We start from the raw sequence: 144,179 nt of genomic DNA, 5'->3' as shown, positions 1-144,179 counted from the left end.
GCCATATCAAGTTCCCTTTGGTAAACAAATGAGCAATGACATGGATATTAGTGACATTGGTAAGTATTAATTGATAATTAAGTTGGTGATAATGGGGAAAAACATTAAGAATCATGAATTTGACCTCAGGAGGGGAAGCTCATCAAAATCAGATCGTGTCTAAATTAGACATGTCCTTAAAATGAAAGGCAGCTCCAGTCTATAAGAACTTATAATAATTCAACTAGTGACTACTAAAGTATTTTCACATTACAGATCTTGAATTTGGTTTATTGCATAGGGAAGCCTCATTTATAAACAGGAGTTGAATTTCCATTTTATGAATATGTTAAAATCCTTATAAACAATTTTTTAAATAATTTACAGAAGTTTCCCTAATTATCTTGTTTAAATCATTAATTTTCTAAACTAATATTTTTTTAATGTTCTGGTCACAAGCTTAACTAGAGTTCTGAATTAAAGAAATGTGAGAAATACCTTTGGCAGACCTCATATATTTTCTCTAATGTTTATATTGGGAAATTTTTATGAAAGAAAACATTTTTTGACCACCCAGAGGCATCGTATATGAAGCATGTTGGCTCAACTGAGAGTTCTGTGGCTATTTCTGCAGAATCTCTATCCATTCCCCCACTCTTTATCTTGCCACACCTTGTACATATCCTGTTACCTCAATTGTCCTTGATATTTCCTGCATTTATTCTATAGCATATCTCTATAAAGTTGTCCTTCCTCTATTATATTTTCACAGAGAAAATGAAAAATGAGTCTCTGCCAGTAATCATCCACCTCACAACTATTAGAACAGAATCAAGAGTCTAAAGCATTTCCAAGAGCTGAGTGTCTTTATTATCACAAACACACAACTGGAACTATAAATTCAGCAAATGCAGAGTTTATATTGATTCAATATTGCACTGAGGTTTCATGGCAATAGCATTGTCTCTCAGAAGACAGCAACAAATGTCCAGTTGCATGTAAGCTAATGAAGAACTTAGTCAAATGGGGCAACTTTGTCATGTTAGTAAGGCTTCTGTATCCAGGTAAGCATAACAGTGCAGGGAAAAGAAAAGTAGTTTCATGCCCAGGGTCACTAGACTTTATCAATGGGACAGCCAATGCCTGGAGGATTTTTCAGGAGAAGTAGATCTTTTCTACGAATGAAAAAAACATTCAATCCAATTACTAGAAATGTACCACACATAAAATATTGTGGGCATTCCAAAAAAACCCACAAAAAACAAAAACCAAAAAAAGTTAACCTTGTTCAAAGTTGCTTACAATACGTGAGGCTTATATTTTGATGTAAACTATAAATCACAACAAAAATTTGATAGAGAAGTACATAGTAGCAAGAAAAACAATTTCTAATTCTCAAAGCATAGTGCCTTTGAACTTGAATCTTGAGATATGATCATGTCTGATGGGACTAATTTCTGCATTTTAATTATGGCATTTACTGGAAGTGCTCCTTGAGAAGGGAGGACAAGGAAACTCAAGCGTCTTTTGTAGATGTGTGTCCAGAACTAAAATTACATTGGCAACAACAATCGCTTAATGAAGGAAGAGAAAAATGAAAAAAAAAAGGTTTCAACTTGAAAGCTATTTTATAATCAAAGGCGGCTTTAGATAATGGCCTGGCAATAAAATGGTCTGGGAGTAGCCGCCAAGGGGAGTTATTGTTGTTCTTTGTTTAGTTTTCTTTGTCTGAAGCTCAGTTTATGTAAAAAGAAGTCTTTGCTTTGGGCGTAGGGAAGAAAGATACCATAATCTCACCTCTGCCCAGGTTTGAAATATTTCTAGGAGAGGAACAATGACTCCAGAATGCCTTTGCCTCAGCTTGTAGCTGCCACTAATGGCATAGCAAACACAAACTACAAAAAACGTCTGTGTTGCTGGACCTGGGACTTTGGTAACCTCCTGCTTCCAATTAGAAGAACAAGCTGAGCCACAGTACAGTCAGTCAAGCTTGAGTCAGGTATTTGGAAGGAGGGAGAGTGAAAGAGAAAAGTCAAAGCAGTAGCCGTATGGTCCTGAAGAAGTGGTCTGGTAGCTGGAGGGACCCTGGAGATTTAACCAAGGGGTCATCATGAGCCACCTTCCCTGCTGTAGTTCATGCTCAAACGCCAGAATGAACTAAATTTCTCACCTGGGAAAAGTGCATTTTCTACCTGAATTCCTGATCCCATTCCCCACTTCCTCTGTCATCATCTATCAATAACTTGCTCTTTCCTGCATCTTCATTCTGTCCGATTTTCCTAGCTAATTTCTTTTGCTTTCATTTTCGCAAAAGATAAAATATGAATAGTTATTTTACCTCCCACCTGACTGAATGATCCCACTACCAGGAGTCTAAGGCACTGGACAAGGACTGAAGTCTTGGGTGCCTGGACTAGTTACAGGTGCTGAAGTGTGGAATTAAGTGAAGCATAGTGGATGGACCTAATACAGGTTGATTATCCCTAATTCGAAAATTCCAAATTTGAAATGCTCTAAAATCAGAAACTTTGTGAGAACTGTCATGTTCAAACGAAATGTTCACTGGAGTATTTTAGATTTTGGATTCCTCGATTAGGGAATGTTTATGTATAGTGCAGATATTACAAAATTCGAAAAATTCTAAGATCTGAAATATTTCTGCTTCCAAGCATTTTGAATAAGGAATACTCGACTTGTAAACAGGTCGCACAAAATGGAACAATGTAATTTGAGGGATGAACTGAACCACATGCTGTCCCACCATGGCATAAAAACACAAAAAGAGAACAGGATAAAACAAAGATAAAATCCTCTGGAGCATGAGGTAGGAGACCAAGCCTGGAGAGTTCTGACCTCCTGGCATTTATTCATCGTCACAATTTTTATGAAAATTAGTGACCCAGCTCATTCAGAGAATGTTTGAACTGTCATCACATTTTTGCCATTGCCCTTCACCACCAAAGTAGAGAAACATTTTACCAATGGTTCATTTTTTCCATTTCTGGTCATATAGCCTGTACACATTCAAAAATGGTGTCTTTTCACTTCTCCTTTGAGACTGCATTCTTCACTGTCATCGGTAACTCCATAGTAGCCAGATTCAGTGATCCCTTTATAACCTTCGTGCCCCTTCATTTTCTGCAACATTCAATTGTAGTTATATTGCCTCTTTTCTCAAATCTCACCCATGCTACTTTGGCTTCCGTCTTTCTCTCTGTTCACTAATTGATGACCTTCACCAAATGACAAAAAGAAAGCAGAATACAGAGCACACATTTATGAACTTGCATTATGACCTAAAATGATTAATTCATATTCTTACAAATTTCATTGAATCACTCTGGATGCTCTGTTGAGAATAACTATAGAAAGCTAAGAACCTCGTTAGGAAGTCCTTGCAGTACTACAGACTGGCGTTCACAGTAGCTCTGAAAAAGCTTATAGCAATAAAAGTAGAGAGAGGTGGTCAAATTATGGACGTATACTGAAGGGAGAGCCACAAGATGTGGTGGGCTCCCTCACACGTAGGATGTGAGGGGAAGAGAGGAGCCAGGCCATTCTGAGATGTTAGGGCTAGACAACTGGAAGGAGAGACTTGCCACCAACTGTGATGGGAACACATAAGGAATGAGAAAGTTTAGGGGGAACATTGGGAGTTCAGGTTTTGATATTTTAAGTTTGAAGTATTTATGAAGACAACCCAACAGAGATATTAAGTAGGCAGTGAAATATATGAATCTGGATGTCAGAGAGAAGTCTTGGCTGGAAATTGAGATTTGGGATTCATTGGCATTTTAGATGGACACATGAGCCAGACAGCAAATGTCAGCATATTAAGATCTTGGAAGAATTATTTCAGATTCAGAGTCAATGAATATTTATTAAGCAACTACCATATGCCAAGCTCTGTGCTAGGCACCTTCAAATACATTTTTCACCCCTATATAAACCCACGATGAAGTTTTATATAAGGAAAGACATAATGAAGAAACTGAGCTTTGAAAAAGCGGACAAATTTTTCTAAAGTAGCAAAATTAGAATGTCATGAAGTAAAGATTCAAACTATTGCTTGCTTCATCACCTAATTTTTACATCCTCTAGGGGTATGTACATTTGCTAATCCTCATAAGGCTCATAAATCCCGGGTATCTGACCCTCAGATACTTGTGTCATAAAATGGGAACTAAATTTATCCTCAGTGACCTCAGGACCTCGTAGGTGAGTTGACATAGGAGGTATTCAAGGTGGCCTGCCTGGCATTTTGCTTTCAGTGGGCCTGAGCACCCAGTGGCATGGATGTGGGTCTGCTTCCCGTGTGATGCGAATGTCCTGCCTGTTCTCAAGTGCTGCGAAGTGCACTGTAAAACACTAATCTCTCTCAGCTGCACCCACTCAGCCTTATTCAGAACTGCATAAGGCTCATTGCCTCAGAATCTTTGGACAGAGGGAAACTCAAGGCAGCTGGCTGGACCTTAGTATCAGGGCAAGAGGAGGTTCTGACAGGTAAACTGGAAACAGTGCCTCTAAAGGGAAATCTGCCATTTTAGTTTCTTTTGATGCCTTCATTTTCCACTTCACTGGGAATTTGTGATTGTAGGTATAGAATATGAATTTTAAAACTCTCCCATTTGGTCTTCCATTTTAATGTCTCTGAGTTGGCGAGACACAGACCTTTTCTTCTGAACTTTTGGAAAACTGCTTCTTCAAATCTAAGGCAGCCTTCAGACTACCTCCTATTTCTCACTCGCCTACTCCACATTCCTAATTCCCTATAACATCGAACCACTGGGCCTAGCATAATTTCCTAACTGTTTTATGTATTCACATCTTTACTAGCTCCTAAGTTCTTCAATGACAACACTACCTTAACTCCTTAACTTCACTGTGTCCCCAGTACCTAGCCCAATATGAAGCACTTAGTGTCTCAATCATATCTACTGACTTATTTCAACAACTTTTGCACGTATTGACATAAGCACGCACTCTGGCTCATAAGGTCAACAAATGTCCCAGTTTCTGGGAACAGATTGACTAGAAGGCTCCCTCAACAGCTATGAGCAAAAGCAGCAACCTTTCGAGCTTACTGCCTAAACTGAAAACCCAAGAGCTTAGGTTTCCTACCAGGATTCTTGCTGCAGTACTTCCCTGACCACGATGCTCAGACTCACCTGCTTCACACCATGACCTCTGCTGTTTGCCTGGTACTGGGAGGAACTACCATTTGTCAGCTGCCTATTCTGTGTGCCACCTTTTCCTTGTGCTGTATGTAGATTTAAAAAATCATTTGCGTAACAAACTCTTCTTTACAGAAGAGGAAACCGAGGCTCAGAAAGGTTATGCCATTTTCTAAGATCCCACAGAGAACAAGTGGTAGACTGAAAAATAGAAGCCAAGTTTTGATTCTCCTGAGCCATTCCTCTCCCTTGAATTTGCACTGCTTTGGTTACCTAGGCTGGATCCAGCAAAATACAAAACAAATTCCACTTCCCTTGCATTCTAGTTTTGTGATATGCTCTCCTTAACTGACTTCAATGATCCACTTTTTCTGAGTGTTTATATTTTTGTTTATTGTTTTACATCATATTCCCTCCTCCTCTTTCTCTACCTGCTCCTTAAAGGGTATACACCAGAGTTCCGGAAGTCTGTATCTCTTTTTACCTAACGAGAAGATCATCCTTAGTAATGCCATTTGTTACCAGAGTTGCAACTCTCACCTACGTGCTGATGCTGATGATTTTAAAATTTGTGTCTTTAGTCCTGACTTCTCTCATGAAGTTTATACCTTCTTACTGGACCTCTTACTTGGGTGTTTCACAAACATCTCAAACTGCAAATATCCATAGCTAAAATAAGTATCTTTTCTCTCTGATTATTCCATCCTCCAGTGTTTTAAATTTCTGTCAAAAAGTCATCATCCTCCCAGTCAGTCGAGCCAGGAAATCTTGAAGAAGTCGCTCCTTGCCTGTCTCTCTTTTACTCACAAAGCCAGTCACCAGGTCCTCTCCACACTGCTTCTAAAATGGCTCTTGCCTCTCATTCTCCAGTCTTCATCCCTGCTGCCATTCCTGTCTTTAGCTTACATCCACAACATCACTACATTAGTTTCTCTGGTTTCAATCTCTTCCCTCATCTGGTGCATTCTCCACATGCCATCAGACTTTTGTTTCTAAAAACAATCTAATATGACATCTCACGTCTTAAAAGATTCATTGGGTGCCAGCTAATAGGACACAGCAAGGATGCTCAGAATATGGCCACTTAGTACTTTTCCACTATTCTGTGAATCCTCTACCATACAGTGCAGACACAGCACTTTTTTCTTTTATTTTTTTATAATTTTTCCATTCCATGAACACTCTCTACAATTTGTCTTTGTGCCTTTTGTGACTTCTGCAGTCTTTTTGCCTGGACCACACTCCTCCAACTCTTCACTCTTGAAAAAATCTTACAACATCTTTCAAAGCCCAGATCCAGTTAATTTCTGTGAAGCTTTCCCTGACCCACCCAAGGAGAATTAATTAATCTTTATTTTTTGCTTCTATATTTTTTTCATCCAACCATTATAGCATGCATCACATTCTTCCAGAGTTAATTTCTGAGAGGTCTGATTCACTAGCTAGATTGCTAGCTTCTTGAAGGCAACAGCTGCAGCTCATTCATCTCCAAAGCCTATACATTAAGCACAGTACTAGGCATATAATAGGCCCTCAGAAAATGTATGCTGAATTAAACTTAATTTAAATGATACATAATGGGAAAAATAATATTTCATATATAGGATTGGCAAACTCACTTTAGAGACAACTGTTTAGAGACATATCTATTCTGAAAATGAGATGCTTCAACAATCACAGTGCAAAAGGAAATAATTAGGTCTGTCATACACACAAACTTAACTTCTGTACTTTCAAAAAGACTTCAAAAGGGAGAGATTTTGCATAGAACTATTGATATTGAGCAGGATGTTGCTTTCCTTTCAGTAAGCATGACAGAGAAAAAAATTAAGTCTCTAGAGTGTTTGTAATTTGTTCTTGTGGAGGGAGGTAGCTGGCAATTCCTGCAGCAACTGTTGGGTGGGCTACAGACATCTTGACATAATCTATAGCCTATAAGACATGTCTGTTTCCAGGGATGTCATTCTGATATGAAGCTCTAGAGTGCTGCTTAGAAATGTGTAAGGGAGGCCGGGCGCGGTGGCTCAAGCCTGTAATCCCAGCACTTTGGGAGGCCGAGACGGGTGGATCACGAGGTCAGGAGATTGAGACCATCCTGGCTAACACGGTGAAACCCCGTCTCTACTAAGAAATACAAAAAACTAGCCGGGCGAGGTGGCGGGCGCCTGTAGTCCCAGCTACTTGGGAGGCTGAGGCCGGAGAATGGCGTGAACCCGGGAGGCGGAGCTTGCAGTGAGCTGAGATCCGGCCACTGCACTCCAGCCTGGGCGACAGAGCGAGACTCCATCTCAAAAAAAAAAAAAAAAAAAGAAATGTGTAAGGGATACTGACTTAGAGGTTTGCATGGAATATCTCGCTAAGTGACTAATGACCTACAAAGCCCTGATACTTAACATATCTGCCTTTTCCCGGGACAATGGATTATTGTACCTGCCAGTTTTCAGCCTCAATAAAAGAACTCTGGCCAAGCAAGTGAGAGGCTTTAAAGTATACCTTTGTTTTAAACAATGCCTTTTAATAATAACTATGAAAGCATTAACAATAATATATGTGTAAAATCTTATGTAAATGTTATACACATTTTTTATATATATATCTAAATCTATCTACACATATATTATTTATAACTCTGCCTTAAATTTAACCTCTATTATAAGCTGCAAAGTTTATATATTCATTCGTACATTATCTCAAATGCCAGCATGTCCTTCATTTTTTGCTTCATATCTGTATTTTGGTTTGAGGCTAGCAATAGTAACCAGATCTCCTAATCCCAAATGAGGGGGCTCTCTGCAAAGACTTAGTTCTGCCCAATTTCATTACCATGTCAGATAGAATCACTTATATTGCACTAATCTTTCCTAAATCTTGAGCAGAGGGAGAAAGAAACAAAAAACTCTTTTTCAAGGTCATGGGTAGAGAATGCAGAAAATCAAGACACAGAACCCAGATCTGTTCTTGACTGGGTTCTCAATCTAGTGCTTTCCAATACACTGTGAACAACAAAATAGGAGTAAAAAGACATATATCAAAGCCAACAAAAGTTGAAACCTCAAAGGGTGTGTGAGTGAAGGGAATCAGATGAGAGCTGAAAATACAGAGTTGATGAGAAAAGCAATAAAAGCAATCTACTCAGGTGGCATTAGCTACGAAGAACAATCTTGCTGGTCAACCCACCAGTGGTATTTGAATGCTGGTGAAAGGTGATTAAAGGAAGGCAGTTTCAGGTGTGCAGAGAACTCAAATGGAAGATATACTAGATTTTAAATCCTAAAGTGATTTTGAAATCCATTTTATTATTATTATGTTTTTGAAGCACAGAGGGAATCTGAGCGAACATCTTAGCTTGTAGCCTAGCCGGGGGTTCACAAGGCCCTGAGATAACCTCCTGCCTGCCTCTCGCCAGGCCTTTGGGGATGCCACACGCTCAGCGGCTGATAGGAGAGGCAGCCGAATATGAAGGGTGGTGTCGAGGCTGTCAGCACTGGCCCAGTTAGGGAGACTAGCGTTCATTCACTGTCTCAGTTTAAGGGTCCTTTGCGGGAAACGGCAATTCACAGTGTGAATTTCAATAGAATCTTTAAATCTCTCAGAGATTTTTCTCTTTGCCAAGAAAATTTCCCACTGCCAAACACTTGTAGATTGACAGCTCTGCAGGTATCTTTCTAATATAGCTGTTGCTTTCTTACTTTGTACGGTATCTAGGGCCTTGTTTCCTAAAGGTTTGTGTGTGTGTGTATATATATATTTTTAATATTATTTTGATGGATCTTTCTTTTTCTAACTGGCATGAGCCTTAAATTAAAATGAATTGGATGCTGGCATCATATAGAAATATTGTTTTTATAGGTTTCTCAAAGTAAGATGTATTAAAGAAGACATATCAAGTTTCCAGGGCTTGCGTTGCCATAGCAACCAGTTTAGGCCTAGTTTGGAGAATGGGAATTGGGGGCTAACAAGAGACTACTAGACATGCTTTCCTCGACCATAAAAGCTCTGAATGAATTAGATTCCCACTGTCTTTGTGGTTTTAAGATGTAGAACAAGCAGAAAATAGGTAGGTGGGCAAATTTAGGTATAGGTATAGGTACAGGCAGACAGTAAGTTACAAATGAGCATAAAACTGCCCCGATATGCTTCATAGAATCATCAAATTGGAACACATGAGAAAGTTGAGGCTCAGAGAGGTTTAGTGACCTAGCCAGCAAACAAGGGCAGATCTGATACAGGAAATAAACTATCTTGCCTCTCCACTAAATAATGCGATTGTGTCCCAAATGCAAAGGGAGGACTATCTCCTTTCAACAGCCAGAAGTTCTTTGAAGAGATATTGACCCAATGGAATGACACCCCCCCCATAGCATGAAAAAAACAACAATAACACGCAAACATAATCGTATTTCGGCACAGTAAAAACCCTCTAACGTAGGAAGCAGAAACTGGAGGTGGGATTACTTGCTGGACTTTCCTTTCACCTTTGTGGAGATGTCCAGTGCAGTAGGAAAAAGAAATGAGGCTCACTTTTTTTTTTTTTTTTTTTTTTTTGAGACGGAGTTTTGCTCTGTCACCCAGGCTGGAGTGCAGTGGCGCGATCTCGGCTCACTGCAAGCTCCGCCTCCTGGGTTCACGCCATTCTCCTGCCTCAGCCTCCTGAGTAGCTGGGACTACAGGCGCCCGCCACCTCGCCTGGCTAGTTTTTTGTATTTTTAGTAGAGACGGGGTTTCACCGTGTTAGCCAGGATGGTCTCGATCTCTTGACCTTGTGATCCGCCCGCCTCGGCCTCCCAAAGTGCTGGGATTACAGGCTTGAGCCACCGCGCCCGGCCCTAGGCTCACTTTCATTCTCCTCGATGTAGCTCACTATGGGCCTGGAGCTGGTGAAAGTGTGTTTTCACTAAATCAGGTCTGTACGATAACAGTGACGAAATTTATTTCCACTCTACCACCAAGCAAGAAGCTTGCCCCAACCAAATCCACAACAGGAATGTTCTGATTCTCTTTAACTCCATCATTTGCTTATGACCCTTCATGGAGTTCTAGGCTTAGAACTGCATGTCTAGCCCAATACTCGCCAACTCGATTATAATGCAAGCAATGAATGAGAGGGACATATGTAATTTTTAAGACCCTGGTAGCCACATTTTTAAAAAGTAAAAATAAGCAGGTAAATTAATTTTCATAAGCCTATTTTACTTAGTATATATAAAATATTATTTCAATATATAATTAATACAAAAATAATGAGATATTTTACATTTTCATACAAGTTGCAGAAATGGTATGCATTTTACAGTTACAGTACATCTCAGCTGGACTAACCACATTTCAAGAATCCATTAGTCACATGTAGCAAGTGACTATCGTATTGGGCACTAGGCATCTAGAATGTGGGAACATAATGTCTGTGGGTCTTGAGAGGAAGAGGAAGAAAAGATGAAATGTTCTTTTTTTTTTTTTTTTCTTTTGAGACAGGGTCTCACTCTGTCACCCAGGCTGGAGTGCAGTGGTGCCATCTTGGCTCACTGCAACCTCTGCCTCCCAGGCTCAAGCGATTCTCCTGTCTCAGCCTCCCAAGTAGCTGGGATTACTGGTGCGCACCACTACCCGGCTAATTTTTCTCTCTCTCTCTTTTTTTTTTTTTTTTAATGGAGATGGGGTTTCACCATGTTGGCCAGGCTGGTCTTGAACTCCCGACCTCAGCTGATCCACCCGCCTTGGCCTCCCAAAGTGCTAGGATGACAGGCGTGAGCCACCGCGCCTGGCCAAAATGAACTGTTCTTATACCCTAAAATTTCCCCACCCTACTATAACATTATCTCTGCCAACTTTTTACATAAATAATCTACTTCAAATCACAGAGAATAATTTATCATCTCATTAGTAGTTCTTCTTTATCAAATTTTATTGCTTCTAAACTAAGTGTATGAAATACAAACCCAAAATTTTAAGTTTAAAATACAAATATGTACAGATATATAGATTAATGTGTGTATGCATGTCTATATACATATATAAAGCTTAGTTTCATAAAATTTTGATTATTTTTGCTTTTGCTTGCCTAATCAGGTAATTACTTTAGTGTTTATTCTAAATCTTCTGTAGAACAAGGTGGACTGTAAATAAATAATAACTTTATATATATAAATATTTATTTATAAATTAAATAATAACTTTATTTAACCCCTGTAGTTATAGCATTCAGGTAAAAACTCTATCTACCCAATAAAATATTTCATCAGAACGTGAATGCCTTATCAGAGGGAATTTTTTTTTTAGCCAAAACACCTTGTGACCTTATGTTATTGAACCCTATATTAATCATATGAAAAGTTATAAAGAGAAAATTTGAATCAGTGGATAATGAATGTCTAACACACTAGACTCAGGCTCACAGTCTCTCTCACCACCCGAGGCATGAGTGTGAGGGAGACAGTTTGGTTTGTATTCTATGCTAATGCTTTTTTTTTCAATGCTCAATTCCCTTCCCCTGCCACAATTTTTTTTTTTTTTTTTTTTTTTTACTGTCTCACATTTCAACACTTCCACATTACTAGCTAACCTGATGAACCCATACATGTTTACGTGTTAATGGAAAGTGTCAAGAAAAGTCTATTTGTGGGCTATCTTTGTCTTTCTAGGTTCTAAGTGTCAAAAGACATTTAAGAATGTTTGTTTGTTTGCTTGCTGTGGAGCCATTTTCGTTGCTTTTGTGATATAACAGAAAAATGGGAAGTGGACTAAGCACCATGGCTCACGCCTGTAATCCTAGCACTTTGTGAGACCTGGGTGGGTAGATCGTTTGAGCCCAGGAGTTCAATACCAGCCTGGGCAACATGGTGAGACTCTGTCTCTACAAAACATACAAAAATTAGCTGGGCATGGTGGTGCACACGTGTAGTTCCACCTCCCAGGCTCAAGCAATTCTCCTGCCTTAGCCTCCCAAGTAGCTGGGATTACAGTTACCTGTCACCATATTAATTTTTGCTAAAAATATATGATTTTCTTAATGTTGTGTAACCAAACATTGGCAGAGTCAGCATTTAAAAGGAAATCTCTCAGGTTTCACAGGTGTGTGTTTTGTCCACTAAACCAGAGGCTTCCTTGGGGTTGCAGTTGTACCCATACAATCTGATTTAATTCCCTAATACCACATTACTAAGTTATAATGTTTATAAAATCATAAGCCCTAAAGCCAAGTGTATCGTATTTACTCTATATCAAACTCATTCTCAATTCTAGCTACAGTGACAGAAACACATCTACCTTTGATGCAATTCTGACTATACTTAAGTAACAGAGAAGAAAGGGGAAAGAGGAAGGGAACAAAGGGGATAGCTGTGGTAGGGAAGAAAGAAAATGTGAAACTCCAGTAGAATCAAAAATGGTAAGAGCATCTTCAGCTGTAGTGAGGAGGAACCAGGCCACCAGCGCTGCAGCTTTATACACTAAGGGACCATTCTTACTAAAGAGATCTTTGTAAGAAAATTGGTAATTAATGAGTCAGAAACTGCTTATGATTTTCTACTGTAAAAATGCAACAAATGACTTGCCACAAACTTGAACTCACAATACTTGTTCATTCAGATCACTTCTCTGATTCAAGAAAAACTGTAATTCAACTTTACAAAGCATTAGCTATTCAGCCCATTTTGCTCCCAGCATAGAATCTTTTTCCTTAGGTCTCAGGGAGGCCAGGAACCATCTAGGTCAATAGTTATCAACCTGGTAAACATTTCCAAGTTATATAGCCTTCCCCTCTTAGTGATACTTCACCTGGGGAAGAATACAAGAATGGATCACAGAGATGCCAGGTGGGAGAAACAGGCATTCTACCTAATGTTACAGGATCCTCAGATGACTAATATGCAAGATCTCTTAGGCCACTCCCATCAGTTTCCCCGCTTGTTGAAAGCACTAAGCTAGTCATTCCCTGCTGTGGCCAAAGACCGAAACCTAGTCTATCTAACATCTAACCCAGTAAACTTCTCTGTGCTTTCATTTCCTGGTTTGTAAAATATGGGTAATAGAATATACTTACAACATTATAGAGAGGTAACTAATTAACATAAATAAAGTACAGATGGCCTGATTTATGATGGTTTGACTTAGGATTTTTCAACTTTGTTACAGTGCAAAAGTGATAAGCATTCAGTAAAACTGTACTTTGAAGTTTGATCTTTTCCTAAACTACCAGTATGCAGTACAATACTGTCTTGCCATACTGTGCAGCAGCAGTGAACCACAGCTCCCAGCCATGTGATCTGAGTATATTTAAGGTAAGCGAGGCTCAGATATAATGTTCAGTATGTTGGGTCTATTACATGCACTTGCAACTTACAACATTTTGAACTTACATCAGGATGTAACTCCATCGTAAGTTGAGAAGCATCTGTACTTAGAACAGCATCTGACACATAGAAAGTTTGTTGTTGTTGTTGTCATTATTATTTTATAGTGAGAAACTGAGGGCTGGATAGACCAAATGACTTCTCTTACTTAACTAAGGGTTCAGAACAGAATGCAGACTACCTAAGTCGAAATCTAGTGGTTTTTCATGATACCAGTTGACCCTCAAACTGAAGTTAATGCATGTGTTTCTCATTTTCTTAGCCTGTTTGTATCTACCCGAAGTTATGCATTTAATAGGATCTTCACCAACATTACTGGGAGGCAGAATACTTAACTTATTTAAGAAATTTAAACTAGTTTAGTTTATACTTTATAATATTTTAGGATTTTTTTCCCTCAACAGAACAATCGAGAACATTAAAAGAGAGCGAGCTCCACATCACTCAACTGATGGTACCACCCAGGGCAGAAATCAGCACCTTCTGTTTTCCTACCGACCAGCTTTGCATTAAACACTGCAAATGGGAGAGCTAGTCCACCGAACTCATGCAAGTGTTCATTTATTTATCCACAAAAAGCAAAATATGGCAAGGGGGATTTGGGAGGAGTGAAATAAGGGTTGTCAGACTAACAGTGACAAATGGGATACAATTGTTCTCCAAAAGCTTGGAGCAGAGAAGTCTTCCCTTTTCCCCTCCCCTTAATCCCCACTGATTCCACCCTGCCTGCACACGGAGAAGGTGGTTAACAGAGGAAAGCCCCGTGAATAAGCTATGACAGCCCTACATTCAGAAACTGATGTCATTTCCCTAAATACTGTTTGTAAAATGGTAATTATCTGCCAAGCAATGACAGCTGGCACTTAGCATAGACACACAGAGAGACAGAAAAAGAGAGAATGAGAAAAAAAGGTCCCTGTGTAATTTACCAAAGGGCTGAAAGAGAGAGGGAAACATAATCAGAAAAATAAAATGATTACCAGTATGTGATGGGGTGAAAATTGCTTAGGACAATTTTTTTTTTCTTTAGAGAGCACAGGATTGAGTTGGAAGAACGAAGCTGGAGCTCCATGATGCACACTGGAAGAGAGGAGGTTGTGTTAAGGTGGCGGTGAAAGGAGAAATACACCAATGGTGCTGGGCTGTGGCAAAGCAGCAGGAAAGCTCTGTGCATACCCAGCCCCTCAAACAGGAACCAGTCAGCCCAGCGATACTTAATAATACACCCAAGATTATTTCCTTCAGTTCATTTGGGTTCAAGATATAATATAGTAAGTACCTCTTGCCCCCTTCCTTGTTATTTATGTGATGGTCGGTTTTATGTGTTAACTTAGCTAGGCTATAATGCTCAAGTATCCAGTGACACATTAATCTAGGTGTTGCTGTAAAAGTATTTTGTAGATGTGCTTAATGTCTACAATCAGTTGGTTTTATGTAAAGGAGATGATCCCGGATGATCTGGGTGAGCCTGTTCTAATCAGTTCAAAGACCTTAAGAACAGAACTGATGTTTCCCTGAGGAAGAAAAAAAATCTCCCCTGTGGACTGTGGCATCAGCCTCTGCCAAAGTCTTTCCAAATTGTCCTTCTGATGGCCTGCCCTATGGGTTCTGGACTTGCCTGGTTAGCCCTCACAATCACATTACAATTCCTTGCAACAAATCCATCTCTCCTCTCTGTCTCTCTCTCTCCACTCACACATACATGTGCGCACACACACACACACACACACAACCTACTTGTTCGATTCCTCTAGTGGTATCCTCACTATTAAACTTGTCAAGTACCTGTGGAGTGATTTGCTCAGCTAAGTCAATATGTTATGGGTTGATTTGTCATAATCGCCTCAAAAGCCACACATTGAATACTTAACCTCCAGTACCTCAGAATATAACCTTATTTGAAAGTGGTATCATTATAAATATAATTAATTAAGATAAGGTCATTAGAATGGGCTCAAATCCTATATGATGGGTGTCCTTATAAAAAGGGAAAGTTTGGAGCCACAAACACACAAAAGGAGCATGCCATGTGAAGATGAAGGCAGAGATCAGAGTGATGCTCTACAAGTCAAGGCACACACCAGAGATCGTTAGCAAACCACAGGAAGAAAAAGAGAGGCATAGAACAGATCCTCCCTCTCAGCCCTCAGAAGGAACCAACCGTGCTGTCACCTTGATCTTGGGCACTGAGCCTCTAAAACTATGGGACAGTAAGTTTCTGTTGTTTTAGCCACTCAGTCTGTGGTACTTTGTTACAGCAGCCCTAAAAAACGAATGCAGCACATTACCAGGAAAATCAAGACAATTGAATTGGAGAAAGTTAGGAAACAGACAAAGTTACAAAATTTTCTCAGTATTACAGAAAGCTCCATTTCCTTACTGCTTTTGAAATACAAACTTATCCCCTTTTATACATAACAGTTTTACTGCCAATAGATACCTAAGAAGAGACCTGGATGATTAAACTGACAATTACAGAGATGTACAAATGTTCCAGAAATTTTTCAAAGTAGTTCTTTTAAATTTCTGGAATCTGGTCTCTTTTTGGGATAACAGATGTTGTAGAACCTTCTATAACTATTCATCTCTCTATTTGTGCCCTCCTGGAGTGTAGCTCTTCAATCCTGTCTTGCAGGAAAAGCTAACAATCACCACCTGGTGTCCCTTCCCCTCTTCTAGCAAGTGAAGCTAATAGATATTCTGTAAAAGGAAAAACAATGGCTGGGCGTGGTGGCACATTCCTGTAGTCCCAGCTACTCTATTCGGGAGGTTCAGTCATGAGAATTACTTGAACCTGGGAGGTGGAGGTTGCACTGAGCCGAGATTGCGCCAGCTTGGGCAACAGAGCGAGACTCCATCTCCATAGATAGATGATAGATAGATAGATAGATAGATAGATAGATAGATAGATAGATAGATAGATAGATAGATGGAAAAGCAACAATTGTGCCCAATCTTCCACAAATAACTTGCAATCTGGCAGAACCTAGAACCCAGGTCTTTTGATGCCAGTCACATCCAGCGGTCCTTCCAAGATATTGTTTCTATGTAGTGGTTGAGTTAGCAGGTCAGATAATTCCTCCCAATGTTTCTAATCTAAATACAAGTGTTTTTTCTAAAATGCAAGGATGTGAATTTGGATATATCATTCATCTTTTTGCGATGTAAGTTTCTTCATTTAAAAAAATGCATCTTTATTTAGTCCTGACATTTGAAACCAACAGAATCAGCATCAGTATAGTGAAAAGGTTAAAGTCCAGCTATTGTCAGTTTCTACATAGGTCATATTGGCCAATTTACTTTATTAGACTTCATTTCCTCATTTTAAAACTGAGAAATGGAGTGACATCTCTTTCATTGGGTCATTACAGGGATGAAATGAAATAACATGTGGAAACATGTTATAAGCTCTGAAGTGGTGGAAAGAAGATAAAAATATAGTAGTAAGGCCGGGCGCGGTGGCTCAAGCCTGTAATCCCAGCACTTTGGGAGGCCGAGACGGGCGGATCACGAGGTCAGGAGATCAAGACCATCCTGGCTAACACAGTGAAACCCCGTCTCTACTAAAAAATACAAAAAACTAGCCGGGCGAGGTGGCGGGCGCCTGTAGTCCCAGCTACTCGAGAGGCTGAGGCAGGAGAATGGCATAAACCCGGGAGGCGGAGCTTGCAGTGAGCTGAGATCCGGCCACAGCACTCCAGCCTGGGCGACAGAGCAAGACTTCGTCTCAAAAAAAAAAAAAAAAAAATAGTAGTAAGATCACTTTCTGTAATCTTACGGTCTCCTTTTCCATCCCATATTGTAGAGGATAAGCCGCACTGAATGTCCATTCAGTCTATATCAGACTTGTTTGGGAAAGTTTTAGTTTGCCTGGGTATATCCAGATCATTATGTTTTTAAAAGCTTCACAGTCTGACCTAGCATGAAAATTAAGTATATGAAAAGTATTTCAGAGACTTGTAGTTAATGGACAAACTTGGATATCCCTATTATGTGCTTCTAAGCACTTATCAAATGTTTTCTTACCTCTTACTCATCTCATTCCTTCACTACACTGTAAACACTTATGAAGTCAAGATTATTTTTTTGTCATCCCTATATTCTCAGCATCAGTCTTTAAAAATTTTGAAATGTATTTTTTAATTGACAAGAAAAACATTGTATGTATTTATAGTGCATATAACATTTTGAAATATGTATACTAAAGAATATTTGAATAAATATAGTCTTATTCAATTTTTACTTTGGCCATAATCATTTTCAATAAAAACTTTAAAATTTTTAAAAAGCTGGCAATGTATTATTTAATTGTAATAAGTAATACATGTTTAAAACTCATCCATTACTAAAAATAATTGACTATTATAAGGAAAAACACCTAAGCCTTTCAAAGTTTATTTACTATTGATCTATTAATCTACATAATTCTTCCATGCCTAGCCGAGCCCACTGATTATAAAGTAATTTAGAGACATCAACTTTCTAGTCTGTGAAGGCTTTTGAAATTATAAGGAAGAGATAGTTGTGCCGAAATTGTGTGGTATAAAGCTGTCACATTTTGAAATACAGTTATAGATTTCAGAACGTAAATGGCTGTCATCAGAACAAGATTACAAGTTTCATGGGTCTGAAAAACTTAGCTTATTTAACACTGAATCAATGACTTCACAACCAAACTGAGTTAAAACACTTCAGATCCTGAAAGAATGTGTTCCTTAAACTTACAAAGCAGAATTTCAAAATATCCAGCATGTTCGGCAGGAGGTGACACAACAGATCATTTTGAGGAACATTTTGCATAGCCCAGTTTTTCTCAAATTTAATATTGTTCACATTTTTGCAATATTCACACACTGTCTCCACTAATATTTTCCTTTACATTCTTTTTAACATATTTACCATAATTGTAAAATTATATTACTGTTATATATAAAAGATAAGCATCACTTGTTATAAATAAACAAATAGAAAAAAACTGCAAAAACAAAATAATAGTATTATCATCTGTTTAGATTCAGTTGAAAGCTCTGAGCCTTAGTCCTGTACTCAACTGTTTTTTTTTTCTTTTTAAAGAGAAATTTACCAAGTGTTTGTAAAGGACTTATTAGCACCAAACTTAGACTCCTCTTGGTATAATCAGATGGTTGAAGAGATGTGAAAAGAGAGTAACTTTCTCACCATGTGATTCAGTGCTATGTGATACCATGCTGGGTCATGTCCTATCTCTAATTATTTCACGTACCACTTGAAGCAAAACTGGAGTTACATATCAAGTGTTTGGAATTTTATAAGTTCAAGTACATGTGTATTTACAATATTTACTTGTTATGTGGAAGGCATAGGATTTAAACTGAAGAGACAAACATGCAGATTTTTTATACCCAAAGACAAAAGCAGGTTACTAACTAGTATAGATGACTTTAGAAGAAGAAAGTCATGTCAAAGCAGAAAAAATCTTAGAGATCATCTGTTCTAAATGTGGACAAACTGAGGCACAAAAGTGTTTTTTTTTTTTTTTTTTTGAGATAGAGTCTCGCTCTGTCACACAGGCTGGAGTGCAGTGGCACAATCTCGGATCACTGCAACCTCCACCTCCCAGATTCAAGCGATTCTCCTGCTTCAGCCTCCTGAGTAGTTGGGACCACAGGCATGTGCCACCATGCCCAGCTAATTTTTTTCATATTTTTAGTAGAGATGGGGTTTCACCGTGTTAGCCAGGATGGTCTTGATCTCCTGACCTCATGAGCCACCTGCCTCAGCCTCCCAAAGTGCTGGGATTACAGGTGTGAGCCACAGCGCCCAGCCCCAAAAATGTTTTCTTACTGATAGTCATAGAACTAAGAAGTGCCCCAAGCAGAACTTGAACCCAGTTGTTCTTGATGGTCCAGTTCACTTCATCAAGATGATCCTGTTTCATCTGTTCATGGTGGAAGCAGTTAATTTCATATGATTTTATACTCTTATTATTGATATGAGAGTAGGAAGTTTTTTAAAAGATAAGTCCTACTGAGGAAAAAAAAAAAAAATCAAATGAACCATTGGTCATGGTTTCGCTGTGTGCCCACCCAAATCTCATCTTGAATTGTAGTTCCCATAATCCCTATGTGTCATGAGAGGGACCAAATAGGAGGTAATTGAATCATGGGGGTGGTTCCCCTCGTGTGGTTCTCGTGATAGTGAGTCAGTTCTCACAAGATCTGATGGTTTTATGAGGGGCTTTTCTGCCTTTATTCAGCTCTTCTCCTTCCAGCCGCCCTGTGGAGAAGGTGCCTCTCTTTCCCTTCACCTCCCTCCATGATTGTAAGTTTCCTGAGGCTTTCCCAGTCATGCGGAACTGCAAGTCAATTAAACCTCTTTTCTTTATGAATTACCCAGTCTTGGGTATTTTTTCATAGCAGCATGAGAATGGAATAATACACCTGAGAACTTTAAACACATTTTATTGTAACTTACTGTAACAGATCTTAGTAATTGTTTAAGAAGACAATGCTAGTTTAGACAATGCTAGTTTTGTCTAGAATACTCTAGACAAGAGAAAGATATAGGTCCCTCATTATTGTTTTTAAAGATTCTCCTGTGCTTCCTGACAACTTGGACACAAGTAAGTAATAACTTTTTAGCCATCTTTGAAATGATTTCTTTTTGTTTTGTTTTGTTTTGCTTTTTTAGAGACAGTGTCTCACTCTGTTGCCCAGCCTGGAGTACAGTGTTGCAATCGCAGCTCACTGCAGCCTTGACCTCCCAGGCTCAAGTGATCCACCCACCTCAGCCTCCTGGGTGGCTGGGACTACAAGTGCACACCATCAAGCCCAGCTAATTAAAAAAAAAAAAAATCTGTAGAAACACAGTCTCCCTATGTTGCTCAGGCTGCTCTCGAACTCCTGACCTCAAGGAATCCTTTTGCCTTGACCTCCCAAAGTGATAGGATTACAGGCATGAGCCACCGTGCCCAGCCAGAAGAATATCTTTTTAAAAGCATTATGTATCATCTGACTTATTGTACAGATATATTCTCCAGACTTTTTTTGGTGGGGGGGGGATGTTGCTACTTGATTCTATTTTTTCATTAGATACATACCTTTGATGGGATATTTGTTGTCATTTGAATTGCTTTATTCTGTAACTGTTTGGCTTCCATGCTTTTATTTTTTAAAAAAGTCTCACTTTTTGTTTTTCTTGTTCCTCCTCGTCATATTCTACTTTGTCTTCTTCATCACCACCACTAGAGATCATTGGCTTAATGACGTTTACTAGGGCTTTTCATTTCCTCCACGGGCTCTAATGTATTTTTTTGGCAATGGGTGAAAAGTCCTGACATTCTGTTTGGGGACTTGTATCAGTGTGTTCTCACACTGCTATAAAGATACTACCTGAGACTGGGTAATTTATAAAGGAAAGAGGTTTAATTAACTTACACTTCCACATGGCTGAGGAGGCCTCAGGAAACTTACCATAATGGCAGAAGGCAAAGGGGAAGCAAACTTGGACCTTCTCACATGGCTGCTGCAGGAGAGAGAAGAATGAAGACCGAGGGGGTAACAGTCCCTTATAAAACAATCAGATCTTCTGAGAGCTCACTCACTATCACAAGAACAGCACGGAGGAAACCACCCCCATGATCCAATCACCTCCCACCAGATCTCTCCCTAGACACCCAGGGATTATGGGGATTACAATTCAAGATGAGATTTGGGTGGGGACACAGCCAAACCATTTCAGGACTTAAATGTTCTATGTTATTGACACCTGCCGAACGCTGTGACCACTCATGTCTCATGCACTGAGGAGGGAATTGAGGACTTTTTGTTATGCTGATCCTTTTTTTTTTTTTATTACACTTTATGTTCTCCTTCCTGTGTCCAAGTGTTTTCGTTGTTCAATTCCTACCTATAAGTGAGAACATGCAGTGCTTGGTTTTTTGTCCTTGTGATAGTTTGCTGAGAATGATGGTTTCCAGCTTCATCCATGTCCCTACAAAGGACATGAACTCATCCTTTTTTATGGCTGCATAGTATTCCATGGTATATATGTGCCACATTTTCTTAATCCATTCTGTCATTGATGGACATTTGGGTTGGTTCCAAGTCTTTGCTATTGTGAATAGTGCCACAATAAACATACGTGTGCATGTGTCTTTATAGCAGCGTGATTTATAATCCTTTGGGTATATACCCAGTTAGGGGATGGTTGGGTCAAATGGTATTTCTAGTTCTAGATCCTTGAGGAATCGCCACACTGTCTTCTTCCACAATGGTTGAACTAGTTTGCAGTCCCACCAACAGTGTAAAAGTGTTCCTATTTCTCCACATCCTCTCCAGCACCTGTTGTTTCCTAACTTTTTAATGATCACCATTCTAAGTGGTGTGAGATGGCATCTGGAATTGAGGACTTTTAAGGTCTCTTGTAGACAAAAGGAGTTGTAACTGCTTGTAAAGCACTTTGCTAATACAGAGTGCTGCAGAAATGATCAATGTGAATGCTTATTGTTGACAGTGGTGACTGGTCATCATTTTCTCTTCATTTCTGGCTATTTCTCATGCAAACACTATTTTAGCTTAAATTTTTCACCCTTGAATCCAGTGAATCTAATCAGAATAAAGGAAATAGACCTATTTCTAGCAGTTTTAAACAAATGATGACTTTAGTGTTCAATTTGTTGGTTTATAGAGACCCATCCATTTTTAATAAATTGATTTTGTTTTTTTATTTTATTTTACATTTCAATAAAGTGGATTTACTATATGACTACAAATGCATTTGTGTTCTCTCCTACTCAAGCTAGCCTCAATCCTAGAAAGTATAGTCCTAGTTCTGCTGCAAACTATGATGTATAAAAAGAGTATAAAATACTGAATATTATACTTTTTAGCCAAATTACCAATTCTATCATTCTTATAGCAGCATAGTTTATACACAATAATACATTTTTTAAAAAAGCATATAAGGCATTGAACTGTCTTCATGCCAGATGAGAGAGAATGGTTTAAGTATGGAAAAAAAATCTAGTTTATTCACTTTCACTATGTTGCTATGTGATTTGAGAGAATTTCTTAGCAACTCTTTTTCCTGTATTTCTTCATTTCTAAAATCCAGAAAATACTTAAACCAACTGTTTTGTATGTATGTGGAATATGTAAAAAAAACTTGTACATGCAAATATAAGCTAATATTCCTATTACTATTACTGTTTGGCGTGAAAATCACTATACAATGTCTTGAATTACATGTTGTATATTCCATCAAATGCTTACCGCAATCCAGGGCTAAGAAAATGTACAATTATCAATACAGATTGACTAGAGTTTAAGACTCCAATAAGCTCTTATCATGTTCAGACAAAAGTACTGATTTAACATTCCAGGCTTTGATGTCAAAAGTAAATTACAGAGTAGAATCATGCTTTTTTTGTATAAGTAATGGCATATTTCAATCACAAAAATAGTATTTACTCTTTCATATTGCATAAGGAATATGATATCACAGAGGATCAATAAAATACTTTTTATACTTTAAAAGAAGATAAAAATTCTAACATAAATGAATGCACCTCAAGGCTTAGAGGAATTTAGGCTGGATCTAAAACCAAACTAAACTCTTAGTATATAAAAATTCCAGTAAAATCCATAATTATGTTTTATAAGATTAATACTAAATTTCACACTTTAAAAAATCATAGTCAAAAGAAACATTATTCAAATATTTACTAAGTGGTAATTAAATTTCCACTACACACCTTTACTTGGAACTTACATAAGTCATATATACAACATTTTATTTACTTAACAAATACTCATCATTTACCACATTTTAGTCCTCAGATGCTATATATGAGTAAAACATGCTTATTATACCATCTCTTATGCCAAGAATTATCTGAGCATCTTGCTGGTCTTGTTTTTTGCTTGTTTATACTTCAGATTTCTATTTAGAGTGAATAATATAAGAATAAGAAGTGTTTATGTATGAACTGGAAAATGATAAGAAAACAAACAGATAAAGTTATTTGCAAATATATTTTTTCCTTGTAAGTTTTATAAACTTTTCTAAGTAATAAGGACCAGAAGCTTCCACAGCATCAGTTCATTATTAGCATGGATACGAAATGGTTTTATAACCTTCAGCAGAATTTGAGGGTTTCTAGTGAGAATTTCTTCTTACTGCAGAACAAATTGTGTCTCTTATGGTTACCGTACATTTGCAAATCATGAGCCATCAGAAAAAATCTTGGAAAAGTGATGCAACTGGTAACTTGTATAACTTTTTTTTTTAAATGGAGTGTTTGAATTATTTATTGAATCTAGATCATGTGAGTAACTTCCACTTCACAAATAAGTTGAAAGCCCTACAGTGAAGAAATAGGTACTTAATTAGTGGGTGAAGGATTTTTGAAATAAGATGAGACATCGAGTTTGTTTCTTACTCTTAATTTGAGCCAACTGTATTAGACTAATGAAATCAAAAATGACAAAGCCCAATGTCAAAAAAAAGTAAAGAAAGCCTTAACAGCCAATTAATACTAGTTCAGGCATACCACATAGAATGGAGACCAACGGCTTGGGTGTGAGGATAAGAATTTCAGAGATTCATTCAGTCATCTAGACATATATTTTATGTTTCCATCAATAGCCAGGTACTGTGCAAGACACTTAGAATGTAATGGTGCAACTGAAAGACATAAACCTCGCTCTTACAGAGTTTACAAACTGGTTGAAGAGGCAGATGATAAAGAGATAAATCAATCAATAAATAGTTAACTTAATTAAAAAGAATTCTATGAAGGGAGACGTTTTTATGCCGTGTTAGAGATTAAGAGAAAAAACATACTTGAAGAGAAAGGCTAAAAGAAAAAGAAGGATACTTTCAGGAAGTAATGTCTAATCTGTGTCTTAAATGATAAACAGGATTACAGGGCGAGGTGGCGGGTGCCTGTAGTCCCAGCTACTCGGGAGGCTGAGGCAGGAGAATGGCATAAACCCAGGAGGTGGAGCTTGCAGTGAGCTGAGATCCGGCCACTGCACTCCAGCCTGGGCGACAGCGCGAGACTCCATCTCAAAAAAAAAAAAAAAAAAAAAAAAAAAGATACACAGGAAATAGCATGCAAAAGCTAGCAGAAAGCATTCCAGATGAAAATGAAAAAGCACATGGCCTCTGGGAAGAGCGTGGTGTGTTTGAGGAACTGAAGTTTAGGCAACATACGCTGACCTCTGGCAGCAACAAGAGGAGTGTTTTTCAATACATTTGAATGTATAGGATCCAAATGATAAAGGAATTGTAGGCTACAGTATGGAATTTGGAATTATTTACAGACAAATGTGGAATAATTAGGGCTACAGAAAGATAGATCAATAACTAGATGTTTTGCTAAGGACTCAATACAGTTGAGTAAAGTGGAAGTAGAAAGACCAGCCAATAGGCTATTGCCATTTGTCCAGGCAGAAAGGGATCTATTTTTCCATCTGGTTGTAATCATTCCCATTCCATGTCTCCCCTCCCACTTCTCTTATCTTCCCTAAAGATGCTTTCTCTGTTTTAAAGACATAACCCCAGCTTTCAAATGACTTAATTGACTTCTAGGTGTTTCAATCTACACTTTGAGGTGAGTAGGACTGACCCCCATACTATGTCATCAGAGTGTTGAGGGTCTGGATACCTTTCTTAGCAGTCATAGTGAGTAGGAAATGTTCCTTGTAAGCACAGGGAACAGAGCCACTGAGGCAGTCAGCTAACATCTGCTGGAAAATGAGATTTGAGTTACCAGATACAGTTCAAACACCGATCTTACCTACCAGTGATGCTGGTACTAAAATCTTATAAAGCTTACAATCTGATATGCACTTGTCCCACTGTTACTGCTTGTGGTGTTCATTAAAAAAGCCTTGGTGGAATATTGAAGTTAGTATCTTTAAGTGAATGTGTATAAACATTGTGACAGAAAAAAATAAAAATTATAAATAACTTCTAAATTTTGTATCTAAGCATCCCCTGTGCCACCTGTATATATAACTCCCTGTTTTCCTGTTGACTATTGTTGAATAACCTGCTCTCTGGATAGTTTTAGGTTTTTCCAGTTTCACATATGGTCCCATCTGCTGGCAATTCAACTCCTATTCAACCAAGAAGCAATCAAATAAGACTGGAAAGGAAGAATACAGCTGGAGGCCTTGAATGCAGTTCCACTGAGACTGAATTTATATAGGGTAGAGAGGGCTACTACTGAGTTCATGCAGAGAAGTGCATTTAAGATACTGTTAAAGGAAGGCAAACAGAGGGAAGATTTGTTTATTAAATGCCTACACTGTACCAGGAACTCTAAATAAATAGTCTCATTTATTCTTATTAGTTCTGGTATTATCCCCCTGTTATGAAAAAAAGTAACAGAATCTCAGCTTGCTAAAACAGTGTCTAAGTTCACATAATAAATGGCTGTGCTTATTTAGTTCTATGGCAGTCATAAGTATAATTAAGATTAATACAAAAGAATTGATTGTCTTGCCTTTAAAAGTCCATCGTCTGCCCCTAATGAATACTTTCCCTACTTTAGTTTACGGAACCTGCCAAACCAGGAAGTTATAAAATACAAGCAAACCATGTCACAGTTTTTGAGTCAGAAAATATATTCATGTCACATAGTATCATTATAGCTTTATATCACTTGCGATGGCAAAAATAAGTATATCTGAATCTAATAAGCATATGAAGAATCAAAAAAATGGAAAAATATTGAAGGGAAAAAGACGTATTTCTACCAGAAAAATCATGACAAAACATCTAACAAAATAACATATTTAAATAATAAAGAACCCCTTTTTTAAAAAGCAGATTGATTATGATTATATCTATAATTATGTCAGGGGAGGCATAAAATAGGCATATTTGTAGAGCTGTGATTAGTATAAACAGGGCTGGGTATGAGCTGAGTCATCTCCTTGCCACTGTATTAAAACTACAAAATAATAATTCCAGGTTTGATACTTCAAAATGATTTATTAACTAGGTTTCACAATCACCAAAGGTAACTTATTTCCATGTTAAACTACTCTTTATTCAGAAAGTTGTCTTTAATATTTAAACTAAGTTGTATCTATTGTAGTTCAAGCCCAATCCACTCAGCTCCAAGTATCTAGTGGGAATCACAGATCCCTTCTCTCATTTGTAGTATCTCTTTCCTTCGTGTAAATAGTTACTCTGCTTCTCTGTTATCCTTCCTTCCGTCTGAGCATGCCTAGTTCCCTTAATGTTTCCTTATAGATCTCATTTTCCAGGGCTTTTATCATTTTTGTTGCTCTCTTCTGAACTGATTTAAACTTATCTATGATTCTTTTTCAACTGAGGAACAAACACTAAACACAGTTATCCAATTGAGGCCTAAAGTGTGCTTGTAGAACAAAATAATTACCTCTCATCTTATCCATGTTCTCCCTATTAATATACCCCAAAGCAGTGTCTGGGATTTTATATGGCACCATCATATTGTTGACTTATTGTCAATTTATCTTTCATTATAGCTTATATCTCCATCCCCGTGGAACAATTGTTTGTGCAGTTTATATTTGTTTTTATTGAATCTTATTTTATTGATTTCAGCCCCACATTCTATTTATCAAGATGGTTGTTTGCAATACTAACCTCTAATTTGCCTCCAATGGTACACGATCCCCAAGTTCTTAACTGTGTAGATGATTAGCATACTTTCTGTTTTATCTCACCAAATCTCTGAGTACACAGCTGAATGTGGGTTTTTTTTTTTTTTTTTTTTTTTGACTAACAAGAAAAGTTGTGATAGAATTTAAAATATTTCTCCTTACTGCTTACACTGCTAGCCTCAAAAGCTATGATTTTGGGTGCCCATGATATTGCTGAGACTCTTTGCCATTATATTAATCCTTAAACAATATTCCTGAGTTCTGATTAACCCAATCTTACAGAAAAAGAAGACTCTAAGGACCATAGATGTTCAGTACTTTTCTCAGCACGTAACTAGGAGGAAAGCAGCTGGAACTTGAACTTGATCTGTTTGGTCTTACCACCAAGTACTTTCCAGTACACCTGTAAATAATTCAGTTCAATTCACACCTAACAGTTTGTTATAGTCGTAAGTTTCTCACTCATTCTGCTATTACTGGACAGGATTTTATGAAAACCATGACAGTGTTTTCATTCCAGGGAGTCTTCTTTTAGAAGGATGTTGTGGGTGCTATGAATGATGAGACCATCGCTCCTGGGCACAGAGATGATTCCAGTGACAAAATTACTGTTTACTATGTGAAAGTCATGGTATCTGAAAACCTAACAAATAGAGTTGATCATAGATTGTTTCTGCCCCTTTTTCTAAATTAAAAAACCATCCCAACTAAGGCAATATGATAATTAACATGACTTCTACTTGTTTCTTTATATCAAAGTAATTGAATACAAACACTATCCATCCACATCACTGGCCTAAGTCAATGGTTGCTAAATGAAGTGCTAAGACTCTGCTGAGTATTTTAAAAGTTCCTAAAGGATTCTGTAGATTTTAGTACACTATAATTTAAAAAGCACAATGCTTATTTAATTAAGACTTTATGAGCTGACTGTGTGACTTGCCCACATCAGCAACTTAGCCCTGATCTCTAGAAATCCAAAGTGCATATATACTCACTGAGCTGGCGAGTGCTGAATTCAACTGCTTCAGAGATTGCATACAAACAGGCCTGTTTTGCAAAATGGGCTTGTTCATAAGGTTAATATTTGTATTAGTCCACTTTCACACTGTTGATAAAAACATACCTGAGACTGGGAAATTTATAAAGAAAAAGAGGTTTAATGGACTCACAGTTCTGCGTGGCTGGGGAAGTCTCACAATCATGGCGGAAGGTGAAAGGCGTGTCTTACACAGTGGCAGGCAAGAGAGAATGAGAGCCAAGCAAAAGAGGAAATTCCTTTTCAAGCCATCAGATCTGGTGAGACTTATTCTCTACCATGAGAACAGTATGGGGAAAACCGCCCCCATGATTCAATTATCTCCCACGGGGTCCCTCCCACAACATGTGGGAATTATGGGAGCCACAATTCAAGTGGAGAAATGGCCAAACCATATCAATATTAATACGTCTGTTTCTTAATGTAAAACAAATTGTAAGGGACAAGAACAAATAATAGATGATGCTAATAACATTTTATTAAAATTGGAAAGTTTAGGAAATTTAAAGTAATTATCAACAATACACGCGTTTGCTGTTCCAGGATAGTTGCCTAGTAATGAGTTTCCCCTAGTATCTGCAAGTATTTTATCCTTTCCTTAAATGCATTAAAATGTGTCAAACACTTTGGTTTTCAATAGACAGAAGAGAAAATAATTTACTAAATGTAACTACTTTCTGGCAGATCAATTTAGAAGATACTGGCTGGGCATGGTGACTCACGCCTGTAATCGCAGCACTTTGGGAGGCGGAGGCGGGTGGATCACGAGGTCAGGAGATGGAGACCATACTGGATAACGGTGAAACCACGTCTCTACTAAAAATACAAAAAAAAAAAAAAAACTAGTCGGGTGCGGTGGCGGGTGCCTGTAGTCCCAGCTGCTTGGGAGGCTGAGGCAGGAGAAGGGCGTGAACCCGGGAGGCGGAAGCTGCAGTGAGCCGAGACTGAGCCACTGCACTCTAGCCTGGGCAACAGATTGGAACTCTCTCTCTTAAAAAAAAAAAAAAAAAAAAAAAAAAAAAAAAAAGATACTAACTTCTGAGTTCAGATTTTGTTAAAAATGTGCATTAGTTGATGGTGAAATATAAAGACACTGAGTTCAAGATCACTAACAAGGAGCTTGAGAAGTAGAAGAAGGCTGAAGAGTAAAATCATATATCATGCAAATGTTGGCTAGTTTAGGGGTACCGTCCAGGAAGAGGAACTCTCTGCTGGGACTTAGGCCACATCCCTTGATAGCCTAGGTGCAGGGTCTGGGCATATACATCCTTCGTGTCTGAGAAGATGCTACTCCTCAAAGACTTGGGAGTAGTTTACACATAAATGAGAGGATAAAAAAAGGCATGATAGAGGGGAAATAATTTTCCTCTTATTTATTTTCTGAATACCGAACTACCTATTTCTTTCTTGTTATATGAGGTGTATTCTCTTTAGTAATAAACAATTTTAAAAAACACTCAAAGCAGATATGGTAAGCTTCACAGTATTAATGCTTTTAATTTCTATTAAAACATACAAAAATAGGTTTCTAATAGGTAGACTAATATTCTTTCTGGCTTAAAAAGAGTTCCTCATTTAATAATGTTTGATCACACTGAGATTATACTTTATTTTCCTGTTTGCATCACCTCTTTCTTAGTTCTATCTTTCCTCCACGTCTTTCTTTTACATCATATTTTTCATCTTAGTTTTAGGATTTTGTTTGTTTATTTGCAGTTTGTACAACAGAACACATTAGACAACTGTTAGGGCTCAGAATCCACTACCCCAAAGCATGATACTTTGCATGCTGAGTATTTTAAACTGAAGGAGATTGGAAGACCTCAGAAGCGAGGCCTTTCTGATCTTCTCCAGTCACATCTCCTACTTCTCTCTCTCCCTGGAAGTGAAACCTAGAAATCAGTATTTCTTTTCTCCAAGGCTGGTTACAGAAGCTAGAACTCCTCTTCCCCAAAGCATGGCATAAAACTTACAAAGGTAACTCTCTCCCTTTTCCCTTGAAGACACTCATTGCAGGTGGTTAGTGCGTCATACCCAGAAGGAAGAAGTACTACAGAGAGGCCAGAAAGAATCTGATCAGACAGGCCTAGCTGGGTTTCCCCTCTTAGTTTATTACCATTAGATATAAACCTTTTATCTAATCACATTTCTACACAGCTGTCCATTCTTCATAGAATCTAAGCATAAATGTGGACAGTTTTCCCTGGAATTTGGGTCTTCATTTCTAAAGGCTTTAGTGTTACATAAAATTTTGATTAATAAATTTATTGTGCTTTTCTCCTGTTAACCTGTATTTAGTTCATGAGAGTGTTGGATGAGGAACATTCACCCGCTTATGATGGGTGAGAAAAAATATCACACCTTTCTGCCCCTGCAGGACAGAAGTGATTATAAATATATTTTTAAATCTTAAAAATGGAATAGATTAATCCCAGAAATATTTATTGAAAATGCCAAAAATGGTTCATTTGGCACCATGCATGTAATCATGTGCCAGAACATGATGAAAGAGAAGTGACTTTTAAGAGAAGGAAGGACAAATCAGAATCCAGTTAAACACTGGGAAAGATGGAGGTCAAGAGGTGCTCATCTAATAAAATGAGCATCCAGGCCAGGCGCAGTGGCTCAAGCCTGTAATCCCAGCACTTTGGGAGGCCGAGACGGGTGGATCACGAGGTCAGGAGATCGAGACCATCCTGGCTAACACGGTGGAACCCCGTTTCTACTAAAAAAATACAAAAAAAAAAAAAAAAAAACTAGCCGGGCGAGGTGGCGGGCGCCTGTAGTCCCAGCTACTCGGGAGGCTGAGGCAGGAGAATGGCATGAACCCGGGAGGCAGAGCTTGGAGTGAGCTGAGATCCGGCCACTGCACTCCAGCCTGGGCGACAGAGCAAGACTCCATCTCAAAAAAAAAAAAAAAAAAAAAAAAAATAGCATCCAGTTGCATCCAGGTAGCTCCAGTTAGAGTTATATTTTCATGAGAAGGTAGAAGAGTCAGACTAAGGCTACGGTTAGGCTTGCCCACATTTAAGGTCTGTTTGGTTAATGAGTTAGATTTGTTGACTCCTCCTTTTTCAATTTTTTTTTCTTTTTTTTTTTAAGTGGTTAAAAATATATAGTCTTCAAAAATGAAGTATTTGTTTCAACTGACAAAAACTGAGGCAAATAATTCAGCTTTTTGTTCTATGTATCCATATGCACACAAACACACATGTATTAAACACACAAAAAATGAGAAATTTTGTTTTCAGAATTGCAGAAATGCCTAGCAGGAATAATATTCTAACGACCAGGAAGGCGCAGGATCTATTAAGTTAAAAACACTGATAAAAATAAATAAAAGGGAAACAAAAACTAAAACACCTCAGCTATTTCGTTTTGAGTCTTATGGAGGAAAACAACAAACAAAATTAGTATTTAAAGTTAAAATTAAAATTTCCAAAATGCATTCTTTGGGATGTTTTCATCAATAAGCTTATTTCCAAATACAAACTTATTTATCATATAATTCTGTTCAATGGCAAATTGGTGTTACTGTTTTATTCGATTTCACTGAGATTTTCAAGTATGTTTAGAATTGGGAAGTATTTTCTGTCTCTTAAGTGTGATGACAAAACATTAACTGATCATTTTTATTCTGTTGACAAGACAATCTACTTCATGAATTTATAAATTGCTCTAAGGCAAAGATAATCATGTAATTTTCTTATCACAGCCAATGTTAATAATTTATTATTAACATTATTTTTAATTTGAATATAAGTGGAAGGCATCCCAAAGAAGGGAATACTGTATAATATTCAGAAAAAAATTTGAACCTCATAAAAAGTGAAAAATCACTCTTCCCTCTTTGGATTTTTTTTTTTTTTTTTTTTTGAGCTAAAAAAAGACAGATTCAACAGAGCATTTGCTAGCTCATATTTAGCTCCTTTGCTTTCCATTTCAATTAAAGATTTATTTTCTATTTGGCACATTTTAAGAAAAATTAACTGGCAGTATGTTGATGAAATGTGTTTCACTAATCATCTACTCTCAGAAACAGTGAAACAGTTTCATTAATAGGTGATTTATTTTTGTGATACCAGCTTTATTCTAATTTTGAAGTTAAGTGGACATTCTACTTACGTATTGACATGTTTAACTAATTACATCAAATCATGCTATGCAAAAAAATTAATACACATTCCATTAGTAGGAATGAATACTTATTAAAAGATCATGCCTGGCCACCTTACAACTCCAAAAGTTTGGGAGGTACACAAGATCAAATCGATACCTTTTTTTTTTTAAAGAAAGGAATGCCAACAGATAAAAACGGGTCAAATAGGTACCAGAATATCATCAAAATGTCACTTAGCAAAAATCTAATTTCATTGGGAATATTCAATATTGTACAAATCTTCAAATAAAAGATAATTGCTCAGCATACAGTCACTTATGAAAACATTTGTTACGGGATTCAATCTAAACAGATTTTATTATATCTGTATCTGACAGATGTAATAATATTAATAAAAGCCAACTGCTGGAAATTATACTGGATATTACAATACTGTTACACAGAAATGGTTATTGAACAATATTCGTTAAAACGGGAGTTTATACTAGTTGCAATTAACTCCCACCATTAGAAATGCATATTTATTTTAAAATAGCCCAAAAATACACACACAAAAACCTTAATGCCTATCTAAATAAATCTTGCTTCTTAGAAATTTGAATCATTTTAATGAGCCTTACTTTTGAGAATATTTCATTTTGAGGCCAGAGAATTGAAGTTTGTCCTTAATATTAATCGAACTGCTACTTAAGTGATTCTCATTTAGACTGTAGCTCTTTCAGTACAAAGGTCTAACTCCTTTTAAAGTTCTTTCCTAGATCTCCTTCCCTGAATAACATAAATAACATTGAGTACTTGTTGAATTGAATCTAACAAATATCTGGAATCATAGCATCTTCCATTTATAATGAGAAGGTTAGTTTTGTCAAATAAAAAACATGATTTTATGCTAAAACAGCAATAAAATAATGTATTTTGACATTTATTTCAACATATACTAGCTTTTTTTTTTTTTGAGGCACATATAGATGTCCTCCAAAATCACCAAATAAATCCAGGTTTTTAAATAAAAAATATTTTTTCTTATGAAAGGCATTTATAGATCTCCAGGAAAGATAAAATGTACTCTAGTCTTTGACAACTTGGTTTGTTGTTATTGGTAGCCTATGGTCAGTTGGTATTTATTATAATCACTTCATGTTGGATATCAGGAACAAATACTCTTATTCAGGAGGAACTGTCTGGTACAAATGGCCAACTGTGTATCTTTAGTTGTCAACACAAATCACTGTCAAGGTATAGAAAAGCATGAATATCCCAGTAAATACAGTTATTTATGTTTCTAGAAATAATCAAAACCAGACAACGAGCACCTGCATGCGTAGACTTAACTGGGAATTTGCTTCCTTATCAGGTGTAGTGATAAAAAATTTCTGTTGCTTTGTGGGTGTCTTGAATACTGCCTGAGACTGGAATTTGATAGTGGGCACATTACACCTCTATAATCATTTCCTACATCCAGCCATGCCTTTCTGTGAAATAAACTACAAAAACTGGGCACTTTTCTGAGGACAATAATAGTAGCTGAGTTTTCTACAAAATCAGAACATATTTAGTTTTTTTCAGTAAAAAGCATAACAGATATAAGGCTTGCTCTGAAAATAAAGTGTTCCACCAGCAGAAGAAATAGATAGCTATCTTGTGCACACAAAATAGAATTCTGTACACCTTCCTTGGAACATAGATGAGACTACTTTAAAGATGATGGCCCAATAGAACTTAGCAGTTGGTAGGCTAGGACCAACTGCTAAGTTGGTTAACTGGCACAAACATTGGCATAGAGAGAGCACACGACTGTGTATGAAATCAATAAAGCAAGGTAGCAAAGAAATCGGGTTCATCCATAAATGTTCACTCTTTGTAGAATAGTGTCATATAAGTACCTTGGTGGACTTTAGGTGTTCGAGGTCTGGGGAGCATCCCTAATCCTTCTCCTGCAATCTCCACCCTCCACGCAGCACCAAATCACAGGTAACCCTGGAGTCTGGCAACTTCTCTCTGTACGACCTGCCAATATCTTAGTCGAAGATACTGTCATCTCTTGCCTACAATAGTCTTCTTTTAGGCCTGCTTTTGTCTACTGGGCTCAATCTAATTCATTTTGTCCACTAAATCAGAAGATATTTTAAATCACAAACCAAATGATTACTCCTTCATCCTACTACCACCACACCCTTAAACCATTCAATGACTTTCCATTACTCTTGTGATAAAGACTGAAATCTTTGGAGGAGCCTTGGAGGTATTTTATAGTCTGACTCTGCCTCTCTCTTTGTTCTTATCTTAACCCACATACTCTCTGACTCTCAGAATGGCAGGAATGCCAGGCATCTTTCTGTGACAGAAATGTCCCACATTGCCCATGCTGTTTCCCCTGCTTAGAATGCTTCCTGCCCACCTCCTTTCCATTGCCAAGTCCTGTTCATTAGCATTCAATCATTCATTTCCTTAGGGAAATCTTTCCCAACCTCTATGTTATGTACTGTGCTATCAATTCTTACAGTACCACATTCCCCTCTTTTTGAAAGCATGTAACTCCATTTGAAATAGTGAATTCATTAGTGTGATTATTTAATTAATGTCTGCTTTCCTCTTGGACTACACTTTTCATGATGGAAGGAATGTGGCTATTTTTGCCCACCACTCTGTCCCTGGGACAAGGCGGAAAGTCTGTCACCTAGCACTAGCTCCTGAAATACAGTTGTTGGATGAATGGAAAAATTAACAAATGAGCCTCTGGGTCTCTTTCACAGAAGCGAGGATGAACAGTGAGCAAACTATACACAGATTCTTGCCTATCTTTTTAGCCTGCATCAGTGTTTTAAATATTTTGCTGGGGTTACCTATTTAATTTGAATACATTAGTTTTTATGAGATAAATATAATAAGTATCTCTATTACTCTAAGCTGAGTATACCGAACTCTTGATTTTTTTACTCTATCACCTTTTAGAAGGTCAACTGATCTAACCAACTAAGATCATTTGCTATAGCCAATATCTACTATGTTGAGAAAGATGTAGATATTTCTAATGCACATCCAATCACTTGCTGGTGGTCTAATGATTTTTGTGCTTATATATCTCTCCTAATTCCAAAATGCCTTTATATTTATTGTGTCATTTATCTGAAAATATCCAGTGTGGTAGACGTATATGGGTATTATCCCCATTTTACTGCTGGAGAAAAAATAAAGCATTTTGTAGGGCAGCTTGTCATATGATGTATTGTTTGTTTGTTTTTGTGGGGTTATTGTTTCTCCCTACCATGCAATCCAACAATGAACTCACAAACGTTGTTGTACAACAGAACATTTGCCTAGGATACCATCACCTGGCTTTATAGGAATTTGAAGAAGTTGAAGAATTAAGGCAGTAGGAAGCAGAGCTATCTGCCCTTTTTGGTAGCTTAGGAAAATAACCAAGGAGCCGACTTGCTGTTAAATGAAAGAAAGTCAATCTGTAGCAATGTAAGTCAAAGTTCTGAGCTACAGGATCCCAGGAAATAGAGGCCAGTATTGAGAAAATATAAGAAGGGGACATCGATTTTTGATTCTAAGTGTTTAAAATTTATTCTGCCATATTACTAAGCTCTTTTCCCTTTCAAGGAAGAGTCTTACCAGAATAAATATTAGCCATGTCTTCATGGTCCTTATATTTTACTAAATGTGCATCTATTTGCTATCTACTGTTGACAAAAAAATTTAAACAAGTTTATTTTTTGATGTCTATAAACATTGACTGTTAACAAAAAATATTTAAACAAGTTTACAGTTTAAATGTCTGTAAAACATTTAAACGTTTATTCGGAGCCTCATATTTGAGTGACCATGGCTCATGACATAGCCTAGTGAGGTCTTGAGAACATGTGCCCAGGTGGTTTGGTTACAGCTTGGTTTTATACGTTTTAGAGAGACACAAGTTACAGGCAAAGACATAAATCAATATGTATACGTATATATTGGTTCAGCCCAGAATGGCAGAATACCTTGAAGCTTGGGTGGTGGGAAGGGGCTTCCAGGTCATAGGTGGCTTCAAAGATCTCCTAATTGGCAATTGGTTGAAAGAGTTAAGCTTTGCTGGAAGAGTTGAAGTCAGCATAAAGAAATGCTTGAGTTAAAATAAGGGCAATTGTGAAAGTCAAGGTTCTTGTTATATAGAAGAAGCCTCTAAATAACAAGCTTCAGAGATAATAGATGGTAAAGGTCTCTTATCTGACCTTAAAAGATATCAGACACTCTGGAAAAGACCTACCAAGGAAAGGAAAGTTTACTGTGTGTCAGGATGTGCTACTTAGTTTATTTTATTGAATTCTCATTAACAACAACAAAATGAAGAAGAAAGCAGAAGTGAAGCTTTTGAAGATTAAGCTGCCAAGTCCTTGCTTGCACTGCCTCCTTCAAAACCCCAAACCCCCAAATTTCCCCAAGAGATGGCTTTGCAGGGCCATTTCGAAATCTGTCAAAGAGAATATATTTTGAGGTAAAATACTTTGACTTCCTTTAGGGCCTGCTTTCTGTCATGTGATGCTATACCAGAGTCAGGCTGGAGTTGAGTATCTTATTGCTACAAAGAATCTGTTTTGTCTCTTATGATTTCTGTTTTAAGGTTAACACTGGTCAGTTGTGCCAAACTCCAAAAGGAGGAGAATAGAGCGAGGCATGTCCATTGCTCCCGTTCCCATCATGGCCTGAACCAATTTTTCATGTTTCTTTGGGATCACCTTGGCCAAGAGGGGTTCTTTCAGTTAATTACGGGATATTAGAATTTTATATTTGGTTCACACTGCCATGCAATGTAATGGTTAAAATAATAATTTCTAGGGTTATAGCATCAGGGTCCAGAATATTTCTTCATCGGTTCCTAGTTCTTCTTGTTAACTTGAATTCAATGTTTCAGTTTCTTCATCTGTAAAACAGGGCTAAGTATATTTTCAGGAATGAATTCATGTTTTATAGAGTCTGAAGGTTAGATTATATACAGGGAACGGTGTCTCTTTATAAAATAAAAAGGCATACATACAGCCAGGCATTGTGGCTCACTCCTGTAATCCCAGGACTTTGGGAGGCCAAGGCAGGGGGATCATGAGGCCAGGAGATTGAGACCATTCTGGCTAACATGGTGAAACCCCATCTCTACTAAAAAAAAAAAAAAAAAAAAAAATGAGCTGGTTGTGGTGGTGGGTGCCTGTAGTCCCAGCTACTCGGGAAGCTAAGGCAGAAGAATGACGTGAACTGGGAAGTGGCACTGCAGTGAGCCGAGGTTGCGCCACTGCACTCCATCCTGGGCGACAGAGCAAGACTCCGTCTAAAAGAAAAAAAAAAAAGCATACATACAAAGTGGCCATAGGCACGCAACTCAGAAACCTCCTTTTCTGGGGTTTGGAAGGAGGTTGTCCAAGCAAGTACCTGGCAGCTTAAGCTTCAAAAGCTTCACTTTTGCTTTCTTCTTCATTTTGCTGCTGTTAATGAAAATTCAATAAAATAAACTATGCAGCACATCCTGACACATAATAAACCCTTCTAAGTACGAGTCTTCATTCTCATTATTACTTTTACTATAACATACAAATGCTTAAAGAGTAAATAACTTCTATTTTTGATTCATAAAATTTTAATTTTATTCTTTTGAGGTTACCTGCTGGAGAGAACTGAAGTTATTAGTGACAGAGTGGTGCATGTTAAGGAATTAGCTTCTTTGTTCATTTGTTTACAGAACAAAGTGTATAAGCAGCTACTATGCTCCAGGCAAGGAGTAGGGAGGGGAGGGACATACAAATGAAAAATGCAAAACAAATTTAGAGATGCATAATAATAAATGTGTGTGAGTGCCATGGAGCTAATAAGAGGATGCTAGTATAGAGAATAATGGGGAGAGACACTAATTGGCCCAGATGTGGAGAGACATTAATTGGCTCAGATAGTAAAGAGAGACCTGGCTGGAGGAGATAATCATTAAGTGGGAATTTGAATGTTATAAAAGATCCTGTAACCACCTGACCAGGGCACAGACATAATCAGTTAGCTGAGACTGTGGTACTGCATTAAAGAAGGAGTTTACTTAATGTGAGGCTTGCCATGTGAGAGAACTGGAGTTATCACTAAGATCAGTCTCCCCAAAGGCTGAGAGCTTCGGTTTCCTCAAGAGCAGGAGGCTAGAGAATGGGTGCTGCTGATTGGTTGGGGATGAAATCATAGGTGTGTGGAAAACAGCCCTCATGCATTGAGTTGGCCTCTGGATGAGGGGCCACAGGACCAGTTGAGTCATGAGTCACAAGTCCTGTTGGCATCAGTTGGTTGCCAGAATGCAAAAGCCTAAAAAAAAAATCTCAAAAGGCTAATCTCAGATTCCATAATAGGGATACTATCTGTGGGAGCAGTTGGGGAAGTCATAAATCTTGTGACCTTCAGCCACATGACTCGGAAGCAGTAAGGTTTTATGCCTACATCTTAGCGGAATTCAGGCCCCTCCAATTCTCCAATTATCTTAATCTCATGGCCTTTCATTAGTTTTCAGTCCCTGAGCAAGCAGGGTTTTAGTTTTAGGGAGGAACTATATTTATCCTTGCTTCCAAGTTGCACTATCAACTAAATTCCTCCCATGGTTAGCTTAGCTTATGCCTAGGAAGAAGCAAAGCCCAGCCAGGCTGTGAGGATGGAAGCCACATGGAGTCTGCTGTGTTCAATTCTCTCACTGCTATTATCTTTGCAAAAGCAGTTTCAATCCTATGAAGAGAAGCTGGGAATAGCATTCCAGACAGAAAAAAAGTCATGTGTGAAGGCTCTACTGGAAAGAACATGACACATTCTAGGAATCTAGGCACCATAAATAGGCCACATGTTACAAGAACGATATGAGAGCCAGTGACTAATTGATCATAAATGCTTCAGTGAGATAAATTCCTAAAGGAACAAATAACAGATTTTGATGGAGTCAAGCCCCTAAAGCTTGGATTTGCTGCTGGAAAAACATCTTCTTCTATATTACTATGAGCTCTTAGCATAGACCTGCTTTACTTTACCTTTTCTGCTGGCTTATGGATGCAAGCTTGAAAAAGTCCTGGGCCTAGTGTGCTAATCTCCCTCTGTCTTGGACAGGCATATTAAAATCAACTAGATTAAGTAATTACTAATGAGCACCCTTAAGTGTAAAATAATGGTTGCTTTTAAATAATTTTTTAAAAATAAACTATATTGCCAACATTAATTTAAAAGTAGAAAAATGTATTAAAGTTCTAAAACTACAGAATGAATAATTGAAATAATTGAACTTAGAAGAGTAAAAAATTGGTGAATATCATTAAAGGTTTCTAAGAGTAGATCCACTTAGGAGGAGATGTGGGATACATTGCTAGTAAGAAAAGGGAAAGGGAGTATAGAATATACATATGTTTAAAACTTTCAACATACATATGTTTAAAACTTTAAACATATGTTTCAATATACATATGTTTAAAATTTTAAAACTTTCAACATCTTTTTCCTAGCCACCAGTCTATGCAAAAGGAAGTCTTACTAAGCCTCATACCAGTATTCTTTACATTTCATTTTCTTTCTTTTTCAATCATTGTTTTTGAGAAAATCCCAAACCAAAGCAAAAAACAAAACAAAACAAAACAAAAAACAAAAACAAAACAGAATCTGCCGGTGAAGCAGTTGAAGTTTCAGGAAATAACTAAACTATCCCATTCTCACCCCAAAAAGTATTCATTTGACTCTTTTTTCTCTTTTTCCTTTTTTTTTTTTTTTTTTTTTTTGAGACAAGTCTTGCTTTGGTGGCAAGATCATACTTCACTGTAACCCGGAACTTCTAGGCTCAAGTGATATTCCTGCCTCAGCCTCCTGAGTAGTTAGGACTACAGGCTCACACCACTGCACCAGAATGTATGTATGTATGTATGTATTTATTTATTTATTTATTGAGATGGAGTCTTCCTATCTTGCTCATGCTGGTCTCAAACTCCTAGCCTCAAGCAATCCTCCCACCTTGGCCTCAGCCTCCCAAAGTGTTGGAATTACAGGCGTGAGCTACCACTCCTGGCCCCTAGGAGCTAATTTCATCTGGATATGAAGAGTAAAGTTGCTATGCATTTTTGTGGAGGCAGCCAGTTAATGCCAGTTAAACAAACAACAACAACAACAACAACAACAACAACAAAAGCAATATATACAAAGGGCACCTACAGAAAATCTCATTTCAGACATCCCTATCAACATAAATAGTATCATCATGGCAAGCAAGTGCATTATCTATGTCCCAGTGTTACTTTGATGATCCATTAAATCATCAGGTATATTTTTGTGCCATATGAATAATACATGTCTTTCCTGTTAACTCTTGCATTGGATCAGTCATAAGATTTACCCAAAAGAGTCTAACTGTCCACAAAATGGTCCCTGCCTTTTATCATTTTTGCTTTCTTTCAAGGTTCATTCTTCCAAATTGTTAAAGGGTCTCAGTTAGACTGCAACAGAGGCTGCAACTCTCGTTAATCCAGGAATCAGATAAAAATGTTCTCAATTGGCCGGGCGCGGTGGCTCAAGCCTGTAATCCCAGCACTTTGGGAGGCCGAGGCGGGCGGATCACAAGTTCAGGAGATCGAGACCACAGTGAAACCCCGTCTCTACTAAAAATACAAAAAATTAGCCGGGCGCGGTGGCGGGCGCCTGTAGTCCCAGCTACTCAGGAGGCTGAGGCAGGAGAATGGCGTGAACCCAGGAGGCGGAGCTTGCAGTGAGCCGAGATCGCGCCACTGCACTCCAGCCTGGGCAACAGCGTGAGACTCCATCTCAAAAAAAAAAAAAAAAAAAAAAAAAAATGTTCTCAATTTCTACCATTACCTCCAGTTAGAAGCCTCAGATGCTTTCTGACTATTGATGCCTGTAACTATGTAAATGTGCATGATTTAGGGGAATTGCTAACCTGGCCATATCTATCAGGCTGACTTGAGAAAGGGCACTGGAGCTATCTCAATAATGGCATGGTCTGGCTTTAAGGATTAAGGTTACTATTTTTCTGGAGAAAATTTCTCCTCTAATTGTACAATTCAAATTGAAATTCTACTTGTTTCTTCATTTAAAATGAGACCACAGTCTATCTATGTCTTTTCTTCATATCTCATGTATATATATATATACACACACACACATAAAATAGTTCTTCAATAGGTACTGAGTTAAACTACATACATTCCTATCTATCATCATTCCTAGGATGAGAACAACAGTGAAATGGATACTTGTATCTCTGCATGAGCTGTTTTGACCATGAAAACATGGCCACCTACACAAACCATTTGGTTCTTAATGAGCCATAACATCTGTACTGGGTAAATGAACACAAAAATAGTGGTTCAGAAACACGCATTTCAAACAGTTGTGTTTGTATTGCCTAAAAGCCCCACAGGGCCTGTAGAGTTTATTATGAACATGTCGTAGGTCTTATACTGGGATGAGGCTTAGTTATTTCAAGTTTTTTTTTTTTTTTTTAAGTGCAAGTTTAAACAACAAATGGCATTTTCACAAGTCACAAAAGCTTTTATGGGCATTTCAGGTCCTAACATTTTGACATATGTTGGTTTGACTGCTGGACAGTAATGTCTTATGCTAAATTAGTAAGGGACAAATTTCAAAAGATATTTCATATTATTTTTCTGAAAATTTTAAATTCATAAACATTATTTTCTGGACTTTTCTTTTTCCTCCCTGTGGTCATCACCTACCATTTATCTGATTATGACTCAAAAGGAAACGTGTGTGTTGATTTAGATGGCTTGAACATTCCAATTCCAATCTGAAGCCATCTATCTTCCCAAATGGAATGTTATGCAGACCTCTTGTCCTCCCTCCTGCTTGTTGTAGCAGAGATTTATACATGTAATCTCCCAGAACATTTGAATTAGAGATGCGAGTCCCGATGGCAACTGTTTACAGGTTGAAATTATAAAGGTAAAAACTTGGTCCTGCAAATCTTCCTCTCTTTGCACTCCAGGATTCACTTTTCTTAGTGTCCAAGTAATATTTATGAGGCTCTTGTTGTTTAGCCGTTGTATTATATTTATGTTAAATACATTTCTAACAAATTCTACCGCATTTACATTTATTATTCAGCAAGACATCACAATATGATAGCAGATAATGATGAATCTCCAGATAATTCTTATAGCTAAGTCTTCAGTTTTCTAAAGTCACACACACACACACACACACACACACACACACACACAGAGTCAGGGTTTGGATTACCAAATGAGAAGTAATTCCTTAGTGTGTGCAGTACTTTTTGCTCTCAAATGTTTCTTTCCTTCACACATACATTTTTGACCCATTCAGCTAAAATCAACATGCATCTTTCTAATTCCATAAATGTGTATGCTAGAGTTCTTACCTCTTTGAAAGATTAATTAACACAGTCATGGCTAATTACCTGTATCTGCTTATATGAGCAAGGCCATTATACACAGTGAACATTATAAAGATAATCATTTTTTTTAGCCTCTCAGCACAGGTCAGGATAAAACCGTAATATCCTTCATAAATAGGAAAACTGGCCATCACTGGAGAGTGAAATGACAACTGGTCCAGTCTGGTAAATATTCTTTCATGGTTATGGTCTTAAAAAGTGTTTAGGAAATAACAGAGAAAAAAAAATAGGAAAAAAAAATCTACAAAAAACCTCCAAACACATATAGACTTGAAGAGTTTCTCTCAGATCAAAATATCCTGCAATAATCTGAGTAGAAAAGTATCATAAAGACCTAAGAAGATTCATGAAAATGTTTCTCATCATACTAGCCCAGAAGGACTGATTTAGAATGTTGCCCATGGATTTCTGTTTGCTTGCCTGTGTAAATACATACATATATAGATGGGAGAGAAATTTGGTTTTAACACGTAGCCTTAGTGTTCAATTTTAAGTTACATGAGATGGGTCTGGGGACATTATCATAAATTTGGATTTCTGAAAGATATGTAGGTCCAGCTCTGAAATCTCAGTTTTAATCCGTACTCTAAAAATTTGCAAACTGAAGCTTCCTCTTTTTTCTTCATGGAGGCTTAGGCACATCATGTTGAAGGGAGCAATTTGGGAAGTCAGGCAAAGCTATAATCAATCAGCCAAGGCTACTAAAGTTGGGGTGAATAAATACTCAACAATCAGTCTATCTAGTGTACATCAACACTAACTTATTATAAAAGATCGTTAAACCTTTGAAAGGTCAATGTATACACTGCTATCTATCACAGGCGGGCACCATTCATTATGTCCTGCCAGTGGCTCTCCACTGGCCAACCCTTCAAGGTGTCAAGCCAAGACACTCAGAGGCAATGTTGTCATGAGGGCCCATGCTTCCTCTCCAAATATAGTTTTTATTTTCCATCTCCTTCTATTGCCTTGCCTTTTTTCTACTTCGGTTTCTCTTCCTGCTTCCCTCAATTTGGAAGTCTCTAATTTCCCCAAGAACCACAGACATTCTTCATTAACCAAGTTAAGGGCCATGCCTTTTCAGGGGTTGTTCTTTAGCTATTCATGCCTCTGCTTTGTGAATTCCATTTCGACCAATTTTTGTTTTCATTTTTATAAATGGTATTGTTGTCGTTGTTTTGTTTCCTCTCCCGTACATCCTTTCAGCCATGAAAGATGCATCTTATACTTTTATATTCCCCTCAATACCATATATAGCAAATGCTTTTTAGGGTTTTTTAGGTTTTTAGCAGATTTTAGGATTTTTTTTTTGTTTTTTTTGTTTTTTTAACAGAGTCTCACTCTGTTGCCCAGGCTGGAGTACAATGCTGCAATCTCGGTTCACTGCAACCTCCATCTCCCGGGTTCAAGCAAGTCTCATGCCTCAGCCTCCGAACAGATGGGATTACAGGCATTACAGGCATGCACCACCACGTCCAGCTAATTTTTTTTTTTTTTTTTTTTTTTTTAGTAGAAACAGGGTTTCACCATTTTGGCCAGGCTGGTCTTGAACTCCTGACCTCAAATGCTCCGCCTGTGTTGGCCTCCTAAAGTGCCAAGTTTACAGGCCTGAGCCACCACACCTGACCATAAAGCAGATTTCTTAAAGAGCAATCTGTAGACCAGCCTTATAGGAATTATCTGAAGTATGTGTGCAGTATGCACATTTCTGGGCCACACCCTAGACTTGCTGAACAAGAACCTATATTTTTAAGTTAGAAGGAGACACATATATGCCCTGAAGTTTGAAATCAATTGACCTAGAGACATAGTTTCCCTAAGCAGTCCAAGCATAAGAATCATTTGAGGCAGCTGTAAAAACTACACATTCCGGATCTCTGTCAGATCTTCAGAAGGAAAATCCCTAGAGCACTAACATGGGAATGAGCCTTTTCCACCCCACCCTGGCTCACTAGATCATTCTAACCATTAGGCAAGGTGATTAAACTTTCTCTAAACTATTAGCAGTGCTTTTCCAAATGGATAAAAGCAAATTTTGCAGAATAATGTAATATTTTTTTCTCAACAGTTTGCCTTAATTATAATCAGTTTCATAATTTAAAGCATTCATCGTTTGAGAAATGTAAACCAAAGAATAATGCATTTGTTTTCTAAATTATTATCCCCTGATTGAGTTAATAGCCTTGTAGATAAACTGCAATAGTATAAAAATAACAAATTTTGTAGCTGCCAAAATTTGTCCTGCCTTTGACATTTATGGACTGGTGGGCATGAGAAAGTTATCTAATCCCTAGGAAATTCCGTTTCCTCTTTTAAAAAAAATGGGGACCATGACACCTAACTTGCAAGCAAATATATGTAGCAGACTACAGTGTGAGCCACAATGCTTCATTTATTCATAACTCTAAAATTCCAGCAAACCGAGGGCAAGTGTGAAAGGTGCATGGGGCTGGCTGTAAGAGCTTTCATGTAGCTCTTGGTTCCTCTGTGCCAGCAAACAGAAGACTTCTCTTCACAAGACCACTTGGTAGCTTGTGTGGATTGACTCTGCATTACAGATCTCTGACTTCCATACTGGTTTGTGGCTGCAATAGAGGACTCTTCACTTCTTTCTAACCCTCCTCAATTGTAGAAAAATGGAACAATAACAATCTTAAATGCTCATGTACCTTTATTAAAGTATTATATTTGCTGTGATCATTTAATAAGTAGATAGACTATTGTATAATCTTTTCTGAGTCAATTGTTTGTGTTTGTTTTGCCGAAACTGACCTTTTTAAAAAATAGCCATAATGTTTCTACAGCATAAAATAATAAAGTGGAAATTAAAAACCACCCAATGAAAATCACTGTTGCTGTTTTTAAATACATGTTTCATTTTTTTTCCTAGAAATATATATTTTTGTCCTTTTTTAAATGGCAAGATATTACATAATGATGTTTCCCTAATGTTGTATCATGTGCATTTCTATATTTGTTCAAATAGTCTTTGAAAAATGATGGCTAATAAATACTTAACATTTCTTACTGTAACAGTTGCATTATTTGTTTTAGTGCTCTTCTATTACTGGACATTTCATTTTCTTCTGTTTTGCTATTATAAGGAGTTTTAAAATGCTCTCCCAACATAAAACCTTGATTGCATCTTTAATTACCTTCTTAGAAGTCATTTCTAGAAGTGATATTACTAGGTCAAAAGGAGGAATGTTTCTTAAAGCTCATGATATATATCTTGCGATTGCTTCTCAGAAATATTGCTAATTTAAACTCTATCATTTTCCCTCCTACCCAAGAAGGAATTTCCTTATATCCAATATCAAAGCATTAATAAATTTTTAGGTTTAATGTTTAATAAGCCCTAAAGAAAATTTCATATTTTAATTTGTATGTTTTTCATTAATATTAAGTTTGCTCTTTTGTCATTTACTTTGTTTCTGTGTTTTCTCCTTGTCCCCTTTTTATAATAAAAAGCCAGTGTTTTCTTAGTGATTTGTAATCACACTGTATATTTGGAGAGTAAATCCCTTGCTATATTAGCTGAACATGTTTTTCATAGGCTGAAATTTGCCTTTAAATTTATTTAGTTAAAATATTAATATTTATTTTGATAGACAAATTTTTTCTTCTTTTGAACATTTTTTAAACATTTTATTATAAACATTTTCAAACATTCATAAAAGTTGTAAGAATTGTACAATGAACACCTGATATTTAGGACCTACATTCTTTAATAAATATTTTATCATAGTTTCTTTATAATATAGCTAATCATCTACTGGACATTGTTTTTATACTTGCTTATAGTCAATTATTCTTCCTTAATCCCACTTCTCAGAATTTAATCAAAAGAAATATTTGCTAAAGTATACGTTCTATTCAAAGTAAGTCCTTCATCTGCCTTGCCTTCCGATGTACTCCCACTATCTGGAACAGGACCTATCGCATTGCAACACTCACTAAATAATTGTTGATTGAATGACTTTTCTCAATAAGGGGAAATTTTTCCTGCTCTAGGAGAATAAAGATAACTCTTTAATATGTTGAGGCCTCAAGACTTTAAAATCTCCTTGGTACAAAGAAACATAGTATACTCTAGAACCAGTAAGATATGACTGACCTTTTTAATCAATATGCTAAATTTTTGAAAATGTATGCCTTAAAATATGACAGACATCAAGTATCTTTTATCTACTAATAAGCAAAGAACTTGTGGACAAACTGTCATAATTTCTGGGAAATGGTTGCATCTTTTAATGGCAGTATCTAATATCTGGGAGAGAATTAGAATTCAAAACATTTTCAATTCCTTCCCAAAAATGATGAGCTAATGCTGAAATGCCTATGAAGACAGAAGAACAAAAGAAAAGGTTGCAGGCTAAAGTATCTGAAAAAAATGGAGAAAAGTGTGTCATGGATTGTAAAATTTATCTCATTGAGAAGGGAATAGAAAAATGATGCACGATACTTCAAAAGGGAGAAAAAAGTCTGTCATGAATCTTCTGAGTCCAGATTGTCTGGATGAGCGGAAATATCAGAAACAAGCTAATTACTGTCTGTCTTTTATTCTCTCGGTTAAAAACAAAAGGGGAAAAGATGCCACTCAGTATTCCTTATGTGTACTAATGAAAAAAAAAAAAAACTTTTATTGTTCCTTTCTCAGGAGTGGTGGAGCAAAGGTAACTTTATCATGTGGTTGCAGTCATAATCACTTGTGAAACTTAAAAAAAAAAATGATGCCTAGACACTATTACACACCAATGAAATCAAAACCTCTAAGGACTGGGTAGGGTGGGAGGGCTGGAGGCATTGATATAAAATTTCTGCAAGTCATCCTAATGTACAGTCATGAAAGCAAAACATTGGAAGAAACAGTGCAGCAAGGAAGGCATGGACTAGTCAAACTTGTAGAGTGTTAAGTTTTGTTCCAGAATTTTGTTCGTATATGATCATCATTCAAATGGGACATGACTTGATTTGTAGAATTCCTGACAGTTGTAATGTATATTTTTTGTGGCATTACATTCAACGCCTGTCTCTCCAGACACACAGTAAGGCACCTGAGAACAGATGTTGTACCTGTTCGGTTTATTTTTGCTTTCTGGTACCTCATACTGTGCCTGGGACATAATATGTGCTAAAGCTATACATGATCAGAGAGACATATTTCTTTCCACATATATGGGAGAACAATACATTAGATTTTTTTATAGTGTTGATTTTATGGTTGTTTTCAGTGGTTTAGGGCAGTACCAAGGCTAGTCAGTAATCTTCACAAAACCATTCTTTCGTAAATGAAATTGTCACTGAAGAGTCATAAAATTTAAAAGGCAATTTGGATGAAATGGGAATAATGTAGAAAATCTTCAGGGAAGAGGTGAGATCTTTTTACTGATAAAACCTTTTCAAATGAAGAAAATAGTTTTGTGATATCCTCCCTGTTGGGGGTTCTGCTGATAACCTTTTATAGGACTCAAGTGGAACAACCTATATATGTAGGCTGTAGTGGACTCCTAATTAGTCCAATTAACATGATGGCTTTAATTTGTAAGACAGCTAATGGTTTAGAATCTGATTTCTTTGAAATCACTCCTCTCTAGAATGTAAAACTGAAAGCCAGCTAAAGCAGTGCTGGAGTGGCTAAGTACTGTATTTAGTCATTGTATTTCCCACTCCTTCCCTCCTTAAAGAGAAAATAAAAGGTATTTTTTCCTCCATATTACTCCCCCTGGCATGCTGTCTTTGTTAGGACAACAGCAGCCAAGAGCAGATTTGAAATGACTCCTCAGCATTTTCTTAAGATGAGTCCAGTGGAGACTCTTCAATTAGTAGTGGTCATGGGTGCTGAGGTCAATATTCCAAAATATTTAAGTTTTTGCTCTTTTCTGCAGAAATAAACATTATTATTATTATTAAAATCCAAAAGGAAACTATAATATCTGAAGCAAACTGTACTTGTCACACCCAGCTACTCCCATGAGCCGAGAAGCATCACAATAAATTGCTTGTTGTCTCAACCCACAGAAAGTCTGATCAGCTCTCTAGCAATCTGATCTCTAGAAATCGCCCTTTCCTTACTATCTCAACACCCGCTCATGGAAAACAGCGTGCTTACTGCTCTGTTCAGACTCCACTGTGAATTTTTAAAGCCAATTCCCATGGGATTCTGATGGTTTTACATAAGTAAAGGAACCAGAGATTTTCAACGAGAACTATTGAGCCCGATAAAGGTTTATTGATTTATGTAGTTACCACCTGAAGTAAGAAAGCCACTTTGACATTTAAAAACCATTCCAGGCCAGGTGCAGTGGCTCACGCCTGTAATCCCAGCATTTTGGGAGGTCAAGGTGGGCGGATCATGAGGTCAAGAGATCGAGACCATCCTGGCTAATATGGTGAAACCCTGTCTCTACTAAAAACACAAAAATTAGCTGGGCATGGTGGCACGCACCTGTATTTCCAGCTACTTGGCAGGCTGAGGCAGGAGAATCGCTTGAACCTGGGAGGCAGAGGCTGCAGTGAGCCCAGATTGTGCCATTGCACTCCAGCCTGGCGACAAGAGTGAGTCTTCATCTCAAAAATATAAACAAATAAAAATAAAAATAAATAAAAACTATTCTAAATTAAGTAGCTGGCCTTCCTTCCTTGTTTCCTTTCTTTTCTTCCTTCCATTGTCTTTAGCACATATTTTGGACAACTTCATGTAAATAAAATGGAGGTACAATTGGGAACCACCATAATAATGTCAGTAATCTGGCAGAAAATTTTCCATATTAGTGATTAATAAGCAATATATTTTTAAAGCCCAAAGTTGCATTTGGCACTAGTATTTGTTCCGTGTTTCTAAAATAGTTATTAAAACTAATTTTAATCATTTAGAACTTTGCTGTTTAATATAGTAGTTACTAGGCACATGTGGCTATGTAGCATTTGTGACTAGTTCAAACTAAGTTGTGCTGTCAGTATAAAATATGCTTTTGATGACTTGTTATTAAAAACATAAAATACCTCATTAATATTCATGTTTATTGCATGTTGAAAAGACAATAGTTTATATACATAATTAAAACATCTTATAAACTTCATTTCACCCATTGTGCTTCTTCTTTAAAAATGTGGCTTCTAGAAAATTTAAAATAACGTATGTGAAATTGTATTATGTTTATATTGACTAGCACAAGACAGATAGATTTAGGCTCTAGCCCTGCTGGAGTTCCCCACTAACAGGATGATCACAATTCTCTATCCAGCAGCACAATGTGAGTGGAATTTTGCAGGTAAACATGTGCTAGTCAGTTACAGAGCTAGACCTTAAGAGGAGCAGATCACAGGCGAAGGAAGTAGACCTCTCAATTCCCATTGCCTGCATGTCCCCGTCTTAGAATGTTATCATCCCTACCACAGCAAACATTTAAGGCTCCAGAGGCAAGTCGATCTGGTCACAGTCTGAGCCTCAACCTTTCAATCTTTAATCTGCACTTTGTGACCAATAAAAATTTTAGAATTCTCAAGCAAGAACTTGAATACTATTTTTAACATTTTTAAAACAAAGATCTGTAATGGTTATTCATTGATGTAGGCATTGTTGAATATACATTTAGTTTTCTTTGGAAACCTTTGCCATTGAGCAAATAAATACTTAAACCAAATTTCATCAAAGTGCAGTCCTGATGCAGCAGAATCAAATGCAATAGTTGTTTAAAATGCAGATTTCAGAGCCCCACCACCAATAATGATAATTGAGTAGGTCTACTCCAGGGAACAGAATCTGAGCTTAAACAGCATCTTTCTAGTTATTTCCATGCAGTCTAAAATGTGGGAACCATCACCTGAAGCTATAGTTGTTTTTCTTTAATTGTTCTATTTTAAATAAGTATATTATATAGCAAATATACTGCCATATCATTATCTATAAATTTAGAGGTTAGGGAGTATCTCCCCAGGAATATTTGTTTTCTCTACTACTTAATTGTGAGAACCTGAACACAATTTACAGTCGGTTTCCCAACAAATCCAAAAATTTACTGGTGATATTATTTATACTTCTAAAGTTATTTAATAAAAAGTATTTAATTAACATTTTATACTATTCTTTGATTACATTCCTAAAATGTAAACTTCCATGATAGTTTATGCAGTTACAAATATCAAGCTTGTAAAGAACAGATTAGAAAGACTGATTTTTGTTGATGGAGAGGAAATCCCAAGAATTTGCCATTCCCTGGCAATATATTCACCAGGAATTTCCCAGAATTTATTAAATTATACCACACAAATTTCCACCCATGTCTACCCACCGGTAAACTGAGGAGAGAGAGAAAAATCAGTGATTATTTGGAGATTAAAAATGAGATACATCAGACAGCAACCTGTCCTAGGTATCAAAACAAATCAGAGAGTATTAACCTGCAGTCCTGTCATGTAACACAGAGGAAAGAACAGTGCATAATTTTTCGAAGCCTGGATTCTTGTTTGGAGTCATCCACTAACAGTGATGTGGGCATCTGTTTCCTCATCTGAAATTTAAGACTGTGAGACAAGATGATACAGAGATATCCTCTCAGTTCTGACAGTCTGTATTTTTTATCCACACTTGCAGGGCTATAGACCTGTCAGGATGGACGACTAGAATCCTGATCAGATTGAGTTAGATTTAGAGCATCTCAGAGATAAGCCTGAGTGTGGTCTCCTTACGGGATAGCAAAAAATATTGCAGGGCACGTATACAGGCAGAAGTGTGAGGTTTCCAGAATGCCATGGCCGCTGCAGGATAAGGTTGAATTGTGGGTCCTGGAAAGAGGTGACCAGGGAGCTCAGCTGTGACTGAGGATGAGGTGATTAGGGGACAGTTTCTGAGTCAGGCTGCCTGAGGTAGGGGAGAGGGCCTGAGGGCAGGGTCACTTCCTGGAGCATTACCGGTCATGAGCACCGCCACTTAAACATCAAAGAGAAAGGAAGAAAGGCAGTAGGTAAGTGACACTTCCCGATATCGCCTTGGGAGAATGGCTTTTGTTTTATTTTTCTTTTATTATCTTCAAAAGAAAACATCAGGAAAGCTAGTCAGCTGCCTTTTGAGTAAACAAAGAGCCAGAGTTCAGGGAGCAAGGGTGGCAGTAAAGATGGATAAGTCAGAGGGTAGATGTTTTTCTCTCAACATGAATTGTGCGAAGTTTCTCAAAACTTACATTATAAATAAATGATAGTACTAACACTTTTTCTTTTTTCTTTCTTTTCTATTGGCTGACCATGAAACTTCTGTCTCACAATTCCTCTCCGTTTTGCCATGATGTTTTCTCCTTCCACTTGCCTAGGTTCGGAATAAAAGATGCCTATACATTAGGTCCTGCCAGAAAAAAAGGCAAGAACCCACATGTTAGTAAAACATTTAATAAACCTCAGCACACACTTGGCCAAATTCCTGGAAGATCAGAGTTGCATCCCTGAAATTTCTTTTTATCTTGATCCAGTTAACTGCCTGTTTAGAGTAAATGATGTGCTCCCAAGTTCTTTGTACTGTCCTCACTACATAAGCAAATACACAAGAGGATTATACCTGCTCTCAGGAAGCTTATAATTCAGATGCATTACCCCTTTTGGAAGTATTCACTGGAAAGTTCTTTTCACTAATGTTCAATTTCAACAATAGTATTACCATAATAGCTAAGTTTTATTTAGTGCTTAGTGTGTTCTAAGCACTCTCAAAAGTGCTTCATATATATTTAATTATTAATTCTTACCATAACTCTATGCCCTAGGTAATATTATTGTCCCCATTTTACAAATACGAAATCAAACACCAGGAGATGTTAAGTGAACATGCCTAGAGTTACACCAAGAATAATTGACTGAGCCACTCATTGAAATGCTGCTCTTGCAAGAAAACATAAAACTGTATGATGGTGCCACATAACACATACTTGACATGGGCTTTGAAGGCAGAGAAGCCTCGGTTCAAATAAAATTCAGCCACATACTAGCTGCATGATTCTAGGACATGTTACAAAACGTGAGGCCATCAGTTATCATCTGTCAAAATGGGGTGAATACTTATAAAGGTTACACATGAGGGTCGAAAATAATGTATAAAAGGAGCCTGGTACATAGTAGTCAATTCAAAGAGAGTTGTTGATGTTATTAACATTAGTTGACTATATAATATTACTTAAAACTATTACTTCCTATTTTTCTTCCTACTGAAAAAGACTTTCTGCCATTTCTTCTCTCCATGTGAAGTTTTTCTTCTTCCTTGGTCTGTAGACGGAATGTGCCTTTCGGTGCCAAGCCCATTGACTCATGGTGATATAGCCCATAGAGTAGGGTGCAAGCAATAGGAAGGGCCATACCAGGCCACAACATATGTCTGAGATTCCCAGGACAAGCTTTGTTCGTGGCATGGAAGAATGGCTGGTTAACTGAATCCCAGGGTTGCATTCTCAGTAATGATATATCTCAGGCCATCGATCCATGGCTTTATTTTCCAGCTTATTTAAGCACGAGCTATAAAAAACAGAGCATCATGCACATGTAATATGAAATTAAGCCTCACACTCTTACCACTCTAATTCTCTCAGATACCTATTTGTTTGTCTTGATTTTAGAAAGCAGAATTCAATAAAGAAACAGATTGGGGAATATTTTTTAGGGTTATAATTTTCCATGTAATGATACAAATGATTCTGTGTAGAATTGCTATCTTGCTAGTGAGTTGTTTTCTGAAATAATGTGCCCAAAACAGAAATCAGCATTGTTTTTTGGAGGCGATTCACTGTGGCATTGTGGCTGCTGTTCTAGAAATTGTAAAACATGCTTTTGCAAAAGTAGAGATAGTTTCAGTTTTCTTATATCAATAAGCAGTAGGATTAAATGTAACAGGCCTATGAGAAATGAGGGAAATATTGAATGTATTTTGCGATAAAGAGCAAAGGAAACTCAAAGTTACTTCAGCCATAACGACATCCTTGTTTCTTCTTCCGTTTTCTTTCCCAGTGTGTGCATGACAGCCAGGAAACAAGGAAATATCAAGTGCTGGGTTGGGTGAGGTTAAGACAATCGGGTTCTCTTCACATTTACCTTGGACTTTTCAGGAACTTTCCTGTAATTCATTTAAGCTCAAGAAGTTCTATTATCTTCTTTGGTAGAGCTTGTGTGAGGACTATAGTAATCCTGCCAAGAAAATGTTATCTTATTCCCCAAATAACAAAAAAAGTTATTTGTATAAAAACAACAAGGTTCATAATGTAAAATCTAAGTATATTTGAAAGAAAAAACGTCTAAAATATTTGAGTCTTGAGTAAAAGTAGGGCTTCTAGTGATTTGCATAAAAACTCTCAAGAGAAGGACCTCAGATACATGGCTTATCAAACTGGCACTTCATAGAGTCTGGGTCGTATCAGTTCCTTGAATGCTTGCTTCTTAATAGTAACTCCTATATAGTTTCTAAGGGGTTTTGGCGGTCTATATTATGAGGAGTGCATGTTTTTAAGAATTTTACAGGAGTCGGGAGAATTGGCTTCTGTCTCTTCATTTGCATTTAACGTTCTAAAAGTTCTTAAGCTGGAAATGATCTGAGAACTCTCTCTGGGATTCTATTTCTTAGTTTCTAGATAATCAAATCTATCATCAGTCAATGCACTGTTTTATCTTCCTTCAGGCAAGTTTAAAATATGTACATATATGTTAGAGAAGTTGTTTTCTTCTTCAAACCTCGTTTTATGAGCCAATATGTTTGTTTCCCAAAGAGAAAAAAAAAATGTTTGTTTTCATGATTTTGGCAGAAACAAATGTTTTCTTTGGGGCTGTTCAAATAGTCACATTTTCACGTTTTCTTGCTTCTTTCTATTGGGGGGAGCACCCCCTGGTGGAATACCATGAAAATGTTTGCCACGTGTTTTGACTGTAATATTCAATAGACAGATGTGTTTTGCAAATATTATTTTTACACAAAGCACACTCAGAACCATTCTGCCAATGTTAATGTCTTGGAAAATTCCATGCCTTCTTTCAAATTATCACCACAGTATTCAGAATGAGCTCCCTTGTTTTAGGTGTTGCATCGTTGTGGTCAGACATGCTGCAGCAGTCTCTGTGGGTCAGAACTGAGTGGGGAAGGGCACCTTGGCATTATGTTCCTACTTGTGGGAAAAAAGGAACCCCTTTCTCTTTTCCCTCACTTCTTCCTTCTTTCCTTCCATTTCTTCCTGCTACTACAAACAAAATACTATTTGTTGAAGGATCTGACTGGGTGAGATAACAGTCGGCCATGACAGTGCCCAGTTATAGGTAAAGCCTAAGGTACATCTCTTTCCAGAGTGAGGTCCCTGTCACAGCAAGCTGGGGAAGATTAACTTTGCTGGGAGATATTCTTAATCCCCCATATCCTCCCAAATATAAATTTAAATTAGTACTAAAAACATATCAGATGAATCAATAAGCTATAATTGCTGTATCTTATAGAGAAAAAAGTATCATCCCCAAGGTAACTGGAAAGGATGGGGTACTATTGTTTATCACTGCTGTTGTGCCTTGAATTATGTCTCCCCTCCTCATAATTCATACATTGCAGCTCTAACCCTCAGCAACTCAGAGTGTGCCTTTATTTGGAAATAGGATTTTGCAGATGTAATTAGTTAAGATGAGGTTATGTTGGGGTAGGGTTACCAATGTGACTGATGTCCTTATAAAAAGGTGAAATTTGGACACAGAACACCATGTGAACATGAAGGCAGAGATTGCAGTAATACATCTACAATCCATGTTTCTAAGACCAATCCTGCCAACACCTTGATTTTGAACTTGTAGCCTCCAGAGTTTTCAGATGATACATTACTGTTATGTAAGCCACTCAGTTTGTGGTACTTGGTTACAACAATCCTAGCACATGAACCTTCCTCTGAACTCAAGTGGTGGTCCCTTCCCATACATAACCTTTCTGAGTAGAGACCAGTTTTTTGTAGCTGCTATTGTTTTAAAGTAAGGACTGAAACAGTTTACTGCCTCCATAAACAATTGCATCATGTTATGCAGCCTGTATTTTCTTAAGAATGAAAATAATGTTTTCTTTATCAAAGCAAGCCAAAATGGACTATAAATTATACATATGTTTCTTGGTTCACAGAGAACTGTAATTCATCTGAAACCAAGTGGGAATGGATCGCCATATTTTTAAATTTTTATATTTTTAATTTTTGTGGGTACATAGTGGGGGTGTGTGTGTGTGTATACATATATATATATATATATATAGGGTATATGAGATATGTTGATACAGGCATGAAATGTATAATAATCACATCAGCATAAATGGGGTACCTATCATGTTAAACATTTATCCTTTCTTTGTGTTACAAACAATCCAATTATACATTTAGTTATTGTTCAATGTACAATAAATTATTGTGCTATCAAATACTAGATCTTAGTCATTGTATCTAACTATATTTTTGTATACATTAACCATCCCTACTCCCCACTCCCCTCACTAGCCTTCCCAGCCTCTAGTGACCATCCTACTCTCCATCTCCAGGAGTTTAATTGTTTTAACTTTTAGCTCCCACAGATACATGAGAACATACAAAGTTTGCCTTTCTATGCCTTGCACATTTCACTTAATGTAACGACCTCCAGTTCCATCCATGTTGTTGCAAATGATAGGATCTCATTCTTTTTTATGGCTGAATAGTACTCCATTGTGTATATGTACCACATTTTTTTAATCCACTCATCTGTTGATGGGCACTTAGATTGCTTCAAATTATTGGTTGTTGTGCATAGTGCTATAATAAACATAGGATTACAGATACCTCTTTGATTCACTGATTTTTTTTTTTTTTTTTTTTTTTTTTTTTTGGTATATACCTTGCCATGGGATTGCTGGATCCTATGGTAGTTCTACTGTAAGTTTTTTTAGGAAACTCCAAACTGTTGTCCATAGTGGTTGTACTAATTTACATTCCCACCAATAGTGTGCAAAGGTTCCCTTTTCTCCATATCATTGCCAGCATTTGTTACTGCTCATCTTTTGAATAAAACAAGTTTTAACTGCAGTAAGATCGTGTCTCATTGTGGTGTTGATTTGCATTTCTCTGATGATGAATGATATCGAGCATTCATACACCTGTTTGGCATTTGTATGTCTTCTTTTGAGAAAGCCTATTCAGATCTCTTGTCTATTTTTTAATTGGATTTTTAGATCATTTTCCTAGAAAGTTTCTTGAGCCCCTTATTTATTCTAGTTATTAATCCCTTGTCAGATGCATAGTTTGTAAATATTTTCTCCCATTCTGTGGATTGTCTCTTCACTCTGTTGATTGTTTCCTTTGTTATGCAGAAGCCTTTTAACTTCATGTGATCCCATTTGTCTATTTTTATTTTGGTTGCCTGTGCTTATGGAGTATTACTCAAGAAATTTTTGCCTGGCCCAATATCCTGGACAGTTTTCCTAATGTTTTCATAGTTTCATATTTGAGGTCTTAGATTTAAGTCCTTAATCTACATTGTCTTGGTTTTTTTATATGGTGAGAGATAGGTTTCTGGTTTTTACTTTTCTGCACGGGGATATCCAGTTTTCCCAGCACAATTTATTGAAGAGAGTGTCCTTTCCCCAATGTATGTTCTTGCCACATTTGTCAAAAATGAGTTTACTCTAGATGTATGAATTTGTTTCTGGGTTCTCTATTCTGTTCTGTTGGTCTATGTATCTGTTTTTACACCAGTATCATTCTGTTTTGGTTACTATATCTGAGTAGAGACCAATTTGAATGATCTCTGTTACTACAGCTGAATAGAGGCAAATTTGAATTATCTCTACTGAGCTACAGAAACTTCTCATGGTCCTCAGGTCATCGCATGGTCTCCTGGCCATCTACTTTCAAAAGCACTTAAGACAAACATGGAAGGTAGATAGCAGGTTGGATGCTGGGCAATATGGCCAGTCTCCCAAATCCCAAGTGATTCTTCCCTAATACAAAGTCCTAACAATAACTTTCACTGCCACTGCACAGAACCTAAATATAATGACAAAACTGCTAAAGAGCTCAGCGTCTCTCTCCATGTTCCGTGTTCCCAATAACCTGAGTGTGGTTATTCTAGCAGGCTGACAAAATACAAACAGAGATATGTGTCACCTGAAATACCTGTGTTCATTGGAGTTTTCTTCAAAACTCTTCCACCTGTCTTTGACACAGCAGTTCATTACAGCAAGTCTCATCTTCTACTACACAAGGTCAAGATCCTCCTCCCCAAGGGACTCTCCTCCATGCTGTTCCCCAAATACAGCAAAGCCTTTTCCCCATTTGATTTGCTCATTGTACAGCCTGCGTTTCCCAAAGGCATTCTCCATTGGACATTTATGGAAATCCACTTCATCTTTCAGATCCAGCTTGAGTCCAGCCTTTTACATGAAGCCTTTCCGAAACATACAAAACCACATCTATGTCTGAATTGTTGAGAGACTTGTTGACTATGCTTTAGCCTCTGTGAAATTCTCTTCCACTTTAAATAGCAAAGCCCAATAAAAACGATGGTAACTCATTCTATTTCAAAAGTACAACTTACAGTATATTTCAGGCTGCTGTGGATACAGTGGGTAAGCAATACAGGCTTACTTGCTAAAATAAAATGAATAATACTAGTTATTTTGATGGATATCTGTCTCTAAGTTATATACATATATGTGAATAATGATTTTTGAGTCTACAAATGTTTTAATTGGCACTATGTCATATAACCCTTACAGCAAACCTGAGAGATAGATATTCTTACAATAGCATTGATGGTTTAGAATTAGCTAAAAGGTAGTCTAAAGTAACTTCGGAATATTAGGATTTCAGGTATATGATCCTCACAAATTGGTATTTTGTAGAAAAACTAGTCAAGAAAAGAAGGAAAACTCTACCAGAGAAGAACTTTCAGCCTTAAAAGTGTTTTTCCCCTCTTCATTTTTCTTCTCCTTTCATTTTAAACTCCTGGTTAATGAAACCCCGCCTCACTATCATCCTTCATACAACTATGCAGATTGTACTTGTATTTTCATCACATGGTCTGTTTTAAACAGCTCTCCAAAAGAAACAAAAATAATTCTGTGCTTCTTACTTTTTTAAAAATGATGAAACAAATAACAAGGAGAAAGAGCCATCTAACAAACCTTCAGTCTCCACCCTAGCAAAATGCCGAGCTGCTTGCAACTACCAGCCAGTTTGATTAAGGTGTCATCCCTCCTCTTCATTTATATTTATTATTTTTGGAAGACTTTTTTTCCCTTTAGTGTTTGTTTATCTTTTCCAATTTTTTAAAAGTCATGAATCATAGTTTGATTTACAACCTCGCTCAGGGGAGACAGGCAACTCTAATGAAGCAGCCGTCTGCAAGTGTAATTAATACCCGCAAGACATTTTACCACATTAGCGTGCCAGTATCCTGGACTGGGGAAGAATGAAGCCGGGGGACCTATACACCGAGCTATGCAGCCACTCACCCAGTGCATCAGCAGAGATTAGTGATATGAAGTGGGGGCGTGCAGAGGATCGCCAGCCCACTGGTCAAGCTCAGAAGACTGGAAGAACAGGGAGGTGAGAGGAGCAGAGAGGCTGAGAGCCTGGTGAGGAAGATGAGCAAGGTGCGTGGAGGGGGGATGTGGAGACAGAGACGCTGCGTGTGGCTGATGGATCACTCCCATTTAGAACACAAAAATAAGGCAGTTTGCCAGAGCAGTTTGGGCCAGTTTCATTAAAAGTCTTCATTCATCATACTGAAATGAGGCAGTATTTGTTATTGTGCGGGTACCATTCTAGCACGAAAGCTACTCCAATACTAAGCAGTAATTCAAGAAAGGCAGAGTCGCAGGTGGGAAAGGAGACTGAAGAATGGAAGACCAGCATGCATTGGTGTTTATCCCATCCTTGGAAAGTTTATCCCATTCTTTCCCAGCAGTACATAGGCATGCGAAAAAGACCCAGAACCTCCATCATGGTGAAGAGCCAGGAACCCACATTCCACTCTCAAGCCACTCCCATGGGACAAAATAATCAGAATGATCATCATCTGGCTTCTCAGTATGGTTGTTACAGAGGAGCAGCTGCATTTTCATATGTTGCCTTAACGTGCTCATGGAAGACCAAGTTTTCACCAACATACAAAAATGATTATGTGTGTGTGTGTGTGTGTGCGCGTGTGTGTGTGTGCGCGCGCACGCGCAGAGAGGTGTTCCTGTCCATCCTTAAGTTGAAATACAACTATGAAAATGGTTAAGATGACAGCACCCTAAAATTTCCTCAGTTATTTTTGTTTTCATCATCATAAAACTCTTTTGTTTGCTTTTAAATGCCTTAAATGAGGACGAGGAAAGACTGAATTAGATTACAGTGTAAAAGGCCTGCACTAATAATTGGGTCTGAGACGGGTACAGATACTTCCTTATACTTGATTACACAGAGGAAGAGAATAGAAAAGAAAAAAAAAAAAGCTACACAAGAAAGCCCTGACCGTTGTTTCTCATGCATCAATTGCTGCATCCCTGGCCATGTTACGCCAATCTTTCCTTGGTACAATACTCACCCTGAGATATTTCTGACAGTCAGATTATGAAAGCTTATGTAGTAATGTTGTAGGTGCTATAAAATGAACGAAATCCCCCACAGCTGTAAAGACATGACTGGCAGTGATGTTCCAAGATGAGGAGTGAACTGCATACATCAAACTTGTCTCCAGCCTTTTGATGGATTCTTTCTCTGCTGCCTGATGATGCCAAGACTGTGCATCTGTAGCCAGGGCTTTGGTAGTAGCTAACAGATAGCATGCACTGTTGAATTATACAGAGCACTGCTGTGGAAGATTGCGACTATGGCAGTTTATTTTCCGGGATTGAGGTTGGCATCTGAATAACACAGAGTCCATTTTTCAGCTTGGAATACTGATCAGAAATATGACATCTCATATGTGATATGAAGAATTATTTAAATTGTGTTCTAATTTTGTTCCTTAACATTAATTCAAGTCTCATTTATTTACTTATTCAGCAGCAATAGTCTGTTTCTAATGACTGTAGGGCAAGTTGTAGGCAATGAAGATGCAGCGATGAATAAGATGCAATTTCTCTGCCAAAGGTGTGCATTTGAGTTATGTTTACAAATAACATATCCATAATAAGTGACATTAGAATGATAAAAGGATTCTATGAAGGAGACTAAGTGCTGACAAAATATATTCTCACAGACACACAAATATACACAGTCTGTCAGCTTATGGGTGGTTGCAACTATGAATTTGGCTTTAAATACTAACATCAAGAATACAATAGTCTGACCTTATCCATGGAGGATACTTTCCAAGAACCCCAGTGGATGCTTAAAACTATGGATAGCAGCATCCCTTACTTCCACTATGTTTTGTCCTATGCATACCTATCTATGATAAAGTTTAATTTATAAATCAGGTACAGTAAGAGATTAACAACAATAACTAATAATAAAGTAGAACAATTATAACAACATGCTGTAATAACAGTTATGTGAATGTAGCCTTTCCTCCAAAATATCTTATTGTACTATACTGCAGGCAACTGAAATCATAGAAAGCAAAACTGTGGAAAAGCGGACACTATTGTACTGCATATTGTTTTCAGTATTAAATAAAAAAAATAACCTCCACTGAAAACACAATCTCACTTTAGCCCTGGATTTGACTTTTTTGCTCTTTGACCTTTTCAAACCCTGAAGTCCAACTATCTTATATGAGACTCACCTAAGCTTCCTACCTCCTTTCTGTTCTCTGGGATAGAGCTGTTGATGAATGGCCGAAAAAGGACAAGGGGGAAAATTGGAACCAAAGAGCCTGGGTAATTATTAGACTGAATAATTGGCTTCTGCAAAAATGAGTGTTGATTGTACGTATAAATTACTAGTTAACAAAAAATATTAATATGTAGGTCCAGAATGAAAATTATAACATTCAAAATAGGTAATTTGGTGAGATGGAAATATGCCCTATAAGTCAAATGTTAAAAAGCAAGGTTATCATTCATTTGATGTCAACTGATTAATTATAAACTCACTGTGGCCTAGAATAGCTCACTAACAGGAAAGCGGTAGATCCATCAGTTTTCCTTATCACTGTCAAAAAATAACTAAATTACCATAAAAGAGTGGAGCCTCCATGTGAGGTCTTCCTGGCCCATTATCAAGCTGCCCAACAAAATATATCTACTTGTCCTACTAGACATAACCTCAACCATTTTTTATTTATTGTGGTTGGGGAGGGTAGAGATGGTATATATAAATCTATAGAAAAAAAAAAAAAAAACCCAAGCCTTACATTAGCTAATGGTTGTAACCTTCTCAGAATTTCCACTTCGGTCTTTAGAGATGTGGATTTTCTATATATCTGAAAACGTCAACCAAAGAAAAATATATTAAGCTTCCTTTCTTGTCATGCATAAGTAGTTTGCAAGGAAATAGCTAATACACAATGAAATGGACAAGAGACACAGTAAGCAAGGCAGGGCAGGGCTTAGAGAAATATGCTGAGTTAGTACATTTTAAATTATTAAATTAGATTGCCTTTTGGAAGAATCTATCTGCTACCTTACATGAATTAAAGATTGAGTAGTTATAGGACCTAAAAGATAAAAGAGAACTAACATAGCATGCTTTCAGCCTCTGTGATATGCCAGGAACTATGGACATGCTACCTCATTGATTCTTTTATGACATATTTTAAAAGGTAGGTATATTCTATTTAATAGGCAAGAAAACTGAACCTTAGAAAGTTTTAGTAATTTAATCCAATTTTACAGCTAATAAATGATAACGTTAAAATGAAACCTCTGTCTTACCAACTCCACTCCACAATTTTCCTCCCTAGAACACATTATTTTAACATTTTAATTGTTTGCCTATATTGGAAGCAGCAGGGAACACTGAAGACACCTGTGCAGCCCTAAAGAACAACACAGTTTATACACTGGGTACACACACACACACACACACACAGACACACGCACAAATTTCACATAGAGATGCTCTATCAAAATGCAAGCTGCATAATCAAAAACACAATGGATTGATTTATTATCAATAGAGATGTGTCAGACTTGCTTTAGAAAATCCTTGTTAAGGGGCACTTTTCCTCTCATTTTGGGCCACTTTTATTTTGATTGGCAATCTTATCTCAGCACTTTGGAGTTATTTCTCAATTCAATGTGCTTTACATCATTCTACAGCCAACAATGGAGACCCATCTTTTAAATAAGATGAAAAGCAGTATTTCATGTTACCATAGGTTCAAATCTCAGTGCTGCTACCTTTCATTTCAGTGACCTTGAAAAAGTTACTGAAATTCTGTGTCCCAAAAAAGAAGAATGATATTAACATGCTTACCATGAATGGTTAATACACGTAAAATGCTTAAAAGAGTGCCTGGTACCCAGTTAGTGCGATATAATATTTTGCCTTTATTATACTGATAACATAGATAAAGCATATAGCCCAGGGCCTCAAACGGAGCAGGGGCTTAACAGTTCCTATTTCCCTTTCCTCATATGAAAGCACATCATCACTTCCTTCAGAAAAAAAACTGTAGCTGAATTAAGTTCATTCACTGTTCAATGTCCTTTCATTTCTTCTACTCCTCTAATTCTCCTATATCCCTACCTTAGATTTTTGCTACTCTTGGGAAACATGTATAGTGTTATTCACACATGCCTTCACATATCCCAAGAGTCTAATTACTGCAATTCACAGGCTAACCCTGGAATTCTGATGCATTCATTTTATGATAAAAATAAGAAAATGTATCAGTATAAACCTCTGCTTAAATTTCACTGAGTCTGAATTACCTTTAAAAAAAAAAAAAAGAAGAAGAAGAAGAAGAAGAAGAAGAAGAAATATGTAAAATGACAATCGCTGAGCGGGGAATTATCTTAAATCTTATCCTCTCCCTTTGGCATCTGATGCTTAATAATTATGTGATGGAACAAAACAGACTAGGTTCTGTTTAAATATTTGCATTCTAAGAATTTTTTAAATGATGACAATTATTTAAATAGATTTTTAATTTTGAGCTGAAAATGTCTTCTCTTCCATTCACTGGCCCTGGATTTGCCTTCCATGGAAATGGCAACCTTGGTTGTTTCTGGTATTTGTAGTAGAGTCTGTGGTGATTCTCTAGACCCTCACCTATAGAACCAGAACATTCACTCCCCCACTGCTGAGTCTCTCACTGAGATATCAATTGAGCTTCCTCCAAAGTCACAACCTTTCTGGGACAGGCTTTGCCTAATGACTGGTCTGTGCAGGGCCAGGACTTTATGGCCTCTGTCGTAAATACATTGTGGATCAGCAATTCCCTCTGACCAATCATGCTGCCTTCACTCTCCCACAGTTGTTAAACTCAATATCACTTTGAATGAACTTTGGTCTTTGTCTCAGAGTACGCTTCCTAAGAAACTTAACCAGTAATACTGTATCTACCACTTTAAGTTTAAATTGCACTATTTCCAAGACCTAATATGTTACTCATTTGGTTTTTATTTATCTGTTCAGTCATTCATCCAATTAGTCATTCATTTCCTCATTCAACAAAAGGACTTTGAATAAGATTAGCATATATGTATATGGTAACATGCTGAGTACCACAGGGACAGAGAATGCCCTTTCCCAACCCTTATCCTGACACAGCTTACTGTCTACCAGGTAGGATTGGGTAAGTATAACAGTACACCAACCATAATAATAGAGAGAAAATAGTGCCAAGACAGAGAGAGAGAGAGAGAGAGAGAGAGAGAAAGAGAGAGGCAAGCAAATTAAATTCAATAAATAGAGAAAACCCAAACAAATTACCTTCAAACACCATCATAGGTGATATGGTTTGGCTGTGTCTCTACCCAAATCTCATCTGGAATTGTAGCTCCCATAATCCCCACATGTTGTGGGAGGGACCTGGCCGGAGGTAACTGAATCATGGGGCCGGGTTTTTCCCATGCTGTTCTTGTGATAGTAAGTCTCATGAGATCTGATGATTTCATAAAGGGCAGTTACGCTGCACACACTTTCTTGCCTGCCACCATGTAAGATGTGCCTTTGCTCCTCTTTCACCTTCTGCTATGATTGTGAGGCCTCCCCAGCCACGTGGAACTGCAAGTGCATTAAGCCTTTTTTTCTTTATAAATGACCCAGTCTCAGGTATTTCTTCATAGCAGTATGAAAATGGACTGATACAAGAAGGATGTGTGTACTCACACACACATGATCACTTCTTAAAGATATAACTTTCCATTGAATCTTTTCTCTTAAATAATATTATTTAGAGTAGTGTTTTTTCCTCCACACATACCATTATTTTCCTCCCCACCTGCAACTTTTTATGGATACCTTTTCTATATACAACCTTAGACCCTTATCTACATTCCTAGACCCTTACAATTTTCAAGTGTTTCAAATTTGATTTTATGCCTGAAGGATCTTGACACTTTTCTTTCCCTTAAGCTTCCTACTAATCCACTTTCTCCCTTTGGTACTTTTTTCTCTATCATCTGAAGTTTGAAGAGTAAGGATATCTCTAATGAAAATCCCATGAGGGAGAAGGTGGTAACAAGTCAAGCCTTAAATCTCTGTGCACATCTGCCAGATAGTTGTAGTAAAATATTGTGGTCTTTCATTGAGAGAAGAGTTTAAGATTAAAATCCAATGCTCATAAAAATACACCAATTTTAGTAAAACCAACTAACATGACACTAAGTTATCTCTGTTGAAAAAAATTCATTAATACAATGAGTTAGAAGTATAAATTTTAAAATGAATAAATGTTAAAACTAATTCAATAGCCCACTGTAAGCAGATTTTAAAGTATAAGTAGCAGCATTACAGTTAAAATATAATGCATTTATGTTTGGGCTATAAAGTATGACATAGAAATCATAGACGTCGATCAGGCAAATGTCATCTATCTCCACAGAGCACTAGATCCCAGTTTTTTTCCCGTGATAGCAAGACATTCTAAAAAAAGTAAGCGTCTAGAAAATGTCCGCTGGCAATAATTTCACAAATCCCGCCTTCAAAAAACACTTGCAACTTCCACTGAACTGGTCACATAAGAAACATACACATCTGCAAAAACCTTTTAATAGTATAGGTTATATATTTTTCCTTTTGCTAGATTTTTCTTGGTAAATGAAAATAAGAAGTTCCTAACATTAGACAGAGATGCAGTCATCTTTGTTCTAGTCAATGAAGGATCACAGGTATCTAGAACTGTGCCAGGTACCAAGCAGGCACTTAAATTTTGTGGAATGAGGAAATAAATTCCATTTTGGCATCTGTAGGCATATCCTCTGCCACTTTAAATATACTACGCAACAGACTAAGTTGAGTAGTTGAGTAAATATACTACTCAATGACTAAAGATCATGTGCATTGAATTATACAGAGTGGTATATTTAAAGTATATTCTTAGTCATTTATTCAATATTTAACAAACATCTACTGAGTTATGAGTTAATGAAAGGTGATATCTTGGATGTTAAATTCAGGTTTCACTCAAGGGGACAATGGTATTCCTAATTAAGTATAATTATTCATTAACACAATTTGAAACTGGAAGGTAGCACTTTAAATATACTATTCAAAGTTCAAAATCATTAAACTTTTCTCCTGATTATTCCTACACAAGCCATTTTATTTTTTTCCTCATATTCTCCGTGGTGATGATGCTTCCCTGGGATTTTCCTCATGCTTTCCAATTAGGCATCCAATTGGGTGTCTGAAAACAATCTAAGTAGAAAACATGTATTTCAAATTACTTTTATCTCAAAGGAGACAATATTTTAACATTCCATTATTACATTATCATCTTGATTATTGAAGTGGCTGTTGTGATAGAGTTGTTTTATATTTTATTTGACCAAATCCAAATTAAAGAATCACAAAGACATAAAATGATGAGATATCCTTAAGGGATAGGGGAGAAAAGATGAAGTAGAGAATAAAATATAATAAAGCATATATTCTTAAATTAATTAAATAATTTGATACCTATTATTATTCTTGTCACAATAAATAATGGAATTAACTGGATAATTGTGAAGATTCCACTGCAAAAAAAAATTTCTACTTAAAATTTTTGGTTCATAAGACCACAGGTAAGTTTTCTTTCTAACAACAATTCTTATTCTGAAATATCAACAATGTGTGTGGTGTAAACCAGTATAAATTTTAACTTTTTATGGAGAAAACTTTTTTCTTTTTGAATATGGCTCCTGATTTCATAGCTGCACTGTTTTCTTCTTGCTACCTTCCAGTTTCAAATTGTGTTAATGGACATTATACTTAAAATTAAGAATATCTTTCTTCCCTTGAGTGAAATATGAATTTAACATCCAAGATATCACCTTTCATTAAGTCATGACTCAGTAGATATTTGTTAAATATTGAATAAATGACTAAGGATCGTGTGCATTGAATTATAATGTTAAATATGAGTGGGTTACTACAAAAGGAATAAAATATATTTTGGTGGATGTAATCAAAATTATAATACTAAAATAAAGACCATGCATTTGTAACAGTTTGTATATCTCTCATATTTCATACCATAGTTTAATATTTACACTCTAGTAGTAAACACTAAGCTATTTTTACTCCCACTTACACATAGCTCTGTCTTCTATGTGTTTGCACATGCAGTTTGCTCTCCCTGGAATGTCCTTCCCAACTCACCCCCAGCATTTGGCTGCGATTTCTGGTCCTCCTTCAGATCTCAAGTGAGAAGTCACACCTTGAAAAGACTTAGTAGACACACCTACCCTTTCAGGAGGTTTTCCAGTAAGGCCTCACGCTACCCTACTCATATCCCTACAAAAAGACTTGAACGACATAAGGAAATAAACTTTAATTATATGTCTTTCTCTTTCCCTTAAGATTGTGAGTTCCTTGAAAGAAGAATCTGTGTCTTGTTCACCATTGTTTTTCCTTACCTGTAACACAAACCCTGGCGTCAGGTAGGCAAGTCTTTGGTAAATATTTCTGGACTGATTAAGTTGTATTTATTCATTAACTATATGCCAATTTCCTTTGTTTTTGCTACTATCCTAGCATTGCATGTTACTTCCATGAAGCTGACCTATGAGAGCAAAATGTTAACATCTTACGGCAGGTAATTTCTGCCTTGATAGCCTGTGCTGAGTTACTGACTGCTTGTTAGAAATGTGGCTGCCTTGTTCCTGTTAGGCTTACAGTTGACAGGTTGAAAATTTTATTCAATGTATAAAAAAGCTCTACAGAGATATTCACTGTAGCATTGTTTATAATCAGGAATTGTTTGGACAGTCGAATAAGCTGTGTTACATCCAAACTGTGAAACACTATGCAACAGTTAGGAAGAACAAGGTAGATCTATGTCTTATAAAATAAATTGATATTCTACTGTAAAACCAGCAAATGGCTAAAAGATACTTTCAGTACAACACCATATTAAGAAATTGTAGTGTTTTTTCTGGGGTTACCATAGAGGTATAGTTATAACAGAAGCATATGGACATACGGAAAATAACCCGGAGAACTCATATTAAACTCACTTATGTGATCAGTGGCTACATCTAGAAAGGTAGAAAGGGGACCAAGAATAAGGCTTGGAGGCCAAAAGTGACTTCTTTGAAATGTATTTTTTTTTTTAATTGATAATGTTTTAGTTTTTTAAATAAAGAGTTCTTAGTCATAAAATTAATCTTAAACATGTTGATACTTGATTCATTTGAAAGATAAAAATATATAACCTATGAACAATTACGTAAAAATATACTGTCCATGTATCAATTTATATGAAGGTAGAATGCTGAAAATGAAAATTTGGCCTACAGTAAACATCTCTAAATCAAAACATTTTCTTTCATAATAAATAAAAGAGAAGGAATTAGCTATCTTCTATTAGCTCATAATTGTGTGGATAGTAAGATGAAACAAAAATGACTCCACAAGTCAGAAATATAAAAAACAACCATTGATTTAGAATCTGTTGACATGAAGGCCATCCCTGGTTCCACCACATCTTCAACGAGATGAGTCATAAACTCCAGAGTATACATTATGCTGATCTATAAAGTGAAAGTGGAAACCAGAGTAGTGATTCTCAAACCTACAAGTCATGATTCTCTTGGGGGAACACACACAAAAATATTATATTGAAGAATATGCTGTTATATATTGCTTCATAATAAATTACTGTGCAGATAAACAGTACTATGCAGCACATTTGTTGGTTTAATTTTGTGTTTTAAAGCTTTCTCCTCCAGCAGACTGATGTGAATGGAGGCAGACAACTTGTTTTAGTCAGTGTTGTATCCCTCGCACTTTTCATACTACGTAGCACATGATAGATACTCAATAACTTGTTTTTAATGAATAAATGGCAAAAAATCATAGTAGAACATTTTTAAGACGATTCTGTTTATTAAACCATCTCCCAGTACATGTAGATAATCCCACCATTATTTTATTACAGAAAATCTACAGTTGTTCCTACTTCTAAAATGCAATTAAGAACTCTAGTTATGATCATCTTTAAGGATCATTCTCCTTTAAGATAATATGTCTACACAATTTTCACTGTCTTTGAAAATCCTCTTTGTCATATTCCTGAAGAAAACAGTTTCTCATCCAGATGAATTACAGTGGAAAAGGAAAATCATTTATCTGAACATTAAGATCCCTTTCCATTACAACCCTGAATTCTTCAGAATAATTCTTGCTCATTTGGGTAATTTCCTATTACTTTAAACCAGTATACTTGCTATTCTCATAAAGTGGATGTACAATTCTACCTGGTATAATATGAACTCTGGAACCAGACTGCTTGAGTTTGAATCCTAAGTCTACCAGGTATAAGCTCTATAACCCTGGACAAGCCACTTAATATTTCCATGTCTCATGTTCCTGATCTCCAAATAAGTCCAATAAAAATAATCAAATCCTTCATTTAAAGTATAATCAGTTAGTACATGTAAAATGCTAAGAACGTTGTTTGGCCAGTAGTAGCTGAAAAAATGGACGCTTAGTAACTGCTATGCAAATATTCGTTGAAATAAAAACAAAACTAAATAAATATGCCAATCTTTTTACCAGATTGCTTGATTATTCAGTCTTAACAAAGTTGGCTAAGATTAGGCCAACCTCATCCAGAAAAATGTCCTCAGTTATAAACAGCAGGGAAATCTTAGAAAGAACGATTGAAGCACACAAAGTAAACAACACAGGAATACATGTGTCTGCAGAAAAATGAGAACCAAGAGTTCCTGAGGTAGATGGTTATGCATTTCATGTGTATAAAAGATTCCAATGATAAATCTGGAAGATGAGACACCTGGTAGAGTACCTGACCCTAATAAATAAATACTCATTAAATTTTTGCTTAATTTATTATAAATAAATTTAATTAGATTAATTATTCAGTGAACTGGTAAATGTAATAGTTGTTTGACTATAAGCCAAGTCACCTGACATCTGTAGGTTTCTGTTTCCTCAATGGTAAAATAAGGAAAGTTATCTAGATCAGCATCTCCTTAACTGTGTTCAACTCAAGACTGGGTTCTTAGGGTTGTTAATCAGCTCTTGGAAACAAATCCATGGTTGAAATAATTTTAGGAAAACCCATATGCTATCTTTCTGTTGCATTTACAAACAAACTGGTATAGTAGACATTTTAAGATTCTTTTTTTTTTTTTTTTTTTTTTTTGAGACGGAGTCTCGCTCTGTCGCCCAGGCTAGAGTGCAGTGGCCGGATCTCAGCTCACTGCAAGCTCCGCCTGCCGGGTTTACACCATTCTCCTGCCTCAGCCTCCCGAGTAGCTGGGACTACAGGCGCCCGCCACCTCGCCCAGCTAGTTTTTTGTATTTTTTAGTAGAGACGGGGTTTCACCGTGTTACCCAGGATGGTCTCTATCTCCTGACCTGGTGATCCGCCCGTCTCGGCCTCCCAAAGTGCTGGGATTACAGGCTTGAGCCACCGCGCCGGCCTTAAGATCTTTTATTGTAAGGAAATTTTATTTATCTGACAGTTTCCCAAACTTAATTGACCATTGACTCTTTCTCTCTGGTTTCTAGCCTATTGGCATTTCACAGAATTAGTGCTATTCTGAACAAAAATTGGAAATAATAGTACTCAGTGTTTGGTGTGTGGATCAGCGTCAGTCTGCAAATTATCAGTCTGTAACAGAGTAAGTACAAAAACTAAGAGCAGGCATTTAAAAACTTTTTCACACAGTAATTTTATGTTTATTGAATCTAATAATGAAATTCAGAGATTGTATTTTGTATGTTTTCCCTTTATTGCTTTTTCCTTATAAATTATTTTTTATTAGTTTTTGTTTGTTTGTTTGTTTGTTTTTTGTTTTTGAGACGGAGTCTTGCTCTGTCTCCCAGGCTGGAGTGCAGTGGCGCGATCTCTGCTCACTGCAAGCTCCACCTCCCTGGTTCACACCATTCTCCCGCCTCAGTCTCCCGAGTAGCTGGGACTACAGGCGTCCGCCACCACGCCCGGCTAATTTTTTGTACTTTTAGTAGAGACGGGGTTTCACCGTGTTAGCCAGGATGGAATCGATCTCCTGACCTCGTGATCCGTCCTCCGCAGCCTCCAAAAGTGCTAGGATTACCGGCCTGAGCCACTGCACCTGGCGTTTTAATAGATTTTACTTAGTCTCTTGTACATTGAAATTTTTTTTGAATGTTCACAGCAGCTTTATTCATAACATCAAAAAACAAACAAACAAAAAATTGAGAATGGATTCTTCACCACAGATAGTTTTAGAACACCAAAGTCATTTCCAAAAAGATTCACATTATAAATCCTTCCACTAAATCCATGTGGAAGTCCATAAAGATGAAGCTTCCTGGGTTCTACTGCAAACTTTTGTCAGAATCTTTAGAATCACAGAGAATCTACATTTTCACAGCACCAGAGTAATTCTGACTCTATTTTGAGAAGTAATGCCTTACACTGTGAGCAACCTGATGGGAGAAGCTGTATTTTTATTTATCTTTGTTCTTCAGTAATGAACCCACAGTAAATAAATACGTTTGTAGCATATGTAAACGAGAAAAATCAAGTAACGATATGGAGTCTCTGAGGTCTATGGTCATGGATAGTTTAGAGTTAACCAAAACTGGAAACAAATTACTACTCCCCAAAAATCAAATCCTATATATTACTTGTCAGGGGAAAAAAAAAAAAAAGTAATTCTCCAGACACTTCCACTTACAGCCTACTTCATGTTTTAGTTATCTTGAAGTGGGTGGGATTTTTCAGCATGATCCTGCAAAACTGTCAATCATTTATGTTCTTATCCAAGCATAGCACCATAACAGAAGTTGATTTTTTAAACAGCTCCTTAGTACTGCAATTTAATATAAAAATATACTCTCAGTCCATGTCATAGCCAATATTATACTCACCATGTGGACACAAATAATTTGAACGCTTTGTTAAAGTACACTTTTACTAGTCCTTGCCCAGTAACGCATTAATTGGTTTAATTTTACTGTGGCATTTTTGTACATGTTTTCATGTTCATATCTATAGAAAGCTAAGTGTTTAAAGTCTAACTTGACATGTTTTTCATAGTTTTACTCTGCTAGTAAGTCAAAATATGTGTTTGAGAGATGAATACCTTAGGATATTGTGTGTCTGTTTGCTGAGATGACCCTAAACTCTGACCCTAAACAGTGGTCCTCCACTTGGACCACACTTTGGAATTGTCTGAAGTATTGAAAAATATAGTGCTTGCTTTGGCAGCACATGTACTAAAATTGGAACGATACAGAGAATATTAGCATGCCCCCTGCACAAAGATGACATGCAGATTCATGAAGCATGCCATGTTTTTGAGAAAAAGAAATGCTTTTACATTGTTGATGGGGATGAAAATTAGTTCAACGATTGTGGAAGACAGTGTGACAATTCCTCAAAGATCTAGAAGCAAAAAATACCATTTGACTCAGCAATCCCATTACTAGGTATATACCCAAAGGAACAGAAATCATTCTATTATAAAGATACATGCATGCATATGTTCATAGCAGGACTATTCACAACAGCCAAGACATGGAATCAACCCACATGCCCATCAATGATAGACTGGATTTAAAAAAGTGGTACATATAAACCATGGAATACTATGCAACCATTAAAACTAGCAAGATCATGTCCTTTGCAGGGACATGGATAGAGCTGGAAACTGTTATCCTCAGCAAACTAACACAGGAACAGAAAACCAAACACCGCATGTTCTCACTTACCAGTGAGAGGTGAATGATGAGAACACATGGAACAACACACACTGGGGCCTCTGCGGGGGTTAGGGGAAGGGAGAGCATCAGGAAGAATAGCTAATGGATGCTGGGTTAGATACCTAAGTGATGGGTTAATCTGTGCAGCAAACCACCATGGCACACGTTTACCTGTGTAACAAACCTGCACATCCCGTGCATGTACCTTAGAACTTAAACATTGAAAAAAAGAAAAAAAAAAAAAAAGAAAAGTACAAATGCCTGGGTCCCACGTCTAGAGTTTCTGATTGAATTCATTATTGGAGTGGTCTGAAAGTCAGAATTTTTAAGGCTTCTTAAATAATTCTAATATATATCCTGAGTTGAGAACCATAAATACAATCAGGTGCAATTCTTATTAAAAACAAACAAACAAACAAAAACCTGTGGTAATTATGAGAGATTCCATATCCAAGACAAACGGGTAGATTTGGATTTGAATTGAATTAGAGAAGGGACAGCTGTGAACCTACCATGAAAGAGTTTTTTTGTTTTTTTTTTTTTTTTCACTAACTGAGAATTAAGAAGACTGATGATGTTCAGTCTTAAGAGAGAAATGTACATCCTTCTCTACACTCCTCACCTGTTTCCTCCTGCACACCTTGAGCAATCATTATTTGCTTATCAGATTAAGGTTGTTTATGGGAAAAAAAAAAGTTAAGAGACAGATAATAAGGGACTGAAAGAGATGAGAGAGACAGAGTAAGACAGAGTGAGAGAGAATGTCTCCATTAAATTACTAAAACAAAACAAAACAGTTATCACTCTTTCAGTTTCAGGCCCTCATCTCTAATATGCTCCTGAACTACTGGGGTCCTGAAGACATAAAGTTCTTTTCTCAGGGTCAGATCCTTTCACCTCTAGATACAGTCAGAGTCCTGGAGGGAAGAAGGGAAAGGAGTAAGGAAGAAAGAAAGGAAAAGTATTACTTTGGGGGTAAGAGAGATTTTTCTCTTCCCTTTCTTTCCTGCATGTGTGGAGGGGCAAGGAAAGACTTACTTGACCTTCAGCCAGATAACTGCCTGTGGCTTTCTCTTGTACACCCAGAGGCTACATTCCTTGGTTCAGTCTACTTTCAGCTGCACAAGCTCTGTGCCTTCATTTCATTAAAGGATAGTTTCTACCACAAACAAGTCTTTGTTCCTGGTACTAGGGTTAGGCCTGGTAATGCTTCAAAGTCTTAAGAAAAAATTTAAAACCCCGATTTTATATGTAGAGAACCATCTCTTTTGATTAAGAATATTTTACATCATAATCAAATGCAGTCAAAGCTGAGGGGCAATTTGTCCTCTGGGGTATCACTTCTCTGAGTTCAAAAAAATATTCCTGTTTGTTCTAAATCACCTCTAAATTTACTTTGATTTGCAAATTCAATGTACTTTGTATAAACAAACACTGGCAAGGAATTAACAATACTATATGACCCCTTCTTTCCCTGAATGAATATAGATTTTCATGCTCAGATGATATTTGTGTCCCCGTCACATGGTTTGCTTCAGATCTTAATGAGTGACCTTGAGTCTTAATAACTTTTCCTTTAAGCCAAGCTCTCTTATTTTTCTTGGATATTTTCATCAACTACATACCATCCCCTCTAATAAATGAGAAAAGGTGAGGGTGCCCAGTCACAGTGGTATTCTGTCCAGATAGGAGCACGTTTCTATCCTGTCCACTTCCTACTGGCAAAAGCAAGGCATGATAATTTGCTGCCAGCATTACTCAACCTTACATTTAGACAAATTATGTTATTTAAGAAATCTACTCTAACGGAAATTATTGTTCTGTTTCAATCGATTTCTTCATTCCTCACTATCACCAAACCATATTCTGCTTCAATTGATTTGTATTTAGTATTCACTCAACAAACCTTAATTGAGAACTACCATGGGCCAGGCCTCATTCTGTATTTAGGAAATAGTTTAGACTCTTAGTATCAACCCTCAAAGAACTGGACAGCTCACTTGGGTAGAAGGAATAAGAAAACCAAAGACTACAAAAAAGGAAAAGGATAGGAAGACTTATTTGACAGACAGCCATAGTCTTTCCATAGGCCTGCAGAGAAAGGTTGGGCAGCTAATGCATTTTGGCTTGGGGAAGAAGAGTAAGAAATAGTCTAGAAAGACTTTTGAAACCTGACAGAGAATAGAACATGGGTAAAAACTGATCCCAGAGTAACTCCACATTTAAGGGGTACCATAGAATAACAGTATAAAGTGTGATTGGACTGGGGATTTTTAAACAATGTAAAGAGAATTTGAGCATAATTATAATCAGAAAGTAAGGGAGCAATATCTTTAAAAATATATGTGAAAATAAGGTAAGAACTGATGAACCAAGGTCTCAGAAGAGGTAGGAGAACATGGGACTGTCTCCTACTCTATGGGGTCACCCCAAGGGCAGGTTCCAGGCATGGATTACATCACAACACTTATACCACTTATGTTTGTTTAGAAGTGAAATCCCATAGCTGATAGCGGCCATTAAAAGGCATGGGTGACATATGATGACAGTAGAGAATATAAGGACTGTGTGTGCAGGTATGCGGGAAGATTAGATTTGGACATTGGCTGTAAATGACTTAATGGATTCAACCAAAATGTAATGAGCACTTGTACAGAGGCCACAGATGTGTGTCATTCAGATGCCCTTTCTGGAGAACCTGAGCTTTTGCAGAGAAGAATTGACAGAGACTCCTGGTTGCTGCCCCTTTGGGTCAATTGCACATTCTTGTCAAGGCCACCCTCCTGCCAGGCTTCCCTCAGTCAATGCCTGGTCCCAGCAGGGCTACTGATTCTGACCCATTCCTATTGGATTTCTGTAACAGGTCACTTTTGCTTTTCCATCCACCTGACTGAGATCTTTCTAAGAACTGTGCTGCAGTCTGTGACTCTTCCTACAAAATCCTTTCTTTCTTCTCTCCTTTCAGCATTGCAGTCTGAAGCCTTTCCCTGCCTATACCTCCTTTTCCCCCATTTATCCAACGCTGGCAGTTCCTACCATAAATCTCTTGTACTTGTAATTCTGTCTTGGCATCTGTTTCTGAGATAACCCAAACTAACTCATGGGATTAACTTGAGGGCTAATATTTTTAAAAAAGCTGACAAAGAAGACAAAGTTTCTATCATCAAAGATATTAGAATTTGTTGTTTTAAAATATAGAACATAAGTGGGTATATCTTGCTTCTATTTTCAGTTTCTGTAAAGAGAGTGATCCCATTCTTTTTTTTCTTTTTTCTTTTGTTTTGCTTTAATTCATTGCTTTAGTATTGGTATATCCTAGGATACCTAGGGCTGCTTTTCATATCTCTCAGTTTGAGTTTATACTGTTTCCCTTACATCTCTGCCAATATCAGAGTGTCATTTTTCCTTACCTTTATTAGCAATCCCATCGTTTATAATTTGTCTCTCAAAGTTGGCCCTTGGCACTGTGGCAGAAAGTGAGTCATCCTACATCCATGAAATCTAAGATGATTCTGAGATAATTTAGTAAAGATTAAGTATCTCACACCTTTCCCCCTCACTCTGTTTTTCATTCTGGCTCCCTGCCGCTGGCTGACAACATGTGCACGTAACTTTACTCATTCTGAACTGCACAGGCTAGACTGTCTCTACACTCACATGTCTTTCAACAAAATCCTACTTTGATTTAAAAGGCATGAGTCACTTTATTCATATCTTGGGTTTTGTTTTGGAAAATGCTAATGCTAGGAAATAGGAGTCTCATTTCTTCTCTCTCCTTTATTTTTCATGTTCCTCCATAGCCTAGGTAGCAATTCTGGTTCACACTTGGTATGGCCCATGGTTTGCAATGCTCCTTAGTCACAAAGGCCTAATGATTCACAGGTTTGGCAGGATTGCTACTTGATCTGGTATGCTGACCCTTTCGCCAAAGGTCTTAAGGCCATCCTTCTTTGTGGAGGGAAAAATTGTTCTTCTGGTATATGTGTATGGAAAGGAGTGGAAAGGGAAGAGGTATTAGGGTGAGATTGAGAGGACGGAGGCGTCTCACTGTGGAAGTATGATAACCCACTGCCTCTCATGGATGATATGCTCCATTTCATTTTCTGTTTTTCTGCTTTACCTGGTATAAAGCATTATAAACCATTCAAAACAATCCATTTTGCAATAAAATGCTGTTGCATTCCAGTATGACTGTCCGTAGCTCAATTTAAACTCGACCCCACATCAAAAGGGAGTGAAACTAGTCAGCTGCTAAGTCTCAGCAGACGCTCGTAGGTTGTCTTCAGGGCTTGAAAAATGTTGAAGGAAACCATATTTTAAAACAAAGTGCATTGTATATCAGTGGACATGCTTCATTAGATCAGAGTGTTGCTGCAGGACTCCTTAGAACGCAAGCACTAAAGCTCTGTAGGTTGGTGCACAGGAGAATCTCGTCTTCTTATATTAATACATTTTTAAATTCAAGTAGAGACAAAAGTATGAAAAGCTGTGAAGGTATTAGGAACAAGTGTTTGGGATAATGAACCTCAGTGGACTTAAGGGCATAATCTGAAATCAGGAGCACTGGATAAGCTTCCTTACCTCCTCGGAGCCCTTATGGCAGTGATGGCAAAACAGTGAGACAAGATGCTATGGTGTAAAATGCCTGGCTGAACAATACTGCTGTCCTACTTTGGGAGGATGAGTTGGCTCTGGTCTCACTGTGTCTCTCACTGTCTTCTGAAATTATATTCAAAGTTCATTTTTTGGAAAACATTCCAGACTAATCCTATTAGTCAGGTATGTTTGCATAGGTGTATAAAATTCATAAACATGCACAGAGATAGAGATGTAAGTGTAGACACACAGTTTCTTCCACGTGTGCCAGTTAAGCTATTGTCTTCCTAGTGCATGGATAATAGAGGCTTTTTTGTGTGTTTGTTCTGCCCTCTGCATTAAGTGGCTAACTCTTATAGGCCAAGGATCATAGCTACACAATCCATTGTCTCTAGACACCCATCTGAGAAAGGCAGATTATTCTCTTGCACAAATGGTGAAGTTTATGGTCAGAAAATCATGGATCTACTTTTATACAAATTCAGTCAGATAATAATTTCTGTGTGCCTCAAACTCCCCTGCTGTAAATCAGGATCAGAAACAATTTCTTTGTGGGGGTGGTCTGAGAATTCTGATAATGGAGGGCAGGGGAAGGTATAAGGCAAGGTGGTGTGGAATTTCACAGTGCTGTTTTTTTACTACTCTAGTCTTCTAGTTTGCGAAGAGATTGTGTTTTAAGCCGTTGGCTTTGTATTGAGGACACTTTATTTCTCCGTAAGAGCTAACTCTGCCCCCTTGTGCTGAGTAAAAGAATTTTTCTATTTAATTTGGTTTATTTTATTTGCATTTAAGTGTTCATACCTATTTGAAAAATCATATCCAGCTTCTCTTTTCAATAAGTCAAGTTATATAAGTGTATTTTCTTTAATAAGTTCCCTGGAGTCGCTTTTTCCATTTTCTTTTTCATATTTTTTTTCCTTTCCTCAATTCATCTGCAACCTTTTATGTTTAAAGTGCAATTCTTCACGAGGTGCCCCTGATGCTATTCATCACAGGCTTTTCTCTGTTGAGTAGTGTCACAATTAGTTTTATTGTCCAATCTTTACCATGTCATAAGGAATAACTAAGACTTAAGGGTCAAAAGAACAAAATGAGGTAGCAAGAGCTGAGGGTAGTGTTGAAAGTTTTTGAAGAGTATAACAAACGGATCCGTCAATTCAAAAAGTGTACTTGGGAGTTTCACATAGATTGCCTCATTTCCTGACTAAAGATGTGTTTGAAGGCCAGGAGCGGTGGCTCACGCCTATAATCCCAGCACTTTGGGAGGCTGAGGCGGGCAGATCACGAGGTCAGGAGATTGAGACCATCCTGGCTAACACAATGAAACCCCGTCTCTACTAAAAATACAAAAAACTAGCTGGGCGTGGTGGCGGGTGCCTGTAGTCCCAGCTCCTCAGGAGGCTGAGGCAGGAGAATGGTGTGAACCCGGGAGGTGGAGCTTGCAGTGAGCCGAGATCGCGCTGCTGCACTCCCGCCTGGTGACAGAGCAAGACTCCATCTCAAATAAATAAATAAATAAATAAATAAATACATAAATACATAAATAAATAAATAAAAATAAAAAGATGTGTTTGCATTATTCTGATCAATAAGTGATATAGGTCCTTTTTCAAAGAGTTGAGGCATAAATAAATAACAACATTCTACTAGATTCCATGGGAAACAACTTGACCTGCAGAACTAAAAGTCTAATCGCTTAAATAACAATACAAAAAAACAGGATACAATTAAGAATTACCCATCTACTTGACCAAAAAAATGAGTACTTTTAAACTTCTGAGGATATGTATATTCAAGTGATCTGAAAAAAGTAGGTGATGAAACTTAAAGTAAGGCCTTGAAGGATAAGATCTGGTGAAGTATTAAAAATAAATTCAGTAGTTCACAGAATTAGTGACAGAACTGGAGAACAAAGATCAAGGTTACGGGAAAAGAAAATGCCCCAAACCACCTTAGAATTGGTTCTGATGAGGAAAAAAAAAAAAGTCTGCTTCCAGAGAGAGAGAACTTGCACCACTTGCTTCTCAAAGTGTCTTAAAGCATAGCCAGTGGCCGTGGGATCTTTTCTTCCCAAAATGTAGGTCCCAAATGTAGCTTATGCCACAGCTGAAGTTCCGGGAAGCTGAGAAAGTCAGTTTCCTCTCCAGTAGTGGAAATAATCTCTTCACTGAGACGTAAAATGTGGTTAGAAGGGGAATGGAAATCTCCAAACATACACACGGATGGGCAGATATCAGGCGGCCATTGTGAATGCCAAACACTCGCTATCAGCAGCCTCTTTTCAGTCAGCATCAGTTCATAAGACTTCAAAAGATTTCACAGGAAGAGGTATCCGTGTTCTCAAACTCTCAACATTTCGGAGCTAGCAGGGACATTAAAACTCCTTCAGCCCAATCTTTTTAATAAGTAAACCAAGCCTCAGAGACATGAGAAGCTGTATCCAGGGTCACACCTCTAATTACTGGTGCAGCCATGATTAATGCTCTGGTCTTCTAATCCATACCCAGTGTAGTGCTTGTGAATCTGTTCCATGGGCAATTATAAGAGAAATTATTCTTATAAGAGAAATTACTTCTTGGAAGAATGAGAGCAGCATCATATCTTCTCTATACTTAAGGAAGGCTTCCTTTCTGCCAGTCAGATGCAAAGTTCTAGAAAAGTCAGGGCTGGTCTGCAGGTCTTGAAACAAACCCCTATGGGATTTTTCTCTTTCACCAGCGCCAGGTCATGCTCCTTGTGTCCCAAGGCTCCACCAGTGGTTTACATTGTGTTTGACTACAATATATTCTATTATTTTTTGTGTTTGTTTTGTTTGGTTTTTTGTTTTGTTTTGTTTTGTTTTGTTTTAGACGGAGTCTCGCTCTTTCGGCCAGGCTGGAGTGCAGTGGCGCAATCTCGGCTCACTGCAAGCTCCACTCCCGGGTTCACGCCATTCTCCTGTCTCAGGCTCCCGAGTAACTGGGACTACAGGCACCCGCCACCACGCCCGGCTAATTTTTTGTATTTTTAGTAGAGACGGGGTTTCACCGTGTTAGCCAGGATGGTCTTGATCTCCTGACCTCGTGATCTGCCCGCTTCAGCCTCCCAAAGTGCTGGAATTACAGGCGTGAGCCACCGGGCCCAGTCATGTTTTATTCTCTTTTATAAATCTGAGCACTTCGTTTGGGATAGACTCAGCGGCAAAGAATTACTGTATTAAAGAAAACCTCTGTCCTTCACTGACATGTGAATTTGTACATATCACTTCTCCTTTCTGAGACTTACTTTCCTGATCTGTAACATCAAGGTATACACCTGTCAGTTTTTTAGTTTTTGTTTTGTTTAATTTGTGTTTGCTTCTTTTAGGATCAAAAGAGACCAACAATGCACTAAATAGGTACATAATAAATGTTTATTGATTGAATGAACAGTGCATGTTTCAAAATATGTATTTATTTGTAGATACAAGAAAATCAAGCTTCTCTCTCACATCCTCATTCTCAGCCATATGCTCTCTCTCTCTGTCTCTTTAGCTTGCATTCTTTTCTTGTCTCCTTTCCTTACTCCGTTCTTTTGTCCCCCTTTCTATTCTCTATCTCTCTTTCTCCCCCAATCTCTCCATAATGCATACATAAATAATATACAGACATCTACAGTACAAATGTATGTTGATCAAAAAAGCAGGTACTACTTCTATCCCTTTATCCATAAACATGTTATTAAGGAACATAAAACTGCAAGTTTCTACCAAGAAGCCACAGTTGTTTAGCCTCTTTATCCTTCAGTGTTTGGCCTCTGCTTCCAGTTCTGATGTCAGGATCAAGTTACTAATCTTGCCATTTCTTTGGTTTAGTCTCCCACACAACAAAGTTCTAACCATGTTTGTGAATTGGGTACTCACCTATGGCCTACTGAGCACTGGTCTTAGCATACTTATACAACAATATGCATTTTGGCTTTATTCTGCAGTAGACATTAATCTTCCTTTGATTTCTTATTCCATATACCCTTTTAAAAAATTTATGTTTTCCACATACACTGGTTGAATTTTACTTTAGTATTTTTGGGTCTATGATCCTAAACACTTTATGTCTATGATCCTTTCTGCTTTTCTCAAGTTTTAATGTGCTTGAAACACCTTCTTGCTTAGTGTTCTCCAAATAAATGTGCCATCAATGTTATTTATTTAGTTCCCAGATTTCTAGTGCGACTTTAATCTCTGCCCACCACTTGTCACTGAAAAAACTTCCGAAGTAAATATGTAGATGGACCACTTCTTAGTAGAGAAATTTCTATCTGTGTACATGTTTTATCCTGTTTAAGTGTTTTGCTATCAGATTGTAATTCCTAATATTCTAAAATTTGTCAACCTATAAAAATTTCAATTGTATATAGTTAAACCCACTGTGTATACTCTGAAAAGAGTACAAGACTTGAAGTCAGGAGCCATGAGCTAATTTCTGCCATTGAGTGATTGTAGGCATTTACTTTTCTTTACCTCTCTAGGCTTCAGTTCCCACAACTTCAGGATGAAGCTTTAAATTAAGTGATTTCTCACTTTCCCTCTAGCCTTTAAAAAATCCATATACACCTGTCTTGAAGCTTGTTTAAACCTATCTTTAAAAAAACTTTTAAAACATTTTTTAAAGTGTTCAGAGACAGAACATATAAAACACCTTAGAAAATAGTTCTGGAAGATTTTGCATCAGAAGCTATTTGTGGAAATTTGGAGATAAGCTCTATCTGCCACAGAAGTTAAGAAAAAAAATTGTTTCACCTCAAGTAACATCTGCCTATCAGCTCATTGGGAATGCCTGCATGTTTATGATACCCAATGTGTAGGATAGGCCATAGTGAACCAATAATCTCTTACAGCTTTGCTACGAGAAGTTTACTACAACTAACAACTCATTACTCAGAGTCATAAGCTCTGAGTCATCCTTGACTTCTGCTCTTTGCTTTCTCCATTCAATCAGCTGCCAAATTTCTACCCACTTGCAGTTTCTCACTAATTCTGTACTCCACACCTATCACCCAAATTCAGACCTCATGAACCATTACCTAGATTATTTTAATCATCCAACAACTTTCATTCCTGCTTCCAAGATCTCCCCATTTTTATAATTTATTTTTTAAATTTTATTTTTCACTCAAAGCAAAAATGGTCAATATCCATTTTTAATTTAACTTACAAAATGCCATATGTTAAAATTCCTTAACTATAACTCTGATCACATTAATCTCAAGCACAGCCATTGGCTTACTAATGTCTAACAAAGTTTAAAATCCTTTGGTCTATTAAAAATTAGTCTGAGATTTAATCCCAACCATCTCCCTTATCTTGTATTCTGCTAGTTCAAATTAATGTTATTCAAGTTCCAAAGTCAATCTTTTCTTAAAACACCCCTTAGCTGTTACAATAACTCTTCCTCAAATTAACTCCCTCAAAGAACTCATAACTTTGTAGCAGAAAAATCACAATTTCTTGTGTACCCATTAGATCACTTTTTATTGAAGGAAAATAGGAAGTATATTTTCTTTCAATATTACAGCCTCCATTATCACTTGGAGAGAGATTATTATATGAATATAGCATAGACAGATGATTTTCCTCTTTCCTATGGTAAAAAAGCAGTTTACTTTCTTTTAGGTAAAAGTAGGGAGGAAATTATTTTGATACCTTATATTTTAAATACAAAATTAAAATTAAAAGGTATATCGCATTTATATATCTACTTTTAAAACATCATACAAGTTTCATCAGCCATTTCTTTAGAGAGAAAGATATTGTCTTTATTTATTTAACAAAGACATTTCAGTTTCAGAAAATGTGTTCTACTTATTTATTTAATATATGTGTTTCAGCACTTCACTAAGTAGTGATATTCTACAAGTTCAATTCCAATCATAACTCATTGACTTAGCCATCAAAGTTTATCTTTCCTTTTGAACTATGCACAAGATAATGCCTATTCTATCCATCAATAAAACTCACATGGGTTTCTTCACTTTTCAAGTAAGTATACTTTCCCATCCATCAGGTTGAAGAACAGGATTAAATACATATCAGGAATAAATAACTCCATTAGTCAAAAAATAGACTCATCAATCAGCTTCTGAGGTCAAACATTTGACAGGTGCCAATGAGCTTGTTTCAATATCACCTTTCAGAAATAAAGACATTAAAGGAGTTAATCAAGGTATAGTCAAGGAGACTACCAACCTAACTGAGACAAAAGATACCAGTTGGTTCCACTCAAGGTTCAGGACAAGCTCAGAACCAGAATGTACTTTATGATATTGTTAGTTGACCCAAATAACTAAAATTGGTGAAATATTTAACATTTTCATAAAAAGTGGTATTAAAGGTCATTCTAAGATACCAGAGCATGGAGCAGTATATATATTTACTATTATTATCAATCTAGTCAGGATATCCCTTGCCTCTTTAAAAAGAACTATAACATATAAGCAGAAAATTGGACCTTTTCTTGGTATATTTGAGGAACATTTTGAGTCTCATTTGTTGAAAATACTCATAGAAACAAATAGATTTTTGGCTGACTATCCTTGACAACACCTCTTTTCATATAATCCCAGGTATTAGGAAAAAAGAAAAAAATATTTTATTTGCTTTATTTGAACACATGCAAATCAGATGGTCAAAGTAAGATATTATATATCTGAAAACCCAGATATCTCTCTCTCTGCCCTCTGCTTGAGGCAGTCCTCACTAGTCACTGCTGTTGCCAATAAACTGGAAGCCAAGGTTGGGAGTTTGACATTCTTGTTATGTTCTGACTACAGGATAGACCCTTAATTCAAGCAACTGAATGACAAATACCTACAAAAAGACTTGATATGGTTTGGATCTGTGTCCCCACCCAAATCTCATGTTGAATTATAATCCCCAGTGTTGGAGGTGGGGCCTAGTGGAAGGTGACTGGATCATGGGGGCAGTTTGCAAAGGATTAGCAACATCCTCCTAGTGCTGAACTTATGATAGAGTTCTCATGAGATCTGGCTGTTTAGAAATGTGTAGCTCCTCCCCCTTCTCTCTCTTCCTCCGGGGCTGCCCATGTAAGATGTGCCTGCTTTCTCCTCACCTTGTGCTATGATTGAAAGTTTCCTGAGACCTCCCCAGAAGCCATCATGCTTCCTGTAGAGCCAGCAGAAGAGTGAGCCTATTAAATTTGTTTTGTTTATAAATTGCGCATTCTTCTTTATAGCAGTGAGAGAATGGACTAATACAAGACATAAAAGAACCACAGGGTATCACTGAAACCTTTTCAAACAAGTGGGAAAAAAAAACACTTGAAGTTTAAGCCCAACACAAGTCTTTCACAAAACTGCCAGGTGATGAAAATTAATCCAAGTTCTTGTTCGTTTCTTGCATTTATCATCTCCTTGAGGACCACAAATTCCCCAGATTTTTGCCCCCTCATTAGACATACTTAGCTGAGTCAGCACTCAACTCATATATAAATAGCAAAAACAACACATGACAGATAGCACATTTCTTTCTCTCAGGCTCTTCTTGCCTTCCACAGAAAATCTTTCACTGTCCACTACACTATCAGAAAATAATAAAGGAGAGACTCTCCCCACTAGGATCCTCCTCCCAACCTCTACTTCATCAGATAAGGATCTTATTTTCTAACTCAAGGGAGCATATTCCACCGGCCACATTTCAAACCTGGGTGCTAATATTAGGAAACTGAACATTTAGAGCACTGCTTGTGTTACTTTTATACGGTCAACCCATATTCTTAATAAGCAATACATTGTTGTCTGCCTCAAAGGATAGAGCACTGGGAATGAAGAGCAAGCATCAGTGAATGAACTCAGCAGCCACAAACAAATTACCAGAGACGTGTACCTTCCTGAGAGGTAGAGAATTATAGAGGCAATGTTGCATGATGGGATATGTAAGTACAGCCTTGGAAGATCATATGTGGATGGAAACCAATTAAGTAAAGCACTTAGGAAAATTGCTTTCTACTGTCTGAATAAGAATTTATCATGAGACATAGTTTTTAAGTGAAAAACTTTATATGTAAACCTGGACTAAGTGTTTTGTCCAAGGTGACACAATAAGGCAGGCAATCAAGATAAAAATAGGATGCTTGAAACCAGCCTCCTGATCTAATCACCAAACACTTTGCAAGTTTATCTCTGAAGAGGACCTAATGCAAAGTAGAACCTTTAGAGTGAGAGGTCAGCATAAGAATTGCAGCAGCCAACTGGGCAGCAATAGAAATGGAATTGATTGCTTCCCTAAGAAATGATAAAATGTTATCAATAATGACACAACAAAAGAAAAAAATGCAGCGATACGCATCATGAAGGAGAAAGCATTTTCTCCACTAAAATACCTTTTGTTAATCATAACCAGTCATTAAAGAAGACATGGTATCAGACCTTCTTTAATCCAGGCATTCTGGCTGAAGCTATAAACAAATTATTTCATTATGTCTTTGTCTATTAAAAAATCTATTTTGGTATGATTTCTCTCACTCATTCAAAGTTTTACAGAGCATCTGCTAAATATCAACTCCTCTGAAAGGGATGTAAAAATGGAGGGGGCATATTTCCACCTGTCAAGGATCTCAAGTTCTGTTGTTCATGAATGCTTAGATAATACTTGTGGATGCAAAGTGGTAAGTGCTCTAAAAGAAATAAGGTTAAAGTCCTGTGGGAATACAATAGGGGGCAGAAAGAGAGTGAGATTAAGAAAGAAAGATACAGAAGTTCTGCTCTGGTGGAGTTAAATCAAGCCACAGGAGCTGATGACTTTGCAGGTGGATACAGGGGAATACCGTAGAGTGGAACAGAATTCCGGGCAAAGGGAATAACTTGAGCAAAAGCTCTTCTACTTTATTTAGCAGATTTCCCTTTTCAAACATTTATTTCTCACCTCAACCCAAGCTTTATTCCCCATTGGCTGTTTTAAGTTTCTTAATCTTGATAATTTTCAGTTTCCTGGCTTATAGGACGGTAATACCAAGAGTGTCTTTCTAATATTATTGTCATGAGGATTAAGTGAGATATTCCTTTCAAGGACTTCAATAGAAATCGCTAAATTGTGGCCTCTACAATAATTGTTATAATTATTTACTCAGTGAATACAGAATATGAACTCTCTCTTTCTCCATGCTGAATATGAGTTACATGAGACATCATTCGTCTGACTTATCGAGGAGAACCATAAGTCATGTCCAATCGATGATATTGCCTCAGTGGTTTCTCACATGCTTTGAATACCACAAACATTAGATGGATTAGGTAACGGTTCCCTGAGAAGGATGCATTCAGTTAGTTAGTCATTGCAAAATAAGAAATGAGTAAACAAGATTTACCTAGCAAGAGCTACAAAGTGGCAGACCCCAAGGAGATGGGAAGCAAGCAGATATATTTTGATATGAAGAAAAATCTGCAGTGTCACAGTGGAGAACACTTGAAGTGCAACAGAATATTAGAGGAGCAAAGTATTCAGGAAAAAAAAAAAATCACCTACAACATAGTTCTGACTGGTGGAAGCCCCCAAGAGACTGTAATTAGGGTATCATCTATTGGCTTAGAATGAATACTTCAAAAGTCCGTCACATAATCAATATGGACAGGATGGTTAGGGCTACAGGGATGGTGATAAGACATAAACTATTTCTTCCTGGGAACATTCCCGCTCACCCCCACTACCTGAAGCTACCCAGAGAAACTTATAAACAGTTTATGAATAAGATGGTGGAAGGGGGAGCACAAATTAAAAATCAACACACACTTGGGTGTTATTAAAAACTCATTTTACTGGAGAAGGCATTTTGTTGTTGTTTTTTTTAAGACAGAGTCTCACTCTGTCACCCAGGCTGGAGTGCAGTGGCGTCATCTCGGCTCACTACAACCTCTGTCTCATGGGTTCAAGCTACTCTCTTGCCTCAACCTCTCGAACTACTGGGATTACAGGTGCGTGCCATCATGCCCTCTTTTTAGTAGAGATGGGATTCACCATGTTGGCTAGGCTGGTCTTGAACTCCTGACCTTAAATTATCCACCCACCTCAGCCTCCCAAAGTGCTGGGATTACAGGCAGGAACAATCGCGCCCGGCCTGGAAAAGGCATTTTATGTTGTTGTGAGCAGGTACTCTTCTCTAAGAATTATTGTGGGTGTGAATATGTTTGTGGTGAGGAGAGGTTGCACAGGATGCATATAAGAAGTATGTAAATATACCCCGTATTTGTCACTTGAGAGTCCATTATATAGTTTGAAGAATAATTAAGACTGAATCGCCCATTGAAAAGTGACACAGATGCCCATGCTCTCTTGGGAAGGAAGAGAAAGTAGGGAAAAAAAATGACTTCTTACTATGTGAATTGCTTTATAAAGAGGAGCCCAGAGAAAATATGGGAAAAGACTTATTTCCAAACCCAGTCTTCTCTGTGTAGTTTATCCTAGATTAATTTTACACATACAAAAAATGATTCTATTTCTGCATGGTCTTATTATATCTAAATTATTCTGGAAGGTTCAGTGCTCTGAGGTGTGGACAGATTTTGTATTTTGTATGTTTTTTTTTGTTGTTGTTGTTAGTAGCATGAAATAAGCCTCAATCCACAAAGTGACAGTCACAAAATGCTTCCCATATATATACTGTACCTAATATTTAAGAAAAACTACATCAATAATAACCCTAAGACAAAAACAAAAATCTACCTTAATACATTATTGATATGCTTTGACTGTGTCCCCACCCAAATTTCATCTTGAATTGTAGTCTCATAATCCCCACATGTCATGGGAGGGACGTGGTAGGAGGTAATTTAATCATGGAGTTAGTCACCCTCATGCTATTCTCAAGATAGTGAGTGAGTTCTCATGAGAACTGATGGTTTTATAAGGGGCTTTTCCCCCTTTTGCTTGGCACTTCTCTGTTGCCACCATGTGAAGAAGGATGTGTTCGCTTCCCCTTCCACCATGATTGTAAGTTTTCTGAGGCCTCCCCAGCCACAGAACTGTGAGTCAATTAAACCCCTTTCCTTTATAAATTACCCAATCTCAGATATGTCTTTATTAGCAGCGTGAGAACAGACTAATACAATTATCTAAACCAAAACCTTAGCATAAGGAAAATTATTACCATCCAAATTTTAAAATTGAATAAGATTAAATGAAGAGCTTAGCACATATAGAAAAACAAACCCTTGGTGTGTTAACACAGGGGAGCAGTTAATAGTGAAGACTGTGACATCACATAGACTTGAGCTATCCTTTACATTCTGACTCTTACTAGCCACGTGATCTTGTCAAGTCACTTAATCTAAGACTGTTTCCTCATCTGTAAAATAAAGATACTATCACATAACTCAGAGAGTTGATGAAAGGAAATAATTCATAAAAAGTACTTGGCATATGATAAAGCCCTGATAAATGATATTTATTATCATTGTCATTTATATTAAATAGCATTTTCAAGTCATAAAGCAAGCATGTGACAGAGCTGGAACTTAAACCAGGACCTTCTGCCTCCACATCCATGCCTCTTTACATTTTCTACACTAGTGCCAATACTTTTCCCAGAAAAAAATTTTATCATTGAAGAGAAACTTGTCTTTATTTATTAATTTGTTAAAGTATTACATTAATAGTAAAGGGAGTCTTGAGCCCGATGAAACCTTAGAAAAGGTGAGAATGGAACCTTCATAGATTTTGAGAATAGATCTATATGGTACAGGAAGGAATGCTCCCTCTCTCCATGTTCAATGACAAATAAAGTAAATTTGGCAGCATGTGGTGAAGCCGCATGGACTACGTCAAGTTCATTTCATTAGTAAATCAACGAAAAATAAGAGCTGTGTGTTTGCCAGTCCCTTTGCCAATGGCAGTGTGAGCACCTGTCACCACAAGGTCAACAATGGTGCTCTGACAGTGTCAGCGCCCTGTAATATGAGGCATAAGGGACTGGCTGGCTCAGACCACATCTGCACTGACACTGCAACAGCTTTCTGTATATTTTGCAGATGATGTCAATGCAGTGCATATGATAATCAAACCAATGGATGCTTCCAGTTGAATAAACGAATACTGGGCAAGTGCTATGTGAGTGGTCTAAGCCCTATAAATACAGAGTCTGCAAAATGTGAGACTCAGTATCTTCATCCCTTTTCCTCTCCCCATGTTAGGCCTCTTAAGTCTGTTTTATCCAAACTCCCCCAGCTCCCAAACTGTAGGACCAGTTGTCACCTTAGGCAGAAGATAGTAAGTACCTTTAGATCCATATTTTTAATAAAACAACCATATTCTTGAGTTCTGCAATAAGTCATGCTTACTAAAGTCTATTCAACAACTACTTGAGTATTTATTCAGTGTGTTTCCGATTCTGATGTAGGTAAACAAAACAGAAAAATAGGTAAAAATGCAATTCCACTTTTAAGCTATCATCTACTGGGTGGAAAGAGACAATAACATAAGTAAATGTAGAGTATCTTAGTAAAGGAATACCATTAATAAAAAGAAAGGATAATCGGCTGGGCACAGTGGCTCACGCCTGTAATTCCAGCACTTTGGAAGGCCAAGGCGGGCAGATCAGGAGATTGAGACCATCCTGGCTAACACGGTGAAACCCCGTCTCCACTGAAAATACAAAAAATTAGTCAGGCGTGGTGGTGGGCACCTGTAGCCCCAGCTACTCAGGAGGCTGAGGCAGGAGAATACCCTGAACAAAGGAGGCAGAGCTCGCAGAGAGCCGAGATTGCACCACTGCACTCCAGCCTGGGCGACAGAGCGAGACTCGGTCTCGGAAAAAAAAACAAAAAAAAAGAAAGGGTAGTCAAAAGTGGGTATCTCCTCAGACAGTTGGTTGGCAATTTTAATAAGGGTGATTAGGAGAAGTTTTTCTGAGAAATGTTTTGAAGAATGGAAGGAGTAAACCAAGCAGCTATCTAGAGAAGAATGTTCCAAGTAAAGCAAAGAAAAAGTGCACAGGACTAAGTGGAAGTATGACTGATAAGTTTAAAAGAGCAGGGAGACAGTGTGGCTGGAGTGCAGTCGGGAAAGGAGAGCAGCAGATGAGGTCAGAGAGCTAACAGAACAGATCACACACAACTTTGTAAGCCATCATCAATATTTTTGTCCTTATTTTTGAGTGGAAGCATAATATGAACTTATTAACTGTTTAACAGGATCACTCTGGCCTGCTGCCTATTTTTGTACAATCTGTGAACTGAGAATGTTTTCTGTATTTTTAGATGGTTGAAAAAAAATCAAAAGAAGAATATTTCATGACATGTGGAAATCATATGAAATTCAAATTTCTGTATTTCTGTAAAGTTCGACTGGAACAAATCTATGCTCATTCATTTACCTGTCTATTGCTGCTTTCACGATGAAATAGCAGAGTTGAGTAGTTGTGACAGAAACTAGACAGCTCCCGAAGCCTAAAATTTTTACACCCTAGCCCTCTACAGATAAGTTTGCTGACCCCTGGACTACACTATAAAGGGCAAATGTGGAAGCAGAGACCAGTTAAAAGGCATTGTAACCTCCAAAGCAAGACAGCGATGGTAACTTGGGCCAGGTGGTCAGTGGTTGGGATGGTGAGAAACAGTCAGATGTTGGGTCTATTTTTTTGAAGATGAAGCTAAGTCCATTTGCAAATACATTGCACGTAGGGTCCAGGAAAAATAGAGGGTTAGGAGGATTCCAAATTGCAGTTCATCAGTCCTACTTCCAGGGCTCCAAACTCCAGGGCCACTCATTCCAGTGCATCATAGTTGTTGTATTTTCTAAAATATGCTTTCAAATTGGTCATTGTTCAAGTTCTTATTCTTGCAAACTCTTTTCTATCTCCTTCTTCTCTAGGAGAGGGCTCTTGTACTTCCTTGCCAAACTTTCCTCCAGATCAAGGTTATGCTTTATCTCTTCATTTTTCTGTCTTTGTTTACATACCAGAAAGTGGAGAGAAGAGGAAATACAGCTATATAAAAGATATTCAAAGAGAGTCCTTGCCCTTTTTCCTACAGGTCAATACTTAGTAAGAAGCAGGGATTCTTTAGAAAATCTGATGCTGAGCAACTTTTATATTTTGTCTCTGTAAGAGAGAGATTCAGAAACAGATCTCTAAAACGGCAAGCTGTTCTTGCAGAACAAATCATCTAAAATGGTGCTTTTATAAATAAAATAATTAACTTTCTCGTATTTTCATACAATATTGTCTTATAGAAGACTAAACAAACATTGATTCCTCATACATTTTTGCCAAAGAGCAGAAACATGAGATTTCACAAAACTTGCTATAAGAGTTTGCCAGAACTATTTTTTACTGTTAAAATTATAGGATTTAATTTATAGTATTTCACTTGTGATCTACAAAGAAACTAAAATATATGTCTGTCATTAGGGCTCTGATTTTTTTTCTTTTCGTCACAGTTTTGTTAGGCATCATCTTCATCAAAAAATGGTATAAGTGCTTCTCTTGTGAGTTAGAATGGAGACTATTAATAAGTCAAGAAACAACAGATGCTGGTGACGCTGTGGAGAAATAGCAACACTTTTACACGGTTGGTGGCAGTGTAAATTAGTGCAACCATTGGGGAAGACATTGTGGAATGTCTTCCTTGACGAATTGCCAACCATTATGGCTATTCCTCAAGGATCTAAAACCGGAAATACCATTTGACCCAGCAATCCCATTACTGGGTATATACCCAAAGGATTATAAATCATTCTACTATAAAGACACATGCACACATATGCTTATTGCAGCACTATTTAAAATAGCAAAGACTTGGAACCAACTAAATGTCTATCAAGGATAGACCAGATAAAGAAAATGTGGCACATATACACCAGGGAATACTATGCAGCCTAAAAAAAAAAAAAAAAAATGACTTTATGTCCTTTGCAGGGACATGGATGAAACTGGAAACCATCAATCTTAGCAAACTAACACAGGAACAGAAAACCAAATGCTACACGTTCTCATTCATAAGTGAGAGTTGAACAATGAGAACTCATAGACACAGGGACAGGAACATCACAAACCAGGGCCTGTCAGGGGCTGGGGGTTAAGGGGAGGCAGAACATTAGGCTACATATGCAGGCCTTAAAAGCTAGATGGTGGCCGGGCGCGGTGGCTCACGCCTGTAATCCCAGCACTTTGGGAGGCTGAGGTGGGCGGATCATGAGGTCAGGAGATCAAGACCACGGTGAAACCCCGTCTCTACTAAAAATACAAAAAATTAGCCAGGCGTGGTGGCGGGCGCCTGTAGTCCCAGCTACTCGGGAGGCTGAGGCAGGAGAATGGCATGAACCTGGGAGGCGGAGCTTGCAGTGAGCTGAGATCAGGCCACTGCATTCCAGCCTGGGCGACAGAGTGAGACTCCATCTCCAAAAAAAAAAAAAAAAAAAAGCTAGATGTCAATTTGATAGGTGCAGCAAACCACCATGGCACATGTATACCTATGTAACAAACCTGCACGTTCTGTATATGTATCCCAAAACTTAAAGTACAATTAAAAACAAAAAATGATATAATATAAGTGGGCTGGGCATGGTAGTTCACAACTATAATCTCAGCATTGTGGGAGGCCAAGGTGGGAGGGTGGCTTGAGGCCAGGAGTTGGAGGCTACTATGATTGTGTCACTGCACTCCATTCTGGGTGACAGAGCAAAACACCGTCTCAAAAAAATGAAAATTAAAAAAAAATGCATAAGTGGATTAAGCTAGTTTTAAGAGTTTTTGTCCATTTTTTATTTTTAGTGTTTTGTGTTGGTGAGTAACCTTGGGCTTTGCTAATATTCAAGACATTTAGGGAAGAAGAACCTACACAAAACACTAAGTCGTGGAGGCAAAATCCATTTCCTTGCATTTTAGGCTGTCTACTTCCTGCTATCCTTGTCTCCTATTTCTGTCCCTACAAGGTTAACTTTTTGCATACAAACAGTCTCTTTGCCAGGTCTTTTGTTCTCTGGAATCAGAGGTCAAGCTCTCTGCTTATAATGTCACAACTACCCCAACTGGCTCAAGACTGTAGTGAATGCCAATTACTATACCTGCGGTTAGAAACCAATTATTTTCTCTTAAAATCATGTGTGTTGTGTAGTCAAAATGAAGAATGCAGCTTAGTAATGGAGGGCAGTCAGACTGAGCAGGAGGTGAAAGAAAAGGGCAGTGGGGTGAGAGAAAGGTTAGGATATAGTATTCATTGAGATGAATTGTCATAGAACTACAGAATGTTAGAACTAAACAAGATCTTAGAGATCATGATCTCAGAAATATACCCTTGGCCCTGACCCAGTCTTTGGAAATAGGATGTACCCCTAGCTGATGATTCAGTGATTCAGATGCTTCAAATAATATCATTTCAATTTTACATATATTCTGCAATGTAATGAAAAACGAATAAAGCTTCATCGAGAAAGTCAGACGTACCTACACATGGATACAAGTCTACCATTTCTAAGCTCTGAATCCTTCAACAATTTAACTACCTTCTCAGCATCCCAAATCTCATATAGAAAAAATGAGGACAATCACAGCTACCTCGAGGAAATTGTGAATTTTATCCATGATGTAGGTGCTAAATAATCCCTTAACTAATAGTGCTTTTTACCATTTTCTGTGTGTAGTTTTGTTTAAAGTACCACTCCAACCAATTTCTACTTCTTTACTTCTAAAGTTTTCTACAGCTCTATTCTCCAACCACCTTGATCTTTCTTGAATGCTTAATATACCTTCCTCAACCTGAGGATGACCCAAAGATCCTTGGATATTCTTTATCTTTCCTATGTCATACTGGGAATTTAAAAGTTCTCAAGCGCTCTTCTTCATCTGCCACTATTATTCCCTGCTGACATTTCTTAGAACTGATCTTATATGAGGTCAGCTCCATCCTGGTAGTTGTCTTTTGGTGACTCAATGTAGAATGAGGTACAAGTGTGTGCATACACTCTTCAGATACACCACATGCAAACATATCTGATGGGGAGGGGACCCTGGAAGTGGAGTCGAATCCTGGTAAGGATTCTTAGGAAGAGCTAAGTCTATATCCAGAAAGATATACAGTGCTAAGAATCCATACTCCAAGCTTCAGGAAGAAGAGGCTGAAGCATTTTTCTCTTGGCTGGTAATGATGAAATGATTTTCCCCTTATTTCCTCTTTCCTCTCTGGGGCAAGTGAGGGTGTAAAAAGACAACCGAATAGAGAACACAAAGGTTTGACTTAATTTTCCTGAGTATAGCACTCAAATCCCTAGGATACTGTTTCTGAAAGAACATCCAAGGTTAGGAATTCTACAGATATATTTATATTCTAGAGTCAGCTTAGGAGAGTAGAAGAGATGAAATTTTATAGCTCTCCAACACCTCTAGAAAAATTTAAGATCTTTCCCAAATAAGGCAGAAGAAGTGAAGTTCACTGCCCTTAGATGCTGCCTTATAAGTCAGTAATTAACCTAAGGGGAAAGGTGGTTTAAAAATTTTTTTCTGCATCTATGCAAATGCCATGAAAATCCACGTGTCATATTTGCATTTGTCATGGGCTCCAGCATTAATAGCATATTTAAAAGTCATGATGTCACTGCCATTAATCAGGCCCCGTGGTGCCAGGCTTCAGTGTCATCCATTAATCACCAGTGTCGGCAGACACGTGTATTTGGAAAGGCCAAGTTTAGATCTATAAAGCATGATTTACTTTTGTAAGTAGCATGATTGAAGATGTATTGCCAACTTTCTTTGCTTTAGAATCTCTTACTATTGTGTCCTTAGGAAAGGTCTGGCATTTCTAAGCTGGTATTTAAACAGCTATTCTAAAACAGAATGCAGTTTTGGAGGTCCTGAAAAAGCCACTGCTGAATATCTGGCTTCACTTTCAAAAGAGTTTGGCATTCTGTTCTGGGAGTTTGGTCTTGTTCTTTCTGAGCCACAGCTTCAGGAATAGAGGAGACATCACAGGAAGGTGAAGAAGCCACACTTGCAAAGGATAGCAATCTTGAGATAGGACACTGGATCAAACTCCAGCAGATTTCTTTCTACTGGGTCTTGCTTCTTATCTGATTTCCGAAAAAAGAAATTTCTGGAGATTTATTTGTTCATGGGTTGTTATGGAATCCTAAGATTGGCTGCAATACGGAAGAGTCGCAAGGGAAAATTACTCCAGTGTTTGAGAAGAGGAAATAAAAGAATAAAATGGAAGGCAGGGAGATGACAGACAAATGTAACAAAACAGAAAACCAAAAAAGGAGGTGATAGAAATAATGAGAAAATAATTGAAAAGTTAATAAAATGAAATTGATTTTATAAAAGAAAAAAGTGAGTAGTGGAGGCGGCAATAGGGAAAGATCTGAAGGAAATCCAGGCAGAACCATGAGAATACCATGTAAAGACTAAGATACCAGTGTGGAGTACTTATTTTCCTCACGGCAGTCTTTTCTTAGATTAGTGTGACCTGTTTACATGTTGTTCTAGATTCAACATCAGACTGTATGCTTTATGCAGACTTATACATGTCTTAGCATAAATAAACAATATCACCAGGCTGGGCATGGAGGCTCATGCCTGTAATCCCAGCAATTTGGGAGAATGAGATGGGAGGATTGCTTGAGGTCAGAAATTTGAGACCAGCCTGGGCTACATAGCAAAGCCCTGTTTCCACAAAAAAAAAAAAAAAAAAAAAAAAAAAAAAAAAAAAGTTTTCTTTTTTGGTTTCTTTTTAATTAACTGGACTTGGTAGTGCATGCCTGTAGTCCTAGTAACTTGGGAGGCTGAGGCAGGAAGATCGGTTGAGCCCAGGAGTTTGAGGCTGCAGTGAGCCATGATCATACTACGGTACTCTAGCATGGGTGACAAAGAGATCCTACCTCAATAAATAAATTAAAATAAATAAATAAATAAATAAAAATAATATAGTCTATTTAGTCAGTCTGACAAGACACTAGAAATGTTATTATGTGAATTGCTATGTGATGCAGCTCCCCCGTTATGTCAACATGATTAGAAAGGTTCAGCACTTTAATTACTCCTATTGTATATTTAAAGTCTTATAGAAAAATGAAAAAAATAATCCATACAACAATCCTTTAGGTTTCAAACTTAGAGTTACAGTTCCTAGAATAATCATGAAGATTCAGCAGGAATTTGAGCATTATGCTTTATTCAAAGAAATGAAATCAAGTTGTTGTCAATTACAGAAATCCACCAGTTTAAGATAATATCCTTTCTTTCTACAGTAGTCCCTTTCCTGAAACTCTAACTATGTGGTCTTTCATGTACACTCTAAGTATTCATACATCCCAGGAATTCCGTGAATGACTTCTCAGTGGAGACTAGTTAGTTAGAAGTTACTATTACTAAAAGATCAAGGTGGTGTTTCTCGTGTGTTCATCCTTTCTCAGCCTCAAAAAGAGGAATAATGTAAAATACTGTTTGAAAAATGGTTTATACATTGGCTCTTGGGGCCTGGAGGAATTATGTTTGTTTGTTATTACCTTGCCTCCATTTACACAGTTCATTTTGCTTCGAATCTCTGCTTAAAAAAGATTTTGCATGAGGAAGAAGAAAAGGAAAACTAGAGATGAATGAGTTCCAACCACATTTTTTACTGTATATCTCTGTGACTAATGCAACATAGTCTCTGCCTTCAAAGAATTCATACTTTTGGGAAAAGGCTGGAAACAGACTCCTAAACAAGAAAGGGCCATAAGTTGTTAAGGTTCTACAATAGAAGCCCATCAAATGAGAAAGCATTATTTCTACTACTGAAATAAAGTAGAACTAAAAGGGAGATTGGTAGGGGAGGGAGGGAAAATTTGGTACAGAGAACTTATATTTGGGATTAAGGTTCTAGAGAAAATAATTTTGGAGGTTTTTGTTTTGCATGCCATAATAAAAAAATGCTAATATCAGAATCAATTTCTTTCAGAAATATTCTGTCTACAACAGAAATAATTATCAGATTCTTTGTACTTGAAATTTCAGTCAATATTAGATAACTAGACATTATAGGACACACAGCAGAGTTCATGTTTCTTTCTGGAGTTTAAAAATATGGGAAAATTTCTATAGGCAAATATTAGGGTCCACCCCAAAATATGCTGAGTTGAAGTAAATAGAAATTAAGCTTATGACATTTTCCAATATCTTAGCAAAGGGGACACTAACAGGACAGAACACCAGTAATCTAAATAAATGGGGAACATAAATTACACTACTGTTAAATAGTCTTGATTCGAGATAGAAATTATCATTGTGCCTTCCTAGGAAGCAAAGTTTTGTGCATCTCTACAAATTTGAATGGCTATCATATATGTATTTTTAAAAATTCTACAGTTCCAGCCTAGGCAACAGAGTGAGACCACGTCTCTAATAAAATAAAAAAAAATCAGCCAGGCGTGGTGGTGGTGCATGCCTGTAGTTCTAGCTACTCCAGAGCCTGAGGCGGGAGAATCACTTGATCCCAGGAATTTGAGGCTGCAGTAAGCCTACTATGCCACTGAACTATAGCCTGGGAAACACAGCAAGACCCTGTCTCAAAAAAAAAAAAATTAAATAAAAAATAATAATAATAAATAAAAGCCAAGCATGGTGGCTCATGCCTGCAATCCCAGCACTTTGGGAGGCTGAGGCAGGAGAATCTCTTGAGATCAGGAGTTCGAGACCAGCCTGGCCAACATGGAGAAACCCTTTCTCTACTAAAAATACAAAAATTAAGCAGGCATGGTGGCGTGCACCTGTGATTTCAGCTTCTTGGGAGGCTGAGGCAAGAGAATCACTTGAACTGGGAGGTGGAGGTTGTGGTGAGCTGAGATTGCACCACTAGCCTGGGCAACAGAGCGAGACTGAAAAATAAAATAAATAATAAAATAAAATAAAATAATCTAGTCTTCTGCACATATGGAAACTTAGATTCCCTTTTAATTGTGATTAAAGTAGAAAAATGTATAAATAGGTGATAATCTTTTCATTTTTCCCTCTCAGTGCTTATAATAAAATTAACGTTGAGGTTCAAACTCAACCTTTGTGTTTCAACATCCAAGGGAATGGTAGAAAGGAAGTGTTAATGATAAGACCTATAAAGTCTCTCTGGACAAAAAAGAATTAGACCCAATTTTTATCAATATTTTCCCTACACACACACATTCTTCTCAAAAATTCTTGTCATTCAACTGTGACCTAGGGGAATGAATATTTCACAAGAGGATTGATCTCATCATGCAGGCTGGTTAGTTTTACTCTCAGATGTCTCCAAAGAATCATGTAACAACAGCCTCCTCAAACCATTATTATTTTTTTTTTGGTCTTTGATCATTCTCTTTTTGTGGGGATAGCCTTTGTCCTTTGCTCATCATTTTCCCACAGGGACCCAAACTCCAAAAGGCAGAGCAGGTACAGGAAACAGAAGCAGAAGTGGTCCTATTTGGTCCAAAAACTAGAAAAACACTCAGTCTTTAAAATTAGTCCTTTCCTTGACTGCTTATCTTTTTCCTTAATCTGTTTCCCTTATAAGAGGACAATTCCAGTAGAAACATATCCTGTCTTCTTTTTGCAGCCTTATTCAGTTTCCCCAGGTAGTTGGGTCTTTGGTCTTCTTTACTCCAAGAGCAATATCTTTGTTATTGCATTCATTCCACTAGAAGAGAAACTTTTAAAAGAGAAGATGGGCTTTTTTTTTTTTTTTTGAGATGGAGTCTCTGTCGACCAGGCTGGAGTGCTGTGGCGCGATCTTGGCTAACTGCAACCTCTGCCTCCCGAACTCAAGCGATTCTCCTGCCTCAGCCTCCCAAGTGGCTGGGATTACAGGTGTGCACCACCAGGCCTGGCTAATTTTTGTATTTTTAGTGGAGACAGGGTTTCATCATGTTGGCCAGGCTGGTCTCAAACTCTTAACCTTAAGTGATCCTCCTGCCTCGGTCTCCCAAAGTGCTGGGGTTACAGGCAGAATGGCTTAATTTATAATGTTGAATGGATGAATAAATAATAACAGTATTTACTAAAGAATCTGGAGCGAAGTCTATCAAGTCAATGGCTTTATTTAATAAAACTATAATAATATACTAATTAAACATGCACATAGATAATAGCTACTGTAAAAGTACCAAAGTATTGACTGAAAAAATAAGTTGGACTCTTGAGTTATTTCATGAGACGCTTCAAATACGAGAAATCCAAAAAGCTATTGTCAATGCTTTTCATAACAATACACAAGATAACATTTCATCTGTGGAATTAGGTGCTGCTATAACCAGGCCTCGAAGAGAAGGCAAAAGCATTACACTTTTATGACTGACCAGGAAAACACTCTACCTCCTCCTTCCAAAGAACTAGTGAAAAACAGTATTAGGAAGTGAGGAGATGAAACAGTTTTATATTAGCACCTAGGAGTGACTTGAGGAACAGTCCAATGTTGTATTTTAGCCATGGATAAAGATGGGCCAAGAAAATCCTAAAATGAACCTTATATTTATGACTGCTGACAAATAATTAGACTAGAAGCATAAAAGAAAAGAAAAAAAAAAAAAAGGCAACTAATAGGTGGTTGAATTAGAAAAGTCTTAGTGTAGAAACCAATCCTAAATTATTAGAAAAAAAGACGTCACATATAGACATACTGTCTCTTACTGTTCCATTTCAGGTAAATCAAGAAACCTTTAGCCTTCCAGGTTTGGTTATGAAAATAGAGCAATCACTCTGATCAGACACAGAATGGTAGTGCTTCAGATATACAATCTGTTTTTAAAGGTGTGTATGAAGCAAACATTTTACATTAATTCCATTTTATCATTTATTTTCATTCGAATAAGGATGCCATGAAACATATTTGAGGCTTACTTAAAGAGAAAAAAATAAACTTAAGAATTGTAATGATTATCTCGACATTCACACTTTTTTTTCATACAACATCTGCCTGGAGCTCTTCTCAGTCTCCTCAGCCAGAAGCTAATCAAACTTCCAACTAATCCACATCATTGGATTGAGACTTCTGCTTCCAGCTATGACAAAATACCTTGTAACAGACTAACACTCCCACTGTGAACAACCATAAAAGCTCCATAAAATACAAAACACATATGAATGGATCAGACAGCAACCACAGCAGCCAGAATATAATGATCCAAGATTCCAAGAAGGTAAACACATTGAAGTAAATCCTCCACTGCTTTTCCCCTCAAAGCATTTGCCAGTTTGTAAGCTGTGCAGGATTGAAAGCACAAGCAGAAAGTAGGAGCTCAAAACTTTTGACAGGCTCGTGAGACTGGGGAAATGAAAATTGAAGTTCAGGATTAGCAAGGCAGTCAGGATATGAGGGGGCTGAGATGGAAGGAAAAAGGGAACCTCAGACAAGTGAACCCATCTTTATATGCCACTTTTTGTATTTGAAGTTTTCTAAGCAGTAGTAGGCAAGAGACCTAGAGGCCAAAAGGAAAAAAAAAAAAAAAAAAGGGCAACTAAGAGAGAACAAAACTAAGCAGAGCCTTCAATAGTCTCCAGGGGCTGAGAAGACAAAAATTGGAGTTCAGGGCCAGGTAAGGAAGGGTACACAGCCCAGGCTTTTTGTTGAGAACTCTGAAAATCTACAGCCTAGGAATAAGAGCACTCACAAAGACAGAAAATTAGCCTGAAATCACCTCAGTGCCTTATTGGGTCAAGCTGATCAATTCCTAATTCATGCATTCTCAATAGGAGTGATATCGCTTCCAAGGGAGTGAAGATTGGTCCTCGGATAGTAAGAAAAAAAATCTTGGATGTTTAGTTTGTAGCCCACCAAACCTTGACTCTACTCAACAAGATCATATTCCTTAATACTTATTTTATTTCATCAGGTTTTCTTGGCCTTCACATGAGCAACATTGACAATAAGCTCACAGGAGATAAACAACATGTATGCAAGGTAAGTTCTACAAATCTCAGCTAAATGGTTATCTGTGATGGGGTGACTTTCTTTTGATTGATTGTTAAATCTCAAAGTCATATTACCAGAGGCAGATTGCAGGAGCCTAAAACATGACTACTTTATGGATGTTATTGACGTTTGATCCATGGTGTATTTACATGTGACTTGGACTTTGAAAATGTAATAAAAATGAATGTAATTTTATAATTACATTCTATGAAAATTATTCAACCCATCCTTAATTATGTCACATGCTTAGAAGAACAAGTGTCAATAATATCTGAAGGAGTATTTGGCACTACTTAAGCTAAAAATTATTTTTTCATATCATGTAAAAGTTAAGAAAAATTCACTAAAAATAATTTTAAGGAATGATTTTTTCAGTTGTTTTACCTTTGGCAGAAACATTAGTTTTAAATGATTTTAATGTGTATTGCTATTATTATTATGTATTTATATAAATTGCGAATTTTGCATATATAATACATTGAAAGTTGCTCAGAAAACGCAATTGTAAAGTTAAATGTTAAGAGCTTTTTAGTTGTTAAATTAACATTAAAAAATTATTTTATTTTAGGTTCTGGGATACATGTACAGAACATGCAGGTTTGTTACATAGGTAACATGTGCCATGGTGGTTTGCTGCACCTCTCAACCCATCACCTAGGCATTAGGCTCCACATGCATTAGCTATTTGTCCTGATTAACATTTGTCTTGTTTTCTTGTTTTGTTTTGTTTGAGATGGGGTCTTTCTGTCTTGCCTAGGCTGGAGTTCAGTGGTAGAAACACAGCTCACTGCTGCCTTGACCTCATTGGCTGAAGTGATCCTCCTACCTCAGCCTCCCGAGTAGCTGGGACTACAGGTGCACACCACCAGGCCCAGCTGATTTTAAAATATTTTTTGTAGAGATGAGGTTTCCCTTTGTTACCAAGGCTGGTCGTGAACTTTTGGCCTTAAGTGATCATCCCACCTCAGCCTCCCAAAATGTTGAGATTACAGGCAAGAGCCAACGTACCTGGCCTAAATTAACTTTTAACGTATTCTTTTTATTCAGTCATTCTTAATCATGTATTAAATAAAAAAGAATAAGCTTTATGCTTACTCTTTTTATGTATAAAGCACAAATATAGAGACATTCAAAAACAGATATGCAGTCTATCTGGGGCATGACATTACAATTTCATGGGAGGAATGATTAGAAACAAAATGTCTAAAAAGTCTGATTAGTAAGGTAATAATTTAAAATGCTTAAGATATGTGTCCTAATCAGTCTTCCAGAGGAAAGCAAAATTTTCACTGGAGGAAGGTAAAATTTTATCCAGAGCCTCTAAAATGTGACATGGACAATGTCTGGTGCCCAGTAAAAAATTACCAGGTGTGCAAAGAATGCAAGATCAAAACCACAAAGAAGAAATATATAAATACAATAGAAACAGGCCCATAGATAAAAATAAATATTGGCACTATTAGACATAGGCTTAAAATTACTATGCCAGATATATTCAGAAAATAGATGACAAGATGGGAAATTTCACCTGTGAATTGGAATCTATAGGAAACAATGAAATAGGAATTTTAGAACTAAACATGTAATAACCGAAATCATTAACTTGACACATGGTTTAACAGCAGATACAGCAGAATAAGAGATAAGAGAAACAGCAGTAATACTTGAAGATATACTGGCAAATAATTCTTTATATCAGATCAAATACATTAAGGCACTGATTTAAGAAGCCATATAAATCCCAAGTAGGATAAATACAAAGAAAACAATATCTGGGTTTTGTTAGTAACACTACCAAAAGTGAAAGAAGTTAGAGGGGAGAAAAAGAACACCTTGCATTTAAAGGAACAACTATAAGAATAAGAGCTGGAGTTTTGTTTGCTGTTTGTTTCAATTTTTATTGACACATAATATTTGCACATATTCATGAGGTACATGTTATTTTTTCATATGCATAGAATGAACAATGATAAAGTCAGAGTGTTTATGGTACCTTGAATATTTATAATTTTTATGTGTTAGGAGCACCTTAAGTTCTCTCTTCTAGCTATTTTGAAATATATAAAACGTTGTTAATTATAGTCACCATACTCTGCTATTAATCATTAGAATTTATTCCTTCTATCTTACTGTATATTTGTACCCATTAATCAACTTCTCTTCATCCACTCACACACCCTTCCCAGACTCTAGTTATTATTTTTATACTCTATTTCCATGAGACAAACTTTTTTTAGTTCCCACATATGAGTGAGAGAACATGAAATATTTTTATTTTTGTGCCTGGCTTATTTCACTGATCATAATGACCTCTAGTTCCATCCATGTTGCCGCAAATGACAAGAATGTATTCTTTTTTATGGCAAAGTAATATTCCATTGTGCATACATACATAATTTTCTTTATACATTTATCTACTGATAGACACTGAGGTGTTTCCAAATTATTGAAACAGCTAAAAGAATGATGGCTGAAGTTTTGACAAAAATAGTGTAAGATGGGTTATGAATGACATCTTCAAATGCTAAAGAAAATGTAAATTTTCGGGGATTCTACATGCCGCAGTTACAAGTGTTAACCGTATATTAGAAAAGGTGTAAACTGATACCATAGGAATATTAAAAGTTGTTTTGTAGAAGCTCTTCTGCAGACAGGTAACTGTCAACTGAAGGTTTCTATTAGCTCAGTTTATGCAAAGGAAATAAACAAATTCCTATTCTCATCTCCGTCCTTACACACAGATCCAAGCCCATTTTTTTCAGTTCAGAATATAACTATTGTTCTTGACCTGATTCTCATATGCGTCCCAACACATAACCCCTCAAACACCTTAGTAACTTAAAAACAAACAAACACATATACCTGTCATCCAATTTATCTAAATATATTTGATATGCTCTGGCTCTGTGTCTCCACCCAAATCTCATCTTGAATTGTAATCTGAATTGTAATCCCCATGTGTTGGGGGAGGGACCTCATGGGAGGTAATTAGATCACGGGGGCGGTCTCCCCATGCTGTTCTCCCCATAGTGAGTTCTCATGAGATCTGATGGTTTTATAAGGGGCTTTTCCGCACTTCCCTTATTCTTCTCCTTCCTGCTGCCATGTAAAGAAGGACATGTTTGCTTCCCCTTCCACCATGATTGTAAGTTTTCTGAGGCCTCCCCAACCCTGAAGAACTGTGAGTCAATAAAACCGCTTTCCTTTATAAATTACCCAGTCTCAGGCAGTTCTTTATAACAATGAGACAACAGACTAACATATTATCTTAATATAAATTTTTTATATCTTGTAATAAACCACAAAAATAGTAACAGTAGAATAATTGTATTGTTCGTGACACAAAATCTATTACGTCTCTTACTCTGACATCTCCTTAAAAAATAATAACCTCTTCTCCAGGTCCTTATATCTCCAATCCAGATTACTACATTGGACTATTATTCTGTGTTGCTTTCTTCATATATCTACTCCTCAGAGGCACCTGAATGAAGATATGACATCACATTATTCATACTTAATTCCTTGCCTTGGGATAAATTCCAAGTTCATTAATATACCATGAAAGCCCATTTTATCAGCTAAGGCTTGATTAATTCTCCTTTTTTTCCCTTTATTCTTTGGAGCTACTTTTAGTTACCCTATACTCCACCACACACACACACACACACACACACACACACTCCATACCCTGTTCATAATATTCTCTCTAGTTAGACTAGCTTCTCCTTCTTCCTCACAAAGCTAAATCATATGAATCCTTAAAAAAATCCGTTTAGGTACTATGCTCAAGTGGCCTATTACAAAGTTTTACATTAGGGTATAGCGCTTTTTCTCCATATTCTCTTTATATACTATATTGAAATTTATGAATAAATTTATGTATACATAACAGTATACATTTGTTCCCATTCTACTAGAATATAATCTTCTTTAGCTCAAGGGTACTAGAGCCAGTACGTATCTCAGCAATCAGAAGACTGTAGGTCCTCAATATGTGTTAAAATGAGAATAATGTAGCTCCCAAGAAAATATAAGATCTAAAATGTAGGCTCATTGGCCATATTAAATTTAGAATATTCAGTAGCACTTCTGCTCTGGACCTATATATCAAATTATTTGATATAATTTCTGGTTGAATTCCATGACTGAAAAGATTAGATGGCAAGTGCCAGGGTATGGCAAACATCATCTGTTGCCAAATCATACCTGATTCAGTTGTAACTATGGGCTTCAAAGAGGCAGGCAGGTGAAGGCTCTCATTCATTTGAACGCAAGCTCTTTGCGTCTTTTTTCTTTTAAAAAATCTGAATTGCTTACCTGTTCCTGTTCCTTACCCGTTGATCCTATTCCCACACTGGCATTTGCACTGAATTCTGATTTTATTCTGATTATCTAGAGTGGAGGTCAGCCTTGTTTTAAGATTTGGATTGCCACATGACCCACAATCCTGCCACTCATAGTACTGCCTTTATGCAGAATAGCTGCCTTGCTATGAAACAAAAGTTTTGATTCGTTCTTTAACACAGCGGTGTCTAATTTGATTTCCTAAGCATCAGTACTGGATCCTGACCTTCAAGTTCAGTAAATAGTTCACAGAAGATAAAAAAGGGGTCTACTTCCTGAATAAGTGTATATTTTCTTGATTAAAATTTTTCTCTTGAGAAATACTCACTAGACATTGAATAACATAATAAAAATAGTTTCTTATAACAAAATTGTTTAACTTCTTCAGACACAATGGAGGAAGAAAGAAGACAGACAGAAAACAACTTCCTAGTAAAATTTCATATAACTATGACGCTCCTTTTAAACCTTCAAAAGACTTGGTTACTTTTCCAGATTTGACCTTTCCCAATTTTGGATACACATTGTACAATAATTCCCATGGTGCAATCTAACAACATTGAGTGCCCTCTGAATACCTAGTACTGAAATTGACCTAAGGTTCTGAAATATATTAACCCGTTGCAGGTAAGAGAATATACTTTGAAATAACTTCATAGTCAGTTTCATGATGGAATTTTACAAATACTAATTTTCCAAATTCAAAAATATGGTATTTATTAATTCAATAAATGTTTATTAAGCATATATTTGATCTAGGCTTTATGCAGGATACCAGGGATATAAAAATGAACAAGGTATGTACTCCTCCTCATAGACCTACAGATATAGGTAACTAAATAAATAACCAAAAATTATATAAGTGATAAGGAAAAAATAGTGTTCCTACTGCAAATAGCAACAACACATAACCTGGTTTAGGGGTTATCTGGAAGGAAGTGCTTCCTAAGAAAGCATGAAGAATAAGAAGGAGAATGTAAGTTCAGTAGAAAGGACAAAGAGTGAACATCAAAATTATATCTGGCTAAACAGTGGGATCAATTAAGAATCATGATAAAAATTAGAGTAACTTATAGAAAACTTCTGAAAGAGAAACTTCTCTGACAGGTGTTGATTTAGAAAATCACTTTTTCTCATCTATGCTCACAGATAGCTTGAATTTTTACCCCAAAAGGAAAGACTGAGCTTTCATAATATGAAAATTATGTTTCTCAGCATTGCTGAAAATAGGAGATTATGTGAGGGGAAATTCCATTATCTCAGCCAACACAAATGTTCAAGAATTCTAGCTATAAAAGAATGCTAATCATCCTAATTATCCAGATGTTGTTCCTTTGGATGAAAAAAAAAAAAAAAAGGAGAAGAAGGAGGTCGGGGGTGGCTGAGAGTCCTGATGTCACTGCCATACTGTCTCAATGATGGAAAATAACTAGTCCAGGGAAGAATAAAATGGCCTGTCTTAGCGCCTAAGCTTTGTCCACGGAATGAAATGTTAGCTAATAGAAACGGCTGTCATCTGCTGTACAGCGTGGAGAGGGAGGGGAGAGGGACATATCTCAACTTACATGTGAATCGACACCATTCAGACATGTCTGTCCTGGCTCTCAACCCTCTTTTCAGCCTGGAATGGAAGTTGATGTGTATAAATCTTCCCTAATGGATAGGGTTGTCCACAGTTTGCCATGCAATTCCCTGACAAGAGATTCAACATTCTGTCTGACAAGAAGAACAAAGTCAGAACTTTCTGCTTCTTCAACCAGGAGACAGGGAGTCACCCTGTCTCCTGATAATTTTTGCTTCCTCTGCTCCAATTCCTACCCGCAAACCCAATTATGATCAAATCTACCATTCAGTGAGAAAGAAAACATGGTAAAAAATGATAAACATTTAAAACTTCATTTGGTCCTTTCTGGATTACCCAGTGATTTGCGTAAATTATGCTTGATGACCTGAAACAGTATTTTTAACTTTGTAAAGCCACGTGACACTTTCTTCAAACAAAACTTTTTGAGCAAGTCCATATATAAAACAGATGAAGTAATGCTGCATTGGTTCAGCTCTAGCCCTTGTCTAGGGACTGTAAAGCCTAAGCAGTCTCATCACCCTGAGCTAGGCGCCAGGGAGCCACAGTCCCATAAAGAAGCCATCTCAGATCCATAAGGATTGTCCCACCTGTGTCTCTTATTCTTGCTTGCTTCAGTCACCACTGCTAACCTAGACCTCACTGGATATTTGTTTTCACCCAGACTCATCTCTAAATTTTTCAGTTCATCTCCTATTCAGACCCAATCTTTATCCTTTCCTCACTTCCTCAAGCTGCTTTCTACTGTTCATGTCTCAAAACATTTCCTTTACTTCCTTATCTTAGCTGAAACCTACTTTTCCTCTGAGAACAAAATTTTTCTATAACCTCAAGCAGTGATTGTGTTTTCTCTTCTATATCTCATTACCTCAAGGCCAGAAAGTGAGGCTGGTGTCCTCCTTGCTTCCCCTTGTGGCTTCTAGCCTATCGCCTCCTCGTCCCTTATAAAAACCACTACTCCTTTAAGATGTCCACCATCTGGATAAATCACAGTCTTACCTTACTGGCTACAGTTACTTCCCTATCTCCTTGTCACTTCCTTTATTTCATGAAAAACGTTACCACATAACTCCTTTCCACCACAACTGTTGCCATTATTCATAGTGAATTCAATATCCACATTAATGAATCATTCAACCTGCTTCTCCTTTCCTTCAAGCCTCCATTTTCTCCACATCCTCTCACCAATTCAAGTACATTGTCAAGGGCACACTCCAGACTTTGTACTTATGAGAAACTCAATTTTAAACATTCTAATATTTAATTACTTCTTCTAATCCCCCTCCCCCACCCCCATGTGCTGTGATACTCATATTGCCACAATTCTTTCATTTCCTACATATACTATTTATCCTCCTCTGTCTCCATTGTTTGCTTACCTGTCATTGTTTACATTCTCTTTGCCAATGCTCTCACCTCCCTCTGTTAGAGTCACCTGGTAAAACTCCAACTTTGAGTGTATTATATATACCATTAACCTTTCCTGTATTTGTGCCTAAACAGCTAAACATCACTGCTAAAAATTTCATAAAAATCACACCTTTAATCCTCTAACTCATTTTAATTGCATAATCATAAACCTTAAATAATAACTCAATAATGTCCAGCAATCCCACCGTAGTGTGCTAGAAAATTCAGTTTTATTCATCAAGAAAATTTTCATACTTTTCCCTCCCTCCTCAAAGTCCCTACAATTCCCTTTTCATTTACAGTCACCTGAAGACGTTACCTCAGATTTCATTAGGAAACACCAGGGCAAGCCACCAACATGGACTCTCTTCATTCTCTTATCACTGGATCTGTCTGTCAACCTGCCAGTGTCCGCACCCCCTTCCTCCTGCTACAACAAAAGTGGCCCTCATGCCATCAAAGTCCAGTTCCACATAGTTTTCCGTACGTTCTATTCATTTTCACCATCTCAAAGACACTAATTATTCAGTTGTTCTTCTTCCTTCAACCTGAATCTCAGCATTTCAGTCACAAACTCTGAAAAGATCTATATACATATGTTTCCTCCAGTTCCTTCCTGTACTTCTCAACCTATTATAGTAAAAATAGGTTATAAATAAAAGTACAGGGTATTATATCTTCTTTAAAAAGAATGTATCCATATGTATACATAAATTGAAAGGGTAGACATCAGAAAAGATCTAGTTCCTTCCAAGGGATGGGATTATACCTACTTATTTTCTTAATGCTTAAAGAAATCTTAGCTGGGTGCGGTGGCTCACGCCTGTAATCTCAACACTTTGGGAGGCCGAGGTGGGCGGATTGCCTGAGCTCAGGAGTTCACAACCAGCCTGGGCAACACAGTGAAACTCCGTCTCTACTAAAATACAAAAAAAATTAGCTGGGGATAGCAGTGTGCACCTGTAGTCCTAGCTACTTGGGAGGCTGAGGCAGAAGAATTGCTTGAACCTGGGAGGCGGAGGTTGCAGTGAGCCAAGATCATGCCACTGCACTTCAGCCTGGGTGACAGAGTGAGACTCCATCTCAAAAAAAAAAAAAAAAGAGAGAGAGAGAGGGAAAAAAAAGAAATGTACTGTTTGTGCAGTCTTCCATAACCACATATTTATAATAATAAAGATAGGGTATTAGCTAGAATTCTGATTTGCAAAGCAATTTCTTACGTATTTTGTGAATGCATGTCATGTCACTAATAACCAAGTGACCTTGGGACAGAAGCAAGCACACAAAGATTCAGGACTACCCACCCTCACAATTCTAGCAGGACTTATTTGTAGCATTTTATTTAGTTATCCCATATTCGATTTCAGTGATCTGCAATTCATATGCTTGCTGCCATGACTGCCATCCTTCTTTGGAAGGAATCTCTCAGAAAGTCTCTGCCCTCAGGCTAGATTTGTCATGCCCTGATAGGCAGCTTTAAAGAGTGTGTAAATGAATAATACTCTTTGAGAATAGTGAATAGCACAAGAGAAACAAGCCAATTACATTATTGAAATATTAAAGAGAATAAAATTTTGTGATAATAGGAACAAAATACAGGTAAGAAAGAGAGAGTGTATTCTTTGGAGGAAGTAGGGAGATAGATGCACAAAAGAAACATGAAGGTTTTCTTTTAATTTCTTGGGTCATTGGTGAAGAGAGGGTAGTGGGGACATTTTCTCGCACTAAATTTATGGCTGAAGCTGTTTGTAGCTCACAGATGATGACTCCTTCAAGTGTTTCTTTTGCTATTTCTCATTCTTTAACACTTTTATTTCTCCACACAGGAATGGCAAGGTGCTATCATTCTTTAATTTGGGTGCTTCTCTGGGATGCCTTCGCTTCCTTCCCCACTCTGATTTTAATGCTTCCATGATTGGCCATTTCAGGCAGAAAATATGTTGCGAGATTTTTCACATCATAGCTCTATTAAATCAATCCTATTTGAACTCTTCCTTCTCATCACTTCACTGAAAATAACCTCCTGAGGATTGGAGGGTCTGAAAAGGGCAAAAAGCTTTAGCTATTGCTTGAAGAAAACTTTGTGTACAAAGGAAATATCAGACAGAACTACTTGTATTCACATATCATGTTTACATGTCCATTTAGGGCTGCTTTCAGAGGTCATCTGTCATAATGGCTGAACAGGGAACTGGCTGTAATGGAAAATAAGCTGAAATATACTTTATAGGAAAAGGAGAAGAAGATGCTACCCATGGTTAGTGATAACAGCAATACAAATACAAAACTATGTCTGAATGCCACTAAACTGTTTAGGATTCATAGAAGTAGATATAAGAATTTCTGCAAATATTTATCACAGGATATCTACTTTCCAATTAAAAAGATTTCCAACAGGATATCTACTTTCTTTTTTCCCTACCCCTACCCTAACCTTACATATAAAAATTAAAAAAAATTAATGCCAACACATTTAAATGATTGGAATAGCAGTTTCCCAGAATTACCTACTATAGGCAGCCCTCCATTTTCATGGACAAGATCCCCTTATCCAATGAATGCAAACTTTGTTTAACAATTGAGACTCCTACACACATCACCTGACAATAATATCAATAATACTATGCAATTGTAATGCATGTTTATGGCTTACTGTTTTCAATAATGACAAGAATAAAATTTTTGTCACTGTTCCAATCTCTCTATCAAAATCTGCTACTGCAGTATGTGAAGTTTTGTAATGTTTTTCTCAGGCATACAGGATGGTCTAAAACTCTAAGTTTTTGGTCATTTTATTTTATTTTTTCTTTTGAGACAGGGTCTCACTCTGCCACCCAGGCTGAAGTGCAGTGACATGATCAAATTATAGCTCCTTGCAACTATGAACTCCTGGGCTCAAGTGATCCTCCCACCTCAGCCTTCTGAGAACCTGGAACTACAGGTGCCCACCACCATGCCCAGCTAATTTTTTAATGTTTTGTAAAAGCAGAGTTTTGTTTTCTCATAAAGGCTGGTCTCAAACTCTTGACCTCAAGTGATCCTCCCACCCTGACCTCCCAAAGCACTGGAGTTACAGACATGAGCAAAAACACTAAGTTTTTAAGGAAAATTAATACTCCCATGTTAATGCTACAGCTTTGAGCCTCATTCTGAGCCTATGGTCTTCTCCATCATTTATTTCTTTATTTCATATCGTTATATCCCCCAATTCGCTTTCCTCTTATGATTATTTTCAACACCCTATCAGAATAGAGTCCCTAAAGTAACCTAATGCAATTATTTGTGCTTCATAGTTAATATGTTCCATAATGTGCATGAATATACTTTCCCATATCATCCCCATAATTACATGAGGCAGACAGTCCTTGAATGAACCTGGTTTTCCGGACTACAAAACCCAGAGAAGAGACGAGTCCAAGGATGTGGATGCAACATGTTGCACACCAGCATTAGGAGCCATTATGCCCATCTCTAACTGTGTGCGCTTTTCCTGACCGAGTCACCATGACTATGCACATACTACACTATGTCAGTTACTAAAACCAGTGTGTTAAGACCTCCATACGTGAATCAACAATCTAGTCATTAGAAGAGGAAGACTTAAAGTGCAGAGAAAAGTACATCTTGAGTATAGTATATAAGTCTGAAATTTGTGGGCATGAACACTGAAAAGCAAACTTAGATATTAAATAAATAGCATTTTAAAAGTGTTCTAAATGATGAGAAAACATGGACACGTAGAAGGGGCTTGGGACCTTTCAGAAGGTGGAGGGTGGGAGGAGGGAGAAGATCAGGAAAAATAACTAATGTGTATTAGGCTTAATACCTGGGTAATGAAATAATGTGTACAACAAACCCCCACGACACAAGTTCACCTACATAACAAACCTGCACTTGTACCCTTGAACTTAAAATAAAAGTTAAAGAAAGTGTTTAAAGATGTCCCAATATAGACCATAGTATTAATTTTTCTTCAAATTACACTTTGAATATTCCTACTATCTGAATTCACAAAATGAAACAACCAGTATTTAGTTTGAAAGTAGAATGCCATATTAAATAATGTTTAATTAAAAAATTGAAATATGCATATTAATCTCCAAGTCCAGAACACTTATGTATGTGACTAAGAATTTAATACTCCTCTTGGAAACTTTACATGGGACTTTATATATACCATTGGACACAGTTACAACTACTGTAGGAAATACTTGTGTCTAGGGTCCTTACCTTACAAACATAACGCTATTTTATCAGCAGATATTCTGGGTAAAGTAGGAGGGGTGAGTGCTTGGAGAGCACCTTGTGAATTCAGGAGACATCCATAGGTATAATGGTATAGGAACAACTACCATCATTTCTAATTTTTATAAGGACTGGCCTTTCATTTTTTATTACATACTTGGGGAGTTGGGAGCTCACACAGAAACATAATATTTAAGGTATTTTCAGGTCATTTTTAGTGAAAACATATGATTTAGCAGAAAGAAAATTAGATTTGATAGCAGAAGACCCTTTGTTCTAGTTTTGGCTTTGACTCTAAACAATTTCTCATCTGTGAAATAGGGGGACTATTAAATTCTTTCCAGCTCCTGTAGCTTTTGTGATTTAAGTGATATACTTGTCAGTTCTTTTTTTAACACTCCTTTAAAGCCAACAGAATCTGGGGTAAGTGTGGCAGCAATGTGGGAGGGGCCCATGGGAGAGCATGTTTTAATTAAAGAATCAGGAGGAGAAAGAGGCAAAACAAAATTGAACGACTTCCAAATACTAAATAAGAGAGGTTTGCCACACTCCGGTTTTGTTTATCGTTTCTAGCTTTCAGATCCACAATCAGTCCAGCATATACTAGTAGATAAAATACCTTTCTGCTTATAATCCTTGGTTCTACTGAGTTATTTTTCACTATGTTTAGTGTCCAAAACCAGTAAACATAGACTATATTCAATGTAATAACAGAGAAATTAGAAATATTATTGTATTGCCCAAATGAAATGACATGTTCAATTAATTTCATCAAAATAAAGTTGTTTATTTACACAAGTATCTAGCATGTTATTTTAAAATTATTTAAAAGAGATTCATGAGGCACACAGAACAAAGCAATAATAAAAATATTGCTGTTACACAAAGAACTCTCAAGAGAACAAGAAATTGGCCTGGGAAATATTTGCCAAAGCTCTTCAAACTTCAAGACAGGGTGTCTAATTCCCAAACACTGTAAACATCCTCAAATAACGATCATCTAGAATATTGTCTTTTTTAAAAAGACATGCAATGTTTACCTATATGACAAACCTGCGCTTCTGCACATGTACCCTGAACTTAAAATAAAAGTTGAAGAAAAATAAAAATATTTTAAAAGTAGACGTGTAATTTTGGATTATTTTTCTTTCACATGCTATAATGAATGAAGGTAATAATGTTTATTTTTAAATTCCAGTTCTAAAAGTGATCATTTTTATTCAAAAGGACAAATAAATTAACCATCCATAAGAATGGAGATATGGTCATAGTCCTCCAGACAATGGCAAGTTGGGTGCATGATGTGGTCTATAAAGTACAAGAAATCAGACTTTTTGCTAAGACCAGTTTGCTGGGTAAATCAGAAGAGAGACTGTAGGGCAGCCCTGGCCAAAATAAATACAATGTGAGAAACATGTAATTTTAAACTTTCTAGCAGCCCCTTTTAAAAAATTACAAATGAATATGATTAATTTTACTAGTATATTTTCTTAGATAAAATATATCAAAAATATTACCATTTCAACATATAATCAATATAACATGATTAATGTAATATTATACATTATTTTTTCAGAAGTCTTTGAAATCTAGTGTATGGTTTACATGTAGAGCACATCTCAGTTTGGTAATGCTAAATTTTAATTGGAAATATTTGATGTGTATTTATATTTCATGAGATTTAGAGCTGGGAAAGTAAATTCACATACCTAAATTGTTCTGAGCATACTTTAAAAGTTTTCCAATAACTGAATCAAGAATAAGTTTTAAAAATTTAAGTTAATTAAAATTGAATAAAATTAAAAATTCAGTTCCTCAAGTCCCAGTAGCTACATTTTAATTATTCAATAGCCACATGCGGTGGGTGGTTACAGCACTGAACAGTGCAGCTATAGGGGAAGGAGAGGGTGGTCCTGCCCAACAGTCGTGCTGATGAAGATCCTAAAGAATTTCGATAATTTAATAAGACTATGAGGAGTCGTATTTATGAAATATAACATTCTATGAGTTTTTAGTTTTGTTTTAGTTTCCCGAGGCTGCTGTAACAAATTCCCACAAACCTGGTGGTTGAAAACAATAGAAATGTATCATCCCACAGTTCTGGAAGCTAGGAGTCCAGATCCAGCAAGGCCACCTTCCCTGGGGACTTACAGAAGAATGCTTCCCTTGTCTTTTTCAGTTCCTGGTGGCTGCCCTATATTCCTAGGTTTGTGGCTGCACCACCCCGGTCTCTGCCTCTGTCTTCACATTGCTTTCTCCTTCTGTGTCTATATTACCACCTGCTGCCTCTCTCTTATAAGAGCACTTATAAAATAGATATTGGCACTTGTGAAGGCATGTAGGATTCACTGGATTAACACAAGGTAATCTCCTCATTTCAAGATCTGTAACTTAATTACATCCAAAAAGACTCCTTTTCTGTATAAGGTAACATGAACAAATTCCAGGGATTAGCACTTGATATCTTTTATTCCACATACTGTTCATAAGATCTGTGAAATCCTATTTTTTCTGTATCTGTATCATGAAAGTTCATGGTCTGGCAGAGTGGTCTCTTTCTACCTGAACAACAAATGCATTTGAATATAAACAAATCCAGGTTCACTAACATCTGCATTCCTACTCTGAAGGGCAGTGACAGAGCAACCAGAGGGATCCTGAGCCAACAGAGCACTGATAAGCTGTAAGAGGCCTAATGGGAACAATCAAAGAGATATGAGTTGATTAACACAATCTTGATTAGCGCATAAACACTTCCATTGAAACACACACATACACAGCCTATGCCTTCTTTGCAAGTGATTTGTTGGTAGAACCCTCAATTTTAAACTATAATCCTATCTGAGGTGACACAGCTGTCACTGCCCAGTGTAGAATGGTCTAGAGCACAGAGTTCTCCGAAATGAAAATTATAAACTATAGAAATGAGCAGTCATGAAGAAACACAGATGCTCTTAAAAAGAAGAGATGAGCAAATGGTTTATGCACGCAATTGCACAATTTCCGGTATTCCAGAAATATAGCGACGGTGTGCATATATGTTAATATTATAATTGAAAAGATAATGACTATAAGAAAAGAGAAACATTTTAAAAACTTTTAAGAGAGTTGAAATTTGAATGTAAACAAAGTTCTGGAGAAAATAATAACCTGAGAGGTCTCTTCACATGGCGCCTTTCTCACTGCCGAAGCTGATGGATAGGACTAAGGGTTGGGAAGAATTCTTACTGAAGCTGAGAAGTCAGTCATCTCCTGTCTCTATGAATGATAGCTCTTGATTTATGATCAGACAGCTAAAGGTAAATAAGAAGAGCACAGACTCCAAATAACAGAATATTAATAGCTCTATTTAAAAGAAAAAGAAAAAAAATTAAAGCAGTACTTATTACTTTATTATGGAAATTAAGCATTTAATAGATATCTATATAATCCTTTTCTGAATTGGTAAGGAAAAACATCCTCAGAGGGAAAATAAATTTTGGTTTCTTTCTCTTTCCCTGAAGGATGGAACTTTTAACAATAGCCTATAACATTTTAACAAGGGCTTCCTAACTTTTCAGTTAAATCTGAATTGGGTCATTATTCCTTAATTGCAACGCAAGAAAAAACTGTTCACAGTGTTAAACTAGGTAACAGACAAACACATTCATCTTCAGCTTTTTTTTTTTTTTTTTTTTTTAACTTTCTAGAATGCTTTGGTGTTATCTAACTCATGAGAAGAAAACACAGGGTCTATTTAAAAAAAAAAACCTACAAAACAAAAAACAACAGAAAGTTTTCCCCAAGTCAACATATAATAGGAAAACATATAATGGACACAAGCTTGCTATGAGATTTCATAGTCTGTGGAAAAGCCATTTCCCCACAATGGTTAAGGTTATTAAAGCACACATCAGGGCTTCTGGTAGTCACCTAATCTGTTAGAGCCTTGAGTCACTGAAGAAAACAATTTCATTCTCAGAAGAGTTTTCTTTTTTCTTCCTTGTTTCACCCACCACCTCTATACCTGTTGCAGCATATCCTTTTCTGATTTCAGAGAAAGTTCACAGTAAGATTGCAAACAAGTGTTGGTAATTGGACTATTACAGGCTTCCATGGATAATCTGGGTAATTCTCAGTATTGTCACCAAATGTCTCTGCAGTCTGTAAGGAAGCTGAAAGTAAGGCAAGCCCTTACATGGATTTTGAGATGGTTTCTATTTTGTTTTTTTTTGTTTTTTTTTTTCCAAGCCAAACTGTATCCAGCTTTATTAAAGATACTTTCCATAAACAATCATGGTATTTCAGGCAGGACATGGGCAGACAATCGTTAACAGTATACAACAACTTTCAAACTCCCTTCTTCAATGGACTACCAAAAATCAGAAAGCCACTATAAAACCCAATGAAGTCTTCATCTGATGCTCTGAACAGGGAAAGTTTAGAGTGAGGGTTGACATTTCACATTTAGCATGTTGTTTAACAACTTTTCACAAGCCGACCCTGACTTTCAGGAAGTGAAATGAAAATGGCAGAATTTATCTGAAGATCCACAATCTAGAAATGGAACCAATGCTGTTTTGACAGGTGCCATCTCAGTGGCATCACTGGAAAGTCCAGATTGCCTGACACACTGGTAACCAATGACTACGGGTCAGGTCCCAACAGATGTCTGGGCTTAAGGGAGTTAAGTCTATGCTGAAAGATGGAAAGGGAGAAGAGGACATAAAAACAAATTTGTTTTTCCACACCACAAGGCTTTTGTGCCAAGGTGGCCATGTGTGTCAAAGTCAGGGACTCCCTCCTCCTGGGAACCAAGAGGAAGTCTCCCAAAACTAGAAGGGAAAGGTGTTTTCCCCACATTAATCCAGCTTTGGAGACATTCTATTAGTGACATATGCCCCTTCCCCCAAAAACAACAATGAAGTGTTCTGTGTGCTAACAACATAGCTTTAAAAAAAAAAAAAAAAGTAAAACAAAATTCTGCATTTTTATAAAACTTGATAAAAAATAGTATTTCAAACCGTACAGTCACCAGAAGTACACAGTTATCAAAAATGCACACACTTCACTTGGCATCTCCAGCACCTTCAGCTTTCTGTGCCTGGTCTGTTTTGGCATCTCCGTTTTCTGCAGGGTTATTCCCCTCCTTGCCAGCATCAGCTTTTCCCTTTTTCCCTTTGGGTACCTTCTCTCCCTTCTTTGCAGGGGCCTTTTTAGGCTTGGGCTCTGGCTTTGGAGGAGCAGGTTTAGCAGACAACCTCGTGGATCTTCTCTGTGGTTCGTCCTTCACCTTGGCTTTATCTCCTTTAGCATCCCCTTCAGCCTTTCTCTTGGGCATGGTGGCGACGGCGGCGGGACGTAGGTGCTGGACGCGGGATGCAGCGCGCGCGGGCTTTGGTCGGTCCGGGGTCGTTCTCGCCTCTTCTTCTTCACACGGCTCCGATGGTTTCTATTTTGAAAGGCAGCCAACCAGCACCACAATTGGCCCTAATTGCTTCTCTTGTGGGCAGTCTCAGGAGAGAGGACAGGGATGAATGAGTGAGGGAGGCTTAAACTGTTTCTCATTAGGAGCTCGACCTGTGTGAGTCAAGGCTGAAGCACCCAGGGGAACGGTGCATACAGCAGGGGTCCTTACAGCTCTACCTTTCTTACAGGTAAACGAGATGCCAGTCTAGGACTTTCCATTTAACATTCTCGCTGCAATAATCTGAATTGATTAAATGAGAAGAATGACAAAGAGGACAGAATGAGTGTCATTGGAAATGAGGGGAAGCTATTTTGGGTTAGGAGAACTGGGAGAAATAACTGGCCACTATAACTCAGGAATTCAGAGGTTTTCCCTCTAACTTGAAATGTGGGATCTAAGGTTTCATCACCTCTAAGTTCTTGTGAATTTGTGGGGATATTTTCTTCCTTTCCTTTTTTTCCCATTATGAAAACGATATTTAATAATGAGGAAGAAATGTTCAATATAACATTATATATTACAATATATATGATATATTTTAGTTTACAATATATATTAGTAAAACTAATATAAGCCACTTAAACATAAAAATCACATATTTTCTATTTTAGATTTTAAAAAATGAACTTCTAATTTTTAAATAGTTTTATATTTACCCAAACATGCAAAGAAAGTAGAGTTCACATGTGCCTAATTCCTCCCACTGTTAACATTTTGCATTAGTAAGGCACATTTTGTCACAATTAATCAATATTGGTTTAATCCAAATTTTAATTAGATCTCCTTTCTCCCTCATGTCATTTTTCTGTTCCAGGATCTTATCTAGAATACCACATTACATTTAGTCACGTCTGCTTAGTCTCTTTGTGCTATAACAGTTTCTCGGACTTTCTTTGTTTCTGATGACCTTAACAATCTTAAGGAACATGGGTCAGGTATTTTATGGAATGCCCTTCAGTGTGGGTTTCTTTGAGGTTATTTGGGAGAGTTTCTGAGTTTGCAGGAGGAAAACCACAGAGGTAAGGTGCCATTGTCATCATAGCAAGAGTACGTATTATCAACATGACCCGAGACTCGATGATGACCTTCATCACCTGACTGATGTGGTGTCTGTCAGCTTCCTCCACTGTGAAGTTACTGTTTTTCCCTCTTTCCATACTGCAATCTTTGAAAGAATGTCACAATATGCAGCCATATTTAAAGGTAGGGAATTATGCTCTACCTTCTTAAGAAGGGACTATTCGTATAAATAATTTGTAATTCTTCTGCATGGGAGATTTGTGATCTGGTTCTTCTCTCCTATTTAATTATTTATTTATTTAATGATTTATTTATATCAGTATGAATTCACAGATACTTATTTTATTCTCTGGGTTGTAATCCAACACTACATTATTCATTTTGTTGCTCGAATCCTTCCAGCTTTCGGTTTTGGGAGCTCTCCCAGTTGGCTCCTATATTCCTTTGACCTTTCTTTATCATTGTGGAGGGTTTTAAATTTTTTTAATTATTTGTTTGTTTTGTTTTGTTTGTGTGTGTGTCTTTAGCTCTACGCTCATCCTATATATTCCCTGACCCAGCCCTAGAATCAGCCATTTCTCCAAGGGGTCCTAGCTTCTTTTATTGGAGAATGACATTAGAAACCAATATCTGAATTCTGGGTATTTTATTACTACTGAGTTGCCTTTCCTCTAGGCCCACTCAGATGACAGAGTAACAACATACATGTATCTACGCTAACTGATGTGCATACAAATATCCATAAATACCTCTATGTATATCCATCTCTAGTAAAGTAAATATGAGTTCATACTGATGTTTCCAACTGTCAACCTGTACTACATGGATCATTCTGGCCTCCCTTAAAAACTTGCTTATCTGTACTCTCCAACTCCAACCGTGAAAAACCTAGCTGATGCCATATGCTATCTAATTTATTTAACTGTGCAATTCCAGTATATATGTAAAGTGGTTTCAGAATTGCTAGCCTGTACCACCACAGAATAAAACTTTACCAATTGGGTTACAGTGCTTACAGTTCCTTTTGCCATTAATCTTATATTGTACGCTAATTTCTAAAGGTACTTAGATCTGTCCCTTTTCCCCCATCCACTTCAGTTCGATTTTTCATACATTTTCAACATGGTAAACTCTTTGTCACAGTCTGTATTACAGCCTGGAATCACCTGACTCCTAGATGATTTTTACTGTGTATACTCTTTCGGTAGTACAATTTTATGGGTTTGGATAAATGCATATTGTCAGGTATCCAACAGTACACTATCATACCAAACAGTTTCACCACGTTACAAAATCCCGTTTTTCACCTTCACCTATTCCACTGTCCCCCTTCAACAAACCTCAGCTACCACTGATCTGTTTATCATCTCTAAAGGTCCTTGTTTTCTAGAATATTATATAAATGGAAAAATGCAGTATATAGCCTTTTCAGATTGACTTCTTTCACCTAGCAATATGCATTTAAGGCTTTGCTATGTCTTTTCATGGCTTGATCGCTCATTTTTTAAAAAAAATCATTGAATAATAGCATTGATCGAAGCACAGTTTGTTTATTCATTCACTTATTGAAGGACATCTTGGTTGCTTCCAGTTCTTGGAGATTATAATAAAGCTGCTATAAACATTCACATGAAGGTTTTTGTGTGGACATAAGTTTTCAAATCAGTTAGATAAATACCTACAAGCACAAATGCTGAATTGCATGATGAGATTATGTTTAGCTTGCAGACTATTTGTACCAGGAACAAAATAAGAAACCAATAGTTGACCGCACTCTTGTCCTGCTGAAAACCACATATATATGCCTATTATGCTCTCTGAAAAGGCCCTGAGAGGATTTACGTGAGGAAAAAAAAAATGGAAAAGGATCAGCTTCAAAGTGGTGGTGAACAGAAATGTATTCTTGCCACTCTTAAAGTATGAAGACAAAGGCTGACCTTAAAACAGGCTTCCTGCGGGGCTTCAGACCTGTACAGGCCAGCCTCAAGATGCTTTTCAGTTTATAGTCATCTTTCTCACATGAATTGTGATGGTCCAAATTCTATATGATTTTTAATTTGCTATTTAAATTGCATAAAATGAAATAAGGTGAAAGGAATGCACATAAGTGTATTTTGGGTCATTTAGCAGACCACTTTACACCACCTCAAATTTCCTAACTCAACTCCATGCCCACGTTTTTATCTATTCCCCATCATAAAGGTCAAATAACATTGTGGAACACTGATGCAGAGATTTCCCAATAGTTTAGCCGAGTAGTAATACTCATTCTTGGATTGTCTCAAAGCCGTATTCTTAGGACTATGTGAGAATAGTTTTGCTTTCTTTTTTTTGTTTAGAAGTGCTCTGTATATTCATTCATGAGCAATTCTGTGGTGGAGCATAGGCAGTCACAGGACGCCTTTTGAAGAAATATCAATGAGAAGGAATCCCTTACTTGCTGAGAGGATGAATCAAAAGATAGAAGTACTCATTACAAAGATAGAATTCACACCTAGCCCTAGCTATTTTTTCCCTCAGATTAGACTCATGCACATTTATGTTCTTTACATACAAACCTAAAATAGTTACCTAGAATTTTTTCCTGGTAAGATTAGATATGCAACCTTTGAGGTTAGACGTCTTCTAAAACCAAAAGCCCCTGTCCTCCTCTGTATCTGCCTCTGGCTCTGTCTCTGTCCCTCTGCCTCTTTCTCTGTCTTTCTATGTATGGATATGTGTGTGTATGCGCACATGAGTTTGCATATATGTACTCAAATTATACCCACACTAGAGAAATCAGAAAGCAAACAACAAAGGTCAGTGTAGATACTATTTGAGGAAATCCTACTATGTGATAGAAACTATGCTATTTCCATACATTAATGCATTTTATCTTCTCAGCAACACTGTATGGTAAATATTTTTATAATCACCATTTTACAGATGAAAAATTGACTCTAAAATGAATTAAGGGGGCTGGGTGCAGTGACTCATGCCTGTAAATCCAGCACTTTGGGAGGCCAAGGTGGGCAGATCACCTGAGGTCAGGAGTTTGAGACCAGCCTGGCCAATATGGCAAAAACTTGTCTCTACTAAAAATACACAAATTAGCAGGGCATGGTGGCATGTAATCCCAGCTACTCGGGAGGCTGAGGCATGAGAATCACTTGAACCTGAGAGGCGGAGTTTACAGTGAGCTGAGATTGCACCACTGCACTCCAGCTTGGGGGACAGAGAGAGACTCTGTCTCCAGAAATAAAAACAAAAATAAATAAACAAAATAAAATTAATTAAAGGATGTGCTAAACAACACATAAAACTACTAGTAGAGATGAAATTCAGAGCTCAGTGTTTTCAGACATCAGCGTCTGGTATCCTTCTATATCGGGTTAAATACAGTGTCAAGAATCTCCTGTTAAGTTTACCTTAAAGAACATTTCATAGCATTATGGCTCATCTTATACTGCAACCCCTTTTACACAGCCTTTTATAAAAGAGTAAATTAGCTTAAATACCTGCTGATTTAGATAACATTCATGTAATAGTAGAAAACGTTGTGATGTTTCACAAAGTATAATCCAAGTACTATCCGTGTCATAATTACCTGGGGTGATGATTAAAATGTTGATTCTTAGGTCAAAACCTACTCTGCAGGTATTTTTATATACATCTCATCTTAAAATTGTCTGTGACGCCCTCACAGCTTACTTTTCCAGTTTTCAAATAAGCCAGCATGCTCTTCATTTTAACTGGGATAAAAGTTGGTTTAGATACCTTTAGTAAGTGGAAAATGAATTCTAATTCTTCCTTTCGTCAGGAGCTTCATAAATAAAGGCAGAAATAATATAAAAGCCAAAAATGTTCTGAGATGTCAAGAATGGAAGACAGTTGTTTTAAAAATAAATATTCTTTAAAACAAAGTCAAATGTGCCAGAAAATGCAAAATATGTACCTACCAGTGGTGGAAAAGAGTTGGAAGATCAAGGTTTATCTTGAAGTTGAAGGATCATGTGGGAAGTGAGGGGTGTGTTGAAATACAACTGACACAGAAAGAGGTTGAGGACAAAATCATGGTAAGGCAGAAAAAGTTCTAAGTACTGGAAGAAGCTGGTGAAATAAAGCCCCTTAACCCTCAGGAAGTCATAGGACTAGACCTCTGGGGCCTCCATTAAGTCCAGTATTTTAGAGAACTGTCGTTTGTGACTTTCTCCCTGGGAACCCTGATGACTAAATCAGGTATAGTTCTTAAGGGAGGTGGGGGGTGGTGCTTATGTGTTTCGTAGGACTAAATGACTTCTCTTAGGGGGCATCCAGGCCTTTAGTACACAGCATACAGAAAGGGCCAGAGCTTGCCAAAAACAGAGCACTGCAAATAGAGCTCCACGAGGAATGCCTGTGAATAGGAGGGGCTAAAGATGAACGCTCTGCCTTTAATTTTCTAGGAAATCATAAACTCAAGAATTTGATAAAATTGAGTAAAAGAGAATTCCCTTCCTTGTTCGATATGTTCAATTAAAAAAAAAAAAAAAAGGCCGGGCACAGTGGCTCACGCCTGTAATCCCAGCACTTTGGAAGGCCAAAGCAGGCAGATCACGAGGTCAGGAGTTCAAGACCAACCTGCCCAATGTGGTGAAACCCTGTCTCTACTAAAATACAAAAATTAGCCGGGCATGGTGGTGGGTGCCTGTAATTCCAGCTACTCCAGAGGTTGAGGCAGGAGAATTGCTTGAACCTGGGAGGTGGAGGCTGCAGTGAGCTGAGATCACACTACAGCACTCCAGGCTGGGCAACAGAGCAAGACTCCGTCTTGGAGGGAAAAAAAAAGAAAGAAAACAAAACAAAACAAAAACTTGTGATTGCAACTTTCTACATCACAAGCAAACTTCCTGCTCTCCAGTCTGACCCTTTAATATTTCAGAGATTTACCCCTTACAGACTTGATACCTGCTTGATCCTAGTTCTGTGGACCTTGATTCAATTCTGACCCAAGCTTGGAAGCTTCTAATTTGCATTTTCCACAATCCTGTCTTGAAGGCTATTACTCAGACTGCTTTGACCCTCAGCTTTGTGCAAATGCAGCTCTGATGCTTTGGAAATAAAGCAAGACCTTGCATTTACTTTAATGTCTCTTGCTGACAATTGTTCCACTTTATAACTCCAAATGAACTCTCCCTCCCACACCAAGGTCATGCTCTGACTCCCGTGTCTCTGCCACTACCCTTCTTGCTAATTATTGCTTTTTTCTAAAAATTTCGCTGCTGTTTCATTATTCTAATATTTCAAGTAGTGTAGACAGCACAGGCATTTAGTTGAAAATATTATAGAAAACAGAGGAACACCTATAACCCAAAGTAGCAAGGGATTTTTTAATATTTAAAAGAAAATTCAAGATGCTGAAGTCAAACTCCACAGCCTTCACCATTTTGCTGAAGGTCAGACCTATATGTGGACAACCATGCTAAATCCAAGAAAAGCTGTGAATCGAATGTATTTTCATATATACCTGACAAAGACCCCTTTTCACTTTGTACACTTTATAGAGATGGTAGAAATCGTCTATAAAAATGTGCTTTACCATTGTTTATTAATCGAGATCACTATTGTGAAATTTAAGAGAAGGTTAAAGGAAGCAGATAGTTCCTTTTCCAAAAGGCTCAGAGAAGACTAGTTTCAACAGAAGAAAATAATTTCATGAATACTTTTAAAATTAAAGTGATCAAATTGTCTAGGCAAACTGATGTGCTATAAGACCCACAGCAAAGTCTGGGAGGACTTGTCTGTGGCTGGTGGGGCAGGAAGTCCCATTGGGGGAAAAAATTAAACGTGTGACCAGCCTATGTGTGGGGGTGATACGGTCCTTTTAATTTATTTTTTTGGAGTGTGATAGCATCTCTTCAGATGGGAGATATGATGAAATCACAGGAGAGGCTGTTCCATGTGACTTCAAGGTTAATAAGAGGGAAACTTGGCAATGACAGGGCCAGCAGCCAGGGAGAAAAATCTCCCTTTAAAGCTACAGATCGAAGGGTTGGAGTGATATCTATGTGACATTTCACCACTGATGTTCCTGATTAATTATCAACAATTCAAAAGAATATCAGTGTAGAGAATGGGAAGCTCTTGACAGTTAAAAGGGACATAACCTCATTAAATCTTTGGGATACAGCTTCTCTCAAGTCATTTCAGAGATGGGAAAAATGATCTCAAGTGTGTAAATCAGAAAGAAATTACATTAAATTCTTAGCATCAATGTGATTTTAAGAGCATTTATTACAATAATAGCATTTGCCATACCAATTCTAACACATGTTCTAAAAACGTGTGTTATAAATTGATTAAATATTTATAGCAGGATTATTTGCAATAACACAAAATTAAGAGTCTAGATGTCAATCAATAAGGATATTGCTAAATAAAATATGGTGTATTCATGCTACAATTTACTGTGGCAGTTCAAGAATGAACTTGATCTATTTGTAACACTTATATAGCTTTTGCAAGATGTCAGACACTATTTCAAATGCTTTATGCATCTTAAATAATTATCACAACAAACCTGGGAGTATACGAAAAGTAGAAAAGAAACCTATTGTATCCCAGTTTCACAGATGAAGGACTGGGAAACAGAAACATTAATAATTTCTTTAAGGTCTCACAGACAATAAATAGACCCAGGTAGCCTGGCTTCGCAATCCAGACTCTTAATATGCTTTATTTTCTTTGGTCTGCTTTAAACAGTATATGTTTAAAAAAAAGAATTTGATATAAAAAAAACCAAGCTTAATAATACTAAAAAGCTCCATCAGAGAAAAATAACAATATCTTATACATCATATTCTACTTTGGATATATACTGGGCATATATGTACACACATACCTATATGAATGTGTTTGCGTGTATATATATGTATACACAGAGAGAGAGAGAGAGGAAAAAGTCTACAATGCTAGGGGGGTTTGTCTTTCTTTTCAATATTGTAATTCCTATGTTAAGAATATATCTATGTATCTCTCATAAAATTGTGAAGAATTCAAGTAAAACAGAGCTGAAGTCCTTTTCCTAAAACAGAGAACAGATGAGAAAACACCTTCTACATCTTTTCCAAACTAACTAGAAACTACTTAAGGGTTTCCCCCTACCCACACCTTCCTTTTAGACCTAGTCTCTCAGCACTGCCCCTGGCTAATCAAATCACACTCTGTTTTATAAACATGTGCTGTATTTCCCAAATCTAGACTTCCACTTAGGCAGGCTCTTCTGTTTATCAAAACTGCTTTCTCTTTGCAACACACTTAAGTGCACTTTGATTAAAGTCAGCCCTTGCTCCAAGGCCCATCTTGAATGCTAGCTCTTCAGAAAAGCTCCCAGGGGGTGGTGCTAAGCATTCTTCTTTCAAGTCCTCAAGATTTTCTAAAGCTTCCATGTGGAACCAAGTTCTGCCTTAGGTTTTTGCAATGTCTTATATCCCATGTTGAAATGTAGCATCCCTGAAGACCAGCACTGGGTCTGGTTCCTTTTTGTGTAAACTGTTTAGTTAAGGAATCTCAAGGAGTGGAGAACATACATGGGAAATGGTTTCCTTTTTTTTTTTTTTTTTTTTCAATTTTGGTCCCTAAATATGCTTCATCTTCCTGAAATGAAACTTTGGCTTAATAACTAGTCCCAATTCTAACAGCTCAGTCACTTGCGTTTATTAAAACAGTCTACTTCTGGCAGATAGGATGCTACCGCTTTCCTTTCCAAATGTCAGCCTCAAACTCAATTCAAAATTATCTTTCCCAGTCCCTAATACAAGCTAGCCCCTGTGGCTCTGGTGGGTGTGTGAATAGGTAGGGGAAAAGAGAGACCATATACTTTTTTCACCTGTTTCTCCCTTTCTTTCTGACTCCTTCAGAGGTATATGGAAGGCTCCATGTCTCTTGGGGGTGAGGGTCCCATCCTGTCTCTGGTAATTATTTCACTTATTGTGCCTCTTGTTGTCAAAACTCTACAGTGTAGCAAGTGACCAAAAAGCTGAGATTCTCATGGAACATTTGTATATGCACTTTGGACAGTCCTGAGTATCTCCCCATTATCCAGTTCCCTGAGATGAGAAGTAAAGCTCCGATTCAAATACATCCTTTGTCTTTACTTCCCACCATCAGGAGTCTGGATACAGCTCCTTCATGTGGAGTCTTCTGACCAGGACTGTAGATGGAGTGCCAGTAATAAGCCTAACTTCTTCGCAGTGTCCTGGAGACATACAGGAAACTCAGGTATGATTGCCACACTTAACTGTTTGTGCTGCTGTAACAAAAATCCATCAGATTGGGTGGCTTAAATACCAAGCTGAAACACCAAACATTTCTTTCGTACAGCTCTGAAGGCTGGGAGTCTAAGATCAAGATGCCGTTTGATTCAGTGTCTGATGAGGCCCCACTTCCTGGTTCATGTTACTGTGTCCTTACATGGCAGAAGTGAAGAAGAGATCTTTGGGGTCTCTTTTATAAGAGCATTAATCCTATGAGGGACCTACCGAAGGCCCCTCCCCCAAATAGCCATCACCTTGGGAGTTAGGATTTCAAGAGATGAGTCTTGTAAGAGTAGGGGAGAAAACAAAGGTTCCATCTATAGCACATGCCAAATAGCAGGAGAGCAGGAGTCACTCTGAGGTTATCTCACAGTCTTGCCATCTGCCTCCAAATATCCCTACTTCAGGTTGTAAAGTGTCAGCTCAGTAGGACATTTGGCCAGATCCCAACCAACTGTAGAATAAAATAAATCTATGCTTTCTAAACTTTGATCATTTCCCCTCACCTGAGTCTCAATCTTCTTCTTACAGTGATGTGTGTTTGTATGTGTCTGTGTGTGTAGGGTGGAGGTGTCAGAAGCAAAATGGGCAATGAATTGATTGTGCTTCGTCTCAGAGAACATCCTCTCAGTCAATTCTTTGGGGAGATGTCTGATCACCATTGATGGTGGCTCTTGGAATCTGGAATATGGATACTTAGCACTTTTTGGCCTCAGCTTTGAGTGTTGAACACAACTGCAATATAACAGGAAAATTCTTGCTCTGCATCATGATGAGGTATGAACCTTCCTCAACAATCAGCTCTGGGTCTGGGACAGAAATGGGTACACAATAGAGATTGCTGAATAGAATCCCTGAGAGGTTCCAAATGAGATGATGTCTGGGAGAAGACAGACTCAGGAAAACGGACACACTCTTCTCTGGAGTGGCACTGGGGACATTTCAGTAGCACAGATTCACTGCCTCCCCATTCCTTCCTGCTCACCACACAAAACAGCTCTCTCTCCCTGCAAGTCTGTGTTTCCATTCAAGGAAACAGAATTTGAAAACAGCTGTGTGTCCCAAGGCCCAGCAGCAGCCATGGAGACTACTGGGCTCTGGAGCAGGATTCAGGCTGTCTCCTCCCCCTGTCTCACATTGCCTCACAGTCCTCTCCAGCCAGCTCCACAGAAGCCTGGCACACCTGCGTTTGCCTTATTTACACCCGCCTTTTGAAGGAAGCCCTTTTTTGCCTGTTCCCTCCCATTCATTAGTTTTCTGTTCTCTGTTCATTTCTCTAGATTTGAACTGAAACTTGGTGGGGAATTTTCTGTTTCCTCAACAGCTGCTTGAATGTACACCCCAGCCCAACAGGTGTTCACACACATGTTCAGATCCCCACTGATTTGTTTTTGCCTTTAGTTAAAACTTCACAGAAGTGTCAATAAACTAATCTTAAAAGGTACAGGGCTCAACAGGAGCCAAAACCCTAAAATACTGACAAATGAGCTCAAAACACCAATAAGTTAAAAACCTTAGAGTTCTGAAATGTATGTTTCTTCTTTCCCTATTCTACCTGTAATGGGAAGCACGGAAGAGCTAGGTTCAAGAGAAAAAGACAACATGCCTGCGTTCACACTATTCTATAAAACTGTCTTCTCTCCCTCTCAGAGACAAACACTTGGATATACTAAGAAGCATCCATGTCCTTACATCGGTAATCACACTAGCACAGGCTTCTGTGCTCAATGACTCACAAGACCTGGTTGGAGGCTGGAGTGGGAATGCACAGGTCAACATTTACTCAGCACCAGTATGCCCCAGAAACTCTACATACTGCCCCGTAAGATGGATTCAGACTCAGAGAGGGTATGTAGCTTGTCCAAGTCACACCCAGAGAAGCAACAGAGGCAGAATTTAAATCAGCTTTTCCTCATGCCATGATACTTCCCCATGACCTAGTGCTGCCTTCTGGGGTAGCAGGGTTAGCCTCTGAACAGTATTCCCAAATCCTATGCATATCAGAGTCAGCTGGAGAATCTGTTTTATAAAACATATTTTGAGGTCTTATTCCTAGATATTTGTATTTTTAAGTCTTAGTTGGAACTATGGCAATCTGTGTACAGTTTTAAAGTACCCCCAGGTGAGTCTGATCTACTGATGGCTTTGAAAAACACTATTTTAAATTATCCACAGCAGCAGTTAATAAGCACCGGTAAACATCATCTGGCTTATTTTTGATAACTCATTATGTGTATTTCAGCTGTAACATTATCAAAACCTGTTTAAGTTCACTTAGTTTTAACTATTTAAGAGTAGAGAAATGCATAAATATACTCTCTGCTATGTAGCAGCTATCATCTACTCACCTCTCTACCTGCTAGCTTCTGTGGCTTTCCCATGGCTATGGCACTGTAGGGTCTACCCAGCCAGTTTCTGTTTACCTTATCTGTGCCCTTTATCTTTTTGTAGAGGTCAGTATGTAGAAAGGTAATCATTTTAATCTGCTCTCACACAGCACCCTTTTTAAAAATCCCTCTGATCATTTTATCTGCCCTTCTTCAGACCTTTTCTAGCTCCATTTCCTCTCTTTTAAGGTTCATCAACCAGAACCACATATAGTGCAGATGAACGAAGGTTTTGTACAAGGGCATTGCCCTTGGTGTTCCTGGGGGATGCAATGCAGTTATCCTAGAAAAGGCAAATCCTAGGGATTGAAACGTAAAATAAGACTGGAAATAGAAAGGGAGAGGAGATAGGCACATGAATAAAAATTCTTCCTTTTTTCTGTCTCAGGCTATTTATTCCTTCATTTCTTTTTGCTTCTTAAGTGGAAAATGGGTGGGGATTGCATGACAAGACATTATAGGAGCTGCAGTGACTTGGGGAAGCAGAGATGTTCATTAATTCCAGCTGGTCCGTAGAGCAGTTGACAGGATTCCAGGCAAAATTGTTTTTATTAGCATCTATCTCCTTTTTTAAATCCATCACTCCTGCTTTTCTATTCTTCCCCTTGTCTTTCCCTACATTTCTTTAAGAGGTCTATTGGCTGTCCAAAGTGTACCCCAAATTACCATCTGCTCCTAAAACCTTGCCTTCCCTACCCCCTCCTACTCAAAACAGAAGTGCAAATTTGCAGAAGAAATTTTGCTGAGCTGGCAGCCCTCAGGAGCTGGTGATCTGATTATCTCATTAAAGCAATTTACTCTGAGTGTGAATAAGCCTTAACCCTTCCAGGGATCACATGGATTTTGAAAAGTATTTTTCGAATCGAAATAATCTATGATTGATCACATTTTTGGGAGCATTGGAATATGCGTAAGTGTGGGGGTGGGGAGTAGTCTGTTTTGGAGAGATGGCTGCTTCTTTTGCACCCTTCCAGGCCTTGGTGTTGTGTGTAGGGGAGTAGGAGAGGTTACACCAAGAGAGAAGAGAGAAATGCACAGACACCACATTACAGCCACACAAAATGCATACTCGGTTAAGTAAAAACAGAGAGTCCTTTGCAAAAGAGAACCAGATTAACTGATGAAATCCCAGTTTTTTCAAACTTTAAAATCTCTTAACTGTGGAGGGGTATTTATGTTTTAAATGGACTCTCCATCAACTCCTTTTCTTGCCCACAGCACTAATTTCCTGTTTTCTTGAGTACTGATCATACCTTCCTGAAGTTCATCAACTATTCCTATGTTTCCTTTTGCATACCTCTCCCCACAAACCTCAGTGCCAACTGCAAAGTTGAATAGCAGTCTCATAGGATCTCGGCATTGGAAAGAACCTAAGAAATCACGCAGTTACGTTTTTCATCCTAGTTTTAACAGACCTCTGTCATTTTTGCAGCCCATTGTCTAGATGTCTTTTTTCCAGATAGAAGACTAGCCTGAATATCTTTCAGAAACAACCCGTCCACACTGTTAGCCCAGGAAGTTTGCCTGAGTTTGACCCTATTTTCAACTGGTGGAAGGGTAGGCCCTGACTGACTTTTGTAATGAAGCAACGATCCCATACCCAGCTGACCACAGTAATTGCCTCAGGAGTAGGAAAGGAGGCCAATTATGGGTAAGGCAAATCAGGTTTGGAATTTTCATCCTACCGTTTATAAGAGAGGGCTTTCCTTGGATGTGAGATACAGGGTGGGAAATCTAGAGGGCTGTAGCCATCTGGCTATCATGAAACCAAGCTGCTGTCACGATGAAACCACAAGGAAGGAGGGAAGTGAATTGTGTGGGTGTATCATCAGAGTCCTGCATGTAGCCTCTGAAAAACTAAAGCTTGATTAAGCTCACCATTTCTCAGCCACTACATCTCCTTTTTGATTTACATAGTTTTGAGCAGGATTTTCAACCACTTGCATCAGAGAGGAACCAAAATGACAGGCCTAAGATGGGGAATGAACTTATTTCTACTCTAGCTTGCCACACAGTTTTTTAAACATTAGGAAATCCTTCTGAATATTTTATTCTCTGAATCTTCTGCCCATTTACTCAAGTGTTTTATTTAAGGTTTTGTTTAGAGATAATCAGAATTTCTTTCATTCTGTTATCCTTCAGGTACTTGAACACAGTTAGCCTGGCTCATCGTACCTAGGTCCCCAACTGGGCAATTCTGTGGGAAAAACATCTTGAGTTACTATAACTTTTCTTTATATGACAAGTTGCCACCTCATGAATGATACAGTTGTTATTTAAATGTAGTTCCTATAATGCAGTATCACAGGACCATGTGGGTTTATAGCTCTGTGACATCCCTCCATCCCTCAACCCCTGTTAAAACGCTATTGTTATTTATGCAACCTAAGTCACAGTCTTTTTTATTAGCTACTGTATCACATTGTGGAAACGTCTGTCCTCCACATAACCAGAAAAATGTTTTCATTTTAAATGGCACACCCCTTAATCTTATATTTTCAAGATAACATTTTTATCATAAAATTAACACATGTATGTTATGGAAAATTAGAAGACATAGACAAACACGAAGAAGAAATTGTATCCCTAAAAGTATGAACCAGAGAAACCACAGACATACTCCTGGATAGCCCTTCACACATTTTCTTTGCATGTATTTGCATATCTACATAAGCATAACATATATTTTGTAAAAATAAAGTATGTAATATTCTTCCAGTCTTTTTAACTGCTTTATCATTGAGATATTCTCATATGAATAGGTAAATACAACATATTTTCAATGGATGTATTGTATTACCTTATGGCAGGGGTATAATTTGACTATTCATGTTTTTGTTGTTTTTTTTCTGTCAATAGATATTTTCCTGATTATTTTCTTAGACTAATCCTCTCTGATAGAATAGCAAGCTTAGAAGTTATGAATATTTTGGAGCTTCCGTTGTTTATTTCCTAATTTCCCTCCAGGAGGATTACACTAATTTATCAGCTCATTAGCAACATCCCCACCATCATGAGGTGTCATTTAAACAACAACGAAAACTATCATCAGGACTTGCAACTTAATCATCTTGATTTTGACCCAAGAGTTTAGCCTGTCGGGATTGTTTTAAGTCTTCATTCTCTTATGAATGTATTATTGATATTCACCTCTTGTCACATTATTATTTATCATGGAAAAGTTACTTCTATGACATAGTTAATAACAGATAAAAACTTGAGCAGGGTCATGACTTGTTGAGGTTAAACACTTTGAGACCTCTTTCCAGGTTCAAGATAATTTGTAAGTTAATATTATTTGGATTGTTATACCTCTTTTACTATAATCAAACCCATATTTTCATCTTCTCCACCAGATTTGGTGGCTCGACAGATACCTAAAATTAAAATATGTCTCTGTGGATTTCCCTACCACACCTCCAGCCAGCCTTCCTTTGAGATTAGAATTCAGCCCAAAGTTACAATTCCCCCATAACATCTTCTAACTTAGGAAAGATGAAACTGTCAGCACAGTAAGTCAGGTCAATAATTTATCAGAGTCTGCTTTTAGTAGATATTTTAGTGTGAATTCCCTCATCTAGACCATTTATAAAAGTGTCAAAACTGGCCCTGGAAGTGATTCCTCTGAGTCTTAATTATTAGCCTTTCTCTACATATAGAAATGTATATGTATTCCTCTATCTTTTCTTCTTCTGACTTCAAATCCAATCCCCTATTATAAATTATTTCCTCTACCTCCATAGTGATTCATTTTAATGGTGTATATTACAGGAAGATAGTAATAACTTCTGATGTTCTAAAAATTCTCTGAAACTCCTTAAGAATGTTAGTTTACGAGAGCACATGTTACTACACAATGGAGATTTTAAAAAGTAAAAAGCGTAAGTGCTAGAGATAAGGACTGTTGGGGTATATTCAAAGTGGAATAGGAAAAAGATAGGCCTTAGACAAATAATTTAGTGCCATAGCCTTAGTTTGTTCTTTTATCTACCAAGTAACGAATACTTGCCATGTGCACCTCACAGAGGTCCCAAGAATCAAATGAAAGCACACGCACAAGGTGCGAATGTGTCACCATGAAGCACCAAATAATGTATAAACATTAGCATATTTAATACAAATAAATATGTATAAGAAATATCTCGTTTAATCTTCAGTGACGTCAAGGCCTTTAATCTCAATTTTAGTAGATGCCAATACTGAGGCTCCAAGAGTTTGCTATAACACCCAGGATCATATGGCAGATTTGTATCCCAAGTCCCAGCTCATAAGGTTCCAAATCAATGGTCATTTGACTTAATGGGTTGTGAGGTATGTGGCTGAAAGTCATTCCCTACTTATCATAAAATATTAAAGTCTGGAAAATTAAAAAACAAATATAATTTAGAATTATATTCAATTTTGAATTATACAAAATTTATCTTTAATTATGTCATTATCACTCATTGGAATTTCATGCTCTTTCCAGAGTGATAGACAATAGGGGTGGAGGTACAGCTAACATGAAATTAATTATTCATGCTTAACATCCAGCCTTTCTGAGGTGCCCACAGGGAGCAACAGATACTGATGCCACTTTAATAATTACGTTGACTATGAATTATTGCAGTGCCTGACTTTACTATAAATGTTGTGGTGTTTTTTCAAAATCTGGGTATGCCTATGGGAGTGTGTTGAGCATATGAATGTCATCTGTCATATGTGTCACGCAGAAACAGTGGCTAGGGATGCTGGACAACATCAGACTGCAACCCCAGAAGAGGTATAAAGGAACTTATATACTTCTTAAAAGATTTTCATCTCCTCATTGAGCTGTCTGATGTGTGAGATTACCTAATCCTCCAAGGGCAGGAAATTTCATTATTTTAAGATTTGAACCCATATAACTTGACTTATTCTGTTTTCATAAGGGGGATCCTGTAGTAATCTCTCAGCTACTTAGATCCCTTTTAATTAAGGTCCTTAAAACAGAGGAAATACTTTTTATAAAGTGGAACCTTAGCAGTAGAAAAGCAAGTTCAGATGCCTAAGACATCTGAGACTTCATAGTTATTTTTAACAAGAGAACACAGGCCAGTGAAAATAAGATGCACAGAGACCTACAGGTAGAGAAGCAGATGTCAAGCCCAGCTTTTGGTGACCTGCAGCATTGAAAATATTTAAATTGAAATGCCACAACTAGTCTTGTGAGATCCCCCTTAAACAACGGACTGTTTGTTGAAACAGACCATGGAGTTCCTTAGGGGTATTTCTGGAAAGATAATTCTGGTTGATAATATAAATTTTCAACAATGGGTATAGTTGAATGAATCAACTAAAGGTTACTTTTGCTAAACTACACATAATTTAAAAGATACTACTGATGGCAGGAAACTCACTTATTTATATTACCAGAGAAGGTGGTGTTACACATAGATGAAATTTTCTGTATAATTAAAGCCCAACCACTTTTTGTCAAGATCTGCAAAAGTATGTAAGAGTGGCTAACCCTACCTAAATTGGTTGCAACTGCAATAAACTTTAAGCTCTTGTTTCTGCTCTGACAGTAAGCAATCTGACAGCAAAGAATAATGGCATGGACTGAAAAACCTGATAGCCAAGTCTAAACAAATAATCTCATGTAAGAGTAATAGGTTCTGAAAGAGAGTTTGAGGGAAAAAGTCCTGAAACATTGATACATGTATATCATGCAAGACTGTAAGCGCGGAAAGAAAGATCCTAGTAGTTACAAATAAGAAGGCCACTCCATGTTATGTCTCAGATATCACACAGTCAATGTCTCTGCCCATGAAAAATCCTGTTGATTCCATCCCCAGTTGAGAGCTGACTCTTCCTGTTACAGTCAAGGTGGATAAATTTCACCCCATCTCTCTCTCTTACCCAAACATAGGGGAGAGTTTCCCAGGCAGATCTAAAAAAGCAATGCTCAATAAAATACTCAGAGCAGCAGTCGCACACGTAACTTCAGAGTCTGTTCTCAAATAGCCAAAGAATATCTGCCCCACAAAAATAAAGAGAACTCGTTTGATCTCTAATCAGTGGAAGCCATAATGTAACTCTTCCTCATCTACAGGTGAGGAATCTTTAAGAAAGACCTGAACTCTGAGTAACTACTGAAGGCAAGCTTAGGTTTCTCCGCAATTAAAACCAGGGAGCCTGGCTGGGCACGTTGGCTCACACCTGTAATCACCCAACATTTTGGGAGGCTGAGGCAGGCGGATCACCTGAGGTCAGGAGTTGAAGACCAGCCTGGGCAACATGCTGAAACCCCATCTCTACAAAAAAAAAAAAAAAAAAAAAAAAAACACAACAATTAGGCGGGCATGATGGCGGGTGCCTGTAATCCCAGCTACTCGGGAGGCTGAGGCGGGAGAAGCGCTTGAACCCAGGAGGCAGAGGTTGCAACGAGCCAAGATCACACCATTGCACTCCAGCCTTCGTGACAGACTCCGTCTCAAAACAAAAACAAAAACAAAAAAAAAGGACCCTTACTCAAAGTAGTGATCATCCTGGGAACATTCTGGAAGACAGGGAGGAGAATCAGCAGAACCAACACAATGAAAAGAAAAAGGAAACCAGGAGCACAGCAGACACAGTGTACTATAGCCATTTCAGAGAGACGGAGAGGAAATTAGAATATCAGAAACGCATTGCATATTTTATATTGCTCATAGCATTTCATTATGCTACAATTAATGGGATAATAAACTATATTATAATTCATTCAATAGTACGCATTTTGTCTTTGTAAGATCCTAAATTGAAATTTCCCAACAGGTATTATAATACTATTGTCAATGACTGAACCAAGGGACACCCTAAATGACAACTGCAGTTAACATTCCGGCATGCAAAGAAGGTAGGTAGGAGTGCAATCACCTCTTACATATGCCACACACAAGCTAACACAGCTCATTCATGTCACTCCAATAGGTAAAACAATTCATCGTTTTCTTGGAAGAATTTTATTTTTGCTTCCTTTAGAAATAAGTGATGTTGTAAAAGAGCAATTATTACTTGACATTTAAAAAAGTAAATATCTCTGCTCTAAGTATAAGCACTTGAGTTTTTGAAATTTAATTTGAAATCAGAGTGGACCAACTTGATACATAACAAACAATAAATAATGTTTAGTAACAATAATATTGCAAACTATCAGGACCTTACTACTTTCTTAATGACTTTATTTCATTTGTTTCTAGTTTCTTTCTTTATGTACATGCATCCATGGCTAAACTGACTCTTGCCCTTTGTAGAATGCCAAGCAAATTTAGGAAAACATATGCTATTGGTTTATAGCTATTTTAATTTTAAAGTTTAAATAATCACCTTTTCATTTAAATAATCATTTAATCAATCCTTGAATAAAGGTTCTAGCTTCTAACAGTACTACAAATTACTTAGGACTTGTTCATAGCTCAGTCAATACTGAAATATTCAGAATCACGAAGCCCAAATTGGCACCATCTTCCTTGATTTCATTATACATTTATTACAGTTCATACCTCTCTTTCTCATAGCAGACTGTGTCTGGAGTTATTCTTTCCTGTGGGTTTTTGGTCTTGCAGACTTCAAGAAGGAAGCCGCGGACCTTTGCAGTGAATATTGCAGCTCTTAAAGGTGGCGCAGACCCAAAGAGTGAGCAGAAGCAAGATATATTGTGAAGAGCAAAAGAACAACACTTCCTCAGGCGTAAGGGGATCCCAACAGGTTGCCCCTGCCGGCTGGGGTGGCCAGCTTTTATTCCCTTATTTGTCCCCTCCCATGTCCTGCTGATTGGTCCATTTTTCAGAGTGCTGATTGGTCCATTTTACAGAGTGCTGATTGGTCCATTTTACAAACCTCTAGATAGCCACAGAGCGCTGATTGGTGCGTTTTTACAGAGTGCTGATTGATGCATTTTACAAACCTCTAGCTAGCCACAGAAAAGTTCTTCAACTCCCCACCCAACCCAGAAGTCCAGCTGGCTTCACCTCTCAATACTACACTTATTCATCACGACTTTATTCACGTAAGACAGCTCCCTCCTAATCTTTCTCACACCTCTGTACAGCCTCAACTCCTCTGCCCCAGAAATAACTCAAAAAGTTAAGATACTCTATATCCAATTAAACTTTCTGATGGGCCGGGGGGTAGGAAGAGGAAGATTGATTATGACAAGCTACTGGTGAATAGTTTTATGATATCCAAAAATTGACAAAATAGCCATAAAATGTGATATATGTTAATGAAGTCCAAGTCACCACATGAAATTAACACCAGTGTAATTATTTAACCATAAAATAATTCAGTGCATAATGCCTGCTTTCTGTTTCTCTCTCTCCTTGCTCTCCCTGTTAGCTGACAACAGGATTTTGTAGGATTCTTTGTTTTTTCTTTTATACCCATTTGATGGTGATAGAAATTGAAAACTTTAATACAGCCTAAGATTACTGAATACTGAACACAAACAAACACATACACATATCCTCAAAACACAAACACTAACATTATTTTGCAGGAAGACAGTTCTCCAGATAGCGGTGGCTAACCCAGCTCTCCCCACCCTGCCTCTTGCAGCTCTCAGGATAATTGTAGAATAAGTCAATAATGAAATGTCCTGAGATAAGGAGGAAATGTCTGGAACATTCCAGGCGATGTCCTTTTTCTTCCTAGAACAGGATGTCCTACAATGCTTGTGCTCAGTGCAAGGTTGTGCCAAGGGTATAAAACCCAGGGCAGAGTGCCTCTGGTGCCCCCCAGCTACAATGTGAAGTGGGGCATACACAGGAAAGACACTTCTCACCCTGGGCAGCCTTCCTGAGACTTGGGGGACAAACTTGCCATGGACTTTAGATTTCTATTTATTCTTGCTGTCTATCTGTGAGTAATAAATGTGCTGTGCCTGCTGTGTTGTGCTAGTGTTTTGTCTCACCGGACTTGAGAACCTTTGCATATTTATACACAATTACTTAAATATTGTTGAAGCATTTTAGGAACATTTAGAATAAATCAAAATATCAATTAACACGCATCTCATAGGGCAAAAGGTATTATTGGTCAATAGCAAGGCTAACTTGTTTATGAAAAACAAATCTTGTTGAATTAATTTAATTACTGTCTAGAAATGACAAATTAATGTCACAGTTTATAGGGGAGTGACAGAGATGATCCTTCTTGACATCATCAAGACCTGGGCCTGCATGAAATTCCTACAAAAGGAGCTAAATTTTAAATTGCTTTGCTTTATTCTTTCAACAGTGTCCACAAGTTGTAAAGTTTTGGAACTAAAAGTTGAGCCTCTTTACAGGGAGGATCGCAACAGGCTGCAAAATTGAAAACTGCAAATTTCATAAGAAAGAATACGTATCAATGTTAATTAAGCATTCATTAGAAAGGCTAAGTGAACCATGGGGGAAAAACAGAGTACAATCTAGCTGTTGGTAATTTAGAAAGTCAAAATAACCTGCCTTGATTAGAAGTTAAGGGTCACAGTTTCAGGGGAGGAATACAGAAAAAAACAGGGAGCAGAGGGTTTTATTTTTCCCTTGCTTTTTATATTTTTCATTTTAGACTTCAAGAGCAGTTGTGCAAAAAGATTGAATGGGTATTTTTAAAAGGTCAGTGTATAGTAAGGAAGGAATCATGATGCGAGTTTAAGATCTCCTCACAAGAACTTATTAAGAAGGCTATTGTAAGAAAGCTAATTAAGGCAATTAACTCAGCATCAGGTGGAACAGCTGGTGGGGATTTTCCTAACAAAGCCTGAACTAGCTTAGGTGTCCTACTGTCATTGGCATAGTCTGGGGGCTCCTAGCCTTCACAAAAAGATAAGGAAATTGTAATTCAGGTCTGGGAAGGAATCCAAAGGTTTGATTTAGTTAAGTGATAATTGATAATTGCTGAGGAGAAATCAAAATTGTCTAAGTGTACTTAAAAGTAACAATGAGTACAGACAGTGCCTTATAAACTGCAAGGAGCAGCCACATTTGGACTTGTTAATTCATATCATTTTAACATTAAGTCTAAGATTTATCTAAAATAATCTAAAACTTATCTTGCTTTTACAAAATATCCTTTGTGATTGTAACCTGAGCATCACTTCTAGGAACCCTATTTTCTAACCAGAGGTCAGTGCCTACTGCCTCAAACCTGTTGGAGGCAATTCGAGTGGCTCTTTTGGTCTGTGGCACTTACCTTTCAAATTTCAATTAATTATCTGTTCACAAACACATAAGAAAACAGCAGGTAAAAATGCTTGGCTGAACATGGAAGTAAGAAGAAAAAGAAAACTACTCAAGAAAAAGCAACTAACAGAGAGACCTAGAGTTCATTATCAAGAATTTCCCACTGATGGAAAAAACAGGGACTTGAACAAAGAAAAGATATGAAGCAGTGAAAATGGAGGAAAAAAGTCTAATGATAATGAGTAGAGCAAAAATAAGATGAAATTGTGAGTTGAAATGGTTTTGAATGAGGAAATAGAAGTTTGTCAACTTAGCTATAATAAATGTGGTACATACACACTATGGAATACTACACAGTCATAAAACATTTTAAAAAATCATATCCTTTGCAGCAACATGGATGCAGCTGGAGACTCTTACTTATCCTAAGCGAACTATCACAGAAAGAGAAAATCAAATATCACTTAAAAGTGGGAGCTAAACATTGAATACACATGGACATAAAGATGAAAATGATAGACACTGGAGAATTTAAGAGGGGACAAAACTACCTACTGGGTACTATGCCCGCTATCTGGGCGACAAATTCATTTGTACTCCCAGCCACAGCATCACGCAATACACTTTTGTAACAAACATGCACACATGTACCCCAATTCTAAAATAAAAGTTGAGGCTGGGTGTGGTGGCTCACACCTATAATCCCAGCACTTTGGGAGCCAAGGCAGGTGGATCATGAGGTCAGGAGATGGAGACCAGCCTGGCCAACATGGTGAAACCCCATCTCTACTAAAAATACAAAAATGTAGCTGGGCGTGGTGGCAGGCACCTGTAATTGCAGGTACTTGGGAGCCCGAGGCAGGATAATCGCTTGAACCCAGGAGGCGGAGGTTGCAGTGAGCTGAGATCGCGCCACTGTGCTCCAGCCTGGGCAACAGAGCAAGACTCCTTCTCAAAAATATAAAATAAAATAAAATAAAATAATAAAACGTTGAAAAAAAGAAGAAAATAATTATCTACACAGGGTCTGAGAGAAAGAGATCTTAAATGTGTGTTTAGTCTTATGAGTGAATTGTAAGTCTATGCTAATAATAATTTGAGTCCAATCAATATGTACTTGTTTGGTGTATTTTGTGCAACACTATTGATGAAATAGAAGAAATTTGCATTCTATTGAAAAGAGCAAATGCTTAAGAGTCAATATACTTTTATTTCTTCAATTATAATAGCTTATATTGAATAAGCACTTCCTAACTGCTTTATTTGGTTAATACTTGAGAGGTGTTATTTTACATGAGTTTTTTGCCAAATTTTTGTGTAGGTACCATTTCACCTCCATTTCACACCTTGAAGAAATATAGGCTTAAGAAGACAAGCTACTTCAGCATTATCGTTAGTAAACACTGCTGCTATAAGTTTACTTACATTTCAAAAAAGTAATATTAGCAAAGAAACAAGTGGTTAGTAAGAGGTAAAATTAAATTTTTGTGTTGTTTTGTTTAAAAACAAGATCATTATATTTAATTTTAGAGTCAATTTGTCAGAGTTCAAGAAATACTCTGAATTTTTATTGAAATTACATTATATTTAAAATTTAATTTAGGATTTTTTAAATAATTTAAGACATTGAGATTTCTCAACTATACACATTTTATTGTATAATTTTAATTGTCTATATCATGTCCTTATTAATATTTAAAATTTTCTTCATGAAGGTTGTGCTTATTTTTAATATTTATTTCTAGTTTGTTTTTATTATAAGTTATATAATTTTCATTGATTACATTTTGAATTAGTTTTTGTTAGCATAGTGGAACACATTTAATTTTTGCATGTTGATCCTCTAAGTTAACATCATCTGGCCGCTGATGTCCACTCTTGCTTAGGCAAGCTCCAGAGTTATAATTTCTTCATTTATCAAACAATCTTTGAAGCAAGATAGGAAACCCATGAAGTATAACTATGCTATGCAGGATAGTCAGTAAAAAGTAGTGAAGGAAGGCCCAGTCTTCACCCATCCTCAGTAATTAATACCTGAATAGCAATTCAGGGGGAAAGTGGGCAAGGCATCCTAAGGCTCAGAAGGAACAAAATGCTATACACACACACACACACACACACGCACACACACACCAATGCCTCTAACTTCATAAAGCTCTCTTCCTGGAACTCCTCTTCACCCCTTTTTTAAATTTACGTTTTTAACTTAAGTACATGTTAATAAACTGTATGAATCAGAAGTGCACAGCTTGAATCTTTAGAGGGTGAAAAGGTCCATGTAACCAATACTTAGGTTAATAAACAGAACATTCAGAAGTCCCTGCATACTCTTAAATTCATGACAGTCTATCTATTCAACCAAAATATAAAACCTGGGATCTCTGCTGGACTCTGTCCTGCATATATCTACATACAACTAACACCAACTCATGTGGATGGTACCACATATCCCTCATATACATCACCTTTTTCCTACTTCCAATCTCACATCTCTCCTTACTGGAGATACTGTAACAGGCTCTTGCCTGGCCTTCCTAGTCTCCATTGCTGTTCCAGTGTTGTTTTTCTCAAATCCATCATGTGCACTCACTGCTCATGTGCCATCTCCTGCAAGAAGCTTTCCTTGAACCTTCCAACAGAACCCCACTGCCACTCTCCTGTCAGCCATATCCTTACTCTATCATTCAATGTGATCACTGCTTCAAAGTATTTTTGTTTATATGTCTGTTTCTTCAAGAAAATTGTATTCATAGTTATACCCATAATGATCAGTAGACTGACATCTAGTAGATGGTCATCAGGTGCTTATACAACTAAAGGCAAAGGGTTACACCTGCCTGTCCTTCATTTAACAGTCAATATTAGCTGGTGCACACCTGTAATCCCAGCTATAATACTTGAGAGGCTGAAGTGGGAGGACCAGCTGAGCCCAGGAATTCAAGACCAGCCTAGGCAAGATAGCCAGGCCCTGTCTCAAAAACAAAACACAAAAATTACACAGGCCATCCTGCACTAATTTTTTCAGACTAATTAAATAAACATTGTGTTTGTTTTTTTCCCCTTTCCAGGCCACCCTTTTATCTCTATTTCAATTTGATTTTATCTGGAAAATTCTTCTGGGTGAAAGGGGTGCCAAAAGGGTTGTATGCTTTGGTTTATAGCCTCAAATAGTGGGTGTAGATTCATCCTCAACTGGATGAAACCAAATGCTCTAGCATGGGTATAGAAGAACAAGGGTGTCTGTTGCTATGATGAAAGGGAGGCCCATGAACATTCTCGTAATTACAATTTTAAGAATACATGCAAGATAACTTAGGTTTGCAGTGACATTTTTAGTTCTACTTATATAGAGTCACCACAGGTCCTTATTAAGTAAAGAACCAGAGAAGGGTCATGTCTGATACAGAAGTCTTTTCTGTAGTTCACAACAAGTCTAATACACAGGTTCAAGTGCTTCTCCCTATTACTACTGCACAGTTACACGTCACTCTGTGGGTTTTATTTCTTTTTCTTTTAATATCTGGGATGAGGAAAAGAAAGAAACACTTCAGAAATGAAAGATTAGTTTCCTAAATCATAAAGATGAGCTTTGTAATCATTTTCCTTTAAGCAAGGAATTAAGGGATAATAAAAGCCCTAATTAAGGACCTCGTTAGCTTAACTAGATTTTCATATGCAAAACACAGTTATGAAGTGCTGCTATAGAATGAATGGAGATGCCTCCTGTCCACAGCAAACCCAAAGGGAACATTCCTGCCAGGGCTTTTCTTGTGGTTCTGTCTTTCTGTCCATGAGGAGTCATTCTGTTTTTCCACGAGCACCAGTTCTCTTCACCCTGACCGTAATTCCT

At 37.4% G+C, this 144,179-nt stretch overlaps 1 protein-coding gene, 2 long non-coding RNA genes and 1 other non-coding gene across 4 annotated transcripts; 3 read left to right on the top strand and 1 right to left on the bottom strand.

The window, feature by feature from the left end:
* Positions 1-13,244: 13,244 nt before the first annotated feature.
* Positions 13,245-15,376, top strand: LOC144339407 (uncharacterized). The gene is made up of 2 exons (XR_013414395.1): positions 13,245-13,429; positions 13,906-15,376. It is a non-coding gene; the product is annotated as an uncharacterized LOC144339407 (long non-coding RNA).
* Positions 15,377-67,573: 52,197 nt separating this feature from the next.
* On the top strand, positions 67,574-139,051 carry LOC144339406 (uncharacterized). Its single transcript, XR_013414394.1, has 4 exons — positions 67,574-67,705; positions 101,371-101,438; positions 136,941-137,022; positions 137,732-139,051. It is a non-coding gene; the product is annotated as an uncharacterized LOC144339406 (long non-coding RNA).
* On the top strand, positions 72,474-72,580 carry LOC114676483 (U6 spliceosomal RNA). Its single transcript, XR_003727555.2, has one exon. It is a non-coding gene; the product is annotated as a U6 spliceosomal RNA (small nuclear RNA).
* LOC711421 (non-histone chromosomal protein HMG-17) lies at positions 117,234-118,456 on the bottom strand. Its single transcript, XM_001107889.5, has one exon. It carries the CDS (start codon positions 118,352-118,354, stop codon positions 118,082-118,084), a length of 273 nt encoding a protein of 90 aa, XP_001107889.2. The 5' UTR covers positions 118,355-118,456; the 3' UTR covers positions 117,234-118,081.
* Positions 139,052-144,179: the final 5,128 nt, after the last annotated feature.

Source organism: Macaca mulatta, chromosome 2 (assembly GCF_049350105.2).
Source record: "Macaca mulatta isolate MMU2019108-1 chromosome 2, T2T-MMU8v2.0, whole genome shotgun sequence".
NCBI lineage: Eukaryota > Metazoa > Chordata > Mammalia > Primates > Cercopithecidae > Macaca > Macaca mulatta.
The sequence above is the reverse complement of the archived record's forward strand: the minus strand, read 5'-3'. Positions and strand labels throughout refer to the sequence as shown.

What these genes read in the sequence shown, in the direction of transcription:
- LOC711421 (XM_001107889.5), bottom strand. Translation starts at nt 118,354, where the DNA reads ATGCCCAAGAGAAAGGCTGAAGGGGATGCTAAAGGAGATAAAGCCAAG.